Below are 121896 nucleotides of genomic sequence, written 5' to 3'. Positions count from 1 at the left end.
TAAATTTCAAGGGTGGAACCCCAAAAAGTATTGTGATCCTGCACCCTGCTGAGAGCGTATTTAACTTACAGTAATACCCGTTATAGATTGTTAATGCTATTTATTGAATAAAAACTATTAGTTTTTGCATTTTCATAATAAATACTTGCCACATAACTATTTCACCAGTGCTTTAGTTGATAAAAACGTCCGTCAAAATAGATTTAATGTAAAATATTATCGCGTTTTCTTTTAGCATAGACGTCACTGTGGTTTTAACTTTTCTAGGTTTTTTCAACGATAAGAAACGTGATTAAGTGGGCGAAGAGATCGTCTTCTTGGCGAGATTTCAATTCTTCTTCACGAAAAGGAACTGAATGGCAACCTTGCAGGACAACATTTATTTTGCTTAATCATTGGCACATATTTACATTACATCTGTATATTACATATTTATTTATCTTTTGCCTACGTTCGATCGCATTTATAGTTTAGGATTTAAGAAAAATATGAACAGAGGAATAAACTTATATATTATTAGTTTATCGGCGTATCTGTCTTACCCAGCTTTACACCTTAAATGAACTTTATCAACAGCTGATTTGAGAGAATAACCTCCAAACAGTGGCCACATCACTTATTTTAGGCAACATCTTATCACACATGTGTGACGTACACGGTCAGTATGTCTGGAGATTGTTCCTGAAAGCCAAAATAAGCTACCGACAGTTTGCGTTAATAACACAGTCGGTCTTCAATTTTCTATCGAAAAGTATCGTGTGTATTTGTTCTTTTCACAAGAAGCAATTAGATTGTTAAAGACCGCGTCATTCGAAAATTGGTCTTACCGGTGTTCCAAATGCGGCCAGCGTAGATCGATCCAAGCCTGGGTATTCGGGTTGTAGATGACTGCGATGCTCCTAAAGCTCTTTACATCCAGACATGTTCCATGTAACAAACAACAACAACGTGTGGTAAACCATGTTTTGTCTGGTACTAGATTTTTCAGGAGCCTGTCTTACTAAATATCGTCAGACAAATCAAATGTACGATACAAGTTTTGAAGATAAGTTGTTTTAAGTAACAAAAGAAATTTGTTTATTTCTGTTATTCTATTAATGACCATGGTATCAGTAACACTAAAATACAGTCGTAAATAAGGTTTCTCGTCAGATAGTTGATATTACGGGGCCACGTAGTCCAAGTCCGTAAGGTTTAATGTTAGTGCTACTATTTGCCCGAGACCTGTTCTTCTCAATATACAATCATAAGAACTCACACATTTTCATAATAAAACAAACAAAATCTACTTTGTTCATGCAATGAATTTATTGCTATAAACAAAAATGTGAAAATTGATTTCTCGAGTAAAATATCATAGATTCATTCAACAAAAATCAACGCTTGCCTATACAGCAGGTAAAGAAGCGCAGGAACCTCTCAAATAAACTGGGCTGCTTTCTTGACATATCCGTCCGTCGCTCGTCGTTTAATTGCCCGCAATTTTGCCCAATAACTGTTTCGGGCGCAGTAATGTTTTCCTGTTGAATTGCTGCATTTCGGTTGGTATCATTATCATTAATGAGGCTTTCAAAAGACACGTCGACACAGTCCAAACTGTGACCTCTCTTAACATGCTGACGGCACGCCGCGTCCTTGGCATCGGTTGGTCCACATACTATATCGGGCAATGAAATAAAGCTAAAACTTCTATCTGCCGTAAGAAACCTTTTTATGAGACAGACATCTGTAATTGAGAAGGTTCAGGCCTTTGAAGCCCCTCTCATATGTATATTCTTGTTCTGCATTCACAGAGGTGTATGATGATGATGATGACGCACTAAGTGACGCGCTGCACCAAATGTCGTCGCTTAATTTCAGACGCATGGTAATCAATGGCTGTTGTGAAACCATCCCATATAGCGGCGGTCTTGCTACTGCTGCATAACTGAATGGAATTCTTGCCTTTGAGCGGACTGGAGATTGTTACAATCATGCTGGCATTTGTGTACGTGACACTGAGCAAACCTACCGGACTGAGAGACACCGATTTGTAGTCGATATCCGGTCCTCGGGGATTGATGCCGGCGACGATTACGAACCTCTCACCAATCCCAATACTGAACAGACCATTTGCTTTTATAGTGCCGCCTTGTCGGGCCACAAATATGCCTTCGGTGTGAAGCTCTTCATTGGTGTTATACTTGCTGCGAAGTATGTTCTGTAGTGTTTGTGCATTAATTGTTTACCTGTAATACACACATTTTTTATGAATTGGCGTACATTTACCTTATATTTTACGCAAACCTTAACTTATATCGGAATTGAAAATCTATATACACCAAACCGAAATAAACTGCTGTTTATTAACGGATTTCAAAATCAGGGCGGTCAATTGATATCAATGATTGGCCAATGAACTTTTCTGCCAATAGCCACGCATTTGTAAAAAAGTATGTCAGTTTAAATGCTGAAACAAATGTTCCATAAAAATGTGTTCTTATTATTTTTAGCTTGAATATATATCAAACTTTCGGATAAAACAATGTAGTTCAATAACGTTTTACGCTTAATCATAAACAGTATTTAATTGTAATAATTTGTATAGAACAAAATATTTAAACACAGAAAACTCTTTCCAGATATATTTAGCATCACTTTTTTTTTTCAAAACTTGGTTTTATAAATGGACTACAATTTTTTAAATGTTACTCAACAAAACAAGTGTATATTGATACTATAAAGCAACTTAAAACAATAATATTTACCATTATAACATGACCTACGCTCCAGGAGTGAAATAACGTAATGCTCAATTTTTGTTTATTACATGGCTGTTATTACACTAGTTATATAATTGTGAAATGACGTCATTTTTGTGACGAAATGACGTCATTATACCAGCAAATTTCTTCATTTAACTCCTTTACAATGTGAATAAAAAGGTGAAAAGAGCATAAAATAAAAAGAAAACGTGTTGGTCATGTTATACAAAGAATCTTAGATTCGTGATCATTTTGTATTGAATTTATTAAACTCGTCATCTAAATAAAGATAAAAACTCGGCAAGCCTCGTTTTTAGCTCACCTGAGCGATAGCTCGGGGTGAGCTATTGTGATCACTCAGCGTCCGGCGTCGTTCCGTCCGTCCGTCTGTCTGTCTGTAAACAATTTGTAAACATCTTCTTCTACTAAATCATTGAGCCAATTTCAACTAAATTTCATGTGGAGCATCCCTAGGTCATGGGACAAAAGAATTGTTAAAAAAAATTTGATCACATAACCAAGATGGCCGCCATGACCATATATGGTAAAAACCTTAAAAAATCTTCTTGTCAGAAACCGCTCATCAGATTTTCAAAAAATTTCACAGGGATGACCTTTGAAGGCTCCCCTGAAAAAGTTGTTCAAAGAAATTTGATTCGTTAAAAAACATGGCCGCAGGAGCTCGATGAACTTTGCATGTTTATTCGTTTTTGCCTATTTTGTGAAAACTTTCAAAAATCTTCCACATTTTTTGTCCGGTCCTTTCCAAATTTGCACAGTGTCTTTATATCAATGAGGACACGAACCCTACAAAAAATGAGCATTATTGGTCCATGAAGTACAGAATTACCTCCCCTTGAATTGAGAAAATGGTGTTTATGCAATAAAGTCCAAATTTTTCATCCAATTCTTTCCAAACTTGTAAGGATTTAGCATGGTTTAAACAAGGGAAACAACTACGGTTTATGCATGTTCTTTTTATTACAGATTTGCCTCCCTTTAATTCATTCAAAATCTCATTTTACAGCAGAGATTCCAAATCTGACCTGTAAATGAGTCCCATATTTACTGCCAGTGCTAGGTTACCTTTTCCCATTTGATCATTCTTAAGTATTGGTCTTGTAATGCTGCTACTGCTTCTGCTACTGCTACTGCTAATTCAACTACTACTTCTACTACTACTACTACTACTATTACTACTTCTACTACTACTACTACTACTACTACTACTTCTACTACTACTACCACTACTACTTCTACTACTACTACTACTACTACTACTACTACTACTACTACTACTACTACTACTACTACTACTTCTACTACTACTACTACTACTACTACTACTACTACTACTTCTACTACTACTACTAGTAGTACTACCACCACCACCACCACCACCACCACCACCACCACCACCACCACCACCACCACCACCACCACCACCACCACCACCACCACGTCTACTATTACTACTTCTACTACTACTGCCACTACTACTACTACTTTTACCACTACTACTACTACTACTACTACCACTACTACCACTACTACTACTACTACTACTACTACTACTACTACTACTACTACTACTACTACTACTACTACTACTTCTACTACTACTACTACTTCTACTACTACTACTACTACTACTACTTCTACTACTACTACTACTACTACTACTACTACTACTACTACTACAACTACTATTACTACTACTACTACTACTACTACTACTACTACTACTACTACTACTACTACTACTACTACTACTACTACTACTACTACTACTACTACACCACCACCACCACCACCACCACCACCACCACCACCACCACCACCACCATTCACAGTGACAAAAAACGTATTCACACAATGGCTTCTACTACAACTTATAGCCCATATAGGGGGCATGCATGTTTTACAAACAGCCCTTGTTTCTATGGGATTTTAACCACAACTGTTCATGTTTATCTCCGACACATATTTTTAGGTCACCTGTCATGAAGTGACACGGTGAGCTTATGTGATCGTGTGATGTCCGGCGTCCGTTGTGCGTGCCTGCGTGTGTCCGTGCGTCCGTCCGTCAACAATTTGTTTGTGTAGACAGTAGAGGTCACAGTTTGCATCCAATCTTGATGAAATTTGGTCAAAATGTTTATCTTGATGAAATCCGGTTTGGGATTGTATTTGGGTCATCTGGGGTCAAAAACAAGGTCACTAGGTAAAATAATAGAACAACCTTCTGTAGACAATAGAGGTCACAGTTTTCATCCAATCTTTATGAAATTTGGTCAGAATGTTTATCTTGATGAAATCTGGGTTGGGATTTTATTTGGGTCATCTGGGGTCAAAAACTAGGTCACTAGGTCAAATAGTAGAAAAACCTTGTGTAGACATTAGAGATCACAGTTTTCATCCAATATTTATGAACTGTGGTCAGAATGTTTATCTTGATGAAATCTGGATTGGGATTGTATTTGGGTCATCTAGAGTCAGGAACTAGGTCACTAGGTCAAATCATAGAAAAACATTGTGTAGACAATAGAGGTCATAGTTTTCATCTGATCTTAATGAGTCAGGTGAGCGATTCAGGGCCATCATGGCCCTCTTGTTATCTTTATTAAGATAACTCGTTTAATAAATTCAATACAAAACGACCACTCATGCAAGATCCTTTATGTTGACAATATAGTGCATACTGCTTTATCTCGATTTTTACTTTGACGTTGTAACCAACGTTTACGTAGGGTCATTTAACGTCGCGTCATTTGACGTGATCGGTTTAAACGTAAAATATTAACGTCATGACGCGTGTGAGTTTAATCATTATACATAAACGAAACGTGAAACACGAGAAACATAATAAGGAAATATATTTTTTATTCGCGATAGTCTTTTGATAGAATGGCAATATATGGTAATCCATATACTAGCAACAGGAAAACAACAACATTAGAATTATTAAATCTTATATTACCGCTTTTGAACGGAATATCCTAATCAAGTATGGCGAAAATATGACAGTAGTCAAATACTTGTTTCAACGCTGTGCACAATTATTTGTTCTTGCACTTTCATCCGTTTGACGAATTTGATAAGATATGGTATCATTTCATTACGCTCCAGTCATTATTTACACGATTAAACAATCGCTTCATTTCCTCGTTGTGTTGCACTCGATTGGATATGCATGCATTCCGCTTTCTGTGAAACGTTCGACTTATCTCCAAAACAAGTGCACAAACGGACAAATATGTGAATGCACTTGCAAATTAAAATGAAAAACTTGTACATGTGCATATCTTCGCGATTATGGCTGGCTACTTTGGCTTATGATCCACCATTACTAATGAACATCTTTACTGCCGAGCGCTTGGCAGGAAGGCAATCGGTGCCGCTTGATTTTACTGACTGTTGTGTCTGTTAAAGGCCGTGTCAGATGTGTTGCAGATACGGTATCCATGGAGGGACGTTAACCGGGAAGAAATCGAGTTGAGATCGAAACAACATCGGACGATCGACGCACGATAATCGCCAACCGATCGCCCGATATCGGATTCATTGAACTATATCGGCAAAAGGAAATCTATTTCCCAGGGGTAATTCATCGGTCGGCGACCGTCTGATTGGCGGAGGGCCTCCGCACGATGCCCGACGGACGCCGGACGGCGCTCTCTATTAAATATTACAATAAATCCGATGTCGGGCGCACGCCAGGCAATAGCTGTGCGTTGATCATCCGATCTTTTTTCGATCTCAACTCGATTCCTTTCCGCGCCCTTTGTCGGGTAATTTTTTGTGAGATTTAAAATTAATCCGAAAGCCCGATCAGCGGAAAAATACGTCGGCCGCTGATCGGACGGTGATCAGTGTATGTTTGTGACAGAGGTATGGCTCCGACGTTTCCAGTCTTCCCGTTGCCTGGAGATCGGACACAGCGGCCGGCGACCGGATTATTTGCAACAAAGGCATAAGAGGAACAATATCATTTATATTGGCCCGCTAGATACGAATAACGGCCAGCTCGCGATGTAATTTTGTTACTTTTTATAGTAACGATATGTAATATTATGTCGTTACATGAATAATTACATAAAAGGGGCCTTTTCACGTTAATGTAAATTGACAAATTAAAAACAATACATATTGTATGTATGTACGTCTCCTTGTCTGTCTCTTGGTTTATCTGGCAGTCTCTCTGTCTATATCAGTCTGTCTTTTTGTCTCTCGATCTGTTCTTGTCGGTTTCTCACTCGGTGTGTCTGAGTCATTATGAACGTCTGTCTCGCAGTTTGCCTGTATGGATCTATCTGTTTCTCCGTTTCTCGGTCTCTCTGTTTCTCCGTCTCTCGGTCTGTCTGTTTCTACGCCTCTGTCGGCCTGTCCGTCTCTCAATATGTTTGTCTGTCCGTTTCTCTGTCTATCCGTCTCATGGTCTGTCTTTCTATACAGTGGTCAGGCTGTCTGTCGATCTGTTTTCCGTCTCTTGTTGTGCCTGTGTGTCTCTCGATCCGTTTGCTCGACTATGAGTCTGGCCGTCACTGATCTGTCTTCCCGGCTCACGTATTTCTCTCCGTCTCCCTATCTGGTGTTTTTCACTGTTTCTCCGTTTTTCTTCCCGACTCTTTGTCTGACCGTTTGTCATTCCGTCGGTCTGTCTGTCTGTTCATTGATATGTCTGTCTATCTATCAATCTTTATGTCTGTCTATACATCGGTCCTTCTGTATGACTGCCCGTCTGTGTATCGGCCTGTCTCTTAGTCCGTCTAATGGTCCATAGGCCCGTGTTTCTGTCTTTCTGATATTTCAGACTACAAGTAACTGTCCGTATATTTTAAATTGCGTTATATCTAGATAAGTCAAGTAGAAACGCACTTTTGTTCAACAAACATTTGTAATACTGTTTTTGATTGGAGAGTTTATAAATTATCATATAAGATCTTATTGCATCGCAACAAAGCGCCACAAAATGTATGGAATCGTACCTTCACAATGTTGTCATCACGGTGAATCGCATTCCCGAGAAATATCACGTTCTATTAAGATGTGTAAAGATCCCAAGAACAATGCTGCATCATGATCCGCAACCTGGCAAAGACCATGTCCTATATATGTGATCTTATCGTGGTATTGTATCCGAACTTTTCTGATATCGAGTTCAATCGTGATAATCGTGTTTTATCCTGGATTTGTTGTCTTCAGTTAATATGCTGACTTTATTATGCGTTTGTGTTTGATTGCGTTATATACCAGTCTTCTTTTGGGTAAAACGTTATGTCGAGGTGCCGATAACTAGGTGCTTCACACCGGACAATTTAAGACCCAAGTTGGAACGACCTGTCTCAAAATCTACACACGTGAGCTTATGCACGCACTACACACACCCATACTGGACTTTAATTAGACCAGCAGCAGTAAAATTAATGTTTAATATTTGGTGTGTAACATTGTAATGTGTTCATCTTCAAATTGCGCTCAGATTATGCCACTCGTTAAAAATTCGGCTTAGATAAAATGTTTAATAAAAACTTGATTAGCACAATAACTTTCAAAAGTAAAGGTTGTCTCTCAATCCACTATCAAAGTATTAATCAAATAAGCAATCTTACTTTTTTTCCTCGTTTGAGCAAAATTCATGTACCAACTGTTCATTTATAGTGATTTTTATGTATGTTTGTAATATCTTTTTTTAAGTTAAAAAACACATTGTAATATAGCAAAATTCATAATTTTCATTGAAAATAAAAATATGAAAGTTAAATTTAATAATTGATAATCGCCTTAAATAGATCTCTTACTTCGGTATATTTACAATACAATTCATTTCATTTAATAATAAGAATTTTATTTTCTGCTATAGAATTATAATTAATCTAGAATTATTAAAGCGAGACTATACGAGTTTGTGAAATATTTATGAATTTATATAAAATGTCTGTACAGTCGAATTCGCCAGCATGTATATCATGCATGTACGATGTGAAGCTAAATTTATTTTAACGGTTCATTTTAAATTCCTGCAACGATATCTATTCATACGACACACGAACACTTACTAAAAAGACGAACGCTTCGGTTATTGTAGGAAAATATGTACGAAATATCTTCGTCACAATCGGCTCGGGGCGCTTATTTGTATTTGCTGCATTTTATGAAATTCGTCTTCAATGTATCATTTTTCTTGCCTATTTTTTGTTATTGTAACATATTTTTATCAATATATTACAATTTAACACATATACAAATCGTATAGTCTCGCTTTAAAGCTATTTTCCATTAAAATCAGGGTGAAGTGTACAAGTGAATTGTCAGTTTCAATTACTTATAAAGAACTCGTATGTCCATAAATGCAGCAACATTGCGTAATATAAATTAAAACTTTATATGTAGAGTAAACATGATTCACGTTTCACTTACTTTGTCAATTTACCGGTAATCGTGCAAAACAGGAACATATCCTAGAAATATGCATGCAATAAAATAATGTGAGAATCTTAATAGAATGCGCATTGTCGTAATTCATCGGCTAATAGACAGCGCCCTATTGTTCTGATTTGTTGCTATTCAACAATTGGGACGAACGCCCTCGTGATAAAATGTCCACGTGATGATGCAAAATCGTAATTTAATGAATTATAAGCACGCTAAGTAGACAAATTATTTCGAAGGTGTGAAAATGTTACATTATTTATAGTTTGTGCATTATCAAACATGATATTTTCAGAATATGTGACACTTTAACCAACGTCATGTATTAACATGTACTTCCAATTACCGGTAATACATGGGTGTCTTCCGTTACAATACGACGTATCACGCTTCGATTATTTACTTCCCCAACATTAATGTGCTTAATTTTTATTCATTTACATATGACAAAATAGACATCTTTAATCTTTGAAAATAGATAAAATATAAAACATGTTATAATGTACACAATACACTTCGGACATGTGCATAATTTATTTTACAAAATTGTCAATTACTATCTACTGGTATCTGTCTGTCTGTCTGTCTGTTTGTCTGTCTGTAGGTCTGTCTGTCTGTCTGTCTGTCCGTCCGTCCGTCCGTCCGTCCGTACGTACGTCCGTCCGTCCGCCCGCCCGCCCAAAGCCCGCCCAACCAAAGCCCGCGAACTTGAGAAGTAATAGATTTAGGTAAGTCATTTATATAGAGAAGAAAAAGCAACGGACCAAGCACAGACCCTTGTGGTACCCCAGATGTCACTGGTACCTCGGATGATAATTCTCCATCTAGAGCAACACGTTGATTACGACCTTTAAGGAATGATTTGGTCCATGAGAGAGTATCTTTATCCACACCATGTTCCTGTAATTTGAAAAGCAGTTTAAGATTGTTCACTTTGTCGAACGCTTTGCTGAAATCAAGCAATATTAGATCAGTTTGTTGTCCAGATGTCATATTTCGTGCCAGGTCATCAATGAGTTGTAGAAGTTGTGTTTCGCAGAAACGCTTTTCCCTGAAGCCATGCTGTAAGTAAAAAAGTATGTTATATTTATTGAAGTGAGCTGAAAGATTTGAGGAAACTATATGGTCTAAGGATTTACATAAAATACAGGTTAGAGAGATAGGTCTGTAATTTGCTGGGTCTTCTTTGTTTCCTTTCTTGTACAGCGGTATTACATTTGCAGATATCTATACTTTTGGGAGAATTCCGGAGTTCAAGGATTTCTGAAACAGGAGTGTTATTATTGGAGAAATTTGTGAACTTAATTCTTTTAGAACAAGAGGTTTGATGTTGTCGGGACCTGCTGCCTTGTTTGGTTTAAGATTGGATATCAACTTCTGCACCCCATTGACACTGACTGTGATCTTTGGCATTGTTGGAAATTTTCTGAAAGATGAAGATGAAATTTCATTAAGATTTCTGAAAAAAGAGAGACATGATTGAGAAAGGGTAATGGTGACATAGGTGTGAAAACGTATTGGAACTGTTGGTTCAAAACATTTGCCTTTTCTTGATTCATAGAAGATGATTTTCCTGAAACATTGTCAAAAAGAGTAGAAATACCTTGAGCGTCTTGTTTGGACTTTTTAAAGAGAGTATATAGTTTCTTTGAATTAAAGTTGCATCTGTTTTCTTGAGCGTCAGGGTCTTCAATGCCTAAAATGGACTCGGCATATTTATTATAAGCAGTTTTGGTATTTGGTTTGATAAGGTTTTTAATATTTAGGAACATTTTCCTGGTCTTATGTGCTCCATTGTTTTTGAGTCTGAAATTAAGTTGATCTCTTTTTCTCATTAGTCGTTTTACCGGTTGGGTAATCCATGGTAATGATCTTCTTGTACCTATAGTTTTTGAGGGAATAAATTGTTTAATACCAGTTGATATCTCATCTGAAAAAATTGACCAAAGTTCTTCTGCCGAGGTACTTTCACCTTTTTCAAACACCCTGTCACTCACTCCTTGCATGTGGGTTTTAAAGATTCCCAGACTGCATTTTTATAAGCGGTACAACCCTGGGTTTCTGTTTTGTTATTTTAGGTTTTAGATCTGAAATAAAAGATACAATATCATGGTCTGAAATACCTGGAAAAGTTTTTACAGAGTGAACAAGAGTATGATAAGAGGTCAGGAAAAGGTCAAAGATGTTGTTTCCTCTTGTGTTTTCAGTCACCATTTGAGTAAGGTTAAAATCTGCAAGCAAGTCAATAAAGTAATCATAAAGTTTAACATTACTACATCCATGTTTTATTGTGGGTCTGTGTTCTGTATCCCAGGAGAACTTGTGGTAATCTCCGAGTATCCAAAAATTTCCTTCCAGGTTGGCAGTTAGCTGTAGTGATTTCCTAAATTCTTCCGAACTTTGCACATCAGCTTCTTTTGGTCGATAGTATGCTGCAATATATAAAGGTTTACATGAGGTTAAATGAATTTTAATCCAGAGTATGTCACAGTTAGTTTTTAGCTGCTTCTGTTCAGTTGCCAAAATTGTGTCTTTCACCAAAATAAAAACTCCTCCACCGATGCTGCTTCGGTCTTCTCTGAAGGGGGTGTAACCTAAAAAACTTTTGTGAAATTTCACAGTCTTTATGATCTTCGGTCAACCAGAATTCCGTACCTACAGCAATATCCGGTTTATGATTATCTAATAAGGCATAGAATTCAGCTTTTTTATTTGCTATGGACTGAAAGTTTACACGTATAACTTTTAATTTTGGGTACTATTTAAAGGTTTTTTCTGAGTCCAAGGCTTGGAGGCCGTCTGCGTTTTAGTCCGTCTGGTCTGTGTTACATCATTTAGTGGTTCAAAACTGTTATGGGAAGAGAGAGACGACAACGAGTGCAATGAGCCACTCGAAAACTTATGGCAATCACATAAAGAGCATACCCACGAAAAAGACTCATCTAATGCTACAAGGTCATTGTATGTATTGGTATCAACATTCTGACAATTTATATGGAACCAGTGAGAACATGTGTCACACTGTATGGGTAAATCATTTTCAAAAACTTCAATACCACATGAACCACATGGGTAGTCGGGCCGGGATTTGTCTCTATGTCATTTGATAGTGAGAGAAGCAAAATACATACATCAATGATGCAGTACGAATACATTTCTGTGGAATATGCCACTTGTTAAATTTCAGTAAGCAACCATAAATATGAACATTTCCAGGCTAGATACTATTTGGACGAACAGCGGGCCTTGGGAGGTTGGGGAGGCTTCTGTTTTGTCTGAAAATAAACAAGGATAAGAACAGGAAATCTGTAAAATGAATCAAAATACCTGTATGCATACTTCAAAACAAGTCTCTAATGGCGGCTTCCAAAAGTCACGGTCACTAGGAAGAAAAACTGTAATGCACACAAAAGTGTTATAACTACCAGAAACGGAGGCAAGTAGCCAATAAACCATTTAATTCACTCACTACCTTGTAATCAAATTTATACATATATATATATTTAACTGCCACTTGCTATATTATTTATTTGAAGTATGGTTTACGCAGAAAATATCACTGAGATAAGTAATTTAGTGCTTATAGTGCTGGAGTAATTTTTGCGTGTGAACACAATTCTTAAAACACATAATAGACTCAATAAAACTTTGTATGTATGCAATTGCTATCTATTTAAATAGTCTATATAAAAGGAACCGCAGATCCAAATATTAACTTTGGCTAGATTCTGTTGGAATTCGGTAGATTTGGGTAAAATCCGGTAGAATCCGGTATTTCCAGTAACCGACTGAAATGCAGGGAAACAAAAGTGGCAGTATTTTTTCAGCATGGCGGCAATAGAGATTCCGCTGCGAGATACAGATGAGGTAAAGTTGTGAAACAAATACATAATTGGTGGATTGGTTTCAAGAAAAGTTTATGTGTTAATATCTGAAATTTATTGATTTCTTTTAACCATGAAATCTGACAGCACTGATGGGTGCATCGCTCTCTTTGTAAACTGAGTGGGTGGGGTAACTTTGATTATATTTGGTATCCCAGTGTGACCCAAATTCGACGATGTAACGGTTACATGAAGCAATATTTAGCAAATTATGAAAGAAAATGAAATGTTTAATAGCACAAAATAATAATTTTAAACTCGGCTGTATTACTTTGAGATGATTCCAAGACAATAATCATCCATTTAATCAATACAAATAGAACATCGTCGAATTTAGGTGTCGTCGAATTTGGGTTGCGGTAGGATACATTAAAGCATACTAGTTGCAATAAACTAACTCCCAGCTATTGACCACAGGGACATTTACTAAAAATTCTCTACATACTACAAATAAATAGACAAGGGATACAACTGTAAAATTTCCAGCACAACACCATGATCTGAACAAAAGCAAAATAATTGCTTCCAACAGCAATAGTTGCACCAAATAAACAATATAACAATAGCTAAGACATTTATCTTTCAGAATATAACTATCTTTACAGTGCCTTCCCCAGGAATTTGTTCAGGCGCCCCGGGGGTGGGTTCGGGAGGGGTGTCCCCTCGTGACGTTGATTTTTTTTTAATTTAACGTGTCAATTCACGTTCTGTGGTGCGTTATAACTCAAAGAAAAACAGCGTCAAAAGGCGTCATTTGGTGCGCTTTGACTCTTCAAAAAAATCCCCCAGTCATTTAAAAATATTTTTTTTATATTGTTTAATTGTTTTAAAACTTTTCCGCACAGATAGTAAAATCCCGACTCGAACGATTCCCCAATACATCCGTTTCAACCCGACTCTATTACTGTATACTTACTATTTTTCAAGTTTCTATTTATTACCCGATAATCCCGTTTATCAGCGATTTTCCTTGTCCAATTGGGAAAAGTACCCGTACCGGTCCGATTGGGAAAAATTGAGTCGTGAAAACCTCAAAATTGGGAAAAATCGAGTCGTGAAATCCTGAAATTGGGAAAATCGCGTCGTGAAGTTTGGGTCTTATTGAATACATCATACAGTTCATACTTAATTGAACATACCCATTTAAATAATCATTTGCAGGCATGCCTTAATGACCATTAAGTTATAAAGTTTATATAAATAACAAAATATTATAAAGAACACACCAAATCAATTACTAGTTGTTTTAATCTCTTTTAAAGCAATGTCTCTCTCTTTCATTTTTGTGAAATTTCAACAATCTTTGATGTTTAATCATCACTCAGTTGCTTGCATCCCTCCCTGCACAGCATCATTATTGCTGTCAATGTGTCCTGTGATTGATGGTTCCGATTGGTTTTTTGGCATAATATTTGCTATTATGACTCATTTCAAACTACGATAAGGTTACAAACCGACGTAAAACAGTACGCTGACTGCCTGGCAAAAGAACCGGAAACAGTAACAACTCTATTGATTGAATGCGCTGAATAATAAAACCCGAAATTAATCGAGCGCGTGGTTACACACAACTATACGATTTTCTTTGTTCGCTCGCCGAAAGTTGTTTTTTTTACGAAACTTTCTATCGTTTTGAGAAAAAATTCGGACGCTGATTGGGATTTTTCCAGATGCCGATTGGGAATTTGGGAATTTTCGCTCGATTGGGAAAGTACCGTTTTGGGAATTTGGGAATTTTCGTTCGATTGGGAAAGTACCGTTTACCGGTACTTTATAAAGAAGGAGGAAAATCGCTGGTTTATTCCGTTTTTATCAATCTCTTTCTGGTAAATATTTACCATAAAAGCTTTCGGTTATTTCTGTAACACAAACCTTGCCATTTTTTAAGTGACTATTTATAGATTTGATGAAATATTGCCTCTGAATATGCGTCAATCCCCTGACCTGTTGTGTGCTTGTTAAAACGCTCAATACACGCCGTTTGTATGCAATAGACGCGACGTTGTACATGCTGCATAATTATGCGCTCTTTTTAATTGAGAAAAAGATTCGACACAAAATAAATTTGCACTGCTAATTTGAAGCAAAAATATTTAACGTTGCGGTAACATTTACATTCGGAAGTGTGTTTCGGATTAAAAACGCGTTAACATCGACTTACGGTAATGGGTTTCGGATTATAAATTTAATTATTCCCATTTGAGATTTCAACAAATATTAACCGTTGCGTTATAAATTCAACGATAATTTGTTTACACACTTTACGAGTCGAATAAATGTTTTGAAGGAATTATGCATGAAATTCACGTTGTCCACGAGGATCACGGCCAGTTGCCATCATCAGTCTTCTAACTATTGATTATCGGACGAAACATTTACAAGTGTGCGTAATTAATTCAACGAAAATTTGTTAAAGCGCATTACGTGTCGAATAAAGGTCAGAAAAACGAGGTGAATCAGTTCTATAAATGGACATTTTGAAATATACATGTACTGGAATTAAATAAATTGTTATCACATAATTGTAACCGCTATAATAATTAATTGTTTACCACTTGCAATTAATTTCTCGTATTAATTATGAGTCATAGGTAACACTTGTTTACAGTAAAAAGGTGTGATGATGATGCCCGAAACCGTCTTTAATGTTCTGTACTGTACTAATTACCGGGTTTATATTACTCAAATGGTACAACTACTTGCTAATCAAGCTGCGATAAACTCTTACTTCATGTCCGACGTCAATCAAAAATAATGGTCGATAGTTAACCCCGCCCTCATAAGCATTCGCGTAACCGATTGGACGATGAACTTCACAGTTTGACGACAGGAAAATTACCAGGTACATCCTTGTTAGCATTTAAATGACCGTGTAATGTGGCTAGAGTAATCATTACGCGCGTCATGCTATTCTCTTATCAGTGGATTATCCATTACCCCATGTGGTGTTTATGGCGATTACTTGTGAAAGTAGGTACCGAGTGCTCTTTTAAAACAGGGAATATTGATACACTGATAGGGAAACCTTGATTTTTTTGGACATTCTCCACTTTCTTTTACTGAAGAATACACTGATCGGAAAATTTCAAGCGCCCCGGGGACTCTGATTTCGAAATTCAAGCGCCCCGGCAAGGGGCGCTTAAATGGCCTGGGGAAGACCCTGCTTTATAGCAGTCAATGCGTAAATAGTTTTCTTAGAAACAGAAGTTTCATGAAAAACTGTAAAACTTTCAAACTCGGACAAAAGTGTGCACGGTTGCTGGAGCAGTGCCCCAGATAATTATTCGGTAAATAGGGCTTTCACCCATTGATTTTGAAAAATAGGGTGATTTCATTCTTGAAATAGGGTGAAATGAGTTATAAAAATGCATACTTTAAAATTATTGCTGCTTTACTTCTGTTGAAGCTGCACACTTGTATTGATTCAATAAAAATGCAAACTATCATTATTAACTTAAATAAACCAATTCGGCACTTACTGGCCCTTGCTTTGTTGGTTCGAAAAAGTTTGCAATCGACTGATATTTTTGCGAAACAATCGGGGACGTCTTTCGACCTCTCTCATACATTTTTATTTCGCATCGTAATTGAAAATTAAAGTACAGACGCTTTACAAATACATGCACAATGAACGACGGATAAAGTCAGATTAAAAACACATGTATGCTGTCGTAAATAATTTGGTTATTTTTTTATCTATGAAATCTAGTCCGCAAAGCATTTGAATAACTTTGACTGTTTTCCTGCTCTGTCATACAGGCTCTTGCTGAATGAAAGTGTCTATAATAATTTCAAAGAGAAAATACCGAAAATAAGCAAAGCATTTTCGATCGAAGCTATTGTATCGTACGCATCAAGTTTGACGAATTTGCGTAAACGTCAAATTTGTTGCTTTTTCAATACGCATGATTTTGTATTTCTTTGCGTTTTATAACAATTTAATAGGGTGAAAGACGCAGATACGCAGCTTATCTGGGGCACTGCTGGAGGTTTCGGTAAATGACAAGTTCGGTAAATTGGATTTATATAGTAAATGCTGTGGAGGTTTCTGTAAATTGGTTTTTATAGAGGTGGTATACCTACAATGAGTTGTTAATGACACCTATTATTTGCTTACAATAACATCTGGGGCATATATTTGCAAACTGTGGATTAATTTTGAGTTGAGAAATAAATGCTTTGCCTACGGTAAAGAATTAAGGGGCATGAATGAGCTACCTCTGAACTTTTTAAAACAAATTCTTTTAGGAAATTGTAGGTACCAAACCAAAAAAAATATAGATTGAATTTAAAATGTAACTCTATTGAAAGTAAATTTACGATTTAAATAACTCAATACTATTTTTTTTAATAATTGGTGCTTTTATTTAAATAACATAATAGTAATAATAAATGATGATTTACGACAGAATCAATGCAAGATCTTCAATTAAGTTTAATGCATTTTGTGTTTATGTTGGTTTGTATTGTGCTGTTTTGTACTGTTTGGGCAATCGGTCACTTGCCTTAAATAAAGGACCAACTAATTGTTTTTAATGAAAATTCAATACTGCTCCAGCAGCTGGAGTTTCACTTCTTTATATTTTAAAAAAAGGTTCTTGTAAAATATTGTAGACATGATTTATTTAAAATGATTTCAGTTTAAATATAAAGCGCATGTATTTTAGACCACCGAAAAGCACTCAATTATTATTATTATTTCTTTCTGGTTGAGAAAAACACAAGAAAAAAACACAATATATAACATATAATACATGTACGTAATTTATAAAAAGAAATATAATGATACGCGTTATGTTTTATAATTTTGTCAAGTGTGCATGCCATTGAGCGTTGAGTTAAGCGAAGAGATGCGAACTAAATTACACATAATTAAAAACTGATAAAAATGACATCTAACATAACGCCAGCAGACCCGATTGAATACACTCGTGTATTAGCAACATGCTGTCGTGATCCCTATCTTATCAGCTTAATACACAGGCACCTGGCTATTGTATTGGGATTTACGGCCAAAATAACTGATTTCATTTTATTGCCTGAACAAATCCGTTGAACAAATCCGTTGAATAAAAAAATACTAACTGATTAACTTTGTAATCCGTTTTATTTACCATATATTATAAATAAGACACATTTTAAAAATGGATACAATATAACAACTTATTGGTTAAAAACATATATTAAAAAAACAAAAAATCATGACCTAAAGATAAACTTTTAATATATAAATTACCTTCCTTGATTAGAATATTAAAATGTTGCAAGCCTTGGCATTTAATATTAACACTTTGCAAACATCTCTAAATTGATAACATCAACTCCTTACATTTTAATCAGATAATTTAATTAGTGCCAAACAACTCAATTAATGTACACACTTATCGACTAAAGGTGCGATAATTCCTATTTATACCAATTTATCGAAACCTCCACGACATTTACTATATAAACCCAATTTACCGAACTTGTCATTTATCGAAACCTCCATAACTCGTGTGCACAACCACTTTGACATATTTTGTTCCATAATTTAATAATACTGAGCAGTTCAGCAAATTTTACCTTGTTTTATAATCCAAATATAATTTATGAATCAAAGTAGACAACTTTTATGATGGCATATAACTGCATATGTGTAAAAACACCGTAAGTCTTAAATTGTTTACATTATCTACTATCTTCAAGCATGTGTACATGTACATGCAAGTTGTTAAGTAATGTAACACGCAAAGTGATTGGTTGGCTGTTTCCTGCAGTGGATAATTAACCAATCAAATCGCATGTTCGAAAATACATGAAGTGTGATATCTAAAATGAAAGTAGACTATTGTTATTGCGACATTGAAGTGTTTTTATACGAATTTCCAGCAAAATATCACAATTAATTGTAATTATGTTATATTTAACTATAAACAGAAACTAGCAAATGAATATGTACGTTCAAAAGGGGTTAGTTTTAAAGGAATATGGAAATTAGAACTAGAATTATCAGTTTTCAGTTGTGCACACTTGTGTCGCAGTTAGGATTTTTGAGCTTTTTTGCATGAAAGGTATCGTTTTAATTTAATGAATGATTGTAGTTTATTGCCAAGTTTATTTTCTGAAAGATAAATGTCTCTGCTGTTGGTATACCGTTTATTTTGTGTAATTAATGCTTTTGGAAAAGATTTTTTTGCTTTTGTTCAGACCATGGTATTGTGCAGGAAATTTGACGGTTGTATCCCTTGTATACTGTTATATAGTATGTAGTTTTTTTCTTAAAGACCCCTGTGCTATTGACCCTCTGGGTCGCTTGGAGTTGCAACTGATTACGGCATATGCCATGTCAAGTCTCCCGCCCAAAATCTGGGCGGTACTTTAATCGGTAATATTAGCAATATAAACTATTTTCCGGCATATTAAAACACAAACAGATCATATCCTCCAATTACAGGGCTTTCCACAGGCCATTTAATGATCCCTCACCGGGGCGCTTGATTTGCGAAATCAGAGTCCCCGGGGCGCTTGAAATTTTCCGATCAGTGTATTTTTCAGTGAAAAGATGGGAAGATTGTAAAAAAAAAAATCAATGGTTTCTCTATCAGTGTATCAATTTTCCCTGTTTTAAAAGAGCACTCGGTACCTAATTTCACAAGAAAGCGCCATAAACACCACATGGGGTGATGGATAATCCACTGATAAGAGAATAACATGACGCGCGTATCGATTATTCTAGCCACATTACACAGTCATTTAAATGCTGACAAGGATGTATCAGGTAACTTTCCAGTCGTCAAACTGTGATGTTCATCGTCCAATCGGTTACGCGAATGCTTATGAGGGCGGGGTTAACTATCGACCATTATTTTTGAATGACGTCAGGCACGATGTAAAAGTTTATGGCAGCTTGATTAGCAAGAAATTGTACCATTTACGTAAGATAAAAAGTACATTAAAGACGGTTTCGGGCATCATCATCACCCTTTTTTTACTGTAAACAAGTGTTACCTATGACTCATAATAAATACAAGAAATTAATTGCAAGAGGTAAAGAAATAATTACTTCAAGCGAGTAAGTTGTGCAAATAACTCCTGGTTACAATAATGCGATAACAATTTAATTCCAGTACATGTATATTTCATCATGTCCATTTATAACGATTTTCTGGCATTTATTCGACACGTAATGCGTGAACAAATTTTTGTTGAATTAATTATGCACACTTGTAAATTTTTCGTCCGATAATCGATACTTAGAAGACTGATGATGGCAACCGGCCGTAATCCTTGTGAATTTCATGCATTATTCCGTCAAAACATTTATTCGACTTAAGTGTTTAAACAAATTATCGTTGAATTCATAACGCAACTTTTAATATTTATTAAAATCTCAAATGGGAATAATTAAATTTGTAATCAGAAACCCTTTCCCGTAAGTCGACGTTAACGCGTTTTTAATCCGAAACACACTTCTGAATGTAAATGTTACCGCAACGTTAAAATATATATAAAATATTCTTGCTTCAAATTAGTAGTGCAAATTTATTCTGTGTCGAATCTTTTTCTCAATTAAAAAGAGTGCCAAAATTATGAAGCATGTAGCTTTTATCGTAAATATTTACCAGAAAGTGATTTATAAAAACGGAATAAACGGGATTATCGGATAATAAATAGAATCTTGAATAGTAGTAAGTATGCAGTAATAGAGTCGGGTTGAATCTGATGTATTGGAGAATCGTTTGAGTCAGGATTTTACTGTCAGTACCGGAAAGTTTTAAAACAATTAAAACAATATAAAAAAGAATATATATTTTAAAATGACAGGGGGATTTTCTTGAAGAGTCAAAGCGCACCAAATGACGTCTTTCGACGCTGTTTTTCTATGAGTTAAAACGCACCATAGAACGTTACTTGACATGTTAAATTAAATAAATATCAACGTCGGGAGGGGACACTCCTCCCGAACCACCCCTATCAGCCCCAGGGCGCCTGACAAAAATCCTGTGGAAAGCACTGAATTACAGTACACTCCACGCGTTTTCCCCAAAAAACGCGCTCCCTCCGCGGGTTTTTTTCTGCTAGCGAGTGCTCACGCGGCGTTGAAAGAGCGCGGTGAACTCGATAAAACGCTCGGCGTTACGCCGCGTTCGCTAATTCCCGCGGCGTGTATTACTTTAGGCTAGTCGGTAAATGCAGACACTTTCCGTTCTTATCAGTGATCGCCGCGCAACGCCGCGTTAGCAGTGTGCTACTGGGCATGCCAAAAAATAAAAACATTGTTATAATAAATTGTTTAAATACTGTAGTACATGTATAAAAAAGATAATTGTATAGAAAATTAATACGTATAAAAATTATGTTTTTTAATTCACAGGTACGTCTACAACATGAATTAGTCTAATATAATACATTTGACAAATTAATATTTAAATCATAACACATATGACACAAGAATACATGTTCCGTAAAATTTCCAAATGAGAATAATAATTCGTAATCCGAAACACACTACGATTTTTAATTGTTAACACGACGTTTACAAATGCTTCCAATATACAGTCATGTATATTTCCCGACAAAAGCGCGCGAAAGTTATGCTGCAATGTACTAGGTAAAGGTACAATGTATACCAGGGGTTTTTTTTACTAAGAAAGTGACGCCGATAATCGGCGTCTTCCCCTACCAGAATTTTTCCCCTAAAACTACCATTTCCCCTCCAAAGATATAATTTTTCACCAAAATATAATATTTTACCCTCAAAAAAATGTTTTTTTTTCTTTCTTTTGGGAAGTCGACACTTATCCTATTTGTACCATGTACAACGATCTCGCTCTCTCTCTCTCCCGACGAACACTCAAATCTGGGAATCCCAGTGATTCTATATATAGCTCTTAAATTACGCCATGGAAACCGGGCACCTAATCGTATTAATCATGTGACTATTTTACTGGATTCCGGTCTTGCGCGAGAAGGGTGATTCGTCAATTAATTACCGGAAACCAGTCGAGTTTTCATCCGGGTTATGTGAAAGCCAAGATGGGTATAAACGTTAAAACAGAAAAAAAGTCTCACAATTGGCGTTCATACACGAACAAAATAAAACGTTCGGACTCGGAAAATATTAATTGCGTTGACGCATTTTTTAAGAATAAATCATCAAAAACCGTTGAAACCCAGCAGGATTCGGAGGTACATGTAATCAACATCGATTAATACTGTCGGATTATTGTGAAAGTGAAAGTAGACAATCGGCAGCTGCCGCACCTTTCCCTTCCAATACTGTAGCAGATCTAGATCGTCAACCCATTCATCATGAAATTGAAATCACAATATTAAAATCGTTCCCCGGCCCCAGTTGAAAACATTTCCCATTATTAGATCTACCCCTGCAACTTTATTTAGGACATGTGTTTAAGAACAAAAAGGTCAGAGACATGTCTCTTTTTCAAAAAAAAAACCTGAAGTCTGTTGGCGAGTTATAGACATTGAAATGAACAGTTTTCATTTTTTCCCCAAATATGTCTTTTTCGCGCTCGATTTTCCCCTTTTACCCAGCGTCCAGCGTCTTCCCCTTTTTCTAAAAAAAACCCCTGTATACTCCTGCAAAGCGTGCGTGTATTGATTTTTTTCATACAAACTTTGTAGCGCAGAGAACATTGAATTTTGTTGATTTCGGTTAAAAGTTTCTTTGGTATTTATTAACGAAATTATATCGCGAATAAGTTGATATTTCCTCTAAAATAATTTCAAATCGAACACGCCAAATCTTTATCGTTACGGTATTTTAGTAGAGTAATTATTTAAACACTAATTGCATAGTAAACTGATTAAAAAAGACATCTGGGCGGAACTGGATTTTAAGTGTTTGACGTTATGAAAACACGCAAAGCTTGTCTACAGACCAGTTCACGCGTGACGTCACGCGCACCTGCGTGTTTACATCCGGGCTATATTGGTAGTCAAAAGAAAGATACAATCAATGGGGAGAAATAGAGCGTGATCGGTTAAATTTAAACGATTATATTTAGATTTTATTTTTCAACATGCCAACAAGTTGTTCTACGTTACTGAAACAAATAAGATTGAACACAATGAATTAATAGATCAAATCCAAATAAAAAACATTTACAAATTAACCATAATGTCTGGGCAGGGACCTTTACCCTGGTCCGGGAAAACTAACATGTTGACACGTTAAATAAACATTTAATTAAATTAAATGCAATAGTTTTCATTTGATTGTTTGCATCAATCTTAAAATCGTTTAAGCCTTTGTATACCGGTGTTTTATTGCCCCTTTGTTCTGCCTAATCCGATTATCTCGTTTTGATCAGATATTGTCCAGACCTAACACACAACATGGTGTCATAAATCACACTAGGTAGCAGATGACAGTCTGGTCATTAAACGCAATTGATGATGCCACCATGTCTTCATTCTGGTAGTATTAAGTAACTAGGCATTTGGTTGAATAAATTTACCACCAACATACTTAACAGTTGCTTAAATTAGATATGTTACATAATTATTGTACAAATTTGAAGTCTATAGATTATCAGAAATTGAACACGGTAAGGAAAAAGGCCCGTTTTATTTATAAAAAAATAAAGTATTTATGAATTATAAAATGTAAATAAAAAATATTTAACGTATTTAGCGGGCATCGGTTAATTATAAATACGTCATTCAGTATGAAGATGTAATGTTACGGCAATGCACGAAATACATCATAAAAACAAGAAATTACGTTTGACATCAATGGGGGTAAATAATAATGAAACAATGTGTATATATTATATTATATATGTATATATATTATGTTGTGTGTGTGTGTGTTTGTGCGTGTGTGTTAAATGTTAGATAGTTGTCACTCATACTCGATAACTAGTAACGAGTTTACAAAATACATGAATACACAGTTCAATTTGCATCATGTGAGGTTGTGTTTTTCAGTTAAATGTTAATATTCCTCAAGTCATTCTCTGAACAACACCCATCCAAATTAAAATTACATGTAAATACCAGTCTCCGCCAAACATGGTCGGACCGACGGACATGTCCTGTAAAATTTTGTAAGGTCCGGCCTGTCGGTCTAATTTACAGGACCGATTGTCCGGTAAAAAAAAGAACGAAATTGTTGATTATTTATGTTTTTACGGCTCTGAAAGTTTTCCGCGGTATAAAAATAGCGATCGCGTCTTTCCGTTCCAACGCTCTACTCTACGGAATTTTTCGATGCACCTGATTGGTCCATTTTTTTGCGTCGTTTCCATATGACGAATGCTCGTCAGGAGGGTCTAAATCCATGACGGCCTAGTCGCTAATTAAGTTAATTATAAATCTGATTATTAAATGAAACAAATATCAATTTGTATGGACGTAATCGAGATAGTTATTAATAATTGTGATCATCTTCATTCGCAATGTCATGATCTTGACAGTCAATGTTCCTGCGTGAAAAAGGCTGGAGATCAATGATCTAAGCCGTCGTGGGTTTAGGCCGTATTGACCAGATTTCTCTCTGACATGCGCACTGACACTTAGCAACAAGAATCAACAAACGCTACCGCCGAGTTTGACTTTGAAAACTGTTTGAAAAATGTTTCTACGATATTACGAGGGAGCGACTCCCGGTGGAAAACGACCGTCACCACCTGAAAATAAAATGCTCCTAAATTCTTTTTGTACATAGTGCAATTATAATGATAAATGTGTTCAATAGTTTTCAGAACATGTTTCATAAAACTAAACAAGTACCATGTATGGCCGCTTTTCGTGTGATTGTATTAATATATTTATGTAGTTGGTAGGTCCTGTGAAAAAAGAGGAGGTCCTGTATTTTTTCCCAGTTTACAGGACCTACTGTCCTGTAAAAATTTGACTAGTTTGGCGGAGACTGAAATACCGTCATGAACTTCGCTTTTAATAGGGCTTTGTAGTACGTTTATTTTCAATGAAGCACTGACACATTCTAGCTATCACTAATTTTTTATTATTCTAGTTTACGCATGCAATTGATAATTATAATTTTATAATTAGATGTATCATTATTTTTATTGAAGCTTTTCTGCAAATAATTATACGGCTAATGCATAGAGCTCTTTGTTGCGTCGAATTGTCTGTCGTTCAGTCTTCAGACAATCTTAATTACTTTTATGCTAATGACGCGTTCTTTTAAAATGCAAATAAATGTGTTAATGCATTCTTTTGGCACTGAACATTATATTTTTTAAATATTATTTAGGTGTTGTTTTTTAAGTTTCTTTTCGATGTATTGACTAAACAAGTCTCGTTATCCATATGCTTTGCGTTAGCTGTAAGCAATGCTTTTTGACTACCAGTGCATTGCGCATGCGCGAAAATCGGGAATCAAAACAATAACAATGAACTGGCCTACTGACCTATTGTGTAGACTGCTGTCTGCGGTGTTTTGACAAAAGGGATTAACATGTGTGAATGTCACTCTGCCGATTTGGTCCATAATTACTGGTAAACATTGTTTAGAATGTCGACGCAACAAGAATACAACTGTGAATATTAAATGCAATTATCAACTCAATAGTTACCACCTTCAGTGGTGTCAATTTTCCGGATTATCCCGGAAATCCGGATTTCAGCCGACCATTGTGGATTTTGAGATCAATATCAGATTAGATATTTTTAGGAGGGGGGAATAAGGGTTAAAATCGTTTGAAAGCGCGATCAACGGAGAACCAAATTAATATATTTGTCAAAGTTCCATCGTCTTTGTGCTCGGTACCGATTTTTCCCGGTATTTTATTGATTAATTTCTGATTGGCTAGCCGATGGCACGGACATTAACGATAACTGACGGAAAATCGTCGCTTCTTTCCGAAATTCCTACGAGGCAACGAACATATCCTGGGTATGACTGAATAGCGGAAAGGGCCCCTTTCCACGGAAAGGGCTTTCTGTGTTCGGAAAGGGCCTAAATTTATTTATTTTTAAAGTTTAAAAAAAACATTTATTGGTATTTTCATTAACAGTACCTAACATTGTGTTTATATTTTAATTTCATTCAAATCCATCAAGAAATGATTTAACTTTACAATATTTTTTAATGCCGTACGAAACGAGTAACGGAAAGAGGCGAGCGTATATACGTCAGCGTAGAAGTATTCTTTTTTTGGTCACAATATGACATTGTTTTAGTTTGTGCTTTTTTCGCTAACCATCGTTTTTTTTTTCATCGGATAAAATGATATAAGTGGAAGATTTCTGTATAACATATTTGTAATTACTTGATTATGATCACGCAATTGGTAGCATGCTTGTCATGTTTTCACGCCTAGCTAATGATAATTGTGGTAATTGTCTACAGATTAAAGCATATGAAACCCAACTGATACAAATCGTCTTATTATCCGCAAATGTGGTCGGTATTTGTTCAAGTACATTATACATATGTGTCATCAAACAACGCAATCACGTTAAAATATCTTGTTAATAAACATCAACTTTAATAATATATTAAATGTATGGATAAAAAGATTGAATGACCGCGAAACTGCTATTATTTCAGACATTAACTGTAATGTCCGCCAATAGACGCAACATTCATTAAGGTCTACTGGTTAGTGGCTAAATGATCATTGAATAATCTTCAATTGTATCCGTAAAACTTCAATATACTGTCAAATTGGACACAAGTCAATCGAATACAGAACAATACTTATACATTGTACATGTATTTACTGATATAAATGCATTAAGATTTATTTGTTTTTCACAGAGATTATAAAGAGTGTACACGATAATTTTAACAAAGGTAATAGAATATATTTAATCTATACCATACATGCCATATTCAAACGTCATATCATTTGTTAATAAGATTATTGATTTTGTATATCTAATTCATATTGATGAAACTAAAATAAATCTTATCTGGACTAGGCTAGATTTCAATATATCAAACAAGCTTGGGCGAAATTTCAATATTTAAATATCGTGTCATCAAATTCGGAATGTTAATTTTTAAATCTGTCATAAATATTTAAATCTGTCATAAATATCAACTCATTAAAACGTTAATTATTTTTCAAAGGAGACGCTTCAAGTGTATCTAGCATAATTACCCGTGTATTCAAACAAATATTTGAGGACGTCTCGACAAGACGTGTTTTGTATAAGAAACTCAAGTACTTGCCATTAATGAACTATTTACATAGTCGGACATTGATTGAGTGGAAACAAAGAAACGAACATTTCTCAATTACTTCGAAACAAAACTTCAACATTTACTCTTCAACATTTACTCATTGAACACGTGATCAAACCGACTAGACGAGGAAAACTTGCAAAGTGTTGGACAAACAACAATTTTGAAAGTGCAAATAATGTCTGAAAAATGCAACACAGTGGCGACAACAAGGTTTACCACGATTTATTAATACACGCTGTACAACATCGTCAAAGGTGAACAGGAGAAACGAGTAAGGGCCATTCGCGACACAGGAATTTACAGATTGGCAGAAAAATACCAGCACCACAAGACCGACATCAGCTTCTGGGCAACAATGACAGAAGAAGCCCGACAAAAGCGAACACGAAGATTTTTAAATTATTATGTGAAAAACATTAACACAATAGTATCAGCTGATGGAACAAGGACAGTCCAACAAACACCAACAGCAGTCAAAAAAACCACACCAACGGAAAAGAAAAAGAGCGGAAAGATCGAGAACACCAAGTGCTTAAAGACAACTTATACAACAATAATTAAGAAATAAAAAAACAAACTCATCGACATCATTAAAAGAACTTAAAAACGTTGATCTCCATGAAGACAAAACATTAATTATCGTTAACGTCTAAGACATTGACAATGTCTCGATTTAATTATGATAATTTACTTTGCAGGACCTGTGACTTGGGTGTATCTATATTGTATTGACATATGATTTCATGCATACTCATGGGCATAATTGCCTACTGTATTATTTTTGTTCTTCATCGTACAGTTTCAGTCATAATGTATGCTATGTTGCCATTTGTTAGTGTGTGTTATTATGTTATTACGTATGATACTCTGTGTATATTTATGTAAATAAAAATAATAAAATATATTTCACTTTTGTCGTCAAATATGGTATCATAAAATATATTTCGCTTTTTACGTCAATTATGGTATCACAAAAATGTATTTATCAAATATACACAATATTCAATAAAAACGGAACACTGATCACAATTTTATTACTTGTTTACGACAATACCAATGCATGTTTTAAGAAAGTAACCGTTTAAATATATACAGTACAGCCAAAGCGGAACAAACGTATTTCGCGATCCGCGGCGGCAAGGCGAAACGAGTCGATGCCGCGTCAGTCGTTGAAGCCGCGTCAGTATGCGGCGGCAAGTCGCATTTCGCCGCAAAACTTCGCATCTGTCCGCCGAGGCATGCCGCGGTCCGCCACATGATGCCGAGTCGATGCGATCATGAAATATTTTTTTTTTTAATTATTAGTTACATGTAGTTAATAAATTTTGAAAGAACAATTATAATAATAATTAAAATCATAATAAATTTATTGTGCGCGGATTGTATTAGCATATACATGTAAGCATAGTTAATGTGTCTGGCCAATTATTAAGTTTGTTTCCCGCCCGTAGCGTATGTATTTCACACATAAACAAGGTCACGTAATTATGTTTTCGCACATACAAGTGGTCAAGGCTCCAGCATATGGTGGATTTATAAATTAATTGCATGTTGATTCCGCTATTATATTTTAGCTGAGAAAATTAGCAGTTTGAAGCCACATCAATAATCAAGACGGTGACGACGTATTTGTAGTTTTGTTAATTATCAGCTTATTATAACTATTGTTTGAATATGCGTATATAAACACGTTTTATTTTATTCATATTATACAGTTAATATCGCTACTTATTACCCCATAATCCCGTATATTCCAGTGTTAAAGCAAATGCTGGTAAATATTTACGATACACAAACATTATCGATATTTCCTTAAGTATCAAATACATTTTGGCATTTGTTACTATTTATAGAGATGATGAAATAACGTCTAATCGTTTTTTCTCCACTGAACACACGATTTACGCCTGACGTGATGTTCATGTATTTATACAACACAAAATACACCCTAACTTTCCAAACGACGTTCTACATGTCTGCATAATTTTCGCGCGCTTTTTATGAAACAAAGGATATTTTAGCACTGTTTATTTGACGCTAGAATTTGCCAAAGGACGCGTTAGCATTAAAATTCGGAAGTGTGTTTCGGATTACAAATTTAATAATGATAATCGAACGAAACATAAACAGTTGCGCGTAATTAATTATACGCTACACATACATGTATGTACATGTAGGTGGATATCTTTTCACTCGATCCGCCGCGTACGTATGCGGCGGATTTACTCCGCGAAAGTACGCGAGGTTAATACAGACTCGGCGTCGTTGCGCGGATCAATGCCGCGTGCCACGGAGATACGCCGTGTGAACACACGATTCGGCCGCCGCGGACTAATAATCTGGCCGTGGCGTAGCCGCGTATAATGTTTGTGCCGCTTTGGCTGTACTGTAAAGCGCTTTCCGAACATCAACAGGTATTTTAAGTTTATTACGAAACTTAACGATGATCGAGCCCTGTCAAATGTCTTTAAAGCTTTAAAAATATTTTTTAAGCCTCTTTCCGAAGGCCGAGGCCCTTTTCCGCTACGAGCCCTTTTCGTGGTACTCGCCCCTTTCCGTTACTCGATCGTATCGTACGGCATTCAAAAATATTGTAAAATTATATCATTTCTTGATGGATTTAAATGAAATGTAAAATATAAACACAATGAAAGGTACTGTTTATGAAAATAGCAATAAATAATTTTTTTCAAACATTGAAAATAAATACATTTAGGCCCTTTCCGAACACCGAAAGCCCTTCCCGCTATTCGGTAATACTGCAAATATCCGCCATTATGAACTATTTTAAGTTATCGATTAGGGAAGTTAGGCATTTCAATATCATATTGTACAGCAATATGTTAACCAAATTACATATTGATTACGTATTTGCTAGGTGAATGTTTTTCATTTTTCGGCATTCATACGATATGCACATTTTATTTAATGTTTAAAACACGTATATTTTTCGGATTTGTTCGTTTTCGGATACAGCAATTTTTCTCTGATTTATTTTTTACTTCCATTATTAACAAACCTATAATGACGAATACAAATGCGGTGATGCAGACGTTCTGATGAATAATATTTGCTCAGTTTTCACAAGAAATTGCAACTAGGAATACTATAAAATAGTACAATTATTAGAGAGGGCTGGAGGGGGGGGGGGGGGCATTGCCCTTAATCTCCGTTGAGGACCTGTGTTCCTAGACCCCGGCCTAATTTTCCGGATTTTAAATTTGGAACAATTGACATCCCTGCACCTTTTAGCAATCAATGGAATAACCTACAAACAAAGAGAAAATCAATGCATTAGCGAGCAGAGAATTGAACCATTCCTTATGCATTCGTTGAACGTGTTTACTTGAGTAAGTTGTGCCTGTAGACAGGAAGCGGCTTTTCTTTGATTACGTCAAACTGTCAATTCACACAGATTTGCGAGATTTTTAGGGTCCTTGGTCATTTGTATAGAAAATCAACTGCTAACATGAAAACTTTGGATTAAATTATCAAAATAAAAACAATGTTGCAAACTGTGTTTATATTAATTGGTAAGTATTAGTTAAAGGACGATGTTTTGTGTGTCGTAAATAAACGAGTTTTCTATACAACAACAACTACTACTACAACCACGTCGGGATCGATCTATCTTGGTTGTTTTTTTTAATTGTAAATATTATACTACATGTACATGTATGTACTTGTAATAAATGTAATTTTATTTGAAAATCAGGAAGTCAAACAAAATTAAATTGATCGTTATCTCGTAAAACGCGGAGTTTCCCCCGCGTTGCCAACTCCGAGGGCCGCCGCGTCGGCTTATCAGTTTTGCCGATCGTTAACCGCCGCGTCCAAAATCATGCAAACGCCGCGTATAGCGGGATTTTCTTAATCTCCCTCCAGGTCGAAACCCGCGGAGTATGGAGGGAAATTGGGGAAAACACGTGGAGTGTACTGTACCTTGAGTCGAGCGGTTAAGGAAACAACTAAAATAATTTATGAATTAATTCAAACTATGCCGCAATAAAAAATATACATGTACCTAAAAAGGTTTATTTAATTCACGTTAAATCCATGTCAAAATTGTTTATTTACAGCGTGTTTAACCATGCAAAGCTGATAGTTCTATACACACCCGCAAATGACATACACTACTCGCGTTGTTTATTTACCTTAAGTCTAGAGGTCACATCCAAAAAGCGAAAGTACTCGATTGCAATAGGCATGCGGTCAACAAAACTTCTAACGAAAATTAGATTCACTGAACAAATTTCGAAAAACTGAAAGGAATTAAGTTTAATTTTTTTTATAACTTCTATTTACCATTTAACAAGTTTCTGTTTTATCGGGCGATCTTATGTTGAGCAACATTGACACTAAAAAGTGCTAAAGAATTGTAAAAAACAAAAAATGTTAGCAATTTGTTCAAAGAAAATTTCGGCATACATGTAGCTATTAAAAGAGTTGATGAAATAATCATCCAATCGTGACAGGGTATACCCACTGAACATGTTGATACGGAATGTCACCTATTTTCGTGATGTACCCGCACAGATTGTTCCATGCAAAATTTTCTGGGAATCATTAACAAGTAAAAGAATTTTCTTTAAAATAAATCAAATACATGAAAGTATGTGTTTACACTAGCGCACTGGTCTGCAATTTATGTGCAAGTTTAATGACCAGTACCGAGAAAAATGCACGGAATAGGCATATATTTGGATGATTTCAGTTTAAGTAAGATTTTTAAATGCAATTAAACTGTTTTTTTTCCCTCACTTTAGTCGTGTCTGTAATTATTTTGAAGCATAGTAATGTTAGTTAAACAAAATACTCAGAGTGCATGCGTGTGACGTCATCACTAGAGCCGTGTTCTTAGGGTAAACAAAGTGATTGAAATTAGGTCATGCTCAAAATAAGGGAATCGTACGATATTTAACTATTAAATCTCCTATCTTTCTACTATGTACATTCCGGGTATTTCTCTTTGCAGGTTATTGAGCTAGATTTGTCTCAGCTTCCTGAAGGAGAAGAAGTACTCAGCATTTTAAGACAAGAGGTTGCCCCATTGCACATTTGGTACACACTTGCTGTAAGTATGCATATAAAGGAGTTTTTTTGGGGGGATGAGATGTATGAAATTACTGTCAAGGTTCATAGTACATTTGAATTCAATGACTCTTTGGCCAAGCTGATTTACCTTATTCTGAAGGGCTTAAGTGTTGCTACATGTACATAACATATGTATCACTCATCGATTCTATGTGTCATGCAAAACTTTCATTTTATTAGCCGGATTTTTTTCGAAAAAATCTCGGCTTATAGATTGATGTTGTCGGGCGGGCGGGGGGGCGGGCGGGCGGGGTGGCGGCGTGCTCGAAAATGTTAAAGTTCTTATTTCATGGTATAACTTTGGTATGCTTGGACCTAGAGTCTTCAAACTTGACATGAAGGTTGGCCAGGATTAACAGATGACCACTGGTCATTTCAAGGTCATTCATTTGAAGGTCAAGGTCACTGTGACCTTCAATATAAAAAATGTTAAAGTTCTTATAACTTTGGTATGCTTGGACCTAGAGTCTTGAAACTTGACATGAAGGTTGGCCATAACTAGTTAGTAACCACTGGTCATTTCAAGGTCATTCATTTGAAGGTCAAGGTCACTGTGACCTTGAATGTAAAAATGTTAAAGTTCTTATTTCATGGTATAACTTTGGTATGCTTGGACCTAGAGTCTTCAAACTTGACATGAAGGTTGGCCAGGATTAACAGATGACCACTGGTCATTTCAAGGTCATTCATTTGAAGGTGAAGGTCACTGTGACCTTCAATATAAAAATGTTAAAGTTGTTATAACTTTGGTATGCTTGGACCTAGAGTCTTGAAACTTGACATGAAGGTTGGCCAGAACTAGTAAGTAACCACTGGACATTTCAAGGTCATTCATTTGAAGGTCAAGGTCACTGTGACCTTGAATGTAAAAATGTTAAAGTTGTTATAACTTTGGTATGCTTGGACCTAGAGTCTTGAAACTTGACATGAAGGTTGGCCAGAACTAGTAAGTAACCACTGGACATTTCAAGGTAATTCATTTGAAGGTCAAGGTCACTGTGACCTTGAATGTAAAAATGTTAAAGTTCTTATTTCATGTTATAACTTTGGTATGCTTGTACCTAGAGTCTTCAAACTTGAAATAAAGATTGGCCAGTACTAGAAGATGACCACTGGTCATTTCAATGTCATTCATTTGAAGGTCAAGGTCACTGTGACCTTCAATGTTAAAATGTTAAAATTGTTATAACTTTGGTATGCTTGGACCTAGAATCTCAAACTTGACGTAAAGGTTTGCAAGCACACTTAGATGACCACTGGTCATTTCAAGGTCATTCATTTCAATGTCATTCATTTGAAGGTCAAGGTCACTGTGAACTTAAAAGTTAAAATGTTAAAATTGTTGTAACTTTGGTATGCTTGGACCTAGAATCTCAAACTTTGCTCATGCCTTGAAAAGTACTTACATTTCATTTTGACCTTTGAACAATATTTCAGTAATTTAAGTATTGCATTGACAAAAACACGAAAGGTACTTTCCTGTCATTTAAATCAAAAATCCGGCTTCAATGCGGTCATCTCCGACCGCGGAACTCTTGTGTATTTTTTAAGATACATAATTTCCAGGTTGCTGACATTTGTGAAGAAAGTGCAATAATTAAACAAAAGCAGTTATTTATTTCTAGATTTGGAAAGGTTATGTGGCCTGCCTAAATGTTACCTTTCTAGCCAAATATACCGAAAACAGTTATCATCTGATTCTTACCACAAACACACACAAAAATAAGTATAACATATATTTTGTATTGACTACCAATATTGACAGATGCATGTAAAAATATACAACAGGCCTTCATGTTTCCAATTAGGCCAAAAAAAAAAAAAGTCTTGGTTCAGGGAACCCGACCGACCCTATTTTTTGCCCCCGACCCTAACGATTTTTTTGGTCCATGGAAAAAAATCTGATGAAGAAAATGCTAAAATCTCGTAAAATTTCATTGAAAACAGCCACCAATTAAACCTGGATTGGTTTTCTATATTTTTCTCTTTGTTTCAATGAAAATGTTCGCAATTTGAACAGTGAACAATAACCGGTCTGCACGTGTATACGAGACATCGCTTGACCTTATTGTTATTGAAGTGCGCATGCTAGCTGGCCAATCAACATTGAGCTCGCTTACACATGAAATGACGTTGTTAAATGAAATGTAAAAATGGGTGGAGCTATGGAGTAATATTCGGTCATTCATGCGCAGACACTGTGCACTTTGAATACACAGTTAATATTGTCGTCTGCAAACAAAATAGCGGCCGGTCGCAAATGTCGTATTATTATAGATTAAAAATGAAAAGAAGCGTGACAATATTTTAATTATTTCCAAGCTGTCTATTGATCTGAATTTAAAAGTGATAATTAAATAATTAGTTCTATGTCGATGATGTTACAACTTTCTGCCAATTTCCGATCGAAATGAAAAGATGATAATTAATTAATTTGTTTGTTTTACTCGCACACTATGCTAACTGACAGCAGCATATTTTAATCAAATAAAAATGTGAAAAACACGCGCGGTTTAATTTTAATTAACATTTCAAATTTTTAACACATAGGAAGAGTCCTTCATCTACACTACTATAAAAATGGAAGTAACCACTTTGTCTCTAAAGTCGCTAACATGGCGTCTTTAACCTTAAAGCGTTGTTGGACGAAAAAGAGTCATAACAAAAAAAAAAAATTAAAACACAAAACACTAGAACATTCAAAGAGTCATGGAAACTTGACAACAATTGGCTTCGCTTTGATAATGAATCAAAATCAATGTGCTGTGACGCCCTTAGCCTGTACAAACCAATAGCAACATTCAAATTTATGTACACTGCTCACTTCCTGTGCGATGCGCTCAAACCCATTGCCATTTTATCAAAAAATGTACCAGAAGAAAGACTTGTGCTATTTTGAGGTTACCCTCCTTTTGACAGCCACTATTCAGACTCTTGAGCACCTGTCGGAGACTAGGTCAGGTCTCATGATGAACAAAATTCTGAAGGTCACACCCCAAACACCAGAGACTCATAAAGATGGCTTGTTCACTTTTGAATATGAAGGTCACACTATCACAGACAGACAAAGAAAAAATGGTTGGCTAAAAGAAATTTTGGGCCAGCGCTAGCCCTGAAGAAGTGCATAAAGAGCTAGGAATATTGAATAATATACAACGACTAAATACCACATGTGCAATATTCATCATTTGGTCAGTGTTTAAACAATCATGGGTGCATTAACTGACCCTTTTTCACCCTGAAATCAGTCGACTGGTAAAAAAAAAAAAAAAAAACAAAAAAAGAAAAAACCTACCTACCCTCCTACATTTTTCTGGCCATGTTTCCTGAACCAAGACTTTTTTTTTTTTGGCCTTAATGACAATGTGTATAATTCATTTTCTTGTTTTATTTTTTAGCCCACTTCTCTTGTTGAGCCTGTAAATTCTAGTGAATTTTGTTTTAGCTGGAGTATTACAAACAGAACTATGCGGAAGATTTTGTTAAGATCCTGGAGGCGTCTAGGACAGATGCAGGCTTTGATTACCCAAACAGCGACAAAGATCAGATGAAGGCTCTAGACACTTTGGCTGCCTACTATGTTCAGAAGGCTCATAGGTACCTCCTAAGTCCCTAATATATTTGTGTCTTGTTCTGAGAAAACAGGGCTTAATTCATGTGCGTAAAGTGTCTTTCCAGATTAGCCTGTGCAGTCAGCACAGGCTAATCAGGGGCGACACTTTCCGCTTTAATGGTATTTTTAGTTTCAAGGAAGTCCCTCCTTACCGAAAATCAAGTTTAGGCGGAAAGTGTCGTCCCTGATTAGACTGTGCGGACTGCACAGGCTAATCCGGTACGACACTTTACGCATATGCATTATGACCAACTTTCACAGAACAAGACACATTTAATAGCAAGTTGACAAACATGAATCACTCCATCTGTCTGTTTTCTCATTTTGTTTGCCCAATGCTTTATCAATTAAAAAACACCATCCTTTTAACCGTGTTTTCAATGAAGTTTAAGATGTAGATCAAGTTTAGGATTGCACAATTGCTTTAATTAAAATTTATTTGTTAGTTAGATGTTAAAAAACCTTGTATTGTGGCATTTCCTAGTTTCTTGTTTTTGTTAGAAATCAAATATAAACTTTTATTATGCCCCCCTTCGAAGAAGAGGGGGTATATTGCTTTGCTCATGTCGGTCGGTCCGTCCGTCCACCAGGTGGTTTCTGGATGATAACTCAAGAACGCTTGGGGCTAGGATCATGAAACTTCAAAGGTACATTGATCATGACTCGCAGATGACCCCTATTGATTTTGAGGTCACTAGGTCAAAGGTCAAGGTCACAGGTGAAAGTCACAGTTACTGGAAATAGGCATTTTAAGGATTTAGCATAGTTCAAACAAGGGAAACAACTACGGTCTATGCATCTTCTTTTTATTACAGATTTGCCTCCCTTTAATTCATTCAAGATCTCATTTTACAGCAGAGATTCCAAATCTGACCTGTAAATGAGCCCCATATTTACTGCCAGTGCTAGGTTACCTTTTCCCATTTGATCATTCTTAAGTATTGGTATTGTAATGCTGCTACTGCTGCTGCTACTGCTACTGCTACTGCTACTACTACTACTACTACTACTACTACTACTACTACTACTACTACTACTACTACTACTACTACTACTATTACTACTACTACTACTTCTACTACTACTACTACTACTATTACTTCTACTACTACTACTACTACTACTACTACTACTACTACTACTACTACTACTACTACTTCTACTACTACTACTACTACTACTACTACTACTACTACTACTACTACTACTACTACTACTGCACCACCACCACCACTTATTCTACCATGTCTACTATTACTACTTCTACTACTACTGCCACTACTACTACTACTTTTACTACTACTACTACTACTACTACTACTACTACTACTACTACTACTACTACTACTACTACTACTACTACTTCTACTACTACTACTACTACTACTACTACTACAGGGTCTTCCGCAGGCCATTTAAGCGCCCCTTGCTGGGGCGCTTGAATTTCGAAATCAGAGTCCCCGGGGCGCTTGAAATTTTCCGATCAGTGTATTCTTCAGTAAAAGAAAGTGGAGATTGTCCAAAAAAATCAAGGTTTCCCTATCAGTGTATCAATATTCCCTGTTTTAAAAGAGCACTCTGTACCTACTTTCACAAGTAATGCCATAAACACCACATGGGGTAATGGATAATCCACTGATAAGAGAATAGCATGACGCGCGTATCGATTATTCTAGCCACATTACACGGTCATTTAAATGCTGAAAAGGATGTATCTGGTAACTTTCCAGTCGTCAAACTGTGAAGTTCATCGTCCAATCGGTTACGCGAATGCTTATGAGGGCGGGGTTAACTATCGACCATTATATTTGATTGACGTCGGGCATGAAGTACCGGTAAGAGTTTATCGCAGCTTGATTAGCAAGAAGTTGTACCATTTGAGTAATATCAAACCGGTAATTAGTACAGTACAGAACATTAAAGACGGTTTAGGGCATCATCATCACACCTTTTTACTGTAAACAAGTGTTACCTATGACTCATAATTAATACGAGAAATTAATTGCAAGTGGTAAACAATTAATTATTATAGCGGGTAAGTTGTGCAAATGATCCCGGTTACAATTGTGTGATAACAATTTATTTAATTCCAGTACATGTATATTTCAACATGTCCATTTATAGAACTGATTCACCTCGTTTTTCTGACATTTATTCGACACGTTATGGGCTTTAACAAATTTTCATTGAATTAATTACGCACACTTGTTAATGTTTCGTCTGATAATCGATAGTTAGAAGACTGATGATGGCAACCGGCTGTGATCCTCGTGGACAACGTGAATTTCATGCATAATTCCGTCAAAACATTTATTCGACTTGTAAAGTGTTTAAACAAATTATCGTTGAATTTATAACGCAACGGTTAACATTTGTTGAAATCTCAAATGGGAATAATTAAATTTGTAATCCGAAACCCATTCCCGTAAGTCGATGTTAACGCGTTTTTAATCCGAAACACACTTCCGAATGTAAATGTTACCGTAACGTTAAATATTTTTGCTTCAAATTAGCGGTGCAAATTTATTTTTTGTTGAATCTTTTTCTCAATTTTAAAGAGCGCAAAAATTATGCAGCATGTACAACGTAGCGTCTATTGCATATTACAGGGCTCACGCAACTGGGCGACTCGGGCGATTATATCGCCGCGGCTTCCCTGTAATCGCCCTGATCAAAAGCACCGGCGATAACCACTTCGCCCCAAAATCTGGCAATTATCATATCCGCAGCGCTATCAAAGTTGCTTCTGTTTATTACCGAATACACGCCGACGTCAATCAACTGACCGAATCGACGAAACTCCGCCCCCTGGCGTATTAAATTACCTATTGAAAATTGATAAGCAACCATTCACAGTGCTCGTCATACAGGTATTTGGCAGGGTTCTCTCCTGACTAATCAGCGCGTGGGTTACAAACTCCATTTCGGCTAATAGAAAACATGCCGACACCGGGTGAGACACTTTGTTAATTGATGACAATTTTTGCATTCAATGTCCCCAAAACAATGTGGATTAAAAGAATGTCAGTCTTTATGTATTAATTGGTATATGTTCTTGGTAGACAGGTATGTATATTTTATTCTCCTCGCCCGTATTGTCCGTTTTTCAAACCGTGAAAACTTGCTTTTCGCGAGTAGTAGATGGCTTAAAATGGTCCAGGACGGGAAAAGATGAGATGATGCCGACGAAAAGTGCGCATATAACAGTATATGCTATGATTATAGGTGTCTATCGCAACCGGTGTTTATTTTTGGTGTTATCACTTCATATACACTTATAATTGTTAATGCAGCATCAACATACTAAAACAATATCCCGGAAAGAGAAAAATAATGCATTTAATATCAAGCGTACTTTCGTTTGACAACTGATCATGTACGATGTAAATTTAGTTTTAGTGCAGATTCGTTCATACGACACACGAACACTAACTCCGATCCTTATAAAAAAGACAATTCCTCTCGGCTTAGAGGGCTGGGCCAGTAATGTGAAATATCGAATATAATACTTTAAGATACGCTGGCCGAAACGCTTGGAGTGATATTATGCGCATATAACAGTATGTGCTTTGTTTATAGGTGTCTATCGCAACCGTAAATTTAGTTTTGGTGCAGATTCGTTCATACGACACACGAACACATATCGAATATAATACTTTAAGATACTAGCATAAACGCATAAAACCCATTTTCGCATGACGCGGCTGTGAAAGAGTGATTTAAATGTGTCGAAAAAAAATCTAGGTAGATCAATTCCCGCGTCGTTGCGGTAATGTTTGTTAAAGTTGTTATTGTCATGCAAACTCGTTGATTTAATCCAATGTTTAATGTTAGCAAGTGTTTGTTTTTTAATTGAATTGTAAACAAAGAGTCGGTAAAAGTCTTCGGAAAATTTGCACTCCGTGTGAATTGACAGTTTGACGTCATCAAAGGATAGCCGCTTCCTGTCTGAAGCAATAATGCGACAAATTTCTCGCCGACAAAATTGGCTTCCTTTGTCTAGCAATCAACATGCCGAACTAATCGTGTGTTTGTTCCTCATTGGTAATTGTCCAATTAAATAATAGCATGTGCATAGCTCCGCCTTCGAATCTTTTGCAGAGAACGGAGGTGGAGTTTAACAGTTAATTGAGCAAGTGTTATACGCAAGTTGAGTTCCGATGTGCCGAAATTATTATGGCGGACGCCCGTGTTTACAAAACTCCTAAACGCATATATCATAAATTAGGGCAGTGTTTTATTAGATTATTTATATTATTTTATCTACTTAAATATCGGGTTTGTTTAATATAATTAACATGTTAAACAATATTAATGCGTCACAGACTCGGAAATAAATTTGATCGGGTCGCAATTTTACTGACGCTGATTTTCCTATTGTCTGTAATTTTTACCCGAAATAAATCTTGAAAAGTCATTGAAAGTCTGCAAGCTGTACTATAAGTAAAAAAGTGTTTTTTGTACTGAGCTGAAGTGCTCAAATTCAAACATACATGTATATATTGAGTTTTATGCTTTGCTGTTGTGTCATATGTATGAAGTGATAAATAAGTGCTTATAAAACTGATTTTTCAACATTATTTTCTTATGTTTTTATGCTTATATTTTTGTCAGTAATACATTTATTAAAAGGAATGATTTTATTACTTTAGTTCAAATACATTAACAGGTCATGGTTCACAATGGTCCATTGGTGATCGCAAAAGATCCACTTCTCCCTAAAACTGCCCCACTTCTTCCTCTCCAGAGCTTATAAGGGAGAAGTGACTTCTTCCAAAAATTGGAGTCTAGCTTGAGCCCTGATACAAATGGCGTGTATTGAGCGTTTTAACAAGCGCACAACAGGTCAGGGGATTGACACATATTCAGAGGCATTATTTCATCAAGTCTATAAATAGTCACTTAAAAAATGGCAAGGTTTGTGTTAAAGAAATGACTGAAAGCTTTTATCGTAAATATTTACCAGAAAGAGATTGATAAAAACGAAGTAAACGGGATTATCGGGTAATAAATAGAAACTTGAAAAAAGTAAGTATACAGTAATAGAGTCGTGTTGAAACGGATGTAATGGGAAATCGTTCGAGTCGGGATTTTACTATCTGTGCGGAAAAGTTTTAAATCAATTAAACAATATAAAAAAATTATTTTTAAATGACTGGGGGATTTTTTTTAAGAGTCATAGCGCACCAAATGACGTCTTTTGACGCTGTTTTTCTTTGAGTTATAACGTACCACAGAACGTGAATTGACACGTTAAATTTTAAAAAAATCAACGTCTGGAGGGGACACCCCTCCCCAACCCACCCCCGCTCGGCCCCGGGGCGCCTGAAAAAATTCCTGGGGAAGGCACTGTACTACTACTACTACTTATGGAGAAAGTTGACCCTCAGACATAATATGAGGGCTGTTATTGTCAAAATGCTTTAGGTTTTGCTGACAGTTATTTAGTCATGTGATTGTGTTTTCCAGAGAGAAAAACAAGGACCAGAAACGTGAGCTGTTCACCCAGGCAACCCTCCTGTATACAACAGCAGACAAGATCATCATGTACGACCAGGTATGACATTGGCAGCAGTCAAAGTAATGTCAGCAACTGGCATTGGGGTTGTTAAGTTAACACTCTTATTGCTAACACTAATTTATAATATTGTGGTAAGAAAAACATTGTAAGTAGATTCAATGTCCTTGATACTTAGTATAAGTTTCAAATGAATTTTAAAAGTTGGTATTTACTGAATTTTAGCACATATAATATGTAGAGCTGCAACGATTCACCAACAGCTTGATTTGATTCCATTTCGATTTCAGACACTCCGATACCGATTTTTTCGATTCGATTCATCTTCAAACCTAGTTTTATCATATATTCACTCTTTTGCCTCAAAATTAACATTTCTGTTCAAATGTGATTTCAATAAAACACATAAAAAAGAAAAGCAAATTAGGAATTTTAATATAAAAACTTCTGACTAGAAGATTGTGTTGATTACACAATAATAATAAAAAAATAATAATCATAAGAACGTATCTGAAATCAGTTGAATGGTAGTACTATCACATAATACTTTTACCCAAAACCACAATAAGCATGTCTACCATTGTGACATGACAGCATCACCTGTTACCTGTAGGACAAATCACATTCTCTAATAAACTTAACAAAATTCCAACAGAAATAGAACTACTTTTCTGGCTCACGACTTCAGTAGTTGCTTTTGTGTGACCTCTTAGTCTTGCTAAATCAACGTTATGTTTGCGTTTGACATGTTGCATTAGATTAGTGATTCAGCCGGACTTTGCGTACGCCACATCCGTGAAGCACAGTTTACACTTTGCTTTATCGGTAGGGCTACCATCCCGAAACCCCAAATACTGCCACACTTTTGAATTTAGATTCTTAGGCGCATCTGATAATTTCAATTTGTCGGCAACAACTTGTTTTTTTCTACTTTTTTCCGAAAGTAGACCGTAACACACTTATTGATTGGATGACTAAAGTAATAAGCAACCAATCGCGCGGGTCGTAATTACAAGTAAACATAAAACCTTCACCTTCCCGTATCAATAGTCAGTATACAACATGCTTTACGTATCTATGTATATATATGTATATATGTTAAAGAATCAAATTGAATTTGGTAGGTTTGGTATCGTAATCGAATCGAAGCATTTCCAATCGATTTTCGATGAATTGGATCGAATCGTTGCAGCTCTAATAATATGCCACCATTTATAACGTGAATGCGATTGTTAAAATCCAAAATGGAATGAAAAAAAAGAATGAAGACCAGAAACCTGTAAATCAGACGGAAAATGGCTGCCATTTTTAGCTCGGCTGTTTTCGGAGAAAACCCGAGGTATTGTCATAGCCAGCTCTTCGTGTCGTCTGCTGTTCACGTCGTGCTAAAACCTTGACATTGACTCTAAAATTAAAGTGCTTCCACCTACAAGTTTGAAACTTCATGTGTAGATGCACCTTGATGCGTTCTACACGCCACACCCATTTTGGGGTCACTAGGTCAAAGGTCAAGGTCGCTGTGACCTCTAAAAAAAATAATAAATATCTGACAAGCTTTCATTTATTTAAAGCTGCACCCGCAGCAGAGCATTGGCACCCATTATGCGGTGCTCTTGTTATATTGTGCAATCCATTCATCTGGGTCATTGAAAAGCTAAACAATGCACACAAAAAAAGGAAGCGTAATTATCATATCGAGCATGGGTTGCGTTGCACTATATTTTTCTGACAATTTTGTAATTTTTCAGCAAGAGACTTAGTCACATGCATTTCTTTTAAAGCATGCAAAAATAAGAGTTCATGTACATCATGTCATTTTTCCTCGGGAAAAGCATTGGCTTTTAATTTGAATGCTGAAGAAAAATATTGTAGCTCATTGGAGACAGGGCTACAGTTGCTGAGATATATGAGTATTAACGTAAAACTGTTCATCGGTTACTAGTATGTTGAACATGTGGGGTCATTGTTTGTCGCACTACACAGGGGTGAATGTGATGAACAATGAAGGCATCGAGAACCTGGACCAAACAGGAAAACACTAAGAAGTCCCTGTTGACACCTACAATTACCCGTGAAAAAGACCTCGTTGACACCTACCTTTACCAGCCTAACGTTAACTGTCAATGTTGAAGTGCACAAACATAAACGCAGACAAAGAAATGTTTGCATTATTCTATTCAAACATTGTAATTACTGTACAAAACTGTTGCTTCACGTTCAAATCTGCTGTTACCAACTTTTTGTTGTTTCAGTCTGTAATAGGGTATAGTTTTCTGGAATAAAAAAAGGCATCTATTATGAATATAATCGTTTACGAAATAAATTGTTTGCAATGTAGCAGCCAGAATAGTGTTTTATCAATGTATGACACATACAAACTTTGTTAATTGAAATTTGGAGGTACAAAACTGCGCGCAATACATGACAAAATACGGTAACAGTACTGGTAAGTGACAAGTCTCATGGCTGTTTGACCACACATTTTGTTACAGAATCACCTGCTGGGCAGAGCCTACTTCTGTCTGCTGGAAGGCGACAAAATGGAGCAGGCTGATGCACAATTTAACTTTGTTCTTGGACAGGTAACAATTGACTCAGAATCATGTGCTATGCACAGTTACACCTTTTTATCTCACCTGTGCACATTGTGCTCATGGTGAGCTTATGTGATTGACTTTTGTCCATTCTGGTTTGTGCGTTGTGTGCTGTCAACATTTGCCTTGTTAAAATCTAGAGGCCTTATTTTCATGTCTGATTTTCATGAAATTTGATTTCTTCCAATTATATCTTGGACATGTTCAAAAATGGAACATGTTGGTTTTTTTTCTTATACAGTAGATTCCGCTTAATTGAATAGCCCATTTGTCACGTCCGAATATTCAATTATCCGGAGTATTCAATGATACAGAATCAGTTATATTTCCATGTTGAAATCAAGCAGAAGCACTGACGTTAGTTTTTTGCTTGGGAAGATTTCTTGAGAAGATTTCTTGGGAGTTATAGCTGTAAACTTATAACATGTTTATTATCAGGCCAGTATTACTGTACCAGCTGTTATTCTATAGACAAAAGACAATTGAAAGGAAGATTTAGAAGATTGCAAAAAATACTTGTATTAAAATTTCATTTTTAGCTCATCTATTTTTTGAAAAAAAATTATGAGCTATTGTCATCACCTTGGCGTCGGCGTCGGCGTCCGGTTAAGTTTTGCGTTTAGGTCCACTTTTCTCAGAAAGTATCAATGCTATTGCATTCAAACTTGGTACACTTACTTACTATCATGAGGGGACTGGGCAGGCAAAGTTAGATAACTCTGGCGTGCATTTTGACTGAATTATGTGCCCTTTTTATACTTAGAAAATTGAAAATTTTGGTTAAGTTTTGCGTTTAGGTCCACTTTTTTCAGAAAGTATCAATGCTATTGCATTCAAACTTGGTACACTTACTAACTATCATGAGGGGACTGGGCACGCAAAGTTAGATAACTCTGGCGTGCATTTTGACAGAATTATGTGCCCTTTTTATACTTAGAAAATTGAAAATTTGGTTAAGTTTTGTGTTAAGGTCCATTTTATTCCTAAAGTATCAAAGCTATTGCTTTCATACTTGCAACACTTACTAACTACCGTAAGGGGACTGTGCAGGCAAAGTTATGTAACTCTGACTGGCATTTGGACGGAATTATGGGCCCTTTATACTTAGAAAATTGAAAGTTTGGTTAAGTTTTGTGTTTTGGTCCACTTTACCCCTAAAGTATCATAGATATTGCTATCATACTTGGAACACTCGCAAACTATCATAAGGGTACAGTAAAAGGACAAGTTGCATAACTCTGGATGTCATTTTTACGGAATTATGGCCCTTTTTTGACTTAGTAACTTTGAATATATGGTTAAATTTTGTGTTTCGATCCACTTTACTTCTTAAGTATCAAGGCTATTGCTTTCAAACTTCAAATACTTTCATGCTATCATGAGGTTACTGTACCTGGCAAGTTGAATTTTACCTTGACCTTGAATGACCTTGACTCTCAAGGTCAAATTATTAAATTTCTCTAAAATTGCCATAACTTCTTTATTTATGATTAGATTTGATTGATACTTTGATGATACTTTGACAAAACTACTCTTACCTGACATACCACAATAGACTCCACCCAAACCATCGCCCGTGCCCCCCCCCCCCCCCCAACCCCCCCCCCCCCTATTTTTTTTTTTTTTTTTTTTTTTTTTAAGATCATCTCACAAATGACCACCACACCCTCACACTATACCCCCCCCCCCCCCCACCCCACCCCCTCCCCCAATTTTTTTTTTAAACGGTTAAAAAACAAAACTATTTATTTTGATTATTTTATGTTTAAAATACCGTCCAACCATCGCACCCAAGAATCCCCCCCCCCACCCCCCCCTCCCCCCACCCGAATCCCCCCCCCCCCTATTTTTTTTTTTTTTTTTTTTTTTTTAAGATCATCTCACAAATGACCACCACACCCTCACACTATACCCCCCCCCACCCCCACCCCCTCCCCAATTTTTTTTTTAAACGGTTAAAAAACAAAACTATTTATTTTGATTATTTTATGTTTGAAATACTGTCCAACCATCGCACCCAAGAATCCCCCCCCCCACCCCCCCCCCCCACCCCCCCCCACCCCCCGATTTTTTTTTTCCTTTTTTTCGCATTTTTGGAAGAAAATGTAATAAATGTCCACACCCCCCACACAATGCACCGCTCTTCACTCCACCCCTCCCTCCTTTGTGATTGAAAATGAGAGTCCCTTCACCTTTAAAAAGAAAATAGATGAGCGGTCTGCACCCGCAAGGCGGTGCTCTTGTTTTTATATTTTGTGTGTGCAAATTATGATGAACGTCAAACATTTTATTTAGATTAATGCTTTTAAGTCGTATGGGCAATCAGAATATTTATTACAAAATTTAAGTAATCGTTTCAAACATCAAAATAGGCCAACCAAAATTACAGCATAGCAAGACTCTGAAAAAAAAGACAAAGTGTTTGTATTTTACAAATGAATTCACAATCTAACAAGTCAAATACCCCTAGCCTGAAACAATGTTGGATAATAGTTATCCAGATTTATTCAATCGGCAGCAGGAGTTCTGTTACATAATCTAAGGTGTCATTTCTTATTTTAGTCCAACAACAACATTCCATCATTGCTGGGCAAGGCCTGTATTGCCTTCAACAAGAAGGAATATCGTGGTGCCCTGGCGTATTACAAGAGGGCACTGCGCACCAACCCTGACTGCCCTGCGTCTGTCCGTCTTGGAATGGGGCACTGCTTTATCAAACTCAACAAGATTGACAAAGCTAGGTATTCTCCACAACCAGAACTTGAACAGAAATAAAGATGTCTGATATTTTTATTAAGTTGTTGTAATAGATCATGCAGCTATATACCAATGATAACTTTTTGTTTGTTAGATATTTGTGATTCAGTGTTTACTATTTATGCTATGTTTATTAGCTTTTACAATTAAAATTAGAAATTAGTATTTTTTTATTTCTTGATTGATATTTGAATAATTAGTTAAGCATTAAGAAATAAATTTGGTCCTTATAAATAGAAATAAACATGCAGTTGTGTACTGAACAAAGTAGTAGTACAAAATGTGGTAAATACATGTACATAGAATTAATATTTTGATGCCTTGCGCAATAATGTTACACAACTTGCTATCCATACATACCTAAGTAATGAATCACTGGCGTTTGTTATCCACAGGATAGAGTTTAGTAAAGTCACGAAACTTGCCAGGTAAACATACATAATAAGATCATAGTTCTGCCATTTACAAAGGATGACATATGAGCTTGCATTGCATAGATATTTTGCAACATTTTACATCATTCATACTTAAGTAAGTAATATCACTGTCATACCTTTCATATTGTATTAATGAAACCCTGTTGTTTTGCTGTCCCAAGGTTTGACCTTTTCTTGCACACTAATGCAGCGATTTTTCTTCTCCAATTGAGAAAAGTACCTGTACCATTCCAATCTGGAAAAATTAGCGCAAAAATCCTGATATTGGGTAAATTCGCGTTGTTCAATCTTCCAATTAGAAATTAAAGGTGTTTTAATTGCTTGACATAAAATGCAAAAAATCTACTCAAATATTGATTAACATTCATTTTGGCTTGAAAAGTTCATTGTAAGTGCTCATTTTATTTGTTTACTTGCAGATAATGCACTTTGGAACAAAATTGACGGACTTTGCCTTCCTTTTGGGAAATTTTAAGACAGATATTGGGAATTTTGTATTTTTTAGCTCCACTGGCCAAAGGCCAGCGGGGATAATGTCATGGTCCTGTGTCCGTCGTGTGTGCGTCCGTGCGTTAACTTTTTCTTTAAACATCTTCTCCTAAACTACTGGTCCTATTCTGATGAAATTTCTCAGGAATGTACATATGGTGAACCTCTTTCAAATTTGTTCAAATTATGCCCCTGGGGTCAAATTTGACCCTGCCCCGGGGGGTCAAAAAATTGAAAATTTGCTTAAATGAGGCCTATTTTGTGCAAACATTAAAAATCTTCTTGTCCATAACCATTGGGCATAGGGCTACCAAATTTGCTATGTAGTGACATCTTATAGTCCTCTACCAAGTTTGTTCAAATTATGCCCCTGGGGTAAAATTTGACCCTGCCCCGGGGGGTCAAAAAATTGAAAATTTGCTTATATAAGGCCTATTTTGTGCAAACTTTAAAAATCTTCTTGTCCATAACCATTGGGCATAGGGCTACCAAATTTAGTATGCAGTGACATCTTATAGTCCTCTACCAAGTTTGTTCAAAATATGCCCCTGGGGTCAAAGATGACCCTGCCCCGGGGGGGTTAAAAAATTGAAAATTTGCTTATATAAGGCCTATTTTGTGCAAACTTTAAAAATCTTCTTGTTCATAACCATTGGGCCTAGGGCTACCAAATTTGCTATGTAGTGACATCTTATAGTCCTCTACCAAGTTTGTTCAAATCATGCCCCTGGGGTCAAATTTGACCCTGCCCTGGGGGGTTAAAAATTGAATATTTGCTTATATAAGGCCTATTTTGTGCAAACTTTAAAAATCCAACGGTCCATAACCATTGGGCCAAGGGCTACCAAATTTGGTATGTAGTGACATCTTATAGTCCCCTACCAAGTTTGTTCAAATTATGCCCCTGGGGTCAAATTTGACCCTGCCCCGGGGGGTCAAAAATTGAAAATTTGCTTATATAAGGCCTATTTTGTGAAAGCTTAAAAAATCTTTATGTCCATAACCATTGGGCCTAGGGCTACCAAATTTGGTATGTAGTGACATCTAATAATCCTCTACCAAGTTTGTTCAAATTATGCCCCTGGGGTCAAATTTGACCCTGCCCTGGGGGGTCAAAAAATCGAAAATTTGCTTTTATAAGGCCTATTTTGTGCAAGCTTTAAAAATCTTCTTGCCCATAACAGTATGGCATAGGGCTACCAAATTTGGTATGTAATGACATCTTATAGTCCTCTACCAAGTTTGTTCAAATTAAGCCCCTGGGATCAAATTTGACCGTTCCCCAGGGGTCACAAAATTGAACATATGCTTATATTAGGCCCATTTTGTGCAAACTATAAAAATCTTCTTGTCCATAACCATTGGGCCTAAATCTACCAAATTCGGTAGGTAGTGACATATAATAGTTCTCTACTTAGTTTGTTCAAATTATGCCCCTAGGAAGAAATTTGACCTTGGCCCAGGGGTCACAAAAATGAACATATGCTTAAATAAGGCCTATTGTGTGCAAACTTTAAAAATCTTCTTGTTCTTAATTATAGAGCCTAGGGCTACTAAATTTGGTATGTAGTGATATCTAATAGTCCTCTACCAAATTTGTTCAAATTTATTCCCCTGGGCTCAAATTTGACCAGGCCCCGGGGGTCACAAAACTGAACATATGATGTTTACCAGTGGAGATTACTGCGGCCGTTTGGCTGTGACCAACAACAACATCAACATCTTGTAAACATGAGATAAAACCCTGTCATTTAGTGCCATTTTAGGTCAGATGGTGACTGCTTACAAAGGCATTGAAGTAAGAACATGTGTTATGAATGTTTTTCTTACAAACTGAAAAAAGTCGGGTTTTATTTAAATTTGTCGAAAGTGACCATATATCCAGATGAAAAAATTTTGGATGACATGTTAATTCCATGTCTTTTTTGTAGTGTTTAAACCAGTTTAATAACATATTATTGATTTTAAAAACACAACTTCCATGAACATAATTATTTCAAGAAAAGTCAATATATGATACTGCACAGTAAACTCAAACTTTGTATCCAAGAGAAGGTGTTGAAATTAATGAAGTGCAATGTTCTTAACTATTGTATATGCTGCATTTTAATAACTAATGATTCATTGTTCCATTTGTGAATCGTGACTCATGAATTGTGGATATGATTGTCAATTGCTCAACGATCCATATATATTTCTGACCATTTCATAATTTTCTTAATATAAGTTATGAATTGATCTTAGAAGTCAAATGTATTACTTAATTAAATACATTTATAAATATAAAGAAATAATCTTTAGATTATCATAATATTCTCAGGCCTGTTGGTCTTAGGGATGTGTGGGTTGATGAGCAATTTCTTCTTTTATCACAATTATTTCTACCCTGATCATTTCCTTCATATTCCATTTAAATTTAATTTGAAAAGTCCAAAATGTGTTGTTTGGTAAAGGGTTACGGCATTTTGATTCCTATGGGTCTTGTGAATCTGTTTCAAAAATCAAATGCGTAGATTTGATCTTCAGCATCTAAAAATATGTGAAATAGAATGTATGACAATATCTTTTGGAGAGATAATTGTACCTACGTTATAAGCAAAGGACCTGTGCAACAATTCCCGGACTTTTAAGTCTGTTTAGTTAACACGGTAGTAACTTTTTCCATATATAAAAATGCTCACCCTTCCAACTTTAAACCCCCAGTGGGACGAGGGATGGAAAGAGAAAGTCACATGCTTGAGTACATTTCAACCCATGCGCATTGCACGTTTTTTTCGCAAAGAAAAAACAGTGGAGTGATACAGGGCCATCGTTGCCCTCTTGTTTTTCAATTGGGAAAGTACCTTTTATGGGTGCTTTTATAAAGAAAGAAAAACATCACTGTAATGACATACAACTTTCCAGCTGAGTAATATAATTAATGTAATGTCATGTTCACAGAATGACATTTTAGTTTAAATGAGAATGCAATCCTGTTGTTAATTGCCTTCTCATAGGATGGCGTTTGAGCGTGCCCTGCAGCTGGACGGAAAGTGTGTGGGTGCTCTGGTAGGGTTGGCTATCCTGGAGATCAACAACAAGAGCCAGGAGTGCGTCAAGAACGGTGTGCAGCTCCTCTCCAAGGCATACACCATCGACTCCACCAACCCCATGGTCCTCAACCATCTCGCCAACCACTTCTTCTATAAAAAGGTCAGAACATAGGACAGGCTTGCATTTGTTTAAGCTCAATTCCATTGAAGGTCATTGGTAAACCATCTCAATTCCACACACAAAACTGACTTTTATCACATTGCTAATCCCTTTTTTAGCTCGACTATTATATATGAAGTATATATAGTGGAGCTATCCTACTCACTCCGGCGTCGTCGTTGCCATTCCCATGTCCGTTTGCGTGCAAATGTTAAAGTTTGCCTACTACCCCAAATATTTTCAATGTCCTTTGACATATTGCTTTCATATTTTGTAAACTTGTTGACCATCATAACCCCAACCTATAAACAAGAGCAGACAACTGTATCAAGCATTTTGACAGAATTATGGCCCTTTATACTTAGAATATGCATATTATTGATAAATCTATGTGTGAGCGTCTGCGTTAGCGTCTGCATTAGCGTGCAAATGTTAAAGTTTGCGTACTACCCCAAATATTTCCTGTGTCTCTTGACATATTGCTTTCATATTTTGCATACTTGTTAACAATCATGACCCCAACCTATAAACAAGAGCAGACAACTGTATCAAGAATTTTGACAGAATTATTGCCCTTTTATACTTAGAATATGCATATTATTGATAAATCTATGTTAAAGTTTGACAAAACAACACTTACCTTACATACCACAATGCACTCCACCCAAACCATCCCCCCCAGAACCCCCCCCCCCCAGAACCCCCCCCCATACCCCCCCCAACCCCCCCTCCAATTTTTTTTCTTTCTTGTTTTTTGAAAGATCATCTATTAAATGATCACACACCCACATTATAACCCCCCTCTCCCCCCCCAACCCCCCCCCATTTTTTTTCTCTTATTTTTGAAAGATCATCTATTAAATGATCAAGCACCCACATTATACCCCCTCTCCATGAAGGCTTAAGTTATACTGTCAAGCACTCGAATAGTCGAGCGCGCTGTCCTCTGACAGCTCTTGTCAAATTTAAGGTGAAAAATTGTTCATAGCTCAGTTCTTTTGATTCCCCCCCCCAATTATTTAACTAGCTTATGACACCTACAAAAAGTTGAAAGTGCACTTTCTTGGTGTAAACAGTACTTGATATTGTTGAAACTATCATGCGAATGTTCCCTCAATGGGGAATTAATTTTTACTCACCAGGATGGACATCATTGTATCTACAACACCATATGACATTTTTTGCTTTAAGTTAAGAAAAAAATGCATAATTGAATTTATGGAGTGTGAATCTATTTGATTCATTATGCCTTAAGCCATCCAGTAATCTGGGACTGATGGACAGGACTAATAAACAAGTGTTTGACATGCTTTTAATCAAGTTAAGTATGAGTTAAAAGTATGAGTTGTATGAATACAAAATCTAAAGTGAGTGCTAGAAATATTTTATATAATGTCTTTTTTTTTTATTAGTGAAGTATGTCAAATTAGATGCAACTCCCTTGAGATATTGCCAGTGCCCAAATTATGACATTGTCTATGCTGACAGGACTACCAGAAGGTTCAGCACCTGGCCCTGCACGCCTTCCACAACACAGAAAATGAAGCCATGAGGGCAGAGAGCTGTTACCAGCTGGCAAGGGCCTTCCATGTGCAGGTACATACATCTGGAATCTTGATAAGAGGCGTTCTGGAGTTTTATTCCTAAATGCTTTCAGATATTTACCTGATTCTTTTGTATTTGAGTCTAACAGATCATGTTCAAGTTTAGTTGTTGTCCTTTGATATTTTTGGAAAAATTACGTGCCAAGGGCTTAGACATTTTCTCTAGAATAACAGTTTTACAGATTTTTTCCATAACACATCCAGAAACATACCATATTTTTGTTGTGTCAGATACTGACCTTATCTTTATGTGACTTACAAATCAAATTTTAGTTTTGTTACGGTCCATTGATTTTAGCTCGACTATTATATATGAAATATATATAGTGGAGCTATCCTACTCACCCCGGCATCGGCTTGAGCGTCTGCGTTAGCGTCAGCGTTAGTATGCAAATGTTAAGGTTTCGTACTACCCCAAATATTTTCTTTGTCCTTTGACATTTGCTTTAATATATTGCATACTTGTTTACCAACATGACCCTAACCTATGAACAAAAGCAGACAACTCTATCAAGCATTTTGTTATAATTATGGCCCCTTTTCCACTTAGAATATGCAGCAAATCTTAAAGTTTGCGTACTGCCCCAACTATTTTCAATGTCCCTTGACATATTGCTTTCATATTTTGCATGCTTGTTTACCAACATGACCCCAACCTATAAATAAGAGCAGACAACTCTATCAAGCATTTTGTCATAATTATTGCCCCTTTTATTCTTAGAATATGCATGTTATTGATAAATCTATGTTAAAGTTTGCGTACTACCCCCAAAATATTTCCTATATCCTTTGACATATTGCTTTTATATGTTGCATACTTGTTTACCAACATGACCCCAACCTATAAACAAGAGCAGACCACTGTATCAAGCATTTTGACATAATTATGGCCCCTTTTACACTTAGATAATTGAACATTTTGCTTAAATTGCCATAACTTTTTTATTTATGATCACATTTTATTATTACTTTGACAAAACAACACTTACCTGAATACCACAATGGATTCCGACCAAACAATACCCCACGCCCTACCCAGAATCCCTCCCCGCCCCCAACATCCCCCCCCCTCCAATTTTTTTTTTAAAACATCTAATAAATTTCCACACCCCACATTATACCCCCCTCTCACCCCCACCCCCTACCCCCCCAATTTTTTTTTTAAACATTATTTAATAAATGACCCCACCCCACATTATACCCCCCTCTCACCCCCCCTACCCCCCCCCCCCCCCTCAATTTTTAACCAGGTTTTCCGAAGGAAAAAACTGGTTATTAGATTGGCGAATGCGGGCGGGCTGGCTGGGGGGCTGGCGGAACAAGCTTGTCCGGGCCATAACTATGTCGTTCATTGTCTGATTTTAAAATCATTTGGCACATTTGTTCACCATCATGAAGGTGTGTCGCGCGAAATAATTACGTCGATATCTCCAAGGTCAAGGTCACACGTTGAGTTCAAAGGTCAAAAATGGCCATAAATTAGCTTGTCCTGGCCATAACTATGTCATTCATTGTGAGATTTTAAAATCATTTGGCACATTTGTTCACCATCATGGGACGGTGTGTCGCATGAAAGAATCACGTCAATATCTCCAATGTCAAGGTCGCCACGACTAAAAATAGATTTTTTTTAAAAACAAACTTACAAAGGGGGTTAATTTTGTTTGTTCATTTCAAAAGTTCAGTTTGAGTTTTCTCCCTTTATCAGATTTTTTTTTCACAATGAAAACCTGGTTTTGTGACAATTTTGTCCCTTGTTTTTTCCTTTTTTATTTTTGAAAGATCGTCTAATAAATAATTGAATTTGAACAATTTCCCCATGATGGCTTACGTTATACTGTTAAGCACTCTAATAGTCGAGCGCGCTGTCCTCTGACAGCTTTTGTTTTACCAAGTAACAGGCCTTGGACTTAAGGTAGTGCACCTCTAATGATTTCCCGCGATTTCTTCGAAGGTTGAAGAGCCTACTATTAGGTGCCGTAGCCTAGTGGTTAAGGCGATAGACTAGAAATCTTTTGGGATATTCCCGCGCAGGTTCGAATCCTGCCGACGACGTATACTTTTTTGCGACGCGTTTTATTTATTTTCTAACGTAATTTGATTTAATATGGCATATAAGCTATATTTATTGTTAAATATGTTGCAATTTTTATGCACATTTTTCAATTATTAAAATTAAAACAACGTTATGGCGAAATTGGGTGATTTACTGTTGAAAATACGAACCATGCATGTTGCATTTTTATTTTTATTTCAAAAAGTAAACGGTAAATCTGTCTAGTTCTTGGTATTTTTGCTGTATATAGTGTTTCTATAAAATCTAAGTTTAAAATATGACTTAAATGATACTATTTTGAATTTTATGACACTTTGTTTTTAACCGACCCAATTTTTACTTGGCTGAAATCACTTACATTTCATGGTGCTCTTCCATAGATAAAAATTTGTAAAAAATAAATGTCTGTAAAAGAATACTTATTTCATCTTGTTTAAACTTTAAACACCTTTACAGCATCTGTACACACCAACTGCATGCCCATATTTGGAAATTTGAATGAATTATGGAACTTTTATATACCCCAGGGGTGAAAATAAACTGGACAAAAGCCGAGCGTGGGTGTGGTTTTGAAAAAATCGGTATATTTTTTTAAAAAGCATGGAAAGCCTACCTACAAATTTGCATGTAGTTCAGTGAAATGATGCTGATTAAGAAAATAATTAATTAGATTATATTTGGATATGTGCCCATTAGAGGTGCACTACCTTAACAATTTTCTTAAAATAGCTGCTGTGGGGCTTCATAGTGCAGTAAAGGGCATTATGTTTCGTAAACATAGCTCTTGTTAAAAAATACAATGACATGTTTCTGTACAACAGTGAGATGTTGTGTTGTCGATTTTCAGGAAGATTATGACCAAGCCTTCCAATATTATTACCAGGCCACGCAGTTTGCATCACCCAACTTTGTGCTGCCCTTCTTTGGTCTTGGACAGATGTACATATACAGGGGAGATAATGAAAATGTGAGTGAAATTTGTGCTGCAAGGTTTTCTCCCTTACTGCATTCATAATTCTCACATTTTGTTGTCCCCTATCGGTGAAACCGGAGGGGACATATGGTATGCACTCTGTGTGTCTGTCTGTGAGTCTGTCTGTGATTCTGTTTGTGAGACTGTCTGTCACACTTTTCTAGACCCTGCGATAACTTAAAAAGTTCTTAATATTTTTTCATGAAACTTGAAACATGGACAGATGGCAATATGGAGATTATGTACGTCATTTCATTTTGTTCCTATGTCAAGAATTCTGGTTGCTATGGCAACTAATAAAGTCTGACAATGGTGAAATTTCACCTGTAGGGGGCCATATTGCTTGGCAATGTCTTGTTACTCATAATATATTTCTTTATCTTTTTTTGTGCAATAAAGTGAATAAATGAATTTTCATAAGCAATTAAATAAGTGATTCATAAATGACAATGGATGTTTTAGATGGGTGTACACATATTCAATATGTGTAATAATTTAACTGGAAATAAAGTAGGTAAACATTCAATTCACAGTTTGTAATAAATGTTATAAATGATGAACGCAGTGCTTTATACATGGTACAGGAATGTAATAAGTATGTTACAACACAGCTATGGTGTAAAGGCATAAGCCAATATTGCTGAAGATGTGCCAATATTGGTCAATGGCACGCCATAGAAGTGTACATATACCTATTATTCTCACACAAAAACATAGTTAAAACTTAAAATATAACACTTAAGCTTTGATTTCCATTTGTTAAACAGTTTGACATTAGGACCTTGATGAATCTTAAATCTTTCGCAGTCATAGTGCCAGGTATACTCATTATTGGCTCCAATTGCCAAATTGGATCTTTAGGACTATAATCATATAAACTATGTCTTACAGTTTGATATCCATTGTGTATGTGTATATGTTCCAGGCGTCCCAGTGCTTTGAAAAGGTACTCAAGGCCCAGTCACACAACTATGAGGCCATGAAGATACTGGGGTCTCTCTACTCCAACTCCAGTGACCAGGCCAGGAAGGAGACTGCTAAGGTGACACTTCTTGTGTTTGGCAGCTCACCTACACACTATGATCATAATGAGCTTTAGGGATAGCACAATATATCAGTGTGTTCGTGGTTTTGTTATCTGATAACATTTCCTCATTAACTGCAGCACAGAATTGTATGAAACTTGACATTAATATTTCTTAAGTGGTCCTCTATAAATACTGTTGAAATGGTTTCAGTTATTTGATTAATTTGGTCATTTGGAAATGCCTTAAAAATTCTGATCTGAAACCACAAATCCCAAAGCTTTATTATTTGGTATGTAACATCATCCAAAGAGCTTCTACAAAGTTTGTTCAAGTAACTACATCTGGTCAGAATTGGCCCTGCCCTGAAGTCACAAGGTTTTACCTAGACTTAAATAGGGGAAATTTTTAAAAATCTTTAGGTCTAAAACCTCAAAGCTTATGACTTTCATATCTTGCATGTGGTATCATCTAGACTTTTTCAAGGAAGTTTGTTTATATTATCCTGCTGAGTTTGAAACTGACACTTTCACTTGATTCATTAGTTTTACAAAGACTTGCATATCAAATACATTACAAAAATCTTCTTGTTTCGAACCACCAAAGCCTAAGGCATCATCTACAGGTCATCTACAAAGTTTGATTTAGTTATGCATCTGGGATTGAAACAAACCAAGCCCTCGGGATCACCATCTTTTAATAGTCGGTATACAGGGATAAGATTTTTGCAATATCTTGGCTGAGTTGGAAACTGGGGCCGGATGACTCTTAAAGCTAGGTTGCCAGGATAGCTCTTAAACAAACTTGTTACCACTCTAGATTCCCCATTTATGACTCAGTGGTGATGAAACTTGGTCTGACAATTTTACTGACTATATGAAGGTTATTTTAGTATTTGGGGAAAGTGGAGTCAAAAACTTGATCATGAGATCAAGTATTCAGCAAAATATATCTGTGATCTCAGGTGAGGGTTTAATCGCCAGCGTGGCAAAACTCTACTACCAAAGTTTGTTGGTGTCAGACAAGCAATCGTCTTCTTTACAAAACAGTACAGACTTCATGATTATTTTGTACACTCTGTATGATTATGCTGTACACACTATATGAAGTACAGAAGCAGTCCATTAATATCTTAAGGAAAATAATCTTTTTAAAACATACCCATAAGTTCTGAAGAATCCTAATTTTTCTAAGATTTTTTTGTGCATTCTAGTTTTTTTCTAACGAATAACACATAATTTTTTTATTAACATAAACATAAAATTTGCTTTCAGGCCCATCTCAAAAAAGTAACAGAGCAATTTGCAGATGATGTAGAGGCGTGGATTGAGCTTGCCCAGATTCTCGAGCAGTCTGATGTACAGGGGGCCCTGTCAGCGTACGGCACGGCAACACGCATCCTCAAGGAGAAAGTGGAGGCAGACGTGCCCCCAGAAATACTCAACAACGTGGCAGCATTGCACTTCAGGCTGGGAAATCTACATGATGCTAAAGTATGTCCTTCTCTGTCTTCTTTCTCATAGGCCAGGTTTAAGATGGCCCACTGTTAATAAATTATTTATCAGTAGTTTTGTTCCATTAATTATATGCAAAGTAGAATTAGTATTCAATAAATAAAATGGTCTGGTTAACTAGGCTTATTTCTGCATAAATGTTCATAATGAAGCCATCCATTCTTAAAAGTTTTTTCCTCTATCCCTCCTTAGAAATTCTACACGTCATCCTTGGAGCGTTCGCGCGCTGAGGCCCAGCATGATGAGACCTACTACAGCGCAATCTCCGTGACCACCACATACAACCTGGCACGACTGCATGAGGCCACGCACGAGTATGATGACGCTGAGAGGCTCTACAAAAATATCCTGCGTGAACATCCTAACTATGTCGACTGTAAGATAAAAGTGAACATGTTTTTCCCCCTTTTTCAGGCCTTCGCCAAGATATTGTTATTGCACCATGGCAAAGACTGCTATTTAGTAATCAGTTTATTAGCTCATCTGTCACAAAGTGACAAGGTGAGCTTATGTGACCGTGTGATGTCCGTTGTGCATGCGTGCGTGTGTGCGTGTGTCCGTCAACGTTTTGTTTGTGTAGACAGTAGAGGTCACAGTTTTCATCCAATCTTTATGAAATTTGGTCAGAATGTTTATCTGGATGAAATCTGGGTTGGGATTGTATTTTGATCATCTGGGGTCAAAAACTAGGTCACTAGGTCAAATAATAAACAAGGGACAAAATTGTCACAAAACCAGGTTTTCATTGTGAAAAAAAATCTGATAAAGGGAGAAAACTCAAACTGAACTTTTGAAATGAACAAACAAAATTAACCCCCTTTGTAAGTTTGTTTTTAAAGAAAATCCATTTTTAGTCGTGGCGACCTTGACATTGGAGATATTGACGTGATTCTTTCGTGCGACACACCGTCCCATGATGGTGAACAAATGTGCCAAATGATTTTAAAATCTCACAATGAATGACATAGTTATGGCCAGGACAAGCTCATTTATGGCCATTTTTGACCTTTGAACTCAAAGTGTGACCTTGACCTTGGAGATATTGACGTAATTATTTCGCGCGACACACCGTCCAATGATGGTGAACAAATGTGCCAAATGATTTTAAAATCTGACAATGAATGACATAGTTATGGCCCGGACAAGCTTGTTCCGCCCGCCCGCCAGTCAGCCAGCCAGCCCGCCAGCCAGCCAGCCCGCCAGCCCGCCCGCATTCGCCAATCTAATAACCAGTTTTTTCCTTTGGAAAACCTGGTTAAAAAACCTTGTGTAGACAATAGACAGTGATTTTTATTAGCTCATCTATTTTTTGAAAAAAAAATATGAGCTATTGTCATCACCTTGGCGTCGGCGTTGGCGTCGGCGTCCGGTTAAGTTTTGCGTTTAGGTCCACTTTTCTCAGAAAGTATCAATGCTATTGCATTCAAACTTGGTACACTTACTTACGTTCATGAGGGGACTGGGCAGGCAAAGTTAGATAACTCTGGCGTGCATTTTGACAGAATTATGTGCCCTTTTTATACTTAAAAAATTGAAAATTTTGGTTAAGTTTTGCGTTTAGTTCCACTTTTCTCAGTAAGTATCAATGCTATTGCATTCAAACTTGGTACACTTACTTACTATCATGAGGGGACTGGGCAGGCAAAGTTAGATAACTCTGGCATGCATTTTGACAGAATTATTTGCCCTTTTTATACTTAGAAAATTGACAATTTTGGTTAAGTTTTGTGTTTAGGTCCATTTTATTCCTTAAGCATCAAAGCTATTGCTTTCATACTTGCAACACTTACTAACTATCATAAGGGGACTGTGCAATCAAAGTAATGTAACTCTGACTGGCATTTTGACAGAATTATGTGCCCTTTTTATACTTAGAAAATTGAAAATTTGATTAAGTTTTGTGTTTAGGTCCACTTTATTCCTACAGTATCAAAGCTATTGCTTTCATACTTGCAAGATTTATGAACTATCATAAGGGGACCGTGCAGGCAAAGTTATGTAACTCTGACTGGCATTTGGACGGAATTATGGGCCCTTTATACATAGAAAATTGAAAATTTGGTTAAGATTTATGTTTTGGTCCACTTTACCCCTAAAGTATCATAGATATTGCTTTCATACTTGGAACACTCACAAACTATCATAAGGGTACAGTAAAAGGACAAGTTGCATAACTCTGGTTGTCATTGTTACGGAATTATGGCCCTTCTTTGACTTAGTAACTTTTAATATATGGTTAAATTTTGTGTTTCGATCCACTTTACTTCTTAAGTATCAAGGCTATTGCTTTCAAACTTCAAATACTTACATGCTATCATGAGGTTACTGTACCTGGCAACTTGAATTTTACTTTGACCTTTGAATGACCTTGACTCTCAAGGTCAAATTATTAAATTTTGCTAAAATTGCCATAACTTCTTTATTTATGATTAGATTTGATTGATACTTTGATGAAACTACTCTTACCTGACATACCACAATAGACTCCACCCAAACCATCCCCCGTGCCCTCCCCCCCTCCCCCTCCCCCCCCAATTTTTTTTTTTTTTTTTTTTTTTTAAGATCATCTCACAAATGACCACCACACCCTCACACTATACCCCCCCCACCACCCCCCCCCACCCCACCCCCCACCCCCATTTTTTTTTTTTTTTTTTTTTTTTTTTTTTTTTTAAGATCATCTCACAAATTACCCTCACACCCTCACACTATACCCCCCCCCCTCCCATTTTTCAAAACTGTTATGTTTGAAATACCGTCCAACCATCGCACCCAAACCCCCCCCCCCCCCCCCCCCCCCCCCCCCCCCCCGATTTATTTTTTTTTTTCGCTTTTTTGGAAGATAATGTAATAAATGTCCACAACCCCACACTATACACCCCTCTTCACTCCACTCCTCCCTCCTTTGTGATTGAAAATGAGAGTCCCTTCACCTTTAAAAAGAAAATAGATGAGCGGTCTGCACCCGCAAGGCGGTGCTCTTGTTTTATTTTGTTTCTTAGAGCCTGTGGCATTTGGATTGGGAAATTAGCGCGATAAACCATGAAATTGGGAAAAATAGCGCGATAAACCATGAAATTGGGAAACATTATAAATATGATTATAAGAACAGAATAAAAATTGCTAAGTTCATGTTTGACAGCATTTTTATATTATAAAGTGTTGCTTTCATGTCTCCTTACAACGTTTAGTTAATATCTTTCCACATGGATATTAAACTTGCAATAATCTATAGATTCTTAAATATATATGTACCATTATGATTTAATCATAATCTCTTTAAGAGTATGAATTTAATTCAGGATGTTTTTTAAAGTAAAATATGATATGGTGAAAACATTAACAAATATTAACAAACATGCTTAAGTGTTCTTGCTGTGTTAATGTTGTATTAAATGGAGCTAAAATAATACATTTCATTTGTTTACCTTTTAATATCTTGCACAATTGACATCCAGCGTGACAAACATAATAAAGCAGAATATGCATATGAATCTGATTACACACAGATCCACTAACATATAAATCAAATCATGTTTGTCTCTTTCCATTTTCGAAAGATACCCATCTTAAATGCTTTAACTTTGTGAGTAAACTAACTCCAATTTCCCAACACAGATTTCCGTGACGCACATTCACTGTGAAGATTTCTAATAAATATGTGTTGTTTTTCATCTCAAACGTAGTATTTTGCGTTAATTGACACACACATTAAATTATCTCCTAATAACCATGTGATGTCCGCTGTTAATTTTAGTGTTATTTATCATTTTCGCTGCTCATCGCAAACTTCTCGTCTGCTTGCTGCCATCTTGGACATGTGTAAAAACAGGCGTTAACAATCGGGATACATCGACTATCGACGGTATCCTCCACAATATAGAGAGAGATGTGTGGATAGCAACGTAAAATCGTATTCGGCTACATTCGCGAACATTCGTAAGTCAGTTGTCATTCAGCGAAGACTCGACAAGCTCGATCGGCACTCGTTCTACGAAATTAATGCTAAGTCACATTGAAATCTTATTGGCTTTATTGGGAAAATGTGGTCATTTTTGGGGAAATTTTGGTCAGATTTTTGGGGAAAAACTTCATTTTTTGCAAGTTGGAAGCAGCCAAATATCGGCGGTAATTTTGGGAAAAAAAATCACTGATAGAGGTCACAGTTTTCATCCAATCTTTATGAAATTTGGTCAGAATGTTTATCTTGATGCAATCTGGGTCGGGATTGTATTTTGGTCATCTGGGGTCAAAAACTAGGTCACTAGGTCAAATAATAGAAAAACCTTGTAAGAACCTTGTGTAGACTATAGAGGTCACAGTTTTCATCCAATCTTAATGAAATTTGGTCAGAATGTTTATCTTGATGAAATTGGGTTGGGATTGTATTCGGGTCATCTGAGGTCAAAATCTAGGTCATTAGGTCAAATAATAGAAAAACCTTGTGTAGACAATAGAGGTTATAGTTTTCATCTGATCTTAATGAAATATGGTCAGAATGTTTATTCTGATAATAACTGATTTTGAATCGTTACAGGGCTCCCGCTGCCGTTTGCTAGATTCGCCAATGGCGAAAATTAAGCAATTTCAGCGAATGAAATAAACGTTCGGCGAACATTTTTTTCCTGACAAATGCCGTCCCAGATAATAAACTCTTTTAGCTGTAGACTGTGCTTCAATATATCGCCGTGTTATTGACCCCTAAAATTGATACGCAGTCGGCATTATCACTGGTCAGAACCGGTCATCGAGACAAAGGAAAATGACTTGTGTGAAAACAAAACAATGGAGTAATCGTACATCTTATCGGCTTAAATAAACAATAACTGATTAAAGATTAAAGATTGCTGCCAATTTCAATCAATATAAGTAAAAGCCGTTAGCGAATTATCAACTTAGTCACACAATGAACGTAAGTAAAGAAGATGATAATTGATTTTAATTTTGAGAAGTTTGTAATGTTTGTAATGATTAAAGGCTAATTGTGTTACAATTGTGAATGACGATAGATGAAAGGGTATAAAACCTTTGACATTTTCGGCGAAAGTGTCGGAAATTGCGACTGCCATTATGGCGACCATAGGCAATAAGCGTCCTTTGGACTCTGACAAATCTAATGACACGGTCTAAAAAAAATCAAATCTGATTATAGATCATTCAAAGATGTTTGGCTTTCGGAATTCAAGTGGTTAGACTATAATGCAAAATATAAAAAAATGTATTACAAAATATGCATACAGTTTCAAAAATCAAATTCATTCACTTTGGGTGTAGTATGTTGAAAAACGACAACATTTCAAAACACGAAAAATCAAAAAGTAATAAAAAAGAATGACAATCAATATTAAAATGAATATACATGAACAATTTTTATATTATTAATAATATATTAACAATAACAATAATCAATATTAAAATGAATATACATGAACAATTTTTATATTATTAATAATATATTAAAAAGAACAATAATACTTTGTTATGTTCATAATAAATATATATTGACACTTTTAAAAATGAGGTTTTTTGTTTTGAAATTTAGCATATTTAATTTTGTTTATTTCAGATCACAAAGAGGCCTCACAAGCTTGAAGTCTAAAAACATCAATGACAAATGCGCAGGCTGCAGCAATATCCAAAAGTGAAGCGGCTGTAGTGTCGGCTATGACTAATGTGTACTTTGCTGCACAACATACTCTCGCATCATCGTTGGTTCCAGACCTGAACAGATTGTGTGTCTTGCAGGTAAAAAAATAAATAAAACATCTTGAAAACAAATTTGATTTGTTTTAAATTGATTGATTTTGTTTAGGTTTGCTCCAAATATTGAGCAAAATATACTTGAAAACATAAATTATATTTTCAGGATGCAAATTTGTATTAATATATTTTCAGGGTGCAACCCAGCTCAATGACCTTCGAGTTTACAGCCACACGTCATATGAACACAGCTGCGGTGTGTCGGAATTTCAAAACTGTATGGCAGACGTTCTGAGGAGTGATCTTCTCCAGAAGATACAAGACATCATTAAGTACAGTATCATGATCGATGAGAGCACAGACATTTCAGTGAAGCAAAATTTAGTGACCTATGTTAGACTTTTGGAAACTGATGAGTTTGGAATGGCTGAACTTCAAAGAGCAAATGCAGAGAGCATATATGAGAATGTAGTTAATTTGCTTGGTAGAAAGGGAATTGACATTCAACATCTCTCAGAAATTCTATTAAAATTGATAACTTGGAGAACTTGTTGATTTTGTCCATAGACAGCCCACCAATGGAAAAGCTTGATTTCAAACGTGCTTTCAAGATTCGGGCTGGATTGAAATTGAGGCGGATTATGGCCTTCAGCTAAAATGTATGTTCAGGATATCATGTGCTCATGTAATGTAAATTTATCATGTGCTTATTTTATGAACATTTGCTTGAGAAATGATGTGTGTGTATCTCTAAATGTTTTGTTGTACTGTTTTTTTTGCACGCATGAAGTGGATTATGGCCTTCTGCTAAAATGTATGTTCATGATACCATGTGCTCATGTGATGTAAATTTATCATATGCTTACTTTATGAACATGTGCTTGAGTTATGATGTATGTACTTCTATAAATGGTTTGTTGTAAACTGTTTATTTTTGTTATGCACACTTGATGATTATAGTAATAAACATATTAAAGCTTTGTTTTGTAGTATCTATCTTCTTTTACACCCCTTAGCCTAGACTTACAACAGGTGGTTCCTAATGCTTTGCTAAAACTTTGGCTACAGTTTCTAAAATTTGGCTACAAAAAATTACATTTTGCTAAAATGTTGGCTATAGAAATTTTTTGGCCAGGGGGAACCCTGATCGTATATGGGCCATCTGGGGTCAAAAATTAGGTCACCGGGCCAATGCTAGTAAAACCTTGTGTAGATCAAAGAGGTCACAGTTTTCATCACGTCTTAATTAAATTTTGTCAGAATGTATTAATTAATGAAATCTGGCTTGGGATTGTATATGGGTCTGATAGAATTTAAGTTGATGTGGCAAGGTTAGTCAGGTGAGTGATTCAGGGCCATCATGGCCCTCTTGTTTTTAAAGAGTTTTTTGTTGTTGTCTATATTGATTTTCGTATTACTCTAGTGCTAAAATAAAACATACACAAAAGATGATATTTGTAATTTTAGGAACATGGGGTACTGATCGTTTGCAAATTCAGGCACAGGACTGTATTTGTGTAGGTCTTTTAACATTTAAACAAAATAATTAATTTGGTAATTTTTAATTTGGATAATAAAAATCAGTGTTTTTATACTCTTGATTGAGTTGGTCGTATGATTTTCAGACAGACTATTATTTATTGCATTCCTAAGTCCTGTCACTCTAAACAGATAGATTTCCACAATTATTCAATAATTTGTAAGTTTACAGGAAAAAAATGTGAATTTATCATTTTATTTGAGTCAGAACTTTTTATTACAGTTCAGTAGAAAGTCTAAAACAGACCAATGCCTAAGTCCTGTAACATGTAGTTGTATTTTAAGTGTGATTCTAAATTCAATGTGTCTCTCTAAAGCTTGGGGTTATATTGACTCAAATAAATCTGATATGTAGACTTGGTGCCCTACTCCATAATCCTCTTCTTTGTTCATTTATTCCTGGATGTTAATATATTTAAAACATACCAATATGGGTATCCTAATGGTAGTTAAAATTTAGTAAATATTACTTAAACACTCGGCACTAAGTATTGTACTCTAGGCATAGATTTCAGGAAGAAATGACAATTTTAAGTTGAGGCATGATTATTTATGGTCCCCTAATTTTGTGATCTCAAGTCCTCAAACTGTGAGATGGAATTTGCGCGAACTTTTGCAACTTGATAAGTAGATGCTTGTTATGGAAGGATTTGTTGGAGAATTGTTTTTATGCCCCCGGTAGAGTGGCATATAGCAGTTGAACTGTCCGTCAGTCAGTCCGTCCGTCCGTCCGAAAACTTAAACATTGGCCAATAGGGCTGCAACGGGTACCAGAAATATCTGATGATATCGGATCCAACTTCAGATTCGTGGGTACAGATCCACCCCTGGAAATTTCGGTTCCGAATATTTATTTTCATAGCTGTATGTAACCTAGCGCTGTTTTCACGAGTATTGTTTTTAATACAGACTAGTTCTGTTTAAAAAATAAAAGATACGTATAATAGTCGATATTTATTGACATGTGACAGTCAAATAGCAGATCCTTCGGCTTTTATTGTATAAGTGTGTCATTGGCAGGGATCATATTTTTTTCGGTTTTGTCGGTCCTAGACCGATTGGGGTCATGAAAGACCGATTGAAAATCCCAAACAGTCGGTCCGATTCTGTTTGCTAAAATTCCCATGTCATGAAATCGATTACACAGTGTACATGCTAACACACCCTAATGACATTCTTATCTCGATTAGGTGTGATAAACCATTCGCTGCAGTCTCTAAACCGGTCAGGACCGGTTTATTGTACGTCAGACCAGGAATCAAAACCTTGAACAGCGGATTAAAGACGCATCCAAAAAGACGCGTCTGAAAGCACGCGCTGTACATAACTAAACAAAACATGCCGATACATTTTCCACCAGCGTAATAATCCTGTAGTATAATTATGAATGAAAGTCACGGATCTGATCGACAGAACAGCCGGAAGTTATTTTTATAGGCGGAACTTCACATAAAATAGTACACAAGAAAAATAATATACATTGTACAAATCTTTAGTTAAACCGTGTTAGAATCGAAATAATTCGTGTACTTTATAGTTTGTTGTTGAATAACCCATAACCGGAAAATTAGATGCGTGATTTCAAATGCTTAGCACTCGTGATTTAATCCCTACGCATCTAAACTATCGGCCTGTCAGTGCTCATTAGGGCTGCAACGAATCCAAAAAAATTGTTCAGATCCGAATCCGAATCCAAATATGGTATCTTACAGTTTTTCGGATCCGGATCCCTCAGATAAGGGAAAATTATAATTTTCTGTCTAAATTTAAGAAATCAATGTTTTTGAAGTATAATTGGACTAAAAAACATTAATCATTTATTACCAAACAACATAACACATGTCTCGTTTAACATTGTAGCAATGTCAAAATAAAACGAAACCTTAACACTTATTCATTTTATAGTTTGCTAATTTAACATACACTTTTCACTGTTCATACAGTTTGATGTTTGTTTTCAAAAAAATTAACAAATCAACATTGTCCGGGTCCAGGCAAGCCCTATGAGCACTGACAGGTCTCCTGCTGTGGAGAAGATTCTCTAACTGGGCATCGAGGTTCCTTGCATAACAAGATTGCATTTAAATTTAGTACATGACGAAATATGCTTTCAAGACAAAACATTATGCAGGAACACAATTTGACAGGTCCCGAAATTAAGCAAAATTTACCTGAATAACATTCCAGCCACACTGGATCCACTATCGTTGTTTTTAATACAACTCAGAAAGACAATAAGGATTGAAAACTTACTTATTGCCATTAGGAATTGCATTTGTAATGTGTAAATCCTCCATGATTTCGAATTAGTTTTGTTTTCTGCGCTCATTACGTAATGTCCAATGACCAGGGATCATATTTTCCCGCAACATCAATCGGTCTGGATGTAAATGGGGGAAAGTATCCGAAAATTTATGTCCGAAATCATGACAAATTACGTTAAAATATATACCATTGATTTCGCCATTCTTGAAGGTGGTATAATTAATGTACAAGTAAAATTCCAATAGGCATTTATTTTTAAACAGAACATACGAGTTTTCTCAACTGGTTTTTTAATTTGCGATTTGATTGTTGTTTCGCATGCTGTTTTATCAGACTTTTTTCATCATTGTCTATATTATTAATCTGTATACCGATGTTTTAAATCGTTGTCGACTCGATAATAGCTTACAAACATGCACTGAACCAAACAAATGTTTGTACGTAGGTTGGCTACTGAAAATAACAAAACCAAATAATTAAGAAATAATTCGTGCACGTTATTGTTTGTTGTCAAATAATCGACGGCCGATAGTTTAGATGTGTAGGGATTAAATCACGAGTGCTAAGCATTTGAAATCACGCATCTAATTTTCCGGTTGTGGGTTATTCAACAACAAACTATAAAGTACACGAATTATTTCGATTCTAACACGGTTTTACTAAAGATTTGTACAATGTATATTATTTTTCTTGTGTACTATTTTATGTGAAGTTCCGCCTATAAAAATAACTTCCGGCTGTTCTGTCGATCAGATCCGTGACTTTCATTCATAATTATACTACAGGATTATTACGCTGGTGGAAAATGTATCGGCATGTTTTGTTTAGTTATGTACAGCGCGTGCTTTCAGACGCGTCTTTTTGGATGCGTCTTTAATCCGCTGTTCAAGGTTTTGATTCCTGGTCTGACGTACAATAAACCGGTCCTGACCGGTTTAGAGTCTGCAGCGATTGGTTTATCACACCTAATTGAGATAAGAATGTCATTAGGGTGTGTTAGCATGTACACTGTGTAATCGATTTCATGACATGGGAATTTTAGCAAACATAATCGGACGGACTGTTTGGGATTTTCAATCGGTCTTTCTTGACCCCAATCGGTCTAGGACCGACAAAACCGAAAAAAATATGATCCCTGCCAATGACACACTTATACAATAAAAGCCGAAGGATCTCGAATGATCTGCTATTTGACTGTCACATGTCAATAAATATCGACTATTATACGTATCTTTTATTTTTTAAACAGAACTAGTCTGTATTAAAAACAATATTCGTGAAAACAGCGCTAGGTTACATACAGCTATGAAAATAAATATTCGGAACCGAAACTTCCAGGGGTGGATCCGTACCCGCGAATCTGAAGTTGGATCCGATATCATCGGATATTTCGGGTACCCATGGCAGCCCTAGTGCTCATAGGGCTTGCCTGGACCCGGACAATGTTGATTTGTTAATTTTTTTGAAAACAAACGTCAAACTGTATGAACAGTGAAAAGTGTATGTTAACGAGCAAACTATAAAATGAATAAGTGTTAAGGTTTCGTTTTATTTTGACATTGCTACAATGTTAAACGAGACATGTGTTATGTTGTTTGGTTATAAATGATTAATGTTTTTTAGTCCAATTATACTTCAAAAACATTGATTTCTTAAATTTAGACAGAAAATTATAATTTTCCCTTATCTGAGGGATCCGAATCCGAAAAACTGTAAGATACCATATTTGGATTCAGATTCGGATCTGAACAATTTTTTTGGATTCGTTGCAGCCCTATTGGCCAAAATTTTTGCTTTTTTGAAGAAAGCATTTTTGGCATGCATGTCTATCTTATGGAGCTGCACATTTTGAGTAGTGAAAGGTCAAGGTCATTCTTCAAGGTCAAAACTAAAAAAAATACAATCCAAGGGAAGTAATAAACTTTAAAAGGGAGATAATTTCTAAACCTGCCAAATGATATATTGAAATTTTATTTCAAAGCGGCGCAATAGGGGTCATTGTATTTCTGACAAACACATCTCTTGTTCCCTTTGTTTTTTTGTCTGCAGTAGAACATATTGTGTTTTTGTCTGCTTTTGTCAAAGATGAGTTGTCGGGGGCATCATGGTCCATGACACATTCCTAGTTTCCATAATGTGTGTTGCAACCCTGACTACTGGTAGTGTACCATATTGCTGCAGATGATATTGTTTTAGATCATTCTTTCTGCGTGTGCAGGTTACCTACGGCTTGGTTGCATGGCGAGAGACAGGGGGCAGATTTACGAGGCTTCAGACTGGTTTAAAGAGGCCTTACAAATTAATCAGGTAGGCTGTTGGACTTGTCTGCATCTTCAAACACACTCTGTTGTTTATCACTTGTTGGATTTTGCAAAAAAACAATATCACAAAATATTATCCTAATTAGTTTACCATCAACCAAATAAACACATGGCAACCAGCGGGCCAAGTTCTTTGTTATTTATGGGATGTGTTTCTGGAAATATATTTACACACAGGAGATATGGTGTACAAAATTTTATAGTTTTCAATGAACCTTTGAACTACTCTTTAATACATATCTAGCTGTTGGTTATTTTTAGGCATTACAGATTTTTATTATTTCTCAATAGGGTGTCTTACAAAAGATTCTGACATAAAAGAGCAAATACAAAACAATATTGTTTTCACCATTGTTTTTAGCTCACCTGAGCAAAATGTGCTCAATGGTCAGCTGTTGTAATCACCTTTTGTGTGTCGTCTGTCATTATCATTTGCCTTGTAAACACTCTAGAGCCACATTTATTGTCCAGTCTTCATGAATCTTGAAGAGAACATCAATTTCATTGATATCTTGGACGAGTTCAAAAATGACCCCCATCAGGGGGCGGTCAGTTTTCCATATAATGGCTTTAGTAAAACCTTGTTAGCACTCTAGAAGACATACTAATTTCCAATCTTCATAAAGCTTCGTCAGAACATTTGTTTTAATAATATGAGTTGTGTTCTGAGAAAACTGGGCATAATGCATGTGCATTAAATGTCGTCCCAGATTAGCCTGTGCAGTCCGCACAGGTTAATCAGGGACGACACTTTCCGCTTAAATGACATTTTTCGTTTATATGAAGTCTCTTCTTAGCAAAACTCTATTTTAGGCGGAAAGTGTCGTCCCTGATTAGCCTGTGTGGACTGCACAGGCTAATCTGGGATGAAACTTTACGCACATGCTTTATGCCCAGTTTTCTCAGAAAGCGACTCATATATTTGTTGATTTCGAAAATTGTGCAGGTCTAGTGAAAAACATGGCCTCCAAGGGCAGGGAATATTTCCTTATATGGCTATAGTAAATCCTTGTTAACACTCTAGAAGACACACTTATTGACCAATCTTCATTAAACTTGGCCAGAACATTTATTTTTATAATATCTTTGTTGGGTTCGAAAATGGATCCGGTCTGTTGAAAAACATGGCCCCCAGGCAGTAGGGCATTTTTTCTTTTATGGCTATAGTAAAATTTTGTATAACACTCTAGAAGACACATCGATTGTCCAATCTTCATGAAACTTGGCCAGAACTTTTGTTGTAATGATATCTTGGATGAGTTAAAAAATGATTCCAGTCTGGTGAAAAAATATCTTCATGAAACTTGGGCTGCACAGAACAGGTCAGTTCCTTTGTATCTCAGGCTGGCGACTTAGGGCCTTCAGGACTTGTTGTTCTTGTCAAACTGACCCCTTGAAATGAAAGAATTTATAATTTAATATAAAAATTAATATAAAATTGATTATCTGAAAGTAATAAACAAGTTGAATCAAAAACAAAAAGCCATTTATTAGCGAGACTTTTTAAATAAGGGTCCTGTTACCACCAGATTTTGTTTTAGGGACATAAATGTGATTGGCCAAATGCTTGTTACAATTGAATACTGCAAACTCATTGCATTGTATTGTGTTGCATTAATTTTTAGCTCGGTGTTCAGAGAAAACCGGAGGTATTGTCATAGCCAGCTTGTCGTTTTGTCCGCTGTCCGATGTCCGCGTCGTGCTAAAACCTTAATATTTTGTTAAGGTTTTGAACATTGGCTCTAAAATCAAATTGCTCCCACCTACAACTCTGAAACTTCATATGTAGATGCACCTTGATGAGTTACACGCCACACCCATTTTAGGCTCACTAGGTCAAAGGTCAAGGTCACTGTGACTTAAAAAAAAATAAAATCTGACAAGCTTTCATTTATTCACAACTGCATCCATAGCCAAGCGTGGCACCTGTTATGCGGTGCTCTTGTTATTCATTTTGTTGTTAAAGCGAAATAAAGACATATGGATTTGTATTGTTTTTTATAAGGGTGTTTTATCATTACGATGTGCTAGATAGATGGCACATGATGAACATGGCTAGCATCCTATAGTTACCTATGGACTAATTCTGTAAACAATTGCCTACCTACAGAAGCCTTTGTTTTTAAATTAGAAATCTGCCAATATATGTGTCAATGAAATCGTTATTTAAAAAAAAACAAGGAAAATTCGGAAATTTCTTGTAGGACAATATAATTTATTCCCAGTAACACAATTCATCCTGTGTTAGATTCCAATAAAAATAGTTTTGCAGAAATATTAGCATTTACCACAAAAATGACCATCTGGATTTTGTTATTTAAATGTTAACAGGACCATCCAGATGCTTGGTCCCTCATTGGTAACCTGCATCTAGCCAAGCAGGAGTGGGGACCGGGACAGAAGAAGTTTGAGCGCATCCTTGACCGCCCTAGCACCAAGGACGACGCCTATTCCCTTATCGCCCTCGGCAACGTTTGGCTGCAAACGCTGCATATACCCATGAAAGACAAGGCTAAGGTGAGGCTTGTTAGTTAACCTGAGCGTGTCAGTCAAAGGTGGGCAAGTTATTATGGTTATTTTTTTTCCGTACAATTACTTCTCTGAAGCAATCTTGTAAACTTTGTCTATACTTGGCAGGAATGTTGCTGGGTTTATTCTATAGGGAATTTCTTCAATTCAAGGAAATAACAATTACATTTAAGTACGAGTTATTTGTGCTTCATTGACCTATAAATATTGATAATTTAGACACTATTTTGATTCATGCTCGATAAAATCAATGGTGTGATTTAAAGAACTACCCAAATATTTTTGTTTTGCTGAGGTTTGTGATTCTTTTTTGGGGTTCTTTACTGGTAGGTCAAATTATGTTCTTTTTTTTATAGAAATCTCGTCAAGAGTCATATTTGTACCTTCTTATTAGCTCATCTATTTTTTGAAAAAAAATTATGAGCTATTGTCATCACCTTGGCGTCGGCGTCCGGTTAAGTTTTGTGTTTAGGTACACTTTTCTCATAAAGTATCCATGCTATTGCATTCAAACTTAGTACACTTACTTACTATCATGAGGGGACTGGGCAGGCAAAGTTAGATAATTCTGGCTTGCATTTTGACAGAATTATGTGCCCTTTTTATACTTATAAAATTGAAAATTTGGTTAAGTTTTGTCTTTAGGTCCATTTAATTTCTTAAGTATTAAAGCTATTGCTTTCATACTTGCAACACTTACTAACTATCATAAGGGGACTTTGCAGGCAAAGTTATATAACTCTGACTGGCATTTTGACAGAATTATGTGCCCTTTTTATACTTAGAAAATTGAAAATTTGGTTAAGTTTTGTGTTTAGGTCCACTTTTTTTCCTAAAGTATCAAAGCCATTGCTTTCATACTTGCAAAACTTACTAACTATCGTAAGGGGACTGTGCAAGCAAAGTTATGTAACTCTGACTGGCATTTTGACGGAATTATGGGCCCTTTTTATTCTTAGATAATTGAAAATTTGGTTAATTTTTGTGTTTAGGTCCACTTTTTTCTTAAAGTATCAAAGCCATTGCTTTCATACTTGCAAAACTTACTAACTATCGTAAGGGGACTGTGCAGGCAAAGTTATGTAACTCTGACTGGCATTTTGACAGAATTATGTGCCCTTTTTATACTTAGAAAATTGAAAATTTGGTTAAGTTTTGTGTTAAGGTCCATTATTTTCCTAAAATATCAAAGCCATTGCTTTCATACTTGCAACACTTACTAACTATCGTAAGGGGATTGTGCAGGATAAGTTATGTAACTCTGACTGGCATTTTGACGGAATTATGGGCCTTTTATACTTAAAAATTAGGTTAAGTTTTGTGTTTTGGTCCACTTTACCCCTAAAGTATCATAGATATTGCTTTCATACTTGGAACACTCGCAAACTATCATAAGGGGACAGTAAAGGACAAGTTGCATAACTCTGGTTGTCATTTTTACTGAATTATGGCCCTTTTTGACTTAGTAACTTTGAATATATGGTTACATTTTGTGTTTAGATTCACTTTTTACTTCTAAAGTATCAAGGCTATTGCTTTTAAACTTTAAATACTTTCATGCTATCATGAGGGTACTGTACCTGGCAAGTTGAATTTTACCTTGATTTTTGAATGACCTTGACTCTCAAGGACAATTGAATCTGTCCAAACCATCCCCTACCCCTACCCCCCATCCCCCCCAATCCCCCCTCAATCCCCCCCATTATTATTTTTTTAATTAAAGATCATCTAATAAATGACCACCACACCCTCACACTATACCCACCCCCACCCCAAAAAATTAATTTTTATGCACCCGTTAGGGTGGCATATAGCAGTTGAACTGTCCGTCAGTATGTCAGTCTGTCAGTCCAAAAAAAACTTCAACATTGGCCATAACTTTTTCACTTTTTAAGATAGCAACTTGATATTTGGCATGCATGTGTATCTCATGGAGCTGCATATTTTGAGTGGTGAAAGGTCAAGGTCGTCCTCTAAGGTCAAATGTCAAATTTATGGTGTCTGTCCGTCGGAAAATTTTAACATTAGCCATAACTATTTCATTATTAAAGATAGCAGCATGATATCTGGCATGCATGTGTATCTCATGGAGCTGAACATTTTGAGTGGTGAAAGGTGAAGGTGAAGGTCATCCTTCAAGGTCAAATGTCAAATATATGGCGTCTGTCCGTCCGAAAACTTTAACATTGGCCATAACTTTTTTAATATTGAAGATAGCAACTTGATTTTTGGCATGCATGTGTATCTCATGAAGCTGCACATTTTGAGTGGTGGAAGTTCAAGGTCAAGGTCATCCTTCAAGGTAAAAATAAAAAAAATTAAAGCGGCGTTCATATGAAGCTGCACATTTTGAGTGAGTGGTGAAAGTTCAACGTCATCCTTTAAGGTCAAGGTCATCCTTCAAGGTCAAAGGTAAAAAAACAAATAAAAAATTTCAAAGCAGCATTATCATGAAGCTGCACATTTTGAGTGGTGGAAGTTCAAGGTCAAGGTCATCCTTAAAGGTCAAAGGTCAATTTTTTTTATTCAAAGCAGCGTTATCATGAAGCTGCACATTTTTAGTGGTGTAGGTTCAAGGTCAACGTCATCCTTCAAGGTCAAGGTCATCCTTCAAGGTCAAAGGTCAAATTTTTAACCAGGTTTTCCGAAGGAAAAAACTGGTTATTAGATTGGCGAATGCGGGCGGGCTGGCTGGCTGGCGGGCTGGCTGGCTGGCGGGCTGGCGGAACAAGCTTGTCCGGGCCATAACTATGTCGTTCATTGTCAGATTTTAAAATCATTTGGCACATTTGTTCACCATCATTGGACGGTGTGTCGCGCGAAATAATTACGTCGATATCTCCAAGGTCAAGGTCACACTTCGAGTTCAAAGGTCAAAAATGGCCATTAATGAGCTTGTCCGAGCCATAACTATGTCGTTCATTGTCAGATTTTAAAATCATTTGGCACATTTGTTCACCATCATTGGACGGTGTGTCGCGCAAAATAATTACGTCAATATCTCCAAGGTCAAGGTCACACTTTGAGTTCAAAGGTCAAAAATGGCCATAAATGAGCTTGTCCTGGCCATAACTATGTCATTCATTGTGAGATTTTAAAATCATTTGGCACATTTGTTCACCATCATGGGACTGTGTGTCGCACAAAAGAATCACGTCAATATCTCCAATGTCAAGGTCGCCACGACTAAAAATAGATATTTTTAAAAAACAAACTTACAAAGGGGGTTAATTTTGTTTGTTCATTTCAAAAGTTCAGTTTGAGTTTTCTTCCTTTATCAGATTTTTTTTTCACAATGAAAACCTGGTTTTGTGACAATTTTGTCCCTTGTTTTTTTTTAAATCAAAGCTGCACATTTTGAGTGGTGGAAGTTTAAGGTCAAGGTCATCCTTCAAGGTAAAAAAATAAATAATTCAAAGCGGGGATCTCATAAAGCTGCACATTTTGAGTGGTGGAAGTTCAAGGTCAAGGTCATCCTTCAAGGTCAAGGTCATCCTTCAAGGTCAAAGGTAAAAAAAATAATAAAAAATATCAAAGCGGCGAATCATGAAGCTGCACATTTTGAGTGGTGGAAGTTCAAGGTCAAGGTCATTCTTCAAGGTCACAGTCACAGTCATCCTACAAGGTCAAAGATGAAAAAAATAATTTCAAAGCGGCATTATCATGAAGCTGCACATTTTGAGTGGTGGAAGTTCAAGATCATCCTTCAAGGTCAAGGTCATCCTTCAAGGTCAAAAGTCAAAATAATAATATTTCAATGCGGCCTTCTCATAAAGCTGAACATTTTGAGTGGTGGAAGTTCAAGGTCAAGGTCATCCTTCAAGGTCAAAGGTAAAAAAATATAAAAAATAATAATTTCAAAGCGACGCCATAGGCAGGGGTGTGATTTTTCTGCGGATTTCTGCGGATCTGGTTTTCCGGGGTCATGTCCGCGATTCGCGTAAATTCGAAAAAAAAATGGGCGAAAGTACGACGGAATCCGCGGGTATCTTTCATAAGCGGCCCGAAAAAACCCTCGGCCTGCAAAACCTCTCCGCATGTTACACTGGTATTCTGTCTTTGCATTTTTTGAAACGAGCTGTCATTTGCTGTCGTTTCCCAATCTTCCAATTATATCGGTCTTTTAAAATGTTTTTCATATTTCTTTGCTGATTCGATTGCAAATGGCGACTTTGTGAAGCGTTAATGAAGACGAACGAACGAATCTCACAAAATTTGGAGATTTAACAATTATTGAAAAACAAATTTAAATGGGAAAGGGAAGAAACAACTGTGGATATAAATCAGAAAGCGATACCACTTTCTGAATGGGTACGGAAGATCGACTGTCTTGGTAAGGCTTAAGTCATATTCTATTCATGTGAAAAAAAAATTAAACTACGTCAACTGTGGTTAATTGTCGTTAGTTGAACACTATCCTTTGTGATTGAAATTGAGTAAGGTCCCTACACCTTTAAAAAGAAAAATAGATGAGCGTTCTGCACCCGCAAGGCGGTGCTCTTGTATGAAAACTTATTTTTAGTGCAAATAAACACTGATCATCACATACACATTTTAAGCCACACTTATTAAACCACAATCGTGTCTTTCAGCTAAAGCGCCACCAGGACAGAGCCTTGGCCATGTACAAGCAGGTCTTGAGATATGATGACAGAAATATCTGGGCCGCTAATGGCATCGGTCAGTGAACTTTCTACCGTAATGTTTATTTCAATTGAGGAAACCTTGATGATGTCAGGTTACTATGTTTAGTCACAGTTTTATTTGTTGAAAGTAAACAGTTTCACAAAGGTCATAATAAGCAGGGATTGTATATAAACAGTTAAGCAGCAAAAAAAGGAGTATGGTGTTTGGGGAGAATGCATCGCACAGTACATCTTTGCTTAACACAACCTTTTTGGATTGCCTACATAAACACCCATAGCCAAGGTAAAATCTGTCAGATGTGAACAAATTGTAAATACAAGGCATAGTTATTCTTTATTGTAAATCATGAAATAACAAACACACATGATGAATAAATACTGTTAAAGCACTTGAGTTCAACCAATCAAAGACTTGTAAAGGTCAATGATAAGTTTGTTTCTCAATGAAATAAGATTAATTACAAATATATTTTCTTAATTCGGTTGATACCCATTAACAGACAAATTGCAAAAAGACAAAACCCAAATTATTTAACCTACCTGTGCAGGTTGTGTTCTGGCACATAAAGGCTGCATCAATGAGGCGAGAGACGTGTTTGCCCAGGTAAGGGAGGCCACTGCAGACTTCTGTGATGTCTGGCTGAACATTGCTCACATCTACGTGGAACAGAAGCAGTTTGTGGCAGCCGTACAGATGGTAAGTTGAGGGGAGCAGAACTTGATCAAATTTAAGGGAAAAAAATGTAGCCTGATAGAAATTTCTATAGGCAAATTGGTAAAATTTTAAAGTGTTGTGGCTTTGCCTTTCACAGGAATGTAGGCACTTTGTTGTAGGGTCCTGCTGGTCAATGACCTGTCCTAGTGAACACTATAATAAAAGCATTAATAACAGATATGAATTGTGGTCTGTGTAAATACAGATTTAATTGGGGCAAGATTCCACAAGTTTGATGACAACATGCTGATTTACCATTTTTTATCATTTGATGCAGGCTTGCTACATGTTTTTTGTTCACATGATAGTAAAAAAAATGGCTATTTATTTCATTTTCTTTTATGTTGACTGCAAAATGTTTAATAGCGTGATTGAGTGTGTGTGTCTTGCCTATCTTAACAGTATGAAAACTGCCTGAAGAAGTTTTTTAAGTACCACAATACGGAGGTGATGGTGTATCTGGGACGGGCCTACTACAAGTGTGGGAAACTGAGGGAATGCAAAAACATCCTCCTTAAGGTAATTAAAGCCTTATTGCACAAACTCTGTACTGAGTTATTGTTAGGCTGCATCTTGAAAAGCCATAATTGTTCTGAATCACCATGTTATTTTTAGGGTATTTTTGAGTGTTTTTTTTAGCTCACCTGAGCACAACTTGCTCATGGTGAGCTTTTGTGATCACCTTTTGTCCGTCGTGCGTCATCTGTCATGCGTCGTCAACATTTTGCCTTGTGAACACTCTATAGGCCACATTTATTGTCCGATGTTCATGAAACTTGGTCAGAACATTTGTCCAATTGATACCTCGACTGAGTTCGAAACTGGGTCATGCTGGGTCATAAACTAGGTCACTAGGTCAATAAAAAGAAAAACCTTGTGAAAACTGTAGAAGTCACATTTGATGCCCAATCTTCATGTAACTGTGTCACAATGTTTGTCTAAATGATGTGTTGGTTGAGTTCAAAAATGGTTTCGGTCCGATGAAAAACATGGCCGCCAGTTGGCGGGGCAGTATTCCTTATATGGCTATAGAGAAACCTTGTGAACACTCTAGAAGTCACAATTTTTGCCCAATCATCATGAAACTTGTTCAAAACATTGGTTTCATTGATATCTCGGACGAGTTCGAAAATGGTCCAGATTGGTGGAAATACATGGCCGCCAGGGGGCGGGGCAATTTTCTCTATATGTATATAGTGAAAACATGTGAACACTCTAGAAGTCACATATTTGGTCCAATCTTCATGAAATTGGGTCAGAACATGTGTTTTCTGGATATGACAGTTGAGTTCGAAAATGGTTCAGATCGGTAAAAAAACATGGCCGCCAGGGGGGGGGGGTCATTTTCCTTATTTTTATATAGTAAAAAAATGCTTGTGAACACTCTAGAAGTCACATTTTTTGCCTTATCATCATAATTTTTTTTCTAAACATCGATTTTATAGATATCGCCCATGAGTTTGAAAATGGTCATGATGTGTGGAAAAACATGGCCGCCAGGGGGTGGGGCAGTTTTCTTTCTATGTATACATGAATAGTGAAAACATGTAAACAGTAAAGTTAACAAAAATCTGATAAGCCAAAATGTTAAAGAAAGATAACCTGTACATACTTTAGATTTAACTTTCTTATAGTTAACTCCCTTGTTTAACCTGCTTCCCTAATCTATTTTAGTTCACCTCTTGAATTTGTTAGACCCCTTGGTTTGAAAACACTTAAAGGGTAAATACTTCAAAATGCATATTTTTCTATTATAATGACATTTAGGGCTAAGTTGTCATTTCTTGTGTAAATCTGTACTTATTGTTTTGTCACATTTGTTATCAGTTTGTAGCAAATTAATTAATCTATAATGGAACTATTACTGATAACCCATCTTTGAGAAAACTCCTACAGAGTTCCCCAGAGTTAAGATAATAACCCATCTTTGAGAAAACTCCTACAGAGTTCCCCAGAGTTAAGATAACTGATAAGAAAGATGAAATGTGCTCTTCAGTTTAATTTTCTGAGATCATGATATTATAAATTTGCAAATAATCTGATGAGAATGAAACAAATTACATGTTAAAGGATAATCTACTTGCACAAAATGTTGAATTATTCACTATATATTCTTAAGAAAGTAATCAGGTCATTATTCTTTTTATTTTGTAAATTACAATTTAGCTACATATGAATTAATAATCAATAACACAATACATATTTGCAGTTTTAGATTATGATAATTGTATGCAAATGTATTTATGAATAAGCATAAAATTTGAATCTGACTGAAAAATAACAGTATAAATTAATTGATAACGAGACTTTTAAAGGAGCCCGGACTTTTCCAGTTTATATTTATATTTTACTGAAAACATAGATATGACTTTATTTTACTGAAAACATAGAAATGAATAGACATGGATATGAATAATCTCCTTACTCAATATTGGATTGTAAGGAGTTCACAGTATATAATGTTACTATTCCCTTCTGTTATATGATACAATATGTACAGAAAAGGTATGCAAATGGTAAATATAACCGGTCTAATATTCATAGCAATGACGGTTTGAGAAAATACACCTTCTTTTATATAAGAGTAAAAGTTTAAACAGGCTTCTTTTTATATTCATTAAGGTATTTGCTGTATTTGTTTATTTTTAACGATGCTTAGATTCTTTAGACTTGGCTTGTACCTGTTCTTAATTCTCTGTCATTGTTCTTCATTTTTAGCTTGAATATTATATTTGAAATATATTTAGTAGAGCTATCCTACTCACCCCTGTTTCAGCGTGACCGTCTGCGTTAGCGTCTGCATAAGCGTCTGCGTTAGCGTCTGCGTTAGCGTGCAAATGTTAAAGTTTTCGTACTACCCCAAATATTTTTTTTGTCCCTTGACATATTGCTTTCATATTTTGCATACTTGTTAACCAACATGACCCCAACCTATAAACAATAGCAGACAACTCTATCAAGCATTTTGTCATAATTATGGCCCCGTTTCCACTTACAATATGCAGCAAATGTTAAAGATTGCGTACTACCCCAACTATTTTCAATGTCCCTTGATATATTGCTTTCATATTTTGCATACTTGGGTACCAACATGACCCCAACCTATAAACAAGAGCAGACAACTCTATCAAGCATTTTGTCATAATTATGGCCCCTTTTCCACTTAGAATATGCAGCAAATGTTAAAGTTTGTGTACTACCTCAACTATTTTCAATGTCCCTTGACATATTGCTTTCATATTTTGCATACTTGTTTACCAACATCACCCCAACCTATAAACAAGAGCAGACAACTCTATCAAGCATTTTGTGATAATTATTGTCCCTTTTATACTTAGAATATGCATATTATTGATAAATCTATCTTAAACTTTGCGTACTACCCCAAATATTTCCTATATCCTTTGACATATTGCTTTTATATGTTGCATACTTGTTTACCAACATGACCCCAACCTATAAACAAGAACAGACTACTGTATCAAGCATTTTGACATAATTATGGCCCCTTTTACACTTAGATAATTGAACATTTTGCTTAAATTGCCATAACTGCTTTATTTATGATCACATTTTATTATTACTTTGACAAAAAACACTTACCTGAATACCACAATGGATTCCACCCAAACAATACCCCACGCCCCTACCCAGAATCCCTTCCCCCCTCCCCAACCTCCCCCCCTCCATTTTTTTTCTTTTTAAACATCATCTAATAAAATACCACACCCCACATTAAAGCCCCCTCTCACCCCCCTACCCCCCCCCCCCCAATTTTGTTTGTTTGTTTAAACATCATCTAATAAATTACCCCACCCCACATTAAACCCCCCTCTCACCCCCCCCCCCCCCCCCCCCCCCCAATTTTTTTTTTGTTTCCTTTTTTATTTTTGAAACATCGTCTAATAAATGACCACACCCCACATTATACCCCCTCTCACCCCTCTCACCCCCCCAAAAAAAAAAAGAAAAGTTTTTTTCCTTTTTTTAGTTTGAAAGATCGTCTATATATTATTGAATATGAACAATTTCCCCATGATGGCTTATGTTATACTGTCAAGCACTCAAATAGTCGAGCGCGCTGTTCTCTGACAGCTCTTGTTCTAGTTCTTAGAATAAAAGTTAGTTATTTTCTTTAAAGCTGCTTTGGTTTTCACTTATAGATTAATTCTTTGAGTGTATTCAGGAGTATCTGACTGGACGCCTTTAGTTAATTGAATTACAACCAGTCAGTTGTGTTCTTTAATTAGATTCAATAAATATTTCCATATTACCTAAGTGCTCACAAAGTTACATAACTTGTAACCGTCCCATGACCGGTTCACTTACGTAAGCGAACAAGACCGCACTACCACAGCTGTTTATAGTGAAACATTGTGAATACTTATAGTCACATTTTTAGTTCAATTTGAATGACACTTGCTGATCTTCACAAATGGTGACAATCTTTATGAGCATAATATTTTTTGCTCATTGTGAACTTTTGTGATCACCTTTTGTCCATTTTCTGTCTTCTGTTGTGCGTCATAAATATTTGCCTTGTTAACACTGTAGAGACCACATTTATTGTTGGATCTTCATGAAACTTTGTAAGAAGATTTGTCCCAACATAATCTTGGACGAGTGTAAAAATGTTTCCAGTCTGTTGAAAAACATGGCTGCCAGGGGGCCATTTGTTGTTCATTCTTCATGAAACTTGGTTAGAACATTTGTTCTATTGATATCTTGGGCTGCAAAGAACAGGTCATTTCTTTTTATCTCAGGTGAGCGACTTTGGGCCTTTCAGGCCCTCTTGTTTAGCTCACCTGAGCACAATGTGCTCATGGTGAGCTTTTGTGATTGCCTTTTGTCCGTCTTGCGTTGTGCGGCGTCAACATTTGCCTTATTAACACTCTAGAGGCCACATTTATTTTCCGATCTTCATGAAACTTGCTCAGAAGATTTGTCTTAATGATATGTTGGATGAGTTCAAAATTGGTTACCTTTGCTTGAAAAACATGGCTGCCAAGGAGCGGGGCGGTTTTCCTTATATTGCTATATTTGGCTATAGTAAATTTTTGTTAACACTCTAGAGGCCACATTTATTGTCCAATCTTCATGAAACTTGGTCAGAAGATTCATCCCAATAATATCTTGGACGAGTTAAAAAATGATGCCCTTTGGTTGAAAAACATGAATGCCAGGGGGCGGGGCATTTTTCCTTATATGGCTATAGTAAAACCTTGTTAACACTCTAGAGGTCACATTTATTTTCCGATCATCATGAAACTTGGTCAGAAGATTTTTCCCAATGATATCTTGGATGAGTTCGAAAAAGGTTTTGGTTGCTTTGAAAACATGGCCACCAGGGGCGGGGCAGTTTTGCTTATATGGCTATATATGGCTATAGTAAAACCTTGTTAACACTCTAGAGGCCACATTTATTTCCAATCTTCATGAAATTTGGTCAGAAGATTGGTGTCGATGATATCTTGGATGAGTTCGAAAATAATTATGTTTTCATTTACTGTCCGATCTTCATGAAACTTGGTCAGAAGTTTCATCTCGATAATATCTTGGACGAGTTCAAAAATGATGCCAGTTGGTTGAAAAACATGGCTGCCAGGGGGCGGGGCATTTTTCCTTATATGGCTATAGTAAAACTTGTTAACACTCTAGAGGCCACATTTATTTTCTGATCTTCATGAAACTTGGTCAGAAGATTTGTTCCAATAATATCTTGTTATCTCAGGTGAGCGACTTTGGGCCTTTCAGGCTCTCTTGTTTTACATTTCCTGTCTCTGACAAGCAAAGGGCTCGGGGCTTGTTTTACATTCCCGTGAGAAAAATGTTTTCAGGAAAATATTTGTTGTTAACGCCAGCTAAAAGTATATGTTTCAATATTAAGATCACACAGAACGCTAGTTAAATAAAAAAATTGTTTTAATAAAGCTGGGTTCAACGCTTTTTTCTTCTATATTTCCGTTCCTGGCAGTGTGTAATTTTATTTTACAGGCACGTCATGTTTCGCCCAATGACACTGTTCTCCTGTACAACATTGCGTTGGTCCAGCAGAAATTAGCCACCTCAATTCTCAAGGATGAGAAGAGTAACCTGAAAACTGTTCTGTCAGCTGTCAGGGACTTGGAGCTGGCACACAGGTACGGCGCATTGGAAACCTTGGGCTAACAATAGATAGCTCAATAGTCCTTTGTTAACTCCCAATTACTTTAAGATAAATTACCTTAGATCCATGAAAGCCATTACAGTTTCAATACACAGCTGCAAATGTGATTATGCCATTGTATTATTGTTCTTAACCCTTTCAGTGCGGGAACCGAATTTTAAAGGCCTGTGCAAACAGTTTGGATCCAGATGAGACGCCACAGAACGTGGCGTCTCATCAGGATCCAAACTGTTTACTATTCTGATAGTATTCTTTGAAAAAAATCGAAGAAAATGCTAATTTTAGAAATTCAACAGACGACATTTAAGCAGACGACAAATTTCCCAGCATGCAAAGGGTTAATAAAGAATGATTATGATATCTCTATTTCAAAGCAAGTCTTAGAACAGTCTTACCTAAATTGCTTCTGGTTTGCACAATTTATTTTACTTCAGTGACTATGCGCACTTGTATTTCTTCTCTTGCAGATATTTCTCCTACCTTAGTCACCATGGTGACAGGATGAAGTTCGATCTGGCCCAGGCTGCAACAGAAGCCAGGTATGGTCACTCATCTATGACATGTCATTCTTGAAGGTCGGACTTACTTGGTTGTAGTTCTTGCTTTATCTCAAGTATGTGTGCATGTATTTGCAAGTATCTAATTTAATGAAATGAAAATACGACTGGTTCATCCTAGCCCAAAATTTAGGGAGGAGTGACTTCCCATTTTGCCTCTTATGAGCTACAAGTGACTTTTTCTTTGCAAATTTTAGGAACAAGTTTCATATCAACTATCAACTTAATTGATGAATTAAGGTTATTGTTTTTACGCTGATGGAGTGTTCTTACTATCTTGTCAGAGGCAATCCTTACTTAACATTACATAATAAAAACATTCAAATTATTCTGTTATTGTATATATAGAAACTAGTAAACAATTCTTTATTTCAGCAAAAATATTAATTTCTATTCAGAAATTAATAAGTCTATTTTATTTTAAATGAAATTATCAACACAATTAAAATTACCATTGCTTTAAATTATTGCCATAATGCTTTTTAGTTAATGTGAATATATACATGAAATTTTAATAGACTGATAAATTTCATTTTGGTCTGTGAAGTGTTGGCAGATAGTGAGTCTGAATATGTGACACTTTTAGCTTTCAGAATGTTTGCAAAATGTGCCCCACCCAGGGGTTAAATTCTTCAAAGTAAAAAAATAAAGCTCATCTCAGATAAGTCTAGTATTACAAAGTGGCTTTAGGTATCAATTCAGGCCAAAAACAGCCCTTTAGTCTTGAAAGAGTGCAAATCTGCTAACATGCTTGCTTCTTGCCAGACAATGCTCTGACCTGCTGAGCCAGGCTCAGTACCACGTGGCGCGGGCTCGCAAGATTGATGAGGAGGAGCAGGAGTTGCGCAAGCACCGGGAGGAAGAGCGTGAGGCACTGCGCCAGAAGCACAGTGAGCAGGAGGCGGTGCGACGGCGCCAGAAGGAGGAGAAGGAGAGGATGATGATGGAGAAGAGGCAGATCTACGTGGAAAAGGCCAAGAATATTGTGCTGGAACCAGAGCCAGAGGAGCGCAAGTCCTCCAAGAGTTCAAAGGTGAGACAACTGCAGTTCAAGGAGTTGTTCCAAATTTACATGGTAATAACTATTACATATAATTATTTTGTTTCTTAATACTCTTTTTCAATTGGTTAACTTTTGAAACCAAACTGTCAACACTTGCAACTGTTCTCTTTGGACAAAGTTGATATATTCAATTGTGATTTTTTTGGAAAAAATGTTATGTACTACATTACTGCATTCTTTTTTGGGGCACTTTCTAGCAGATTTTAAGATTACTATATAAAACTCCAGTAATTATTATGTAGTTTAGTAAATAATTTGTGTTAATGTAATTTCAAAATATATATTATAATAAGGATATCAAATAAAGTTGTTTTTATGACCCCTGTAGGTTGGCATATAGCAGTTGAACTTTCCGTCAGTCGGTCTGTCTGTCTGTCAGTCTGTGCGTCAGTCCGAAAAATTTAACATTGGCCATTACTTTTGCAATATTGAAGATAGCAACTTGATATTTGGCATTAATGTGTATCTTATGGAGCTGCACATTTTGAATGGTGATAGGTCAAGGTCATCCTTCAAGGTCAAAGGTCAAGAAAATAAAAAAAAATAAAAAGAATATTTCAAAGCGGCACAGTAGGGAGCATTGTGTTTCTGACAAACACATCTCTTGTTAGCTCATCTATTTTTTGAAAAAAATATGAGCTATTGTCATCACCTTGGCGTCGGCGTCCCGTTTAGTTTTGCGTTTAGGTACACTTTTCTCATAAAATATCAATGCTATTGCATTCAAACTTGGTACACTTACTTACTATCATAAGGGGACTGGGCAGGCAAAGTTAGATAACTCTGGCTTGCATTTTGACAGAATTATGTGTCCTTTTTATACTTTGAAAATTAAAAAATTTTGGTTAAGTTTTGTGTTTAGGTTCATTTTATTCCTTAAGTATCAAAGCTATTTCTTTCATACTTGCAACATTACTAACTATCGTAAGGGGACTGTGCAGGCAAAGTTATGTAACTCTGACTGGCATTTTGACAGAATTATGTGCCCTTTTTATACTTAGAAAATTAAAAATTTGGTTAAGTTTTGTGTTTAGGTCCACTTTTTTCCTAAAGTATCAAAGCTATTTCTTTCATACTTGCAACACTTACTAACTATCGTAAGGGGACTGTGCAGGATAAGTTATGTAACTCTGACTGGCATTTTGACGGAATTATGGGCCCTTTATACTTGAAAATTTGGTTAAGTTTTGTGTTTTGGCCCTTTTTACCCCTAAAGTATCATAGATATTGCTTTCATACTTGGAACACTCGCAAACTATCATAAGGTGACAGTAAAGGACAAGTTGCATTACTCTGGTTGTCATTTTTATGGAATTATGGCCCTTTTTTGACTTAGTAACTTTAAATATATGGTTACATTTTGTGTTTAGATCCACTTTACTTCTTAAGTATCAAGGCTATTGCTTTTAAACTTTAAATACTTGCATGCTATCATGAGGGTACTGTACCTGGCAAGTTGAATTTTACCTTGACCTTTGAATGACCTTGACTCTCAAGGTCAAATAGTTAAATTTTGCTTAAATTGCCATAACTTCTTTATACCCACCCCCCCCCCCCCCCCCCCCCCGAATTCCGCCCTCAACCTCATTATTTAAAAAAAAATAGAAGATCATCTCATAAATGAACAACACACCCTCACACTATACCCCCACCCACCCCAAAATTGTTTTTTATGCCCCCGGTAAGGTGGCATAAAGCAGTTGAACTGTCCGTCAGTATGTCAGTCTGTCTGTCTGTCCGAAAAAAACTTTAACATTGGCCATAACCTTTTCACTTTTTAAGATAGCAACTTGATATTTGGCATGCATGTGTATCTCATGGAGCTGCACATTTTGAGTGGTGAAATTTTAAGGTCAAGGTCATCCTTCAAGGTCAAATGTCAAATTTATGGTGTCTGTCAGTCGGAAAACTTTAATATTGACCATAACTTTTTCAATATTGAAGATAGCAACTTGAAGTTCAATGTCAAGGTCATCCTTCAAGGTCAAGGTCATCCTCCAAGGTCAAAGATCAAAAAAATAATATTTCAAAGCGGCCTCCTCAAAAAGCTTCACATTTTGAGTGGTGGAAGTTCATGGTCATGGTCATCCTTCAAGGTCAAAGGTAAAAAATAATAATAAAATAATAATTTCAAAGCGGTGAAATATGGGGCATTGTGTTTCTGACAAACACATCTGTTGGTTTTTTCAAACATGGTTAAAAAACACAAATATTTATTTTTATTATTTTATTTTTGAAATACCGTCCAACCATCCCACCCACACCCGCACACTATACACCCCTCTCCACTCCACCCCTCCCTCCTTTGTGATTGAAATTGAGATAGGTCCCTTCACCTTTAAAAAGAAAAATAGATGAGCAGTCTGCACCCGCAAGGCAGTGCTCTTGTTCATTATGTGTATTTATGAGTTTTGAAAGCAACTATAGGTAACAATCTTAAATTTTCAAATTTAAATGGAATATATAAAATATGAAGATTTCACATGATTTTTAGCTCACCTGAGCACAACGTGCTCATGGTGAGCTTTTGTGATCGCCTTTTGTGCGTCGTCCGTCGTGCGTCGTCAACATTTTGCCTTGTGAACACTCGAGAGGCCACATTTATTGTCTGATTTTCCTGAAACTTGGTCAGAATATTTGTCCCATTGATACCTCGACTGAGTTAGAAACTGGGTCATGCTGGGTCAAAAACTAGGTCACTAGGTCAAAAAAAAGAAAAACCTTGTGAACACTGTAGAAGTCACATTTGATGCCCAATCTTCATGTAACTTTGTCAAAATGTTTGTCTTAATGATATGTTGGTTGAGTTCAAAAATGGTTCCAGTCCGTTGAAAAACATTGCCGCCAGGGGGCGGGGCAGTATTCCTAATATGGCTATAGAGAAACCTTGTGGACACTTTAGAAGTCCCATTTTTTGCCCAATCATCATGAAACTTGGTCAAAACACTGGTTTCATTGATATCTCGGACGAGTTCGAAAATGGTCAAGATCGTGAAAAAACATGGCCGCCAGGTGGCGGGGCAGTTTTCTCTCTCTATATATATAGTAAAAACATGTGAACCCTCTAGAAGTCACATTTTTGGTCCAATGTTCATGAAATTTGGTCAGAACATGTTTTTTCTGGATATGACGGTTGAGTTCAAAAATGGTTTGGATCGGTAAAAAAGCATGGCCGCTTGGGTGGGGGGGGGGGTCATTTTCCTTATATTTATATAGTAAAGCAGCTTGTGAACACTCTAGTTTAGCATGTCAAGGGAAGTAACTGCAAAATGGCTTTTGAAAAATTATGTTGAATTGACAGAGTTGTCTCCCTTTTTAAAATATTTTTTTTTAAGCACAAGAAGATTAATTTAAGTGGAATTAATTATAAATGATAGTTTTACATTCTGGAAGATAGCAAACTTTCGAATATGTTTTTTATTGTTTGATGATTCTGTACAATATGGCATTCTTTTGTCAAACGATTAAAGCGAGACTATACGATTTTTATATGTGTTAAATTGTAATATATTGATAAATACATGTTACAATAACACAAAATAGGCAAGACATTGAAGATGAATTTCATAAAATTTCTGCAAAGACGAATTAGAGCCCTGAGCCGATGGTGACGAAGATATTTCGTGCATATTTTCCTACAATAACCGAAGAATTCGTCTGTTTATTAGGATCGTAGTAAGTGTTTTTGTGTCGTATGAAAAGACATCGCTGCAGAAATTTAAAAACAACCATTCAACTAAATTAAGATTGACATCGTACATGCATGATATACATTCTGGCATATACGACTTTACAGACATTTTTGATTTCAGAATTAAATATCTGGCTTATTTTGCATTTTTCGACCCATGTTCTTCTCAAATTTTATTTTAAATAATATTGAAATGTAGAGCTATGACCTTGTTAACACTCTAGAGGTCACATTTATTTTCTGATTATCATGAAACTTGGTCAGAAAATTTTTCCCAAAGATATATTGGATAAGTTCGAAAATGGTTTTGGTTGCTTTAAAAACATGGTCACAAGGGGCGGGGCATTTTTCTGAAGATTTGTCCCAATGATATCTTGGATGAGTTGCAAAATAGTTTTTGTTGCTTTAAAAACATGGCCACCAGGGGCGGGGCATTTTTTCTTATATGGCTATATATGGCTTGTGTAAAACCTTGTTAACACTCTAGAGGCCAGATTTATTGCCCAATCTTCATTAAATTTGGTCAGAAGATTGGTTTCAATGATATCTTGGATGAGTTTGAAAATAATTATGTTTGCTTGAAAAACATGACTTCCAAGGGGCGGGACATTTTCCTTATATGGCTATAGTAAAATCTTGTTAACACTCTAGTCCATGATTTATGAAGGATCCAATCTGTTCATTCTGCAAGTACTGGATCGCTATGGGTCGGTACGGGTTTTAGAATGTAAGGAAGGCAACTGCTACTAATCTGCCGCCAATTTGTCTACTTCAGTTTTTGTTTACGCATTATGCCATTTCGGTGCTGACATGTTGAAATATGCCAATGAATAAGTGCATTTTTCAGAAAGGGTGGCTTTTGAAGTACCCTTGGGTTGTTGACAACGCCCATTCTAAAGTCAAAGCATCTGGTAAAGTATGCAGAACAGATATAGAAATCGCTAGTTTGAGGGAATCGGCCACCAGAAGAGTGAACATTAAGAATATATATTCAATACAAATAACAAGTTTTGTTTTGGTATTTGTAATGCCTTTGGTCAATTACTATATCATAAGGAAATATCTTACTTTTGAATAAACAGTTGTTACTGTAGCAGGGAAGTGCAGACTGTTGTGCAGGCATTGAAGAATCCACTCGACCGCTCGCATATGCGAGTGAAGTTGACGGTCGAGCGAGAAAAGTTTGTTAAATATTCGACCGACCGGGCGAGTGCTGTTTTTCAAGTTTAGAAATAAAAATTCAGCTCCAGAACTCCTGCCACATCGAACCAAATTGCAAACAATTTTTTGAACAAACAAAAAATAGGTTTAGTACACAAAGAAACTGCACTTTCGTTTTGACAATGAAAAATGACGTTACGGGCACAGTAAAAATAATTTTCGAAATTGGCTGCGCTCTTTTCGTAGGTGTCAGTGCTCTTAGTTAGTCGATTAAAAGTGAAAAAAAGAGTAAAATATATTGGTCATTCTGTGAAGAATAAGATTTCATTTTTAGATGGTCGCCTAGCGACCATCTAATTTGGTTAGTAAAAAATTCAGGTCGATACAGCTTAGCTACTAGGAGCCCAATACCCGCTTACTATGTGTATCCGCGCAAGAAAGAGTTGTATAATTTATGCAAGAGGTTTAAGTTCTCCAATTATATTCATTCACAAATGGAAACATGATATTAATATCGTGTTCAATGCAACAGTTTCGAACGGTGCTTTTATAGAAAAGAATCAATAAACAATGTTCTAATTGTACGTGTCGCGGAGGAGATTGTTTATGAATGAATAAAATAGTCCACTTTCTGCAGCGTCTTCATGACGTAGTATTTTTGCTCAGTCCATTCATAATATGAGGCTATTGATAGATGCGCCTTTCGATAAACAAAGGAAAGTCCACGGGCGATAACAACGCAATAGGTTACGCTCTCACATATACCTCAATGACGTAGTACAGGTCGTAAATTGAGGCTATTAATAGATTCAGGAAAAAGTTAACGCTTATTTATATTCTCAATTTATAAAACGTTGAACATAAGTTCAACAATAACTTCAGCGATACAATAGACAAAAACAAAAAAAATGTTTCATAATCGCTATAACAAACAATTTATAAAAATAATACGAATGACCTGTTTCGTAACCTCGTTCATGCTACTACAGCGGGTATTTCTGGAAAATGTTCTTTGGTTCTCAACAGATAGCGGCGATCTTGTATTTACAGGTGCTAGCAACGCAATAGTAGTAGGTTAGTAGAAGGTTTAGCTTTGTTTATATTCACAGTTCTCTATACATAGACAGTTGATTATGAGTTCATCAATTACTACAGGCATACTATAGGCAACCTCGGAAATGCTTTATAATCGCTAAAAACGATAACAACTAAATATATTATATGAAATATATTTATAACAATAAATATCTTTTAAAAATGTAGTCGGCGTATACGCTGACTTTGAAATAAAGTTTGCAATTTACTTTTCTAAATAAATAAATACAATTAAAATAAAGTTAAACTATTGTGTTGTGTTTTTCACTTGTACATTGCATATTCACCGCATGAAATGTGTGTTAGCATTGTCAAACCACACATTACTGTGAGTAGATAAAAAATATACTAAGGGAGAGCACTTCATATATGTCCTCATATGCCTTGTTATGAGTATCTTTCTTCACTATCGAAATATATCGTATGTTGATATTTGATTTAAACTTAGTTTTCTTTCGACACATTTAAATCACACGTCAATAGCGCCGTCATGGGAAAATGGGTCTTATGCGTTTCGGCAAGCGTTTGTTAAACCCAACATGTGCTTTTGCGCAGTCAGGCCATAGGCGATGCTGTTCGCTATAAAATCACTCAATATGTTATGTTTCTTTTTACCAGAAGGAGAGATAGCTGAGTGGGCTATTTATATGATGGGCGCATATGGAATAAGACCCATTTTCGCATGACGAGGGTCATTACAAATCTAATTGCGAATTAAAAATGCCACATTTAAGAACAATGCGTTTTGATTCAAAACTGTAAATACTGGCAGCCTATCCATACATTAAGGAATGATTTCCAGAAGTGCTGACCAAGTACGGCAAACATTTTGGTATGTTAATTTAACGATTTTCTCTTATCGTGACACTATACTATTTCACTAATGATTGTGTTCTCATCTTGGAGGAGGAAGTGAATTTCTGCGAGATGGATTGTAACGCGTAATTGTAACAGGGCCACAATTTGTGTCGTTTGAGCATACAGAGAGTAGTCCGGAATTCATTACACTGAACAGTGCTACATCCTTTGAATTGAGCACATACGCAGTGATGTAGCAAAAATTCAGAGGTTGTATCTCGAATCAGCTTTTTAAATATTTTAAAATATTCATGCGTGTATGTTGGCGTTATGTAAAGGTCACTAAGATGCAAACTGAGTAAAACAGCTATGCCTAAAAGCGCATTAGTGCTCTATACCTATGTTTATGTCAGCGTTGTTGACACTGTGTGAACTGCTCGGGTAACAAGTAAAGCATTAACAGCGATGTTTATATACTTTTATTCCTCCATATACAAGATACGAAGATTATCGTATATTTTGAATTTGTATATGGTGTCAAAAATCAAAAGTTTTGTACACGGAACTTTCATTATGAAGTTATATTCTTGGTGAGATAGTTATTTGATATTAGAAAAAATATTCCTTTAATATGATGGTGACTGCAAATTTTCTTTATATTAAGTTCTCATTACCATTTTCATCATACTTTCTATGCTTTCAGAACGTCCAAAAAGCATGTTGTTTTTATTTTGTCTAAGTTATTTTTTTCTTTTATGAAATAAAAAGGATGATAAAAAGTGCACACAAAACTCGACCCGTGCGCTATGACACACACTTTATAAAGTTGAATGGGGTGTGTTCATTTCAAACTTGCGATTAATTTTCAAAAATGAATTGCATGTTAAATTATGCAATAGCTAACATCTTCAGAGCCTTCAGCGCTTTGATAATGTAAATATCAATAAAAAAATACATAACTGGTTAATTATAATACTTCTTATATTTAATTAAAATAAACAGAAACAATAATTATTAATAAACAGAATAATTTGTGATCAGAAGCCTTAGCCAAAATTTACCATATTGTAACCATTTGTCAATCAATAGTTAAAGTTTGTCTGAAGTATTAAAACTCAGCATTTAAAATATCTGCAAGGGGGTGGAGACACGGAACAGAAAGAAAAGTCATCAAAACGAGCATCAGAAGTTTTTTGAGAAAAGGAAAAAATTGCAGAAAATATAAGGAAAGCAAATTAAATCCATCAGATAATGTAGTTAATTAGTTAAATACCCCCACTTTTCAAAGCATGGGGGTAAATGGTCAAATTTTGCCTTGCTTGAAGGGTAAGTTGCTAATCGAATACAGGGTACAGACACACTACTTCAATCATGTTAAACACAATAAACCATTAACTATGTGTACTCCAAACATTATCAGCCTTGTCTTGTTGGCAGATTTTACATTTAAGACGAACTTCGTCCTTATCGTCCACCACCGTGAGCCACGGAAAACTTTTTTGCCAACTTTCAACAGTTGTTTTATTAGCGTTTAAGTGTATCCTTTTTGATTTGAAAACAGGGGAAATGAAATCATACAGTATTGACAGTACAATGTTTTAACTTGATACAACCTTTGCTGTATAAAAAGAATCAGTTTTACTTTGAGAAGTAATTAGTTTTGGCCAATTTGGTCAGAATATTGGTCTCAATGATATCTTGGATGAGTTCGAAAATAATTAATGTTTGCTTGAAAAACATGGCTTCCAAGGGGCGGGGCATTTTTCCTTATATGGCTATAGTAAAATCTTGTTAACACTCTAGAGGCCACATTTACTGTCCGATCTTAATGAACTTGGTCAGAAGATTCATCCAGATAATATCTTGGAAGTGTTAAAAAAATGATGCCAGTTGGTTGAAAAACATGGCTGCCAGGGGGCGGGGCATTTTTCTTATATGGCTATAGTAAAACCTTGTTAACATTCTAGAGGTTTATTTTCTGATCTTCATAAAACTTGGTCAGAAGATTTGTCCCAATACTATCTTGATATCTCAGGTGAGCGACTTTGGACCTTTCAGGCCCTCTTGTTTTAAATTTACAAATACATTTAAACATACAATGAATATTGATAAATGAACGTGAATACATTAAAGATAAAAAAAATGTTTTTTTATGAAAAAGCGTAATGTGGTTCTGTGCACTTGTTTCTTTTTACAACTTTTTATATTGTACAACATGCCGCGGTGAGTGGTATTTGGCGCTTCAGAGTTTTGTTTGCTATTATATAGAAAATACATAGTTGGTGCCCAGATGGATAAAGTCAATCGAGTGAGGTAAGAAAAAAAAAATTAGGGGGAGCTTTACCAACCAGTTATTCGATTTATACAGCTTAATGCCATTGACAAATTTTATAAAAGACTAATTATAAATTGACATAACAATAAAATTATTCTTGTCAAGCCTCCTACATGTACACAGCATTCATGACGACCGAATAACTACCAATTGTGTTGCGTTAAAAATAATTCCACTTTAAACTGTTCCTTTTAATACCTTCCTTTTGAAAATATAAGAAGAAATTAAAAAAAGAATCCAAAATGTGATAATTGGTCTACAATTACGATAGCAGCCGATATTGGTAAAATACTACACCCTTGAGGAGTGTATTGGAAAGGTTGGAATACACTACTTCCTGTTGACTGGAGATAGGAAAATTTATTGGACCCTGCTTTATTAGGTCAATGTTTGCTACAGAGGCAGGATAAATACTTATTGTTCGTTTTTAGCCTGTACATTTTGCGCTTGTTACTTACAGAAACGGCGTGATGACGGGGAAATTCTCTCAGAAGGTAGCGAGGATGAAAGACCGCAGAAGAAAAAATCTCGTGGCAAGAAGGACAAGGGTGATAGTGACTCGGACACAGGGGCCAGTGATGATGGGGAACCCAAGAAGTCAAGGAAACGAAAGTTAGATGATAACTTAATTAGATAAATTACAAACAATTATTGCATGATAACTTAAATTGAGTTGTTTTCTTTTGTTAATTTACAATATAGTTCTGATAATAATACATTCCATTATTAAACTTAATAATTGTAGAGAAAAAGGAGAGAAAGGTGAAAAGAAAAGGAAGAGAAAGGAACCCAAAGATAAAAAGAATAAGAAGAAGGGTACAGAAGATGAAGATGGTCTTACTGCCAAGCAACGTCGTAAGATTGTTTCCAAGGCGATGATCTCGTCCAGTGAAGGCTCGGAATCGGAGGATGAGAAACTGAAGATTGATGTGGGAGGGTAAGTCTTTGATTCATGTTCACACAACCACATGTTTTGATTTTGTCATGTAAAATAGTCTGCAAATCTAATGATTTAATCCACTCATTAGAGTTGAGACCTCTCAGGTGTTCTCAACCAGTTTTTCTTACTTCAGTGATAGTGGCAGTGATGACGGTGGAAATGTTGGCAAAAGACGCAGGATATTGTCTTCTGATAGTGACAGTGATGGTGGATCAGTCCACAGGTCAAGGTCGAGGTCACAGAGTGGAAGTAGGTCAGGGTCAGCCAGCAGATCAAGAAGTAGGTCAGCAAGTGGAAGTAGGTCAAGGTCTCGGAGCAGGTCGCGTTCAGGATCGGCTAGATCAAGGTCAGCGTCACGGTCAAGGTCAAGGTCAAAATCTGGCAGCAAGTCAAGGTCTGCCTCTAGGTCAGGATCAGGTAGTCCAGCTGGCTCAGCCAGGTCAGGAAGTCCAGGTTCAAGGTCGCCAAGTGTCAATAGATCAAGGTCACAAAGTCCTGCACAGGCAGCCTCTCCTGGGTCCCCTCCTGGAGAGTAAAATATGTCTTTGTTTGTGTCTGTCTTGGTTATAATGATGTTTTGGGTTAACTTCTGTTAACAAGGATTGAAATAATTATCTCAATCACAGTGTGTGACATATATGAAATGTAGAAACATGTTAAACTAATGTTGGAGATATTAGGGCTGAATTACTTAACAATTAGGCATGACATTTAAATTTGCCATTTATTTTGTTTGCAGATCTGCTTAATAATTATGATAAGTAACTCACATTTGGTGTTGAATTATGTAACAATGTAATAGATTCTTGAAACCCGATTATTGATTTTTTTTTTACAAAAATGGGATTTTTTTTTGTACCTGCAAGTATGGAAGGTATTCAAATGAATTTAATATAATAATAGACGACTTTAAGAGAAAATGGAACATCTGTGGTTAAGAACAATATGTGTCTTCTATATATACAGAGTTGTATCTCTTAGTTATTATGCCCCCTTCGAAGAAGAGGGGGTATGTTTTTTTCATTTGTTAAGCTTAAATTTATAAGTATTGAAAGAAATTAAATACAAGTTTATGATAGAAAATTTAGAGGAAGTGCAATGGATACACGGGCCAAATTTCGTTCTATAGAATGTTTGGAATTATTGCTTTGTGCATAACATAATTACATACTGTATGGTGTTAGTCCAAAACATGACTTCGATTTATATTGAAAGGACTTGAAAGATTCTTCAATGTTGATAAAGAGCTTCAAGATGACTTGCAGAGTAAAAGTGTCATAAAGCATAAAGCATTCTTTAATACTGACAGAGTTTTTGACAAATGTAACACAAAAATTTGTTCTTTAATAAATACTGGTATGTAAAACGTGTTAGTTTTCACCAAATTTAAAGGTCTAGACAGCACTTTTCTGTCAGAATTATGTCCTGGGCATTATGCAACAATCATGAGTTGTTCGCATGGTTTCTTACCAGAATGTCTGCAGTATGTGTTTGATATAGATCAATTTTATGGTAATGCAGAAGCGCTTCCACAACACTTAAAAGTTACATTGCTGCAAGCAAATGATTAGTTGTTCGAAAGAATCGGCCCTGAAAAATTGGAGCAAGTGAGCCCAATGAAAAAACAACCACATTTTTATTCAATGTTCGGCATTAAGACAATAACATGTTACTGTCCTATCGTGTAATATATCACATGAGGCTATGAATAAAAGAACAGCGAGCAACTGGAGAAAAAAAAAACAAAAACATCTCTATCCATTATTTTAAAACAATGCATGTAAGTGGAACCATTGCCAGGAGCAAGTTAAAAAACGAAATATATCATGTTTAATTGCTACCTTGTGTTTGTCTTGCCTTGTTTTGAAAAGTCATGGAGAAATTTAACATATAATGAAATGTGTATTTCCAAAAGAAAAATGTTCTTAGTTCATATTATTGTAGGTTTGTGGGTGTTTTACTCTGCATTGGATCTTCAAATATTATTGGTTTTCAGTAACTTGTTTGTTTGGTGGAACGTTAAACCATAAGAAGACGTTTTCAAAAAATGCCGCGATTTAAATGATATGAACATGTCTTTCCAACTAGCCTCGTATATCTTTCCACGTGTACTCTATCGGATATCTTTGCTTAACATTCTACTCCAAAGTGTTCGATCGACATCGACTTACGGGATCGAATTAACGTCAAGGATTCATACTTATACGCAACCTGGAATTAGTATGTGTTTTAACACTAATATTAAGTTTTTGGCTATCGCGTGGACCTAACAGAATGTCACACATCAGCTTCAGGCGAAGTTCAAGGATTTAAAATATTCATTAAATATACGAAATGTTTTAGTTTATAGTCCAATCATTTGATAATTTAACAAAATATAAGTTGCTGTAATGTTTTACCTGTAAGCGAATAATGTTTTAATATCATAAAAACATACCTGCTATCCCTAGCTATACCTTTTCAAGGTGGGTTAGCTACTCCAGAAATCTTCAAGTGCCGGAATTCGGCCACCTCCTACTGAAAACAGATCAGGTTAAACATAGTATAATGTAACCTTACCGGAAATCAAGAACCGCAACTCATCTTGCTTTTCAAATTAATTATGAAAATATAAAACGATGAGCGAGGTTGGGAGGTGGGAGTTACCGATAGCGGGTAAGTATTGAAAGTAACATTGCTACTCAAAATCAGCGAAAATTTCGTACAATTGTTCGTAAAATAAACTTAACCAATTAAAAATCAGTGTTCCTTACGGCAATTGCCGAAATTTCAACGCCTGATGTGGTCTGGTAAAATAGATGTTTGTAGATACAAAATGCTCGTTTTTAGATGGTCGCTAAAGCAACCGTCTAAAGTGCTTAGTGTGAAATTCAGATCGATACGGCCTAGGTATGATTAACCCAATACCCGCTTACTATGCGTATCCGCGCGAGAAAGAGTTGTATAATTTATGCAAGAGGTTTGAGTTCTCCAATTATGTGTATTCACAAATGGAAACATTATATTAATATCGTGTTACATTCAATATTTTCGAACGGTGTTTTATAGAAAAGAATCAATTAACAATGATCGTATTGTTCGTGTCGCGGAGGAGATTGTGTATGAATGATTAAAATAGTCCACTTTCTGCTGCGTGTGCGTGACGTAGTATTTTCGCTCAGCTCATTCATAAATCTGAGGCTGGCGATAAACAAAGGGGAGTCCGTGTGAAAATAACGCAATAGTATAAGGTTACGCTTGTTTATATTCACAGGTCTCAATTAATAATACGTTGACCACGAGTTCAACAATTATTACAGGGATAAGATAAACAACATAAAAAAATGTTTCATTATCGCTGAAAATGTTAACAAGAAATATCTTTAAAAAAGATATACGGCGTTGATTGTGGTCGATGTTTATGAACGATCAAAAGTTATCTCTATGAGATAAAAAGTAGCGGATGCCTTTTTTCTGCGCAGTTCTTAGCTACATCACAAGCAAATCAATTACGGGGTGTTGCGCCAGATTTCGTGGCTTATTTTGCTTTATGTGATATTATTACTCAGATATCTATATTTACGGAATAGAAAAACACAAGAAACATGAAAATAAACGAGTGCATATAGGTCAGCCGGCAATACTCGAATCTTATTTAATTGCATAATTATAGTATAGTGAATTATTGTGCTCATGCTTAATAAACTGGTCTAAATGGATAAATAGTTCTAATTAATTTTATCAAAATTGGTCCTTATCATGCAAATGTTGAAAACATATTAAAAATCGATGATTGACATACCACAATAATATCGCCGAATATCTTTATTTAATATCTTTCTGATCAAAACAGACTTCAAGTGCACAAAGTTTACGAGACGGCGTTTATATAAAGATTTCTGCAACTGACCGCAAACTGACCTTGATACCTTGCGGATTGGAATGCGATGCATTAAAGTTCGGTAACAATTCTGCTGCTGAAACGACGGCTTGTTTACGCCAACTGTACACGACCAAGGCAACAGCTGTGCCTAAAATATTGATATATCGACAAAGCGACTAAACGAACTATTTACTCCATCAGACAAATATAGCATAGATTCCATTTTTTTCCTTCAATGAAAAGATCTCAACCCCTTCTGCGAACTCCGGTGATGAACTGTATATAAACTCTGACTTTCACACACTGGCCGCGAATTGACCCGAAACCTCGCGGGTTGAAATGCAATGCAAGTAAGTAAGTACTAAGTATGAGTATATAGCCTTTAGTATAAACGCTTTTGCGCTGGTAATTCTCTGAAAATAAAAGGTGAACGCACAAACTGTATTTATGTCGAAAATTGATTGTAAAACTGTTCTATCTATTGAGCCTTTTCATTAGAGATAAAATTGTTTCATGCAGTAAAACAGTGTAACAAAGACGCGGATATATTTCCAATGTTCTGGTGTTATACTCAAATCAGCCAATGGAATAAATGAAGTATATTCATTCGTACCTAGCCGCGGGAAATTTTATTTGAATATTATTGGACACTTACAAAGGTCAAGTCAGGGTGAAAAGCTGGCTTAATACAGATTACGCCGAAAAAACATTTAAATATAACAATAATATTCTCTAAAAAATGTAGTCTTGCTGTTTTGAAATAAGGTTTGGAATTTTGTTTTCCAAATAACTTAATTCAAAACAAAAATTTAATTATAGTGTTTTTTACTTGTTAGTCGCATATTTACCGCATTATAATGTATGTTATAATAGGCAAACCATACATTAGTAAAATTCATTCTGCCTTCGCACATAGAAGGAATGGGTCAATAAGGTGCTGCGTTTCCTTTGCTTACTTCAGTTAGAGGTCAATTATTTACGTAATAGCAATCACAAGGCTCCGGCTTCAAAGGAATTGCGGAGCGTTCTTACATAATATAATTCGTAGTCGCATGGTATTTGCGTTTTGCGTCCTATTTGGTCACGTGGTTCTTTTTCGCGGGTGTTTTGGCATTCATGATATGAGGCTATTAATAGATGCGCCTGTCGATAAACAAAGGAAAGTTTACGGGTAATAACAACGCAATAGGTTACGCTCTCGCATACAACTCAATGACGTAGTACAGGTCGTAAATTGAGAGATTTGGGAAAAAGTTGACGTTTATTTATATTCTCAATGTATAAAACGTTGAACATAAGTTCAACAATAACTTAAGCGATACGATAGACAAAAAAAAAGTTTCATAATTGCTAAACCCGAATATAACAAACAATGTATAATAATAAAACGAATGCAATAGTAGAAGGTTACGCTTGTTTATATTCACAGTTCTCAATACATAGACAGTTGGATATGAGTTCATGAATTACTACAGGCATACTATAGGCAACCTCGAAAATGCTTTTTAATCGCTAAAACCGAAAACAACTTAATATATTATATTAAATATATTTATAACAATAAATGTCTTTTAAAAATGTAGTTGGCGTATACGCTGACTTTGAAATAAAGTTAGCAATTTACTTTTCTAAATAATTAAATACAATTAAACAAAAGTTAAACTATTGTGTTGTGTTTTTCACTTGTTAGCTGCATATTCACCGCATGAAATGTGTGTTAGTATTGTCAAACCACACATTAGTGTGAGTAAATAAAAATATACTACGGGAGAGCACTTCATATGTGTCCTCATATGCCTTGTTATGAGTATCTTTCTTCACTATCGAAATATATCGTATGTTTATATTTGATTTAAACGCAGTTTTCTTTCGACACATTTAAATTACACGTCAATAGCGCCGTCATGCGAAAATGGGTCTTATGCGTTTCGGCAAGCGTTTGTTAAACCCAACATGTGTTTTTGCGCAGTCAGGCCATAGGCGATGCTGTTCGCTTTAAAATCACTCAATATGTTATGTTTCTCCTTACCAGAAGGAGGGATAGCTGAGTGGGCTATTTATATGATGGGCGCATATGGAATAAGACCCATTTTCGCATGACGAGGGTCATTACAAATCTAATTGCGAATTGAAAATGCCACATTTAAGAACAATGCTTTTTAATACAAAATTGAATTGAAAATAGCAAACTTGTTAATAATGGCAGCCTATACACACATTAAGGAATGATTTCCAGACGTGCTGACCAAGTACGGCAAACATTGTGGTATGATAATTAAACGATTTTCTCTTATCGTGACACTACTATTTCGCTAATGATTGTTTTCTCATCTTGGAGGCGAAAGTGAAATTCTGCGAGATGGATTGTAAGTGTAACAGGGCCACAATTTGTGTCGTTTGAGCATACAGAGAGTAGTCCGGAATTCCGTACACTGAACAGTGCTACATCCTTTGAATTGAGCACATACGCAGTGATGTAGCAAAAATTCAGAGGTTGTATCTCGAATCAGCTTATTAAATATTCGAAAATATTCATGCGTGTCTGTTGGCGTTATGTAAAAGTCACTAAGATGAAAACTGAAACAGCTATGCCAAAAAGCGCATTAGTGCTCTATACCTATGTTTATGTCAGCGTTGTTGACACCGTGTGAACTGCTCGGGTAACAAGTAAAGCATTAACAGCAACGTTTATATACTTTTATTCCTCCATACACAAGATACGAAGATTATTGTATATTTTGAATTTGTATATGGTGTCAACAATCAAAAGTTTTGTACACGGAACTTTCATTATGAATTTATATTCTTGGTGAGATAGTCATTTGATATTAGAAAAAAAAAATATTCCTTTAATATGATGGTGACTGCAAATTTTCTTTATATTAAGTTATCATTACCATTTTCATCATACTTTCTATGCTTTCAGAACTTCAAAAAGCATGTTGTTTTTAGTTTGTCTTATTAATTTCTATGAAATAATAAGTATGATAAAAAGTGCACACAAAACTCGACCCGTGCGCTATGACACACACTTTATAAAGTTGAATGGCGTGTGTTCATTTCAAACTTGCGATTGATTTTCAAAAATGAATTGCGTGTTAAATTATGCAATAGCGAACATCTTCAGTGCCTTCAGCGCTTTGATTATTATTGTTTTGCATATCTATTCATACGACACACAAACACTCAACTGGTGTTTGTGTGTCATATGAATAGATATATTCGCGGGAATTAATTGTGGCCACAAATAAATAAAAACGAGCATGTTGTATCTACAAAAATCTATGTAATCATACCACATCTAGCGTTGAAATTTTGGCATTTGCTCTAAGGAACACTGATTGTTAAGGTGTTAACTTTATTTAACGAAATACTTTACGAAAGTTTCGTTGATTTTGAGCGTTATAGAGACTATAATAATTAAAGGGGCCTTTTCACAGATTTTGGCATTTTTTAACTTATTCATTAAATGCTTTATATTGATAAATGTAAACATTGGATCGTAAAAGCTCCAGTAAAAAAATCAAGAATAAAATAAAAAAAAGGAAAAGAACATTGCCCGTAGCAGGTTTCGAACCAGTGACCCCTGGAGTCCTGCCAGAGTCCTGAAGTAAAAACGCTTTAACCTACTGAGCTATTCCGCCGAGTATACATACTAAACGTATTTTATACCTTATATAAGCAATCTTCGTAGTTGCACAAAATTTAACGACAAAAACAGAACTCTCCAAATTTTTCAATCGTTTCGCGTTGCAACGCTTTATAATTTTAAGGTTTTAAAATCGTCAAAAGATGCATATAATAGCTATATTAGAGCATGGTAAATGTTCAGTATTACTGTTTCCTCACAAATATCATAACCAAAACGAAAATTTGCGAATCTTAAACAACTTTTTTCAATTTTGTCAATTTACCAAAGCGTGAAAAGATCCCTTTAAATGCTGAAAGGAGGTTGAATTGGATTCATGATACAGCATTGGCTAAAACACTGTGCTTATCTAATACTTTGTTGTTTTTTTAGATATGGCGGCATGAATATAATAGTCGATTGTGGTTGTAAATAGTAGCGTTTATAATAAAAACATGTTTGTTCAGTTTCGGACATGTTGAAAGTTGGTGCCAATATGCTCTGCATACTGACATTAGAAATGTGCTAATTAGCATATCCTATAAATGGTATTGATTGTAAAGCAATATGGCTTTATTGTCGGAGTCCGAAATGTTAGAATAATGCAAAATGTGGCTTAAAGCGTTTATAATGGCAATTGTGTACCACTTTTGTAGCAAATACTGTTTCGTTTATAAAAATGCTCAATACAAACATAATTAGTGGCAGAAAGAAAAGTAAGGTAAACAAAATCGCCTTTTCAATAAAATGCATCTTCTTTTTGCTACAGTGCGTCATTAATTCAATCAAAACATCGTTCTGTTTGAGAGTGACCAAGCTGTAAGCTTCACAATTTGCGACAAAAATCAAAGTAATGGGGATCTATATAACAGAATTGTAATGGGTCCTTGTAGTAAATGGTGCTGTTATCTATAATATTATCTTCGCTAGTTACTGGGCGTACTAGTCAGCGAAAGCAAACACGCGTTTGGCATGCATTATTGCTACATTCAATAAAGCGATATTGTATTTTCCGGTAAAGTTCACCAGAGAAAACATGTTCCTTATATGCTTTGCCAAATTTCGGTTTTGAAAGAAACAAATAACAAATTAACAAATACGAGTTTATTATTGAAATTGCATCACTCATATAACGCTCAAGTCAATAAAAACAAAATTTAATTACGTGAACATTAAAACGCTGAGCATACGTATGCGCTTAGCCATAGTCTGTTTAAACTAACACCAAATAACATTATTTTGTAATATATAAACAGGCTCTCAAAACTCTTTTTTGCAATACAGCAAAAACACCACCCAGAGATGTAAAAAAATGTTGCATTACATTAAAGCGTGGATCGTCAGAACTCTGAACGCCGTTCTTGTAGAAGTTATCACCGCTGACCACGAAGCGCTGGTGATGTTCGAGGGCGTACCTCACCATCTGGTCCCGGACCGCTGTCTGCACTCAGGTGGTGTAAGGGTATAAAGGGTGACCTCCCCAGTCGCCCAGTACGATACAACTCAGAGCCGATGGGGCATGGGAATTCTCGAGCAATCCGTAGCAATCGATGATGGCGATGAAACAGCAAAATTTGCTTCAAATGATTGCGTATATTGCAATAGGAGGACTGCATTAAGATTAATATAGGAAATAAATGTTTGTGAACATCCAACAGTCTTTAAGAGATATTTACAAATACAAAACTTACAGACAAAATTGAAATTAGTCTGATTAAACGTGGGGTCATTGTCTTGAAACAGTCAATGCATGCAATTGGTTGTTTAACCCGATTGAACCTCTCGACAATTCTCTGTAGTGAATCAGCACATGCATTTCTGTTCACGAGTCCGTTCGAAAGGTTTTTATGCAACTTCGTCTCTTAACAATTGTACCGACAGTATGTTTAATTGGAACTACACAATAAACGTCTATCTACAGTATTGGTTGTTTATTCAGGATCGATTGTTCAAGTACTAATATTTACTAAGATAAAAAACAAAGGAAGAAGACGCACTGAAAAGATTACGTTGCAAACAGAGCGATAGAAAAACCGCATAATGTTGAAACGGTAAATATACTTAATCGTACCCGGTCGATATTAGACTTACCCGATTTGTATTCCAGTCCAAAATCCGATGTCGTTATAACACTACCGATAATCTTAAACAAACTTCTGTTTATAAAAACTGCATCAACATGCTTTTGGGATACGAGTTTCAATAACCTAAAGGCCATTTTACAGAAAATTAACATAAATGTAAATATAATTAATTAAAAAAATAGCCGACAACGACCGATTAAGCGTTAAATTTCCCGGGTACGTTTAAGTACATATATTAACCGTACCCGGGGTACATGTAAGTACAATTAAGAGTACCCGGGGTACATGTAAGTAGTACCCGAGCCGACAATGACCAATCCAGCTTCATGAAATGAGTAAACCATCATTTTTTTAATAGAAAAAATAATTGTTTATCTAAATGCCAACTTACCTTTAAGATATCTGGTAAATCCGACTTTGGAAAACGCGTCGTCTGCACTTTGTTTACATTGGATACCGACGCTATTCGTACCCAGTTATTTTCAAATGACGCGTACACAAAATCGTTTCTTATGGCTTCTTTTTTTAACACCAACATTGATAAGATCATTATTTTGCCATTTCAGACTTAAAACCTCTAATAAATTTCGGTAATAAGTGATATTTTAAGCAGTGTTTTTTTTAATATAGGGTTAAAAAGATAGGTTCAATAAAGCATGGTGGGTTCTCGGAGATCAGCATTGGGTTACACATTTTTTTAAAGTAAGATATGAGTGCGCAATATCACCGTCACAAAAATATAGTATTTTGTCTTTTGTTGTTTTTGTTATTGTTTAAGACAAAGTTTGTCATGGTGTTCTCGTGCGCTGACAGTTTATTTGTTGATGAAACAAAGAAATTTAGTGTAAATTCGCCATTTTCTTGTGTGTGATGTACTTTTATCATGATTTTTTTTACAATTGAAAACAAGGCACACTTATAAAATTTGATTTGTTGTGCAATTTAAATGTTATAGAAGATGAATACAAAATAAAAAAATGACATTTTTGAAAATTTGATTACATTGATTTTTGGGGCGTTTTTGGGTGGTTTGTGAACCATGTCCTTTAATCGATGGCAACTTTACATCATTAAATGAAAATCATTACACACATAACGTTCTATAGACAAACTTTAATGAACATAGTTACCGATCACGAAGAATGCGCAAGAAACAAGATATTCGATTAGCAGTGAATATTTAGTATTTTAAAATGGTATCGATTCGGCATTGATGCCACGTGTTTTATATTTAATATTTCGTTAAATCGCTGTCAAGCCTATTAAATGTGACTTCAGATAAAGTATAATCGTTTGTCTGTATAAATTGTATGGACTATTTAAGTTATCATAATTTTTTTTCAGTTTGCTTATGAAATACATTATATGCGCTTAACGAAAATTAATCATCGTTGCCGAAGCGCAGCCTGATTTATTGTTAATAGGAGTATACACACAATGTCCAAAGTTGTTAGCACAAATTTGCACAAGATTGACAATTTCGTATGATTCAGAACAACACAAAAGTGCATTTACAACGACCATAACATGTTCACTTTCAGCATTTATTTTTTCATTCTTAAATTGTCATGAGCGGAACCAGAGGGGGTAATCACGTGATAATCAAGATGGCGACGTTCATGCCTAGGCAGGTATTTTTCGCCGTTTTAAACCCATTATCACTTGTATTTATTGTTTTAAGGCCGATCACTTTCGAGCCATATCAGCAAGAAAGTTACTAGCGTTTATTTCGTGTTGATATTCGCTCTGTATCGCCATTTTACTCGCTGCGAAATTTCTTAGCGGGATGACCTAATTAAAGCTCCACTAAGAGTTTATTGATATAAGTGAAAAGTGAGCGTCATTTAAAAATTAAACAAACGTAATTAAAGGTATAAAACGGCGAAAGATAACTGTCTCGGCATGGACGTCACCATCTTGACTATCACGTGATTACCCCATTTAAGAAAAATGTGTCATTCGGAGTATTAAAGAGATTTAGTTGAATAATATCTAATGACAGATAACCTTAAAACCAAGTGTCAAGTCCAGGGACCATACATCTTTCATAATTAGTTACATAATAAGTGATAATAACGCGGTTTTTCTTTGACTTTAAAAAGTTTCTGCTTATAAAATTGGAGGCTTCTGACTCAAAACAAAGTTTGATTGCACATTATTCGGTAGCAATATGTCACATGTTTCCCAAGTTATAATATAATATAGTCATATTTTATAAAGATACATGTGTCGGATAAATGATATGCACATAAATATGCACATTTAAACCTCGTCGTTTACGTTTGAAACCAGATATCATTAATGAATAGCTCTTCCAGTTTTGTTTATTATCACATGTGTGACATCTGATTTTTTATTACTCTATCCCAATTATGACACTATGAATTTTATAATGAAGCTTGGGATTGGATTTTCATTCTGATACGATCTGAACGAAATTGTGCTAAACAAAGCGTGTGCGTTTTTGCTTATTGGTATAGTAGGTATTTAACAGTAAGTGTTGTATGTTAACACATAGTATACGTTTCCCGCGAATTTATTGTAGAAAGCAGAATACAAATACCATAAAAATATGCTATTAAATGTATAACTCGCAAGAAATAAAAATATCGCAAAACAAAGTGTTTTTTAACCAAGTGAACACGGAACGACCGATTAAATAAAACGTCAGTATCTGAATGTGTGAAATTAATCTTAAGTCATTATTGAGCCTTGATTTTTATTAGCTTGGCTGTTTTCGGAGTCCGCCGACCGGCGTCCGCCGTGCTAAAACCTTAACATTGGCTTTAAAATCAAAATGCTTCCACCTACAACTTTGAAACTTCATATGTAGATGCACCTTGATGAGTTCTACTTGCCACACCCAAAATCACTAGTCAAAGGTCAAGGTCACTGTGACCTCTAAAAGAAATCTGACAAGCTTTCATTTATTCAACACTGCACCCGCAGCCGAGCGTTGGTACCCGTTATGCGGTGCTCTTGTTTATATTCGGAGTTCGGAGTGCAATTCAGTCACTTGATTGTTTAGACTTATTTTCAATGTTTATTCGAACAAGTGGACAAGTTTGGTGCGCAACTGCAATACGATGAACGCGTCACCTCTAATACTTAAGCTGAAATAATTTCGAAACTTACCCCAGTAAACAAGCTCTATTTAACATCGTGAAATATCCATCTTATAGTGTAATTGCGTGTTTTTTTTAAGTGGCAGTATATCACTGAAATCAGAATGTTTAATTGTCTATAATTGCACTTGAACGGTACAAACCTATAGATGGTTGCATCGTATAAAGTTTATTCGAAAGCACGCATTTCATAACCTCGTTCGATTCTGAAAAGACCATTCTTCACATAGAGGGTGCTTGTTCGGGACGACCCCACGGCAATATACTGGCTGATACCCGTGGCCATTAGCTTATTTCTCAGCTAGGCCCAATTAATTGAACACAAGTATTATAGAACTTAATTATAATTTTCAAATTCGGGTCGCAAGATTATGGCCAATGCATCAATAGCGACAGCAGTTAGCTATTTAGCGTTCGCACAATTTGTTGTCGCTGTAAGAGAAAAGTATAGGAGCATCAGACATGAGTACATTTTAGTGAGAACGCAAGATTTTTACCACTACGAAAAAAAAAACAAGTTTCAGTTTTCAACGTCGCGTCGCAAAAGAAACAAAGGCAGAAGAAGTGTGGCACAGATATGACATTTGCATTTTCCGGCGAAGCTGCCAACCACAGCTTAGACCTTTTTGACCATTTGCAAAAGCCAAGAGACAGTCCCCGCGGTAAAGCACAGATGAATAAATCCTCTGAATGCATACTAAAAGTTGAAAAATTATAGTTATGCCGCATTGCCTTTTAAAACGATACTAACCGATTATTGATTGTTAAGCGTTCTTGTGTCAATATAGATATGTAAAATGGGTACAATCGGACCACACACAACTTTCGAAATCCATAGATTTTATGCGATTCACTTTATAGAACAGAACAGAACAGAACTTTATTTCGACTTGTACATAGAACATCGTCTGTCTTAGCCATGTTATATTATACATTTCAAATGGTCACGTTAAAAAAAAAGAAAGTGGGTGTACAACAATAATTAGTGTACATAACGTATTACATAATACATGACAGTGGTTGGAAACAATCGTAATGATAAAACATATTGTGACAGGTGGCAATCGATTATCATGCTGTTTATATTTATGTAAAATAAACAAAATTGAGAGTGGATTATCTTACGCATATCATGTGGATGAATATGTTAATAATATTGATAGAGAGTGCACATTTTTGTTAATGTCTACAACAAAATTGACAAAATTACACAAATTAAACTATAACAACAAATTAAACAATCAGGCACGTATATTTCACATCTTGTACGAGTAGAAATTAATTATTTCTTTAGTCGTCTAGAGAAATGTGAAAGATGAATAATAAATTAGAGACGATACGGATCATTATACTAATAAAAAAACACATAATATATATATGCATTAAATGCGGAAACACTAGCACGCATGTCTATTTCGCCTCATGTTGTTGCAGGTACTGGCACTGCATTATGAGGATTATATACATACAACAAACAAGCAATCAGATAAACAAACACACAACCGAACCCGCGGAACATAACATTTCAGCTGATATTTAAACAACATTCAATATGGCTTTCCTAATTATCAGAGCTTCTTTCACAAAAAAGACAACTTAAAGAGAACATCTTTATTACATGTGCTCATAAGGCTTAAGCATTTAAATACTGATGGCCGTTTGAGATAATAACATTTTATGTATTTTTTCCTAATATCTATATCACATGGGCAGATTAAAATAAAATGATATTCATCTTCAATATCACGTGAGTTACAACAAAAACAATATCTTTCTTCCCTAGCTATGCTAGGTTATTACTAAACCTACCCGTTTGAATTCTTAATGGATTACATGACATTCTTAATCTACAGAAGTAAAATCTGAGACTTTTGGGTAAGATATCTAAATATTTTTCATATTCAAATGATATTTTAAATTCTTTGTACACAAATAAAACTGGACTTTCAAGTGTGTGAAACCAATGTTGTTTAAAACAGTCTATGACTCTGCATTTAAACTCGGAGAGAAAAGCATTATTATTAAGGTACTGGTAATTTTCAAAGATGTACGCAAATCCATATTCGTTCAGGAGAGTTTTTACACTCGTGACCCAATTTTTCTTCCCACTAATACATTCTTTAAGGGCCTCGTCATACACAACTCTCAATATAATGTTATCACTGTCTTTGATTTTTAACCAATATTTGATTATTCTTATGTATCTGTGAACATACAGTGGGTATCTGCCCAGTTCGCCGTACACTGCAACAGAACACGCATTACTTCTTACGCTTAATAATCTTTTACAAAATTTAAGGTGTATTCTTTCTAATTCTTTGGATTTGGTATAACCCCAAACTTCACATGAATAATTAAGAATTGGCGATACGAATGCATCGAATAGTTGACACAATGTTTTTGGTGAAAGACCAAAGTCGTTGCATTTGCAAAATAGAACATTTAAGGATTTCAAGGCCTTTACATTAAGATGTTCAATGTTTTTACAAAAGTTCCCAGTGTAGTTAAAAACAGTACCTAAATAGTTAAAATCATCAACTGCTTCGATTGGTTGGCTATTATAGGTCCATTTTTCATTTGCAAATAATGCCCCGCGTTTTCGAAAAACCATTATTTTTGTTTTTGTAGTATTTACAGTTAAACATCAAGAACAGTATGAAAATAAAAGATCTAAGTGCCTCTGTGTTTCTTCAGGAGTTTTACCTATAATAGCCATATCTTCAGCGATCAATAACAAAATCAAAGTTAAATCATAAATACTTAAGCCTGCATCAATATTACACTGCAAATAAAGCTCTAAATCTTCAACAAATAATGAAAACAAAAGAGTAGACATAACCTCCCCTTGTCTCAAACCAACAGCGTAGTTAAAATATTCAGAATAAGTAGAACATGCCTTGACACAAGATTTAACTTTTTGATACATGTCTTTAACAATTCTAAGCAGTTTTCCATCAATACCTGTTTTAAACATTTTTAACTAAAGTGCATTTCTATAGATAGAATCAAAACATTTCATCATGTCCACGTATATGACGTAGAGCCTCTTATTTTCATTGAGATTTTTCTGGACAAGAGAATGTAAAATAAAAATTGGATCTACTGTGGAACGCCCTTTACGAAATCCGAATTGTGCGCCCGAAATACTGTTATTTTCCGTGCAAAACTTATCAATGCGTTTATTCATGACTGTAGTAAATAGCTTGGACAAGCAGCTTACAAGTGTAATACCACGATAATTATTAACATCGCTTTTGTCGCCTTTTTTTATGAAGTGGTATTATCAAGCCTTCAATCCAGTTTTTTGGGTAGTAACCCGAATTTAAAACACCGTTAAAAATATCACACAAATGACTAGCAAGAATATCAATACATTCTATGAAATACTCGTTTAATAAGTGGTCGCTACCTGGAGCTTAAGTACGCTTGAGCGATTTAACTGCACTAAGAATTTCACTCACGGTAATAGGCTGGTCAAGTTCAGTATTACAAATAGATACATTATTAAAATCATGATGTTCACAAAAATATTCTGCTTCTTCATTGTAGCAGTTAGAGAAATCATTACTTAGATTAGCAAAGTATTCTTTAAATGCATCAATTGAAATATCAGCATAATCGGATTTTTGTTTACTTTTAAAATTTTCCAAAATTCTCTGGGTTTGCATCTTTTAAGACGTTCAATATCTTTCATTTTTTGTCTATAACTTGAATTTTTACATTTCCTTACGATTTTCTTATAAGAGGCTCTACGTTGCATTAAAAGTACCCTATTTGCGTTATTATGATCAGAATTAAATAGGCGTAGTGCTTGCAAATACAATACCCGCGCAGAGTTACAGTCATCATTAAACCAATCTGCATTTTTTAACACAGTTTTTGTTGAGAAAAAAGGCTTGTCATTAACAAAATAGCACCTAGAAAACAATGGAATAGTCACGGATCTAATAATTTCAGAAAACTCATCAACCGTTTTATTAATAGATTCCCTACAACATTTATCAATACATTGGGTAATAATGTTGAAACGCGGTAAGCACCCTATAATACCCGAACGGAAACGCTCCGCGTTTTCGTCGTTCCATTTATGTTTAATTTCACACTTAGGATACTCGTTCTGATCAGGCTTTGGGCATAATAGTGACAAGAAATATCTTTAAAAAAAGATATACGGCGTTGATTGTGGTCGATGTTTATGAACGATCAAAAGTTATCTCTATGAGATAAAAAGTAGCGGATGCCTTTTTTCTGCGCAGTTCTTAGCTACATCACAAGCAAATCAATTACGGGGTGTTGCGCCAGATTTCGTGGCTTATTTTGCTTTATGTGATATTATTACTCAGATATCTATATTTACAGAATAGAAAAACACAATAAACATGAAAATAAACGAGTGCATATAGGTCAGCCGGCAATACTCGAATCTTATTTAATTGCATAATAATAGTATAGTGCATTATTGTGCTCATGCTTAATAAACTGGTCTAAATGGATAAATAGTTCTAATTAATTTTATCAAAATTGGTCCTTATCATGCAAATGTTGAAAAGATATTAAAAATCGATGATTGACATACCACAATAATATCGCCGAATATCTTTATTTAGTATCTTTCTGATCAAAACAGACTTCAAGTGCACAAAGTTTACGATACGGCGTTTATATAAAGATTTCTGCAACTGACCGCAAACTGACCTTGATACCTTGCGGATTGGAATGCAATGCATTAAAGTTAGGTAACAATTCTGCTGCTAAAACGACGGCTTGTTTAAAGCTTTAAACATTTTCTTGTTTAACGGTTAATTTAGAAAACAATTTTTAATATGTTCGTCAAAGCGTATATCAGGTTTCTTAACAACGATTCTTATATGATCTAAATTTTTTGAGTGCACATAATGCAATATATCGTAGTAATTACCAAATATGAGAACACAGCCTTTAAGCTCTGGCGCTGACATTCTTCTAAATATAAAGGGACACGCACTCTGTATTGATGTCGAGAATTGAGTGTGAAACTGCTCCATCTCTCAAACCTAATTATTAGAGATGGAGCTACAATTGTTTCATGCTGAATACGCAATTAACTTCGTTGCTAAACGAACTGTAGTATCCCTGTCCCTACACTTCCCAAAAATAAACGAGAGCGCCGATGGCGTTAAAAGCATTGGTGCAAGATACAGGGAAGAATGGCGTCACGTGGTATAATGTAGTTCGATATCGCCATCCGCGAATTTCTCTAATCAATAATTTCAAACAAGTACCGACTATTTAAATAGATAATCTTTCCATTTACATCAGTGTTTGAAACGCTAATGAAAAATAATTACCCAAGCCTTTCAAAATTTAAGCACGGACAGATCTGTATCGAACTATTGTTTTCACAAATGAAAATAGACGCTACCCTATTCGTCTGCTTCAAGAATTTGTCGTAAAACTTGTGGTAAGCGTTAGATGCAGACGTGCACAACAGATTGAGTTCTGAATACAGATTTCTGAATGCAGATTTTTATAGAAACTCCTCACAGCAGTTACTTCCCTTGCTTCGCCCGGTCAGTAACTTCTATTATAAGGGAGGCCACTGCGTAGGAGATTGAGATTTTTAGTGCAGATAGAATTGTTTTACGAACGAAATTTGTTTTAGGTTATAAGATTTTTTGACATAAAACGGTCTTAGAAAAATTCACTAAAACGGTGTCAGCAATATTCTTGGAAGAAAACGTTAGAAAAACGTTTCAAAAAAAAAAATTGTAAGAATGACCATATACTAAATTAAATAGATATTTCGTCTGATTTTTGATCAGGTAAGGCTTCATAAAGGGCAACCGATCGATGTGGATTTTCGAAATGTGGTATATACCATAAGCATAGGTGCGTAAACGCACCTATGCTAAAAATTCGATGGAATAACATATTAATGTTAATGCGAAATCTGTTTGTAGATTGACCGTTTTCTACTGCGAAAAGTTTCTGGCCTACCGGCGGAAAATTTTATATTCGAATTGATTGGTCGTTTACAAAGGTCAGGCTAAGGTGAAAAGCTGGCGTATACAGCTAACGCCGAAAAAACGTAACGGTGCGTGGTCACTCCATTCATTAAATGGTTCAATAGTAAAATCATTGACTAGTGAAAAATGACGTTCATTCATTAAAAGATAATCAATAACAGAACAACCGTTATTCGAACAAAACGTGTAGTTACTAGTACTAAATATACGCCCATTCGCAATACGTAGAGAGGTAGATTTACAAAGATCTATTAATTTAGTACCGTGGCTATTCTGAACATTATCGACAGAGGCCCGTACGGGGGTACAATCAGGGTCATAGTCAGGGTAATCAAATGCGTTATTTATGCGATCATAAGGGATAAAATCGCATTTATTACCAACTCTACTGTTAAAATCACCACATATAAATACACATCCAACAGAATTAAAATCAGAAATATCTTGTTCAATAGTATCAAACAAATCAATATTAACAAAATTATTGGCAGGGGATTCTTTACCCCAAATATACGCACCACATAGATATACATCTTCTACAATATTGAAAAATATGTGATCCAATTTAATCCAAATAATGGTGTCATAATGATTTTTAACTATTTTAATGCCATCCTTCAAATGATCTTTATATAACAAGATAACACCTACACTATTTCTCCTAGCTTTACGGTTTTTAAATTTCCTATAAAAGTTATGTGATGTGTACCCATTTAAAGAAATATTACTATAAGAATTAGTCTACGATTCATATAAAAAGCAAATATCAGAATTAGCAATAATATTAACAAAATGAGCAGATTGCTGTTTCTCCTTTGAGAGTCAATGCACGTTCCACGAGATACTACCCACAGTGTTTAAACGAAGAGGTTGTGTTCTTTTATCTAACAATTATGTTCAGATCGCAGTATTTATTCAATATAACTTGATAATCATGTGCTAATTGCTGTCCCGTTTTGTAATCTCCAAAATTATATTAAAAAAATCGTTTTATATAAATTTTTATTTATTAATAAACCATCTAAAAAAATGGGTTTCGCACAAGCCAGCATTCCAGCATAATACCTCAGCCACAAATAGAGACCGATTACCGTCCAATCAGCAGACGACATATTTTTTCCGCTCATTGGGCTGGCGTGCGGATTAATTTTAAGTCTTACTTAAAATTTTAACCGACGTCGGGCTCGGGAAAAAATCGAGTTGAGATCGAAAAAAAAGATCGGACGATCAACGCATAGTTATCGCCCGGCGATCGCCCGACATCGGATTCAATGTACGCGTATCAGCAAAAATCAAGGTATTTCCCATGGACATATACATCGGCCAGCGACCGTCTGATTGCCAGAGGGCCTTTGCACGATGACTGACAGACGCCGGACGGCGCTCTTCATATTACACGTACAATGCATCCAATGCCCGATCATTTTTCGAGCTCGACTCTATTCCCGGGTGCAACGTCGGGTTAAAATGTATGAATTTGTGTTAAAAATTACGAAGTGTTTAAATGCTCATCTTTGCTGTCCATATAGAATTTGCAGAGAACATTAGCAATATCTTTTTTCATATATATTCGTTTCTGCCCTGGAAATGGTCACCAATTGTAGTTATCATTAGACTTTAGACTTTTGATGCAATCGAGCTAAATAATCAAGTTGAAACTAAGCTTTGTTACAAAATGTTCATTTAAACAAAAGAGAAGATGTTTTTAAGTAAAATCAAAACGACACACCGGCCCGAAAAGGACTCGTTCGTTGTATGCTTTGCAAAGCGAGACAACTGTTGTCAAAACACGCCTTTGGTAATAAGCTGAACTTTCCCTGATGTGAAATCTATCGTCTTGTGAATCATGCGTATTTCAAAAACAAGAAATATCTTTAAAAAAGATATACGGCGTTGATTGTGGTTGCAGCTAATGAAAGGTAAAGACTTCAATGAATGAGATCAAAGATAGCGAATGTCTTTTTCTGTGCAGTTCTTAGCTGCAGCAAACGCAGTATGGGATAATACGCGGAGTTTTCGCGGCTTATTTTACATTATTACATATTGCTGGTCATAAACGTATAGATACAAAACAGAAAACCAAAAGAAGAATGGAAGTGAAATTAAAACATATGAGTCAACCGGCCACACGCGAAGTATCCGTATATATTTTAAATATTTATACGCGCGTTCTTCGAACAAACCTGTTTTAGTGGTTTGTCTGGCGTTGCTATTTGATTCGATTTTTAACAGTATCGAGAATCATTGCGCTCATGCTTAATTCATTAGTCAATATGATGGCATAATTCTTGTTAAATTAATTAAAAATAATATTTATCATGGTATTGTTGTAAAACACATTAAGAATCTATTATTGACATACCATATGATATCGCTGGATATCTTCATTTAACATCTGTCTGGTCTAAAGAAAATTCCAGTTCACCTAGTTCACGCTATAGCGTCTTTATTATGTAACGATTATTTTCCTGGCCGCGAACTCCGATCAGCATATAGGGTAGAGACGCAGCGATGACCTCTATGTAAACTCTGACATTCACACACAGTGGCCGCAAATTGACCCGATATAACTCGCGGGTTGAAATGCAATGCATTAAAGTGAGTCTTCGCTTCCACTGCTCTCTATACTTTAACATGTTACCTGTCAATATGAAAGTTAGTAATAAATATGAGAAAATAGCCTTTAAGTGCAAACGTTCTCGCGCTGAAAATCTTCTGAAAATAAAAGGTGGACGCACAAACTGTATTGATGTCGAGATTGAGTGTAAAACTGTTCTATCTATTAAGCCTTTTCATTAGATATAAAATTGTTTCATGCTGAACACGCAGTAAAACAGTGTTACAAAGACGCGGACATGTTTCCAATGTTCTGGTCGTATTCTCAAATCAGCCAATGCAGTCAATGAAGTGTATTCATCTGTACTTGGCCGCGGGAAGTTTTATTTGAATTCTATTGGACGCTAACAAAGGTCAGGCTAAGGTGAAAAGCTGGCTTAATACAGCTTACGCCGAACAACTGATAGTATTAAAGAAGAAAGACAGTCGACGATAGACCACTGTACAGAGAGGTCATAATGAAAAGGAAAAAAAAATCCCATACATTTTAATCCCAATAGCGACACAATATTCAAACAATACAAATCATATGCGTGACTGAGATGTTAAAAATATCGAATCGGTTATGAATATGTGTACGATAATAAAACGTGTGTAAAGCTTTCCATGGTATATACGGATATTAAGTGTATTGTGAACAAAACGCTTACAAATCACGGCTTATAACATAAGCCTTGAAGATGCAGTGGTTGTGCGTTACATTTTGCTACCAGAGGTCCCTGAATCGAATAACGAGGATTAAAAAAAAATCTTTTTATTCTTTTAAGTATGACTATTACAATATAATATATTTGTTAGTAAAAATGCTGCCTCTTATTTCCCGAAATTCTCACATTGGATGAACACTCGGGTTAGTGGAAAAACCCAGTTAAATACTTAAATTTAGCTGTATATTGTATAAGTGCTGTTCAAAATGTCAGCTATATATATTTGAGTTATTTACGTATGTGTTCATACTCACATATTAGCACAAACAAAACTATGTTATGCTAACCCGATTATTCGTTTAACTGTTTTTGTTAAGTATGTGTATATTTCGTTGCACTTAACTAATGTTAACGACAAAGATATGTGTATATTACATGCAGCTTTAAAACATTCATAGAATAACTATTTCTTTATAAACATGGCTCCTCATACAGTAATAATATGCAATCAACATTATATTCCAACGGTCAGTTAAGAGCGCTTAATATTGTTCAAATGTTTTCTGTTATAAAAAAGTTAATGTTCATTTAGCAAGCGAATGTTTGGGCAATAATTTATACTAGCTGATTATACATCGCAAAAATAAATTATGTGACCTTCTCTACCTTGGTGTAGCGTCTGTCCTTATTACACGTCTAACTCTGATTAAAATAACGCCTTTGGCAGGCTAGATAATGAGTATTTGTTTTAACGTAATCGCAATTCTTATTGTATGAACACATTTTACTCTGGGTAATCATATTCTATGAATAGCCTATTCCACAAATCATGCGCGCATAAAACATATAATGTGCACTTTTTGGATTTCTTAATTTACAAAACGGTTTCAGGAAAGGCTACGCTTTAAATCCAAATCTTTTTATTACCTTTATTGAATTATTGTCGACAAACATAGAACTTCACAAGCGTAAAAGGAATATAAAAAAAGAATTAAGACATTAAAGTTTTGCTTAAAACGCCTCTTACATTCTAGACGGTTCGCATATATCTCTAGAAACATTAATGCAAACCGTTGAAGAGGTATAATTAAAATCCGGACAAGCACTTTACAAGAGGTATAATTAACACCCGGACAAGCACTTTACAAGAGGTATAATTAACACCCGGACAAGCACTTTACAAGAGGTATAATTAATATCCGGACAAGCACTTTACAAGATGTATAATTTACATCCGGACAAGCACTTTACAAGAGGTATTATTGACATCCGGACAAGCACTTTACAAGATATATAATTAACATCCAGACAAGCACTTTACAAGAGGTATAATTAATATCCGGACAAGCACTTTACAAGAGGTATAATTAACATCCGGACAAGCACTTTGCAAGAGGTATAATTAACATCTGAACAAGCACTTTACAAGAGGTATAATTAACATCCGGACAAGCACTTTACAAGAGGTATAATTAACATCCGGACAAGCACTTTACAAGAGGTGTAATTAACAACGGGACAAGCACTTAATAATTATGTATGTAAACCATGAGTAAGGTTCACATCATAGTCAAATTGAGTTTTGCAAACACAAACAATTCAGTATTTCGCTTTTAAGCCACTGTTTCATTAGTCAAAATACAAGGTCACATAGATGTTGAAGATACAATTTAGGCAACACCTTGTTCAGATTATTATTTCATCGATCATTAACCCTTTTAAAAGATTTTACTACAAGTAAACCATGCAGACACGGCGTAATTTGCTCAAATGTCAATGTCATTCTAGGGGAGGTTGCCTGTCAAACTATAGCATAATTTAGCACGCCCAACATGTATTTATTTTTCGGCCAAATTTTAATTTACTTATATTCAGCACTAACTTATATGTTCAGTGCAATATTTATGTCGGCCGCCATAAGGGAAGTATCATACAAAAAAGTCACAGCTAAAAATATGGGCGTGATATTAATTTAAGCGAATAATAGTTATATAATTCGAATAACGATTTAAATATAAAATGTCCTTCTTATGAACATATATGATAGGAACAAACGTTCACATTTTCTTTATCCAGACAATGTCGCCTGGCCATGAAGCGTTTTTCGTGTATTGTAACATCGAGTCGGGATTGTCTGACATGTGCGGCTGCATGCTGTGTCTGCTCATGAACGATATGATATTGTTCGCACTTTCAACATTTTTTCGGTGAGCATTCCATTCAAGCAGCACATATCTCACATCTAATTTGTTGAAAAACTCTTCGCCACTTTTCAGAGCGTTCCATTCGTATGTTTCTATATCAAGCTTCATAAAGATGGGCATTTTGCTTGAGAACGGAATGAGGTGGTCTATCGTCACAGCGAGCGCTCTATGCATGTCGTCGACGTTTTCTTTACCGTCGTCAGGTTTTACATACGTTCCACCAACGTTGCCGACATACTCATGCAGCGTTATATTCACCACTGTATCAGCTACGGCGTTCCAAATTAACGTCGTGTTTTCTGTTAAGCCGCCGATACGTAACGACCTCGACAAAAGCATGAGATTCTTCTTCATAGGATCGACTGCTACGACGCTATGGCCAACTTTGGCCGCTAGAATCGTATACACACCGACGTTACAACCTATGTCAAACAGTTGCATGCCTTTGTTTGCACTTAAGATTCTGTGTAACATGGCCATATGGTGGCCTTCCCATTGGCCGCTACTCAAAATAGACGCAGAGATGTAATGATCCGTCTGGCGGTCATACACGCAAATTGGAGACGTTATTGTGCTGGACACTTTCAGGGGTGTACACGTGGCATTATTAGCAAACGATTGGTATTGCTCACTTTCCTGTCCCGCATCGAATACCCGGACTAAGCGCGTTTGGATGTTTACGATATCAGGTTCGTGAGATCGTGAATTTCTTCCTAAAATTAAACCAACGACCAGACCAAAGCTAATGCTTGCCAGGGCGATGGCAATGCGTCGAGCTCGCAGCATTTCGGGTACCTGCAATAGCAACAAAGATTTTGATTTGAGACTTAATTACTGTTTCGCTATGTTTATTGCTTTGTCCCTTGGGTTTGGGTATATATTAACAAAGATTTATCAATAATATGTATATTCCAAGTATAAAAGGTGCATTTTTTTTTCAAAATGCTTGATACAGTTGTCTGCTCTTGTTTATAGGTTGGGGTTATGATGGTAAACAAGTATGCGAAATATGAAAGCAATATGTCAAGGGACAATGCAGATAATTGGGGTAGTACGAAAACTTTAACATTTGCACGGAAACGGAAACGGCAACGGCAACGGAAACGCCGACGCCGGGGTGAGTAGGATAGCTCCACTATATATATTTCATTTATAATAGTCGAGCTAAAAATCACTTAGTGATTTGTCTGTCCGCTTATCATATAATGTTCATGCAAACGATGGAAATACATGTAGTTTAGTTAAGTTTAGTTTATTTCACAATTTCCAAAAATTCAAAAGACCCATGAAGACAACATATTTACAAGCAATAAAAGGCAAGACAGCGCTTACAACGTATATGATAATTAACATATACATGTACATAAAGTGCTCAGTAATGTTATGCCCCTATAATTGTTAACATCATTCACATTTTCCTTTTTATGTAGAGGCACTACATATCCTTCTGACCATTCGGTTGGATAATATCCAATTTCAAATTTTTATTTAACAATGATTCTAACAAAGGAAGTAACACAACTTTACCATAAATGAAACATTCATTTAGGTAATCATCTGGCCCACCACATCTATTTGTTTTTAAATTATTAATGCCTTTTAAAATGTCATCAGTTGTAATACAAACATTTAGTTCATCAAACATACATGTTAGCTCATCGCGCTCGTATCTTTCAATAAAAAACGGAACATCTTCATCAGGTGTGAAGAAATGTGTTTCTGGGTTATTAACCGCTTTAAAGTACATCTCGAAATCAGACAAAGGTACTGTCGATGGTTTAACATTGGCACAGCCCTTCAACATATTCCAATACACTTTCGCGTTTTATAGCGAGCATTTGTTAATTAAGTTATTTTAGTTTTATCATATTCATACCTACATTTACGTAAACATGTTTTATATTGACTTCTTGCTGTAACCATATTTACTCTATTTGTATCCGATTTATTTGTACGGTACATGTATATGCCGTTGCTTAATTGTGAATTTAAAATGGCAATAAATAAACTCTGTTCATTTACCTTTTGTTAATATAATAATCCTAGATAGCTATAAGTTTGCTTCATCTACATGTTTGAATGTATACTCGCATTGCTTTAAAACCTTTGCA

The 121896-nt window shown here is 35.8% G+C and overlaps 2 protein-coding genes and 1 long non-coding RNA gene across 3 annotated transcripts; 2 read left to right on the top strand and 1 right to left on the bottom strand.

Annotated features, from left to right (window-relative positions):
• Nucleotides 1–376: 376 nt before the first annotated feature.
• On the bottom strand, nt 377–5995 carry LOC127841245 (uncharacterized). Its single transcript, XR_008030820.1, has 3 exons — nt 5725–5995; nt 828–2228; nt 377–681 (listed from the first exon to the last, which is right to left on the bottom strand). It is a non-coding gene; the product is annotated as an uncharacterized LOC127841245 (long non-coding RNA).
• A 6932-nt stretch (nt 5996–12927) lies between these two features.
• Nucleotides 12928–96431, top strand: LOC127841096 (RNA polymerase-associated protein CTR9 homolog). The gene is made up of 23 exons (XM_052369658.1): nt 12928–13043; nt 32203–32301; nt 35767–35918; nt 41404–41491; nt 43945–44034; nt 46609–46787; nt 50726–50921; nt 52410–52517; nt 55429–55548; nt 56480–56596; nt 57854–58072; nt 58286–58469; nt 69816–69904; nt 72250–72435; nt 77040–77127; nt 77642–77790; nt 78211–78327; nt 83803–83948; nt 84442–84513; nt 85297–85564; nt 95135–95286; nt 95420–95611; nt 95748–96431. The coding sequence occupies exons 1-23, from the start codon at nt 13005–13007 to the stop codon at nt 96148–96150; spliced, it is 3453 nt and encodes a 1150-aa protein (XP_052225618.1). The 5' UTR covers nt 12928–13004; the 3' UTR covers nt 96151–96431.
• On the top strand, nt 63650–64526 carry LOC127841200 (uncharacterized). The gene is made up of 2 exons (XM_052369869.1): nt 63650–63838; nt 63989–64526. Exons 1-2 carry the CDS (start codon nt 63701–63703, stop codon nt 64346–64348), a joined length of 498 nt encoding a protein of 165 aa, XP_052225829.1. The 5' UTR covers nt 63650–63700; the 3' UTR covers nt 64349–64526.
• Nucleotides 96432–121896: the final 25465 nt, after the last annotated feature.

The sequence above is a fragment of the Dreissena polymorpha genome, chromosome 1 (assembly GCF_020536995.1).
Source record: "Dreissena polymorpha isolate Duluth1 chromosome 1, UMN_Dpol_1.0, whole genome shotgun sequence".
NCBI classification, from domain to species: Eukaryota; Metazoa; Mollusca; class Bivalvia; order Myida; family Dreissenidae; genus Dreissena; species Dreissena polymorpha.
Note: the sequence above shows the minus strand (reverse complement) of the source record. Positions and strands in the feature narration are given on the sequence as shown.

Excerpts from the sequence above, each read along its gene's own strand:
- LOC127841096 (XM_052369658.1), top strand. The coding sequence starts at position 13,005 with ATGGCGGCAATAGAGATTCCGCTGCGAGATACAGATGAG. Across the intron at positions 46,788-50,725 it reads AACAAGATTGACAAAGCTAG|GATGGCGTTTGAGCGTGCCC; the intron begins GTATTCTCCACA and ends GCCTTCTCATAG. Across the intron at positions 84,514-85,296 it reads CAGGCTGCAACAGAAGCCAG|ACAATGCTCTGACCTGCTGA; the intron begins GTATGGTCACTC and ends GCTTCTTGCCAG.
- LOC127841200 (XM_052369869.1), top strand. The coding sequence starts at position 63,701 with ATGACAAATGCGCAGGCTGCAGCAATATCCAAAAGTGAAGCGGCTGTA. Across the intron at positions 63,839-63,988 it reads ACAGATTGTGTGTCTTGCAG|GGTGCAACCCAGCTCAATGA; the intron begins GTAAAAAAATAA and ends ATATATTTTCAG.